The sequence below is a fragment of the Schistocerca gregaria genome, chromosome 5 (genome assembly GCF_023897955.1).
Source record: "Schistocerca gregaria isolate iqSchGreg1 chromosome 5, iqSchGreg1.2, whole genome shotgun sequence".
Lineage (NCBI taxonomy): Eukaryota > Metazoa > Arthropoda > Insecta > Orthoptera > Acrididae > Schistocerca > Schistocerca gregaria.
This window is the reverse complement of record NC_064924.1, coordinates 514,197,387-514,328,443: the sequence shown is the minus strand read 5'-3', so window position 1 is coordinate 514,328,443 and position 131,057 is coordinate 514,197,387. Positions and strand designations below refer to the sequence as shown.

Here is a 131,057-nt window from a genome sequence, read left to right as displayed (position 1 = left end):
TGTTGGAACAGCAAGTTCCCTTGCCGGTCTAAGAATGGTAGAACGATGGGTTCGATGACGGTTTGGATGTACCGTGCACTATTCAGTGTCCCCTCGACGATCACCAGAGGTGTATGGCCAGTGTAGGAGATCTCTCCCCACACCATGATGCCGGGTGTTGGCCCTGTGTGCCTCGGTCGTATGCAGTCCTGATTGTGGCGCTCACCTGCACGGCGCCAAACACGCATACGACCAACATTGGCACCAAGGCAGAAGCGACTCTCATCGCTGAAGACGACACGTCTCCATTCGTCCCTCCATTCACGGCTGTCGCGACACCACTAGAGGTGGGCTGCACGATGTTGGGGCGTGAGCGGAAGACGTCCTAACGGTGTGTGGGACCGTAGCCCAGCTTCATGGAGACGGTTGCGAATGGTCCTCGCCGATACCCCAGGAGCTACAGTGTCCCTAATTTGCTGGGAAGTGGCGGTGCGGTCCCCTACGGCACTGCGTAGGATCCTACGGTCTTGGCGTGCATCCGTGCGTCGCTGCGGTCCGGTCCCAGGTCGACGGGCCCGTGCACCTTCCGCCGACCACTGGCGACAACATCGATGTACTGTGGAGACCTAACGCTCCACGTGTTGAGCAATTCGGCGGTACGTCCACCCGGCCTCCCGCATGCCCTCTATACGCCCTCGCTCAAAGTCCGTCAACTGCACATATGGTTCACGTCCACGGTGTCGCGGCATGCTACCAGTGTTAAAGACTGCGATGGAGCTCCGTATGCCACGGCAAACTGGTTGACACTGACGGCGGCGGTGCACAAATGCTGCGCAGCTAGCGCCATTCGACGGCCCACACCGCGGTTCCTGGTGTGTCCGCTGTGCCGTGCGTGTGATCATTGCTTGTACAGCCCTCTCGCAGTGTCCGGAGCAAGTATGGTGGGTCTGACACACTGGTGTCAATGTGTTCTTTTTTCTATTTCCAGGAGTGTATTATAAATTTTCAGATCATAGTTACAAAACTGTTATATTAAGACCATCGCTTATCTATGTATTTACAGAGCACCTGACGATGGCTATTTGCCGAAATGGGCTCATTATGAATGAGATAAAATATAAACAACTTACATTGCAGAGTATTATTCATAAAGAATCATGTCATTAAAAGACATTTTGCACTGTGGACTCCAAAGAACAAAAGAACAGAAGGAAGCTAAATGTCGCAGAATTCGTAAGTACATTTTACAGTTTTCTCGTGCATTTTACAGTATTAAGTTAATTAAATAAATGATTAGTTACTTATTGAACAATGATATAAATGCAGGTGTTTGTTTCCGGGACTACCGGGAAAACCGAGAAAAACCTGGGAATTTTTTTAATCCAGGTGAAAACTGGGAAAAACCCTGGAATTTTTCGGAATTCCGGGAATTTTTCATAATTCTAGTTTTCAGTTAATTTTTTTTATAATTTTGACTGGTAAGAAATGATACTCTACCAAAGATTATCACTGTATTTCGCTACTGTAGAATAATACTACAGCAATAAAAGATAAGCGAAAGAAAAAATCCAAAATAAAACTTCAGTTTCCAAGGAAGTACGCCATTTACAGCAACAAAACGCCATTTGCCAACAGCAAAATGTGTCAAAGACCTTCGGACGAAATGTATGCAATACTTCGTAACCACGAACTGCTTCCTTTGAGCATGACATCACAACTGTTTACATTAGGTCATCATCATCATCATTTAAGACTGATTATGCCGTTCAGCGTTCAGTCTGGAGCATAGTCCCCCTTATAAAATTCCTCCATGATCCCCTATTCTGTGCTAACATTGGTGCCTCTTCTGATGTTAAGCCTATTACTTCAAAATCATTCTTAACCGAATCCAGGTACCTTCTCCTTGGTCTGCCCCGACTCCTCCTACCCTCTACTGCTGAACCCATGAGTCTCCTTGCTTCCCCCATGTGTGTAACATGACCCCACCATCTAAGCCTATTCGCCCTGACTGCTACATCTATAGAGTTCATTCCCAGTTTTTCTTTGATTTCCTCATTGTGGACACCCTCCTGCCATTGTTCCCATCTACTAGTACCTGCAATCATCCTAGCTACTTTCATATCCAAAACCTCAACCTTGTTGATAAGGTAACCTGAATCCACCCAGCTTTCGCTCCCATACAACAAAGTTAGTCGAAAGATTGAACGGTGCACAGATAACTTAGTCTTGGTACTGACTTCCTTCTTGCAGAAGAGAGTAGATCTTAGCTGAGCGCTCACTGCATTAGCTTTGCTACACCTCGCTTCCAGTTCTTTCACTATGTTGCCATCCTGTGAGAATATGCATCCTAAGTACTTGAAACTGTCCACCTGTTCTAACTTTGTTCCTCCTATTTGGCACTCAATCCGTTTATATCTCTTCCCCACTGACATTACTTTCGTTTTGGAGATGCTAATCTTCATACCATAGTCCTTACATTTCTGATCCAGCTCTGAAATATTACTTTGCAATCTTTCAATCGAATCTGCCATCACAACTAAGTCATCCGCATATGCAAGAGTGCTTATTTTGTGTTCACGTATCTTAACCTCACCCAGCCAGTCTATTGTTTTCAACATATGATCCATATGTAATATGAACAACAGTGGAGACAGGTTGCAGCCTTGTCTTACCCCTGAAACTACTCTGAACCGTGAACTCAATTTACCGTCAACCCTAACTGCTGCCTGACTATCCATGTAAAGACCTTTTATTGCTTGCAAAAGTTTGCCTCCTATTCCATAATCTCGTAGAACAGACAATAACTTTCTTCTAGGAACCCGGTCATATGCCTTTTCTAGATCTATAAAGCATAGATACAATTCCCTGTTCCATTCATAACACTTCTCCATTATTTGCCGTAAGCTGAAGATCTGGTTCTGACAACCTCTAAGAGGCCTAAACCCACACTGATTTTCGTCCAATTGGTCCTCAACTAATACTCGCACTTTCCTTTCAACAATACATGAGAAGATTTTACCCACAACGCTGATTACAGAGATACCTCTGTAGTTGTTACAATCTTTTCTGTTTCCATGTTTAAAGGTTGGCGTGATTACTGCTTTTGTCCAGTCTGATGGAACCTGTCCCAACTCCCAGGCCATTTCGATTATTCTGTGTAGCCATTTAAGACCTGACATTCCACTGTATTTGATGAGTTCCGACTTAATTTCATCCACCCCAGCTGCATTATTGCACTACAATCTATTGGCCATTTTCACCACTTCCTCAAATGTGATCCTATTTCCATCCTCATTCCTATCCCATTGTACATCGAAATCTGAAACATTACTGATCGTATTTTCACCTACATTGAGCAACTCTTCAAAATATTCCCTCCATCTGCCCAAGGAATCCACAGGATTCACAAGCAGTTTTCCTGACCTGTCAAAAATACTTGGCATTTTCTTCTTACCTCCCTATCGAAGACTGTTAATTACACTCCAAAATAGTTTTCCAGCAGCTTTTACATTAGGTTCGTTTGAGTATTTGCCAGTGAGCTCGTGCACAAGTGCAGTTCAGTTGCGTATGAGCAGTACCTTTTCTCGCTTCTGAGTATAGTGCGCGCAAAATGCTCTAGCCGCTAGATGCGCAGTCGGTTGGGGAACACGGGCAGAGCGGCAGTGGCGGGGGGTCGCTCAGGGGGCTGTAGGGGAAATGCCAAGTGCTGGAGGGGAAGTGCCATTTTTTCACTTGCATGGTGACCATTCAGAAAGAGCTACTGTCACCTCAACAGAAGGGTCGTGAATGGCGAATTTTGAATAAAACCTAGGCATTTCTATGGTTGTTTTGTCAAAATTTGATTCTTTTGCCAAAATGCTGTGGAGTCTACGCTTGGCTGACCTCACTAACATGATGAGCAGACACAATTTTGAGAGAATTCTGAAACAATGGTTTATTGAGTGTATAAAGTGAAGAACTAGGGAAAGGAAAGTCAGTAGCTTATGATAAAGCACATCCTCAATACAAAGAAAAGACGCGTCATGTTGTCACATATGTTGTTCCAAAACACATTTGCCAAAATCACTTGTCCATACCTGAAACCGTTTATGAAATAAGAGAAATGTTGTGAATATTTCACTCTGACTTTATTGCTGGCGTGGCGTAATCGCAAATAAGTGAGATATGTCAGATTAATTGTCTCGAGATTGTTGAAAGATAGATACCTCTACCCAAGTCTAAAGCCGGCGCGGTGACCGAGCGGTTCTAGGCTCTTCAGTCCGGAACCGCACGACTACCACGGTCGCATGTTCAAATCCTGCCTCGGGTATGGATGTGTGTGATGTCCTTAGGTTACTTAGGTTTATGTAGTAGTAAGTTCTAGGGGATCGATGACCTTAGATGTTAAGTCCCATAGTGCTCAAAGCCGTTTGAACAGAAGTCTAAAGAAAAATTTAATATGTGAGCGAAATTTCATAAGCAACAACGTATTATGTAATGTGCAATAAACTCAAAATCACACCTCTATTTTTCATTGCACACTTTTCCGATTTTCGCGCAGTGTCTTACTTTCACGTAACTATCACAATAACTGTGACCATTAACGAAATGATGTGCACATCGTCACGAACCTGACGTATTAAGCTATAAGCAAAGCGAAAACGAAGTTTTTAACCGAATAGTTTCTGTAAAATCGTTTGAGAAAGACTGCAGGGTGTGCGCCTCAATTCGGTCATCGCTAACTGGCCAAAAGGTGGAAAAACACTTATCGGCCTCCCCTTGTGAATAAACGAATGAACTCGCCCAGCGCATTGGACGATAACTGGTCACTGCGCGTTGGCCAACGAATCCTGTGCGAGCTATACGTGAAGCCAGATGCTAACCGGAAAAGTTTTTCTGGCGCGCCCAAGCTGCCACATTCGCACACGCGCAGAGCAGTCTGAGTTACAGGGAGGAGGGGCATGGTCTCCACGTGATCCGTGTTTATTCCACCCGTCTTTATTCCGAAAAAGGAGTAATAACTGAGATGAAAATTAGTTCAGCAGGTGTTTTGTACTGCACCGCTACCCCCACCGCAATGGGAGCCTACAGTGGGTGCACACCTTAGATGTTATGAAAAGATTACACAAAGAAAACATAAACTGAAATGCAAAGACATAGAAATGGAGCAGAGACAGTGTTGCTGCTGTAATAGAGTCCCCAGGAGTCAAGGAGGAAAGACGAGCACTCTATTCAACGCCGTCCATGGGCCCCGCATCTTGAAGCCATGCTTCAAGAGGTCACTCGCGGACTGTTGGGACCATGTCCCCCTCCAATTCACCGTGACATGTGAAGGAGACATACGAGACGCTGGATGGACGGCGTGTTATACTGGGTGTTTAAAAATGAATACCTGGGCTATAAAACTTTATAATATTTATTACATTAAATTTACAGTTATACATGACATGTCAAATCAAAGATCAACTCAAACAGTTTTAGCAAGGTCTTCAGTGATTGTGCCAATAGCTTCAATCTAGTTTATTATATTAATTCAGGGAGGTCTACTAATAGTGGGGGCTTGTACACACGTTCTTTGATGAAGCCCCAAAGGAAAAAATCGCATAGCGTTAGGTCGGGTGAACTTGGAGGCCATGCAGAGCAAGAGCCCTGTCATTGCGTCCTTTGAGGCCTATCCAGTGCTCGGCTATAGACTTGGTGTGTGCCGTGTGACAAATGGTGCTCACATTGAACATTTATAAGATTCTTTGTAAAACTGTTTGAGTTGCTCTTTCATTTGACATATCATTTATAACTGTAAGTTTAATATAACAAATACTACAGAGTGGTCCATTGATCGTGACCGGGCCAAATATCTCACGAAACAAGCATCAAACGAAAACACTACAAAGAGTGAAACTCGTCTAGCTTGAAGGGGGAAACCAGATGGCGCTATGGTTGGCCCACTAGATGGCGCTGCCGTACGTCAAACGGATATCAACTGCGTTTTTTTTTTTTGTTTTTTGTTTTTTTTTTAACATGTTCAAAATGGCTCTGAGCACTATGGGACTCAACATCTGAGGGCATCAGTCCCCTAGAACTTAGAACTACTTAAACCTAACTAACCTAAGGACATCACGCACATCCATGCCCGAAGCACGATTCGAACCTGTGAGATCACTGTACGTTCAAGATGTTATTCCGAGCTGCTGGTGGAGAAAAATTCTGTAGCTGACGTCTCCTTGTGTGTAGTCAACAACGATATGTGTGGGGCTCTATTCCCAGTCAGCACTGAACTCTTCGTCATATTATTTCTAGTTCAAACATGCACACATGTCGCTGCTGGTGTAACAAACCCATATTTAACGTTCGTTTTCTCTAGAATGTAACAGCGATAGATGCCAGGTTGTAGTACTGGGAAGAAGCAATATTTAACATTTCTCGTAGTTCGTTAAGAAGGAAAATAGATGCTGGGTAGGAATTCGCGTCCTTTAAAAATGTTTACGTTATATAATTTAAAGTTTATATTTCTTTACTGATACTGTCTAAAATCAAGGTATATTAGTCTCTGTATGCCTAATCAGGGACGACTGTTAACTTCCGTCAGTCACGAAGTCTTTGCTTAGTCTGCATGACCTGGGTTTGAATCCATATGCAGAACGACACGCTTCGTCGTGTCATTTGAAGTTCATACATATTCTCAACTAGCTGCTCGTGAATAACTTAAATTTTTCATGTCATTTTGTGTTATATAATAAGCACAGTATACGACGAACTTACTACGTGAATTACATGTCTGACGTAATAATGAGAGTGGTAACATTTCAGGTACGTCATTTATTGTAATAAATGTGAGCTTACAAGCCTTAAGGACAGCCTCATCTGTGATAAGGTGTCTCCTGATATTTGTAGTACCTTGGTATTACTTTACATCTTGAGTTATTGCGATACAGAGCAGTGTTTTCTAGTGGTGCCTTGGAACCATTTTCAACAGTCAAACGACTGTACCGAGCAGCGATTAGAGGACCTTCTAGACAGCTGCGTTATGTGAGTTGCATTCGAATCAGGCGAAATGCAATTCAGATCGTTCGGATACTTTTGAGCATGACTGTACCTTTGTGAACTTATGATTTCTGAGAACGCATGCTGTCACAGCGTGATTACCTGCAAATGCCACATTAATGCAATAAATGTTCAAAATGATGCCCGTCAACCTCAATGCATTTGGCAATATGTGTAACGACATTCCTCTCAACAGCGAGTAGTCCGCTTTCCGTAATGTTCGCACATGCATTGACAATGCGCTGACGCATATTGTCAGGCGTTGTCGGTGAATCACGACACAGAGAGAAATCCGGGGACGTCAGATCCGGTGAACGTGCGGGTCATGGTATGGTGCTTCGACGACCAATCCACCTGTCATGAAATATGTTATTCAATACCGTTTCAACCGTACGCGAGCTATGTGCCGGACATCCATCATTTTGGAAGTACATCGACATTCTGTCATGCTGTGAAACATCTTGTAGTACCATCGATAGACATTACGTAGGAAATCAGCATACATTGCACCATTTAGATTGCCATCGATAAAATGGGGGCCAATTATCCTTCCCCCCATAATGCCGCACCATATATTAACCCGCCAAGGACGCTGATGTTTCACTTGTCGCAACCATCGTGGATTTTCCGTTGCCCAATAGTGTGTATTATGCCGGTTTACGTTACCGCTGTTGGTGATTGACGCTTCGTCGCTAAATAGAACGCATGCAAAAAATCTGTCATCGTCCTGTAATTTCTCTTGTGCACAGTGGCAGAACTGTACACGACGTTCAAAGTCGTCGCCAAGCAATTCCTGGTCAATAGGAATATGGTATGGGTGCAATCGATGTTGATGTAGCATTCTCAATACCGACGTTTTTTAGATTCCGGATTCTCGCGCATTGTCTGCTGCTGATACGCAGATTAGGCGCGACAACAGCTAAAACACCTACTTGGACATCAGCATTTGTTGCAGGTCGTTGTTGATTTTTCGCGTGTGGCTGAACACTTCCTGTTCTGGAAATTTGGATGATGTCCAGGATACGGAGCAGCATACATAGCACACGTCCGTTGGGCATTTTGATCACAATAGCCATACACCCACACGATATCGACCTGTTCCGCAATTGGTGAACGGTCAATTTTAACACCGATAATGTATCACGAAGTAAATACCATCCGCACTGGCGAAATGTTACGTGATACCACGTACTTATACGTTGGTGACTATTACAGCGCCAGCTATCAGAAAGCGAAAAACTTGGTCTAACTAAAACACCCATATTCCTTTACGTACTACACGAATATGTAATAAAAAATGGGTGTTCCTATTTTAAAAACGCAGTTGATATCCGTTTGACCTATGGTAGCGCCATCTAGCGGGCCAACCGTAGATCCATCTGGTTTCATCCTTCAAGCTAGACGAGTTTCGTTCTTTGTAGTTTTTTCGTTTGATGCTTATTTCGTGAGATATTTGGCCCGGTCACTATCAATGAACCAAAGCGTTAAAACCCCGATATTCATTCATAAACACCCTGTATTTCGCCGCCTTCTACTTGTGCACCAGTCCACCTCAAGGTGATGGCGACTATCTGGCCGTCGACTGTGCGGTCTTTGACGTCTCTGACCGCGATGATGTCAGACTTGCGGAGTCATGGTATACGAAGATGGGGCTCCACAGACAGTCTCCATGTGACCCACATTTACGTTTAGTGATTTTACTGTTTCCTCTTAGTTTGCAGTTCCCATGTCAAACGAAACTGCAATTCCCATGTCAAACGACCCCCCCCCCCCCTAAAAACCATGGACCTTGCCGTTGGTGGGGAGGCTTGCGTGCCTCAGCGATACAGATGGCCGTACCGTAGGTGCAACCACAACGGAGGGGTATCTGTTGAGAGGCCAGACAAACGTGTGGTTCCTGAAGAGGGGCAGCAGCCTTTTCAGTAGTTGCAGGGGCAACAGTCTGGATGATTGACTGATCTGGCCTTGCAACATTAACCAAAACGGCGTTGCTGTGCTGGTACTGCGAACGGCTGAAAGCAAGGGGAAACTACAGCCGTAATTTTTCCCGAGGACATGCAGCTTTACTGTATGATTAAATGATGATGGCATCCTCTTGGGTAAAATATTCCGGAGGTAAAATAGTCCCCCATTCGGATCTCCGGGCGGGGACTACTCAGGAGGATGTCGTTATAAGGAGAAAGAAAACTGGCGTTCTACGGATCGGAGCGTGGAATGTCAGATCCCTTAATCGGGCAGGTAGGTTAGAAAATTTAAAAAGGGAAATGTATAGGTTAAAGTGAGATATAGTGGGAATTAGTGAAGTTCGGTGGCAGGAGGAACAAGACTTCTGGTCAGGTGATTACAGGGTTATAAACACAAAATCAAATAGGGGTAATGCAGGAGTAGGTTTAATAATGAATAGGAAAATAGGAATGCGGGTAAGCTACTACAAACAGCATAGTGAACGCATTATTGTGGCCAAGATAGATACGAAGCCCACACCTACTACAGTAGTACAAGTTTATATGCCAACTAGCTCTGCAGATGATGAAGAAATTGAAGAAATGTACGATGAAATAAAAGAAATTATTCAGATAGTGAAGGGAGACGAAAATTTAATAGTAATGGGTGACTGGAATTCGAGTGTAGGAAAAGGGAGAGAAGGAAACATAGTAGGTGAATATGGATTGGGGCTAAGAAATGAAAGAGGAAGCCGCCTAGTAGAATTTTGTACAGAGCACAACTTAGTCATAGGTAACACTTGGTTTAAGAATCATGAAAGAAGGTTGTATACGTGGAAGAACCCTGGAGATACTAAAAGGTATCAGATAGATTATATAATGGTAAGACAGAGATTTAGGAACCAGGTTTTAAGTTGTAAGACATTTCCAGGGGCAGATGTGGACTCTGACCACAATCTATTGGTTATGACCTGTAGATTAAAACTGAAGAAACTGCAAAAATGTGGGAAATTAAGGAGAAGGGACCTGGATAAACTGAAAGAACCAGAGGTTGTACAGAGTTTCAGGGAGAGCATAAGGGAACAATTGACAGGAATAGGGGAAAGAAATACAGTAGAAGAAGAATGGGTAGCTCTGAGGGATGAAGTAGTGAAGGCAGCAGAGGATAAAGTAGGTAAAAAGACGAGGGCTGCTAGAAATCCTTGGGTAACAGAAGAAATATTGAATTTAATTGATGAAAGGAGAAAATATAAAAATGCAGTAAATGAAGCAGGCAAAAAGGAATACAAACGTCTCAAAAATGAGATCGACAGGAAGTGCAAAATGGCTAAACAGGGATGGCTAGAGGACAAATGTAAGGCTGTAGAGGCTTATCTCACTAGGGGTAAGATAGATACTGCCTACAGGAAAATTAGAGAGACCTTTGGAGAGAAGAGAACCACGTGTATGAATATCAAGAGCTCAGATGGCAACCCAGTTCTAAGCAAAGAAGGGAGGGCAGAAAGGTGGAAGGAGTATATAGAAGGTTTATACAAGGGTGATGTACTTGAGGACAATATTATGGAAATGGAAGAGGATGTAGATGAAGACGAAATGGGTGATACGATACTGCGTGAAGAGTTTGACAGAGCACTGAAAGACCTGAGTCGAAACAAGGCCCCCGGAGTAGACAACATTCCATTAGAACTACTGACGGCCTTGGGAGAGCCAGTCATGACAAAACTCTACCAGCTGGTGAGCAAGATGTATGAGACAGGCGAAATACCCTCAGACTTCAAGAAGAATATAATAATTCCAATCCCAAAGAAAGCAGGTGCTGACAGATGTGAAAATTACCGAACTATCAGTTTAATAAGTCACAGCTGCAAAATACTAACGCGAATTCTTTACAGACGAATGGAAAAACTGGTAGATGCGGACCTCGGGGAGGATCAGTTTGGATTCCGTCGACATGTTGGAACACGTGAGGCAATACTGACCTTACGACTTATCTTAGAAGAAAGATTAAGAAAAGGCAAACCTACGTTTCTAGCGTTTGTAGACTTAGAGAAAGCTTTTGACAATGTTGACTGGAATACTCTTTTTCAAATTCTAAAGGTGGCAGGGGTAAAATACAGGGAGCGAAAGGCTATTTACAATTTGTACAGAAACCAGATGGCAGTCATAAGAGTCGAGGGGCATGAAAGGGAAGCAGTGGTTGGGAAAGGAGTGAGACAGGGTTGTAGCCTCTCCCCGATGTTATTCAATCTGTATATTGAGCAAGCAGTAAAGGAAACAAAAGAAAAATTTGGAGTAGGTATTAAAATTCATGGAGACGAAGTAAAAACTTTGAGGTTCGCCGATGACATTGTAATTCTGTCAGAGACGGCAAAGGACTTGGAAGAGCAGTTGAACGGAATGGACAGTGTCTTGAAAGGAGGATATAAGATGAACATCAACAAAAGCAAAACGAGGATAATGGAATGTAGTCCAATTAAATCGGGTGATGCTGAGGGAATTAGATTAGGAAATGAGACACTTAAAGTAGTAAAGGAGTTTTGCTATTTAGGAAGTAAAATAACTGATGATGGTCGAAGTAGAGAGGATATAAAATGTAGACTGGCAATGGCAAGGAAAGCGTTTTTGAAGAAGAGAAATTTGTTAACATCGAATATAGATTTAAGTGTCAGGAAGTCATTTCTGAAAATATTTGTTTGGAGTGTAGCCATGTATGGAAGTGAAACATGGACGATAACTAGTTTGGACAAGAAGAGAATAGAAGCTTTCGAAATGTGGTGCTACAGAAGAATACTGAAGATAAGGTGGATAGATCACGTAACTAATGAGGAGGTATTGAATAGGATTGGGGAGAAGAGAAGTTTGTGGCACAACTTGACTAGAAGAAGGGATCGGTTGGTAGGACATGTTTTGAGGCGTCAAGGGATCACAAATTTAGCATTGGAGGGCAGTGTGGAGGGTAAAAATCGTAGAGGGAGACCGAGAGATGAGTACACTAAGCAGATTCAGAAGGATGTAGGTTGCAGTAGGTACTGGGAGATGAAGAAGCTTGCACAGGATAGAGTAGCATGGAGAGCTGCATCAAACCAGTCTCAGGACTGAAGACCACAACAACAACAACATGTCAAACGAAAACAAAACGGCTTTCTGTGGCCGGGAGCTATCAAGTGAATTGAAATACCTTCACATAATAATGGAAGGCTGATATATATTACTAGTTTCAGTTTTCTGATTTTATTTATTTCCACTTTTTTGGGAGTCAAGCATTAATCGCCTTGTAGAACAACAGAACAATGAAGTTATTATTGTCGGTTTGCTAAAGAAATTTGGCTTTTATTAATCGTTTCCGATGAGACAGTCAATTTATTTGAAACGAAGCTTTTCGTTCCACAGTATTGGCTAGTTCCAACTGTTCGCTGAATTTCAAGTGCACGTTTTTATCCTCTGGCACGTATGGTATTATGCCATAATAAAAACCAAACAGGAGATAATGTAATACTGGTACTCCAAACAAATTTACAGCCTGAAAGCCACACTGAAAAGCTTAATATCTTGTTGGAGTTTACTTCAGTGTGAGTTTGGCTGTACGAATGTGCACTACAAGCCGAATTATGCATTTTAGTATGAGTCACGAAATTCCATGTTCTTGTAGTATCCTCTGATGTCCGATTTCTTTTATGGAGTAATGTAAGATCCCTTAATGCCTTATACGTACGAACATACGGGCTTCCTGCGCAATTGTAGCTGGGAACACGCTATAACGCCTATTTTCTGGCGCTCTCTGGCAACTGCTAAAACGAACCTGTTTCTAACAGGTCTCGGGAAAATATTGCTAATGGTGGCTTGAAAAGCGTTATTTTCAACGTAAGTTGCCTCTTACGCAAGGTAAATTATGTTAGTTGTGGGAATGTGCGATGAATTTCTTACAGCACAGAGCGTTTTACTCTCGTTTCAAAAATAAATACTCTGAGGACTAGCCACTTAGAAGAATTACGAGTCCAGAAGGCAGTTGTGGCTTTATTTTAAACTTAATTGGCGCATTTGTGTGATGTATCTTAAAGTGTAACACACGCAAAAAAGACCAATATTACATCTACATCTACATTTATACTCCGCAAGCCACCCAACGGTGTGTGGCGGAGGGCATTTTACGTGCCACTGTCATTACCTCCCTTTCCTGTTCCAGTCGCGTATAATTCGCGGGAAGAACGACTGTCTGAAGGCCTCCGTGCGCGCTCTAATCTCTCTGATTTTGCATTCGTGATCTCCTCGGGAGGTATAAGTAGGGGGAAGCAACATATTCAATACCTCGTCCAGAAACGCACCCTCTCGAATCCTGGCGAGCAAGCTACACCGCGATACAGAACACCTCTTTTGCAGAGTCTGCCACTTGAGTTTGCTAAACATCTCCGTAACGCTATCATGGTTACCAAACAACCCTGTGACGAAATGCGCCGCTCTGCTTTGGATCTTCTCTATCTCCTCCGTCAACCCGATCTGGTACGGATCCCACACTGATTGAGCAATACTCAAGTATAGGTCGAACGAGTTACAGAAGTAACTGCTATCAGTGTTTGTTCCGCTATCATATAATCAAACAATAAAGGATCCTTCTTTCTATGTATTCGCAATACATTACATTTATCTATGTTAAGGGTCAGTTGCGACTCCCTACACCAAGTGCCTATCCGCTGCATATCTTCCTGCATTTCGCTACAATTTTCTAATGCTGCAACTTCTCTGCATACTACAGCACCATCCACAAAAAGCCGCATGGAACTTCCGACACTATCTACTAGGTCATTTACAGGGTGTTTCAAAAATGACCGGTATATTTGAAACGGCAATAAAAACTAAACGAGCAGCGATAGAAATACACCGTTTGTTGCAATATACTTGGGACAACAGTACATTTTCAGGCGGACAAACTTTCGAAATTACAGTAGTTACAATTTTCAACAACAGATGGCGCTGCAAGTGATGTGAAAGATCTAGAAGACAACGCAGTCTGTGGGTGCGCCATTCTGTACGTCATCTTTCTGCTGTAAGCGTGTGCTGTTCACAACGTGCAAGTGTGCTGTGGACAACATGGTTTATTCCTTAGAACAGAGGATTTTTCTGGTGCTGGAATTCCACCGCCTAGAACACAGTGTTGTTGCAACAAGACGAAGTTTTCAACAGAGGTTTAATGTAACCAAAGGACCGAAAAGCGATACAATAAAGGATCTGTTTGAAACATTTCAACGGACTGGGAACGTGACAGATGAACGTGCTGGAAAGGTAGGGCGACCGCGTACGGCAACCACCGAGAGCAACGCGCAGCTAGTGCAGCAGGTGATCCAACAGCGGCCTCGAGTTTTCGTTCGCCGTGTTGTAGCTGCGGTCCAAATGACGCCAACGTCCACGTATCGTCTCATGCGCCAGAGTTTACACCTCTATCCATACAAAATTCAAACGCGGCAACCCCTCAGCGCCGCTACCATTGCTGCACGAGAGACATTCACTAACGATATAGTGCACAGGATTGATGACGGCGATATGCATGTGGGCAGCATTTGGTTTACTGACGAAGCTTATTTTTACCTGGACGGCTTCGTCAATAAACAGAACTGGCGCATATGGGGAACCGAAAAGCCCCATGTTGCAGTCCCATCGTCCCTGCATCTTCAAAAAGTACTGGTCAGGGCCGCCATTTCTTCCAAAGGAATCATTGGCCTATTTTTCAGATCCGAAACGATTACTGCATCACGCTATCTGGACATTCTTTGTGAATTTGTGGCGGTACAAACTGCCTTAGACGACACTGCGAACACCTCGTGGTTTATGCAAGATGGTGCCCAGTCACATCGCACGGCCGACGTCTTTAATTTCCTGAATGAATATTTCGATGATCGTGTGATTGCTTTGGGCTATCCGAAACATACAGGAGGCGGAGTGGATTGGCCTCCCTATTCGCCAGACATGAACCCCTGCGACTTCTTTCTGTGGGGACACTTGAAAGACCAGGTGTACCGTCAGAATTCAGAAACAATTGAACAGCTGAAGCAGTACATCTCATCTGCATGTGAAGCCATTCCGCCAGACACGTTGTCAAAGGTTTCGGGTAGTTTCATTCAGAGACTACACCATATTATTGCTACGCATGGTGGATATGTGGAAAATATCGTACTCTAGAGTTTCCCAGACCGCAGCGCCATCTGTTGTTGAAAATTGTAACTACTGTAATTTCTAAAGTTTGTCCGCCTGAAAATGTACTGTTGTACCAAGCATATTGCAACAAACGGTGTATTTCTATCGCTGCTCGTTTAGTTTTTATTGCCGCTTCAAATATACCGGTCTTTTTGAAACACCCTGTATATATATTGTGAAAAGCAATGGTCCCATAACACTCCCCTGTGGCACGCCAGAGATTACTTTAACGTCTGTAGACGTCTCTACATTGATAACAACATGATGTGTTCTGTTTGCTAAAAACTCTTCAATCCAGCCAAACAGCTGGTCTGATATTCCGTAGGCTCTTAATTTGTTTATCAGGCGACAGTGCGGAACTGTATCGAACGCCTTCCGGAAGTCAAGGAAAATAGCATCTACCTGGGAGCCTGTATCTAATATTTTCTGGATCTCATGAACAAATAAAGCAAGTTGGGTCTCACACGATCGCTGTTTCCGGAATCCATGTTGATTCCTACAGAGTAGATTCTGGGTTTCCAAAAACGACATGATACTCGAGCAAAAAACATGTTCTAAAATTCTACAACAGATCGACGTCAGAGATATAGGTCTATAGTTTAGCGCATCTGCTCGACGACCCTTCTTGAAGACTGGGACCACCTGTGCTCTTTTCCAATCATTTGGAACCTTCCGTTCCTCTAGAGACTTGCGGTACACGGCTGTTAGAAGGGGGGCAAGTTCTTTCGCGTACTCTGTGTAGAATCGAATTGATATCCCGTCAGGTCCAATGGATTTTCCTCTGTTGAGTGATTCCAGTTGCTTTTCTATTCCTTGGACACTTATTTCGTTATCAGCCATTTTTTCGTTTGTGCGAGGATTTAGAGAAGGATCTGCAGTGCAGTCTTCCTCTGTGAAACAGCTTTGGAAAAAGGTGTTTAGTATTTCAGCTTTACGCGTGTCATCCTCCGTTTCAATGCCATCATCATCCCAGAGTGTCTGGATATGCTGTTTCGAGCCACTTACTGATTTAACGTAAGACCAGAACTTCCTAGGATTTTCTGTCAAGTCGGTACATAGAATTTTACTATTACATGTGAAAGCTTAGCTTCTGTTGTATATTATTAATCTTCGAGAGCTACATTATATGTGAAAGTTCAACTTCCCTTCAGCTACACTGTGTGTATTAATTTAAACCATTAACTTTTCCTGTTTGTGTGTTCGCGCTATTTAACAGTGATGTTGTTATTGGATGACTACGTCACGTGCTTATGCTCTGAATATCTGCTGTCATTGGCTGGCAAGGACATGTGACACGATCTATGATTGGCTTAAAAAAGGGTATTGCAATCATGATTTCAATGCTTCGGAAACTAGTGTGCTGTGTTTGGTTGAATTCGAATTTATACTTTCACAATAGGAAAATATGCAGCGTATCGTAATATGGAAAAATGCAGCGTAGCGGTACATGTTGCTGTACATTAAAGATCTGTCCAAAACTCTGATTTTTGCTGGGTTTCGTTTTATAAAGTGCCAGAAAGTTCTACACTGGTGTAAAAAATGTTAACCATTCAAAGGATTGATAAGTTTTATAGTTCTGTGGGAAAGTGTAGTAAGCAGAATCGGTTCTTGGTAGAACAACATTATAATAAATGAAAAGCTTCAGTTTCCTTTCTACAATATTACTTTTATTGCGTTTACCAGCTTTCGGCTTACACGGCCATCTTCAGACATTTACTGAAAAGTGAGTATTATCACCAAAGAAGTTACAATGTTTGCAAATAGCATTGGAAGAAAAGTAACACGTCTAGACTGAAGCAGAAAGGTACAGTAAGTAACATTTTCCTACTATGTTAAGAACAATACAGCCCAGTGTATTTTTAATAGCAAAGTTACTAGCAATTACTAGCCAACAGTGGGGTATACAAAATCACCTGTTCGGATTGTGACAAATTTCACGTCGATCAGTCAGGCAGAGACATAGCAACTAGGCTGGCTGAGCATGAACGCAGATGGAGGTTGCAGAAGGCTGACATTGCATTTGCTGAGCATTTACTGAGTGAATGTCACAACTACCAGTCAGTGTCGCATGTACTTCACTTAGCAAACAAAGACCATAAACTCAACCTCCTAGAAGCCCTAACAAACATCTTGCTCACAGTCCAGATCTAATCCTAAATGACCAGACGCAGCTCAACACTCCACCTCTCCATATTCCCATTCTCCTGTATTCATTAAGTTCTTTTGTTTTATTGAAGTTGTCTATGTATTCCATATAGACTGTAGGTTCAATTGTTAAGGCTTTCTTTTAACTGTACTTGTATTACTGCCCATATTTAACACCTATTGTATTTGTTTCATCAAATATTGTTTATATTTTACTTGGTTTATTTATTTAATGCAAAGTGTTACATAGCCATAATTTTGAGTATATTGCTAATGTTAAAATGCAGTGCCACCACGCCCTCAATGATTGCATTTACTGTATGTTCCCTCAAACGCCTCCATTTTCCAGCATTTATTTATTTCTGTTTATCTATTGATATTGCTTAAGTTCCTTATGTATTCTATAGTTACAATGATAATTGTTTCTTCTTTTAATTGGTTTGTGTATCACTCTCTATGTTTTATACCACCTGATGTAGCCTTGTCAAGTACTAACTTCATTTTATTTTATTAGTTTTGTTTATTAATAGAAACTGTTATGTAGGCATGCTGCTCCTATTTTGTGTAAAAGTTTTTCCTGTCTACTCCACTTTTATTTATTTAACGTTCAATTTTTTTTACTTTTTCATTGAATTACCACCACACTGTAAAAGATGTTACTTACTGTATGTTTCTGCTTCAGTATAGACGTGTTACTTCTCTTCCAATATTGTTTGTAAACATTGTAACTTCTTTGGTGACAATACTCAGTAAATGTCTGGTGATGGCCTTGCAAGCCGGAAACCGGTTAACACAATAAAAATAATATTGTAGAACAAAAGGAAAGTATAGTGTCGCTTAACATGGAAAAAGTGAATTTTCACTCGAGGAAAAGTGTATTTTTTAACCGGGAACTCCGGAAAAAATCCGGGAATTTTTTTCCTTATCCACGTACATAACCTTAAATGTTTTTGAATTAGTACATACCTTCTGGAACACCTTTCATATTGAAAATATTTGCTTCACTTACACAGAATAAAATTTTTTATCTTTAACGACAAGACTACTTTGTGGCCTGGTCAGCAGCACGCACAGCTAACTATGAATTACCGCGTTTGACCTTAAATCTAACGGATGAAATGAACAGCTGATCGTCCACATAACCGGCATTCAGTAGTTCCAGCATTACTGTAGCCAAACAGGTAGTTCAAAATTCCCATCTAGAAACCTTTATTTTTTTCCTTTCGGGCCACGTTTTCAAGATTCTGGCACGTCGTCCAGTGTGGTAACTACGGCATTACTTGGCTCGGTTTCACGTTATGATGAAAATGCGCCCTGTCACTGGGCCACTGGACTCGCATTCGGGAGGACGACGGTCAATCCCGCTTCCGGCCATCCTGATTTAGGTTTTCCGTGATTTCCCTAAATCGCTCCAGGCAAATGCTGGGATGGTTTCTTTGAAAGGGCACGACCGACTTCTTTCCCCCCCCCCCCCCCCCCCCACACACACACACACACTATATCGTACGTGGTACGTAGCCTACGTGACGCTTCAGAGCGTGCGTGGAGCTGTGGTACGGAAGACGTAACATTGGAAAGTGCGACGTTCTCCTGCCGCTCCCCACCTGAGCCACTGGAACAGGCCAGGGACTGCGGGATGCTTTTCGCGGATGATGCTGTAGTACACAGAGAAGTTGCAGCATTAGAAAATTGCAGCGAAATGCAGAAAGATCTGCAGCGGATAACTTGGAGTGGCAACTGACCCTTAACATAGACAAATGTAATGTATTGCGAATACATAGAAAGAAGGATCCTTTATTGTTTGATTATATGATAGCGGAACAAACACTAGTAGCAGTTACTTCTGTAAAATATCTGGCGTATGCGTACGGAACGATTTGAAGTGGAATGACCATATAAAATTAGTTGTTGGTAAGGCGGGTGCCAGGTTGAGATTCATTGGGTTAGTCCTTAGAAAATGTAATCCATCAGCAAAGGAGGTGGCTTACAAGACACTCTTTCGACCTATGCTTGAGTATTGCTCATCAGTGTGGGATCCGTACCAGGTCGGGTTGACAGAGGAGATCCAAAGAAGAGCGGCGCGTTTCGTCACAGAGTTATTTGGCAAGCATGATAGAGTTACGGAGATGTTTAGCAAACTCAAGTGGCAGAGGCGCTCTGCATCGCGGTGTAGCTTGCTGTCCAGGTTTCGAGAGGGTGCGTTTCTGGATGAGGTATCGAATATATTGCTTCCCCCTAATTATACCTCCCGAGGAGACCACGAATGTAAAATTAGAGAGATTCAAGAGAGCACGGAGGCTTTCCGGCAGTCGTTCTTCCCACGAACCATACGCGACTGGAACAGGAAAGGGAGGTAATGACAGTGGCACGTAAAATGCCCTCCGCCACACACCGTTGGGTGTCTTGCGGAGTATGAATGTAGGTGTAGATGTACGTGTAGCTGTGCTCGTACACGTCGGGGAGCATATGATTATTTGAGCTGGCCGGTACAATTAATACGCACTAGGCGTGAATATAGTGCAGCAGGACAGACTTCTTTTGTAACGTTCCTCAGCAGTCAATATGCAGACATTCTACCACTAGCTGGTCGGAGCACGAACTTCAACGAACATTTTCAATAGAAGGAGCGGTTACAGCTGGAGAATGATACCTGTCATCATGCGTAGTGATCGAGCGAGGTGGCGGAATCGTTAGCACACTGGACACGCATTCGGGAGGACGACGATTCAAATCCGCCTCCGGCCATCCTGATTTACCGTGCTTTCCCTAAATCGCTTCAGGCAAATACCGGGATGGTTTCCTTGAAAAGACACGGCCGACTTTCTTCCCCAATCTTCCGTAATCCGATGGAACAGATGACCTCTCTGTTTGGTCCCTTCCCACACATCAACCAACAAACCATGTGTAGTATGAAAAGTGAAGTACAGAAGAGGTGATGTGGTACGGAGCCGTCTCTTGTGGTCCCCTTACGGCGCTTAAGAAAACGTTAAATGTGATCGCATTTCACAGTATTGTGTACTGTGTACCGTAGAGGAACAGATGGGAGACGATTGTTATGTCAGCGTGACAATACGCCCTGTCATAAAGCAGCATCTGTGGCGCAATGCTATGTGGACGGTAACAGTTCTAAAATGAACTGTTCTGGCTAGAGTCCCGGCGTGAACTCAGTGGAGCATTATTGAGCCGAGTTAGAACGCCGACTTCGCTTCATATACCAGCGTCCAACATCAACACCTTCCCATGTCTCGGCTCTTGAGGAAGAGTGGGCTGCCATTCCTTCATAGACATTCATACATCTCGTTGAATGTGTCCCAAGCAGAGTTCGTCATATAGGCATAGGGTGGAGTCATCCATTATTAATGTCTTCGAATAAGTGCCCGGATAATTTGACTCAGATAATGTATCTTATTTATTCGTACGCTCTCTCCTCTTTTTTTGGTAACTTATTACTTCTTTCATTCTTCTGTTCATAAAACTTCTCATCAGTATCCTGTAAGCTAAACGCTAGCTCGTTCCATAACCAGATAGCTCCGACTCCCATAGTCTAATGGGATCTGATAAATAAGCAAATAAGATAAATTAGTACGTCGACACCTGATTTTTGTGTCTGTGGAGCCGGCCGGAGTGGCCGTGCGGTTCTAGGCGCTACAGTCTGGAGCCGAGCGACCGCTACGGTCGCAGGTTCGAATCCTGCCTCGGGCATGGATGTGTGTGATGTCCTTAGGTTAGTTAGGTTTAATTAGTTCTAAGATCCAGGCGACTGATGACCTCAGAAGCTAAGTCGCATAGTGCTCAGAGCCATTTGAACCATTTGTCTGTATTGGCAGGGCTTCTGTCTCTCCTGATTTCGAGAGACACGGCCGTCCAATGATCCTTCCACGCCGTCTCTGCTCTGACGGATACCACTGTGACGAGCGTACGTGGTAGGCTGCCTACGTGACGCTTGAGAGCGTGCGTGGAGATGTGGTAAGGAAGACGTAACATTGGAAAGTGCGACGTTCTCCTGCCGCTCCCCCCTCGGGCCACTGCAACAGGCCGGGGAGCGCGGGTTGCGCAACGTCGGTGCCCGGCCACGGAGTGGGGCTTTCTCCAGTCTCCTTGCGGCCGGCGTCTGTTGTGTCGGAGCTGACGGCTGCGCCATGAGCTGGGCGGCCGCCTTTCTGCTTTGCCTCGTCACTGGCCAGGTAAGCCGACCACATTCCAGATATTTTCCAGTTAATAGTTCTGCAGCTGCTCAACCCTTGTGAGGCAAACTGAGGAGCTACTTGATTGAGAAGAAGCGGCTCCGGTCTCGTAACTGACACACGGCCGGGAGAGCGGTGTGCTGACCACTTATCCCTCCGAACCCGCAGCCTGTGGGCAAAGGATGACACGGCGGCCGGTCGGTACCGTTGGTCCTTCATGGCCTGTTCGGGCGGAGTTCACATTTTTAGCTCCGTAGCTAAGTGACAATGTGACGTAACGTAGCCATTGTCACAGCGACTGTCAGCAACAGTGGAGTAACCATGAAGCTGCTACCAGGCGTGCCGAGAACCCAATAGTATTACATATTTTCTTCGGCGGGTTTTTGGACGGCGCTGTTAGAAAGGCCTCATTTCTTTCTCTCTCATTTTTTCGTTAACGCAGCCGCAAGACTGGCCATTCTGGTATGGCATTAAAACTCCTGTGTAGTGCTCGGTAGCCAAGTGCCACGCAACATGAATAACAACATTTCTAAATGCCAAGTAATTTTCAAAAAAAAAAAAAAAGGATCAAATGGCTCTGAGCAATATGGGACTTAACTTCTGAGGTCATCAGTCTCCCATAACTTAGAACTACTTAAACCTAACTAGCCTAAGGACATCACACACATCCACGCCCGAGGCAGGATTCGAACCTGCGACCGTAGCGGTCGCGCGGTTCCAGACTGTAGCGCCTAGAACCGCTCGGCCACACCGGCCGGCACGTAACTTTGCACCATGCGCACTTTACAACAGTGTGATTCCCTTTACAGTAACATCATGTATAGACAATGTAGAAAAAAAAACAGCTTTCGATAGCGAAATTCGTTCAAAAAAATGGCTCTGAGCACTATGGGACTTAAGTGCTGAGGTCATCAGTCCCCTTGAACTTACAACTACTTAAACTTAACTAACCTAAGGACATCGCACACGTCCATGCGGCAGGATACGAACGTGCGACCGTATCAGTCACGCGGTTGCAAACTGAAGCGCCTAGAACCGCTCGGTCATACGGCCGGCGCTAAATCCGTCGTTTTATTACATTATATCTAGATTTCAACTATTACATCGTCATCTTCATTGTATATAGCAATGGCTGACATTAGTTCAAAGTGTAGAGTTCATGTTAGACTCCCCTGCAGCACCAATGTTGTTTACTACGTGGCATTTTTGACTAGTATTACCTGTTATATGCACTGAAGACTGCTATGTAGAAGTTGAAATCTATATCTGCTGCAGTAAAACGACGGATTTCGCGGTCGATTGCTGTTCTTCTCTCGAGTGTCTATATTCAACCATCCCTGCCCATAACGGGATCACATCGATTCCAGTCTGATTATATCTATTATAGTTTACACAACATCTACATTCATGAGCTGGTCGTATAGTGCAGTGCATAGAGCGCTAACTTGTGAAACAGAGAGGTGACCAATAACGAGTCAAAGTGAACCAAATTAGCTACTGTTGGTCTGGCACACCGGCCAGCATGTATGCAGCTTTTACTTTTCCCACAATGCTGTGCGAGTACCACACAAATCCCCCCTCCCCCTTCAAGGCGCGGTTCCTGTTTCAGTTCTGGAAGCAAGAGGGGTAGGATCTAAGTCCCTCCCCCTTACCCCCACTACCACCAAATTTAACTTGCCGTCACCCCCTACTTTAATGTACCACAGATATCTACGATAATATTAATAATAACAGTAATAATTTGCTTACATCAATAGTTAGTGCAGCACTTTAACCTAACACCCAAGAAATTGTAGTTTAGTGAAGTATAAACACTTGAAAAGCATTAGTCCGAAAATTGTAATGTATATGTTGATTTAAGAGCTATAATAGTAATACAGTCTTACAGATTCGACAACATCAAAATTTACACAATATATAATCGAAATTTTCTTTCACCAGTATCAGTATTTTACTTGGCGCTACGATTGTGAACACAAATTTGCAGATTGAGTTAGTTGGTTAGTTAGATGCTTTTTCCATATATCAAAGTCATTACAAGCATTATAATTTGTAATGTGGAAACAAAACAAGATTAAATCCTTATATACAACTAAATAAAAATAATATTTATATGATGACTGCATTCTGGTCATTTGTTCCTCTGTAGTACAGAAAGAGTTGTTAAAGAGAAAGCTCTTTAATCTATGTTTGAAAACATTTTCGTTATGTGTTAGATTTTTTGTTTCCTTGGGTAGATTGTCAAAGAATTTTATAGCTGCATATTTCACCCTTTTGTGTAAGAAAGTTAGACTCATCAAAGGAAATGCAGATCGGTTTTCCTTCTGGTGTTGTGCTTGTGAATATTTCTGTTATTGTCATACTTACAATTGATCGATCGTTGACAGCTAATTTCAAAAGTGCATAAATGTACTGTGAGCATGTGGTTAATATCTATTTATTTTATTTATTTATTGCTTATTTAGTCTGACCAGATTAGAACCTTAAAGCCCTCTCTTACGTCTGATCAGGAACAACACAAACAAAAATTATTACATAACAATCACAATAATAATAAAAATACACATTGATAATAATAACAATAGTGATGCTAATAATGATGATAAAATAATGAAAGAATTAAGAATGGTATTAATTAGTTATTACATAACGAACTCAATAATAATAATTTCCACTATTAACAAAACGTGACATTTTATAATAATAATAATAGTAGTAGCACTAATAATAATAAGAAGAAAATAACGGAAGCATTAATAATTATATTGATTAGTTTAGCACTTGTAACCGTGTTTAATTAGAAGAACTGGAAGGAATAAAGAAAGATGAGAGGACTGAAATTGAAAGTGACAGTGACAGCTAAGAAAGAAGAGAATTTCAATAGAGAACTCTGTAGACAAGGGGAGGGAAAGTGGTGCGGGATAAATAGCTGACGAGAGTGAGCTGCAAGAAGAGATAGCTATTGTGATAGCAGGTGGGCGATTAGCTGTCTTTCCAAGTTTGAAAGGATTTTAATTTCTCTAATATTTTTAGGAAGATTGAGCCAAAATCGGATCCCGGCTGCTAAAAGATTTACTTGCAAGATGTGCGTGTGAACGCCACTCCCGATTCTAACTACTTTCTTTTATGCAATGAATAATTTTTTGACTAAGCAAGTAGTTACCCTAGAATATTATAGCATAAGACAACAATGAATGAAAATAGGAAAAATATCGTAATTTACTGAGTCCTGTATGCCCAAAGTTGCGAGTTATTCTTACGGCAAAAGTAAGCGAACCTAAACGTTTTACAAAGGTCTGCTACATGGTCTTTCCATTTCAATTTTACATCATTACGCTCACTTAAGAAATTCTGAGGGAAATACTGTCTTTTTCAGTCAGTTTGATCAACATTCGGGAGCAAGGTCTTGCCCTTACGTCTTACCTTACACCGTCTCCTGTTTGCCTTTTCTACTGGTGGCCTCTTGAAAAGTGTCTGATTTCTTGTCGGCATTTGGTACATTCACCTCGTGTGTGGGCGCCTGAACCTGGTTAAAATGTTCTCCACAGGCAGTGAGGACGGAAGCTCTCCAAGCAATAAACTGGGAAGTACCCTGCGTTGAACGTCGTCTGCAAATTTCTGGAATTCCTTGATTTTTTAGGCTCTCGCATTACTATATTGCCGCAAGTTGGTTGGAAATCTGAAAACTAATGTATTCTTGGCTACCATGACGCTCCTTAGATCCGCGATTCTCTCCACATGAGAACCATGGCACACGAAAAATGTAAAACGAAAGAACTACCAATATCGTTTTCATGATTTTCAAACAGAGGAATCTTCTTGCCTTTACATTAAAGTGATGTAATATGCAGCATGGCGCACGAAATGTGTCACCACATTATTTTTGAATAAACACTTTATTGTCAAGAGAAACTCAAAGGAAGATACTACCATGGAAAACACTTCGTGGAGAATTGGTCTAACTCAGGAGAGGTTCAGTATGTCCACCATTTTGACTCTTAACTTCCTTCACACGAGCGCTGATATAAGGATAACACTAAGGCACATGTCTTCCGCGATTTCATTGCAAGCTTGAAGAATAAGGCATCTGAGCTCCATTAAATCATGTGAACGTATAGGGAAAATTATTTCCTTTAGGTATCCCCAACGAATCAAGTCACATGCATTGAGATGTGGACTATTGGGGGTTGGGGGGAGCAAAACTGTCTGTCGTTAAAACGATCTGGCGACAATTCCTTCAAAGAAAAAAGGCCCAATAAGTCCATGATTGAAAACAGTGATCCACACTGTAATCCTCGGAGCGTACTGTCGTCGTTCGTGAAGCACTTGCGGATTTTTGGTAGCTCACTTTCTGCAGGACCTGACCAGCACTGCCGGCCGAAGTGGCCATGCGGTTCTAGGCGCTGCAGTCTGGAACCGCGAGACCTCTACGGTCGCAGGTTCGAATCCTGCCTCGGGCATGGATGTGTGTGATGTCCTTACGGTTAGTTAGGTTTCACTAGTTCTAAATTCTAGGGAACTAATTACCTCAGAAGTTGAGTCCCACAGTGCTCAGAACCATTTGACCATCACTTTGCAGGACAATGCTCAAGCACGTACAGTGCAAGCTGTTACTGATTTGTTTGACTGATCGGGCTGCTAAGTGCTATACCACGTCCTGCAGTCCCCTGACTTAAGCCCTCGCGAGTTGAACTCGACTTCTAAAAAATGGTTCATATGGCTCTAAGCGACCGTAGCAACAGCACGGTTCCCGATTGAAGCGCCGAGAACCGCTCGGCTAAAGCGGCCGGCTCGATTTCTAAACTGAAGGTAACACTTCACGGCATTCGCTTCAGAACTGCTACAAATTCGTCGTGAAATAGACCGCTGGCAAGGTCAGTAAAACTTTGAAACACGTATCTATTTTGTATAGGCTGTAAATAAATAGTTGCCACGATTAAATTCCAACCCTCGTACTTAACATTAGCAATAACCGCTGAAAAGTAATAAAAAAAGAAAAAAAGAATGGACGGGGCTATAGTTGACATGGTGTGGCATGAGTTTTAAATAGAAGATATTCAGTTTATCATAACTTCCTGAAAACGGAATTTTATGGATTTTTTTACCGATCGTGTGATAATTGCTCACTTCTTGGGTCGCACTCATACTTGGTTTGGGCTGCATGCTGCCCGCGGGCCGCGCGTTGGACTTCGCTGATCTAGTCTCCTGTGTTGTACATCTACATATACATGACTACTCTGCAATTCACATTTAAGTGCTTGGCAGAGGGTTCATCGAACCACAATCACACTATCTCTCTACTATTCCACTCCCGAACAGCGAGCGGGAAAAACGAACACCTAAACCTTTCTGTTCGAGCTCTGATTTCTCTTATTTTATTTTGATGATCATTCCTACCTGTGTAGGTTGGGCTCAACAAAATATTTTCGCATTCGGAAGAGAAAGTTGGTGACTGAAATTTCGTAAAAAGGTCTCGCCGCGACGAAAAACGTCTATGCTGTAATGACTTCCATCCCAACTCGTGTATCATATCTGCCACACTCTCTCCCCTATAACGTGATAATACAAAACGAGCTGCCCTTTTTTGCACCCTTTCGATGTCCTCCGTCAGTCCCACCTGGTAAGGATCCCACACCGCGCAGCAATATTCTAACAGAGGACGAACGAGTGTAGTGTAAGCTGTCTCTTTGTAGCAGCAAATGTCGTTTCTGGTTTCTACTCAACTGTATTGCAATGTTTTCTGTTGCATGGAAGCTGCAAGGTGGGGAGGCTGGGACTACACAAATGTGAACAGCTCGAGTTCTGTGCCAGAAGGATAATTAACCGCAGCGAAAGTTGTCACACGGCTGATGTCAAGCGGAACAATTATGAAATGCCTTGGATCGTGACTACAGCGGGAAACGAGACCTTGACGCAATGGTTAGTTGCCTTAGTTAGTCTCAGCCTGTGCAGTATCTAATTTCGGAAATAGCAGTGTTTAATTATGATACAGCTGATGAGTCACAACACTGTAATCAACGTCTGCAAAAGTTTTGCTTCAACCCTTTTCGTCACCGTTCTTCTAAAGGAATATTCCTCAATACGTGATATCTGAGTCACACATTCACTGCACTTGAGTAAATATGGCTTATATTAGCATACATATTTGTGATTTAATTTCTTTACTACCTTCAATATTATTACTAGTCTTCGTTTTACACCGATGAATGCAGCATAAAGTTTGGAAGGTAGGAGACGGATACTGGCAGAAGTAAAGCTGTGACTACCGGACGTGTGTCGTGCTTCGGTAGCTCAGTTGGTAGAGCACTTGCCCGCGAAAGGCAAAGGTCCCGAGTTCGAGTCTCGGCCGGGCACACAGTTTTAATCTGCCAGGAAGTTTTTTAAACTGCAGGTGTTAGCATTTGCAATAACTTGTCTAAAAAAATTCAGCCATAGCAAGTTCAGGGAGGAATGCACCTCGGTAGTGAAATACTGTGTCCGCGGAACGATCTAGCAACAAATTGTTTTGTTATTTTCATAATGATCGGAAGATGTGTGGGAGAAACAGTATACATATACGTTCAAAAGTTTACCTGAATAAATGTGAAAGATGACAAAGTATAATGGATGCGAGTGAATAGACCAGATACAGTCTGGCACACTAAGTATCTTGCTGTCTTGGTTGTGCCTAATTCGTAGTAATATTGTTTACAAGCACCGTTCGAATGTACCATAAAGTGCAAACAAAGCATTTCACATTTGTTGTAGTTTTTTTCTTAATTTCGTAGTGCTGCCTCTCTTTTCTTAGTTCGATGAGACTGTTGTAGGACAGGGAGTTCAGGAAATTAAGCCGATATTTTTAATATGTTTGTTCTCCAACCCAGAGAGTGAAGCGGCTTGTCCGGTATCCGACTCGTCTTAAAAACATGCCTGAAACTGGGGAATTGGCGCTATTTTTAGTTTACGGTTTACACTGCCAGACAATAAAAGTGGACAACCCAGAAAACATGTTCGGGTCTCAACGTGACCTTATGCAAGTATACACTATCGGCGGTTATTTAAATAATTAGATACACAATTCCCTCTGACAGGTAGGATCCCGTCCAGGATGCATTAGGTTGTTCGCGTATAGTGTTGTTACGAGACCGGGTAGTGTTTATACGGGCTGTGAACAGCGTCAGATGTCGAGTGGTCGCTGTGAGGAGCACGGAGATGTCGCGTAGTCATTTGAGACAGCGTTATCAGCACCTGGCATCGATGAATACTAAAAATTTGAAAGGGGCCTCATTATGGGTCTCCACTTGGCCGCTTAACCGAATCCCGAATATGCAGATATGTGGGGCAATTGTATGTGAGAGTGGCCCGATGGTAGGCAGCATGGGAACGTGAGGGCAAGAATGATGCTCGCCAAGGTATCGATCGACAACGTCTGATCACCAAATGAGGATCACCGTGTTGTGAACCAAGCGCATTTTAACTCCTTCACATTTGCGCCAGCCGTCCGAGAAAAAGTAATGGACTTCCTGCAACACTGTCTGTCATCCCAGACCATTGGTCAGAGATTAGCAGACTAGCAGAAATCGGACTAGGGAATTATTTCCCCCGGGATAGGCTGTCATTAACAGCACGACTCTAACGGCCGTGGTTGGAGTGATTCCGTAACCGAGAAGCGCAGAATTCTGATGAAAGACATTGTAGTATTCATCGATGAATCGTGGTTCTAGATTATCCCAGATTACTGTCGTCTGCGAATATGGTGGCGACCTGGGGAGAGGTCCCATTCTTGCAATGTTTTGTAGGGGCACAGCGGTGGTGCTACTAGTGCTGTAGTTTGGGGAGCTGCGAGGATGGCGTCAGGTTACAATTAGTAGTGAATGAGGGACCTCTGTCGGCACAACGGCTCGCCAGGGACATCCAGCGTGCTTGTGTGTTAAGGGTAAAAGAGGTGCGATGTCACGCTGATAAGTAGGCTCATAACTCCCAAATTCATTGTAAATTTCACACGATTTTGTAACCTTTGAAATAATATCCCGTAACCTCTGTAATCTTACCCTCCTACACATCACCATTAAATTTCTCTTAGTCTCTTCATCATTTTCAAAAGCTTCGAGAGGCGTTGGTTTGATGCAGCTATCCATGCTACTCTATCCTGCGCAAGCTTTTTAATCTCCCCGTACCTACTGCAACCTACATCCTCCTGAATCTGTTTAGTGTTTTATTCATCTCTTGGTCTCCCTCTACGATTTTTACCCTCCGCGTTGCCCTCCAATACTAAATATACTAAATTGGTGATTCCTTGATGCCTCAGAATATGTCCTACCAACCGATACCTTCTTCTAGTCAATTTGCGCCACAAATTTCTCTTCTCCCCAATTCTATTCAATGCCTCCTCATTAGTTATGTGATCTTCTAACATTCTGCGTGGTTTCTGTTCACGCCCTGAGCGTGTTTTTTAGGGAATTGACTAGTTTGAACCTGGGATCTGTTGCTGGTAAGGAGACACCAGACCACACATGACATGTAGTGTTCAGAAGAGTTGAGTGAGACTGGCGATGATATAACCAAATACTTAATGATTTCAGCGTCAGCTCCACTGCACTCCCTGTAAAAGAATCTTAATACTAACTAATTTTAGTGGAAGGGGTTCAAGGCTTTCCTATTTTTAGTTAGCTGGTAAAATAATGTCGAAAAAGCAGTTAAGTTTACCATTGGAAATATTATTCTACTCACAAAACATTGTTTATAAATTGCACTATTAATAAAAGGAAATGTTTTAATACAGGATAGTAAAAACCAACTGCGTTCAACAAAAATGTGAACGAATATTCCTTGAGTGGGTTTTCAAGTTCTACAATGGATCGAAGGATGACCTATGCCATATCACATCTATAATCTAGGTTTAAATTAAGTTTCACAAGAGAGAAAACAATCAAAATTGTCTACAGTGACCCTCAATTATCTTTAATTACTTATTTAACTTGTCGTAAATTACAGTGGCTGATGTGGCTTCTCAAAAACTATATAACAGAAAAATCACCGCGTTTCAGATTTTTGCCGGCCGCGGTGGTCTCGCGGTTCTAGGCGCGCAGTCCGGAGCCGTGCGACTGCTACGGTCGCAGGTTCGAATCCTGCCTCGGGCATGGATGTGTGTGATGTCCTTAGGTTAGTTAGGTTTAAGTAGTTCTAAGTTCTAGGGGACTAATGACCACAGCAGTTGAGTCCCATAGTGCTCAGAGCCATTTGAACCATTTTTTCAGATTTTTACTTCAAGTGGCAAATGTGAACACCATGAGCTTTAATTGACGATCGGCACTAGTATTACGCAAAAATGGGGTGTAACAGATGAGACTTTTGCAGTTCTGAGTGAAGCTTTATGCCCTGTTATGCGGCATCGCGTGCGTTCATTACCTTGTCGGTGTTCGTCAGGGGGCGGCGGGCAGCACAGCTGCGCTCACCTCGCCATCTCAAAGCAACTCTCTCCTAACTTCTCCTTAGTACAATTTACCGACGTTGGTTTAAAAAAGCTATCTGGCTGTGTTTTCATCTGACCAACAGGGTCTCAATGTTAACCTTAAGCTCCGCCTACAAAAATTCTGCCTATCCAATGAGAAACGTTATACTTTTCGTGGTGGGGCAATGTTTTTAAAGTTTGCAACGTAATAGAGACGCAAAAAAGTCTCACGCTAAAACTTGGAGCTGGTGTGGTCTTTTTAGTGTTATCGTAAGATCTATACTGTTCTTCTGGAGGGCTCTAGCTTTTAACATGGGCTGGGGGGTGGTCCTGAGGTAACAGAGACGCGAAAAAGTCTCGCGCTAAAACATGCAGCTGGGGTGGCCCTTTTTGTGTTATCGTAAGACCTATACTGTTTTTCTGGAGGGCTCTAGCTTTTAACATGGGCTGGGGGTTGGTCCTAGCGGTTAGCTGGCAATGTGGGTGTCCATCCCTTATCGTAGGGCCTTCCAGCTTAACACGGTTCTGCTCTTGGCTTCTGTTCTCGTTTCTCCCCTCGGAACTGCGTCTGTCTCATGGTGGGAAAGTATGACATGCATTTAGGCATTCTTGTGTTAGTCTGTGCTATTCCATTTGCTCACTCGTTACTCGTATTACTTTGATTAATTTAATGTCACGATTTATTCAGAGCTATGTGGACGATCAAGAACGAAGTGCTCGTATTAAGAAGGGTGTAAGACAAGGCTGCAGCCTTTCGCCTCTACTCTTCAATCTGTACATCGAGGAAGCAATGTTGGAAATAAAGAAATGTTCAGGAGTGGAATTAAAATACAAGGTGAAAAGATATCAATGATACGATTCGCTGATGACATTGCTATCCTGAGTGAAAGTGAAGAAGAATTAAATGATCTGCTGAACGGAATGAACAGTCTAATGAGTACACAGTATGGTTTGAGAGTAAATCGGAGAAAGACGAAAGCAATGAGAAGTAGTAGAAATGAGAACAGCGAGAAACTTAACATCAGGATTGATGGTCACGAAGTCAATGAAGTTAAGGAATTCTGCTACCTAGGCAGTAAAATAACCAATGACGGACGGAGCAAGAAGGACATCAAAAGCAGATTCGCTATGGCAAAAAAGGCATTTCAGGCCAAGAGAAGTCTACTAATATCAAATAACGGCCTTAATTTGAGGAAGAAATTTCTGAAGATGTACGTCTGGAGTACAGCATTGTATGGTAGTGAAACATGGACTGTGGGAAAACCGGAACAGAAGAGAATCGAAGCATTTGAGATGTGGTGCTAAAGACGAATGTTGAAAATTAGGTGGACTGATAAGTTAAGGAATGAGGAGGTTCTACGCAGAATCGGAGAGGAAAGGAATATGTGGAAAACACTGATGAGGAGAAGGGACAGGATGATAGGACATCTGCTAAGACATGAGGGAATGACTTCCATGGTACTAGAGGGAGCTGTAGAGGGCAAAAACTGTAGAGGAAGACAGAGATTGGAATACGTCAAGCAAATAATTGAAGACGTAGGTTGCAAGTGCTACTCTGAGATGAAGAGGTTAGCACAGGAAAGGAATTCGTGGTGGGCCGCATCAAACCAGTCAGTATACTGATGACCAAAAAAAATGTGACATACTACTGGATTTGCTTATCATGTCAGGGTATTCATGGAAGGTGTTGGATTTGCCTGACACCTTACAATCCACCCATCTAATCTTCAGCATTCTTCTGTAGCACCACATTTCGAGAGCTTCTATTCTCCTTCTGTCTAAACTATTTATCGTCCAAGTTTCACTTCTATACATGGCTACACTCCATACAAATAATTTCAGAAAAGACCTCCTGACACTTAAATCTATACTCGATGTTAACAAATTTCTCTTCTTCAGAAACGCTTTCCTTGCCATTGCCAGTCTTCATTTTATATCCTCTCTACTTCGACCATCACCAGTTATTTTACTCCCAAAATAGCAAAACTCATTTATTACTTCAAGCGTCTCATTTCCTAATCTAATACCCTCAGCATCACCCGATTTAATTCGACTACATTCCATTATGCCCGTTTTGCTTTTGTTGATGTTCGTCTTATATCCTCCTTTCAAGACACTGTCCATTCCGTTCAGCTGCTCTTCCATGTCCTTTGCTGTCTCTGACAGATTTACAATGTCATGGGCGAATCTCAAAGTTTTTATTTCTTCTCCATGGATTTTAATTCCTACTCAGAATTTTTCTTTTGTTTCCTTTACTGCTTGCTCAATATACAGATTGAATAACATCGGGAATAGGGTACAATCCTGTCTCACTCCCTTAACAACCACTGCTTCCCTTCGCGCCCTTCGACTCTTATAACTGCCATCTGGTTTCTGTAAAATTGTATATAGCCTTTCGCTCCCTGTATTTTACCCCTGCCACCTTCAGAATTTGAAAGAGATTATTCCAGTCAACATTGTCAAAAGCTTTCTCTAGGTCTACAAATGCTAGAAACGTAGGTTTGCTTTTCCTTAATCTTTCTTCTAAGATAAGTCGTAGGATCAGTATTGTCTCACGTGTTCCAATATTTCTACGGAATCCAAGTTCGGCTTCTACCAGTTTTTCCATTCGTCTGTGAAGAATTCGTGTCAGTATTTTGCAGCTGTGGCTTTTTAACCTGATTGTTAGGTAATTTTCACATCTGTCAACGCCTGCTTTCTTTGGGATTGGGATTACTATGTTCTTCTTGAAGTCGGTGGGTATTTTGCCTGTCTCATACATCTTGCTCACCAGATGGTAAAGTTTTGTCAGGGCTGGCTCTCCCAAGGCTATTAGTAGTTCTAATGGAATGTTGTCTACTCCCGGAGCATTGTTTCGACTTAGGTCTTTCAGTGCTCTGTCAAACTCTTCACGCAATATCATATCTCCCATTTTATCTTCATCTACATCCTCTTCCGTTTCCATAATATTGTCCTCAAGAACATCGCCCTTGTATAGACGCTCTCTATACACCTTCCACCTTTCTGCTGTCCCTTCTTTGCTTAGAACTGGGTTTCCATTTGAGCTCTTGATATTCATGGAGGTAGTTCTCTTTCCTCCATACAAAAGAGAAACTTTTTACTTATCTTAATTTTCTCCTTTTGTTGGCTCCAGTTCTTGCGTCTAGGGATCCGTTCTTGCGGCTGAAATTTTGATTTAATGTTGTGTATTTCTGATGAAGAACTATCTGTTGCTATGATTTTCTTTTCTTTTATCCCATTCTTCTATACCACACTGATTTTCTATACCACACTGGCTTCACAATCTCCATTTTCATAAAACCATCAATTACATTCTTGTAGACAATTTTTTTAAAAAAGTGCGATTCTGTCATAGGCAATGCCCACTACTCCTTAAATTCTGCCGTACTCACAATATCCCAAAGAGTTTACAAAGCAAAAGAGTTTACAAACTTTCTTGACAGGAGAAGAATCCTCGTCAAAATACATCACTACTTTGTAAATGAGTCCAGAAATTAATTTTATAATTACCGTCAGATTGTGCAATTAATAATATGAATTTTAAGTGAGCCAGAATTTATAATTTCAAATATTTCTAAAACAATGATAATTTTAACGCTATACGTATCGATTGCAACAAATTATTTTCTTTTTATAGATTTTAGCCTGGAATATAATAAATCGTATACTAAATCAGATGAAATTCTTTCAGTGAAACAGCCGAGAATGTTCACCTATACAAGACTCTACAGTATACGTAGTATCGGTTATTTCTATGAAAACAGGAAGTGTTGTAGGAGTGTGTCCCATTACACCACTCAACCCCTGAAGCTACATTTCGTTCCCTTCACCACTTCTGAATGCTTCACGTTTTTGCCAGGCATTGTATATCTTAGACCGTACGTCGTTCGGTATCTATTTATGTGTATAAAAAACCGATGACTTACGCGACATGTGCTGTGTAATTGAACGCCCGACTAATGCAGGCACTGATGCGTGACAATAGAAGGGTGAAATGAGTCCCCACTCCACAATTCAGTGACGGAGAAGAAACGATACCTTCTTTTTTTTTTAAAAAAAAATCACTTTCGAAATCTCCATTATTCCGTCGTACACCTTAGTTACTATACCGCGAATTTAAAAAAAAAATCTACGTCTCTGTTTAGAGCGTTACACAGCGTCAAAACATCATTATAAGGAATTGAGAAAGATAGGGGACGGTGTTGCACATTGTAGGCAGTGTAACTAGGAATACATAATGTTTCAATTTAATGACAGATTTTAGGATCATATGAACGAATACACATTAGAGACTGATGTAAGAAATTTCCAGCATTTACTACATTTTTTATGAGACACGATGTTGTGTTTTGTACAGCATTTTTAAATGTTTTGCGCTCAACACATTTAAGTGCTCCTTAATATGTTAGAATTATTTGGAAGCTGTTAATAATTCTTCAGTTACAGAATTTTATGGTGAATAAAATTCTGTACGTTTTTAAAACTAGTTATATAACGTGTGAACGATTAAGCCTTACTTGATCAGTAGTGCACCATCTTGTACCTTGAAACGGAAGAAGGTCCTCTATTATGGAACACGTTATATTTGCAAATGAACTGAGTTTCTTTAACGTCTTAACAATTTTACTTGACTTCAAAATGTAAATTAATTTTAGTTTCCAGTAATTTATATTCCAAAATGTTTTAACTTGTAAGTGGGTTTTCATAACACTTCTAATTTATTTGATTTCACTCACTGATAACTGGTATATAGCAGAGTAATAATGTAACAGATAGACCATTAAGTATAGTATTGACAAGATTTTGCCGACTGCAACACTTTTAATTTTCTGTAGAATTTTTGTTCCTAGGTATATGACCATGTTGTACAGTGGAGTATTTTATCACATTTCCTAAAACCTTACTTTTCTGGAGTAATTTTGTAATTTCAGAAAAAAGCCTGCAGCACACACAAAAATTAATGCTTTCATTTATAACCGGAATAAGAAAATATATTTAACTTCTGTTACAATGCTGGCTACAGGCGAAAGTGTGAAAAGTGTTCCAAGATACAATACTCTTTCCTCGCAGTGAAAGTTTTCCACTGTATGAGTCAACGTTTTGCAGGATAATTAAGATACGAGATGCAAGATATCCAACGACAACAATGTACAGATGCGCACCCCTAGAGTCAGTACAGTGAAATCACACACGCTTTCTAATTTAGCAGTTCCGATCTCAACACCAGAATTTGGCAGACAGCAGCAGAAATGGTGGCCGCGTGTTCTGTGTTAAATTCGAAACTTTTCGGCAGAGAATTACGGATATAAATAACAACACACCGCTACGTTAAACTAGATTAACTTACTTTTCTGCACTGATAGGCTCTTTTCTCGTATCCTCCTTGCCCCTGCACCATAACATTAAAAATACAACGCAACATTTAATTTTAGCTATCTTGGACATTTATACATTACCTTATTAGAGATGTCGTCGGAAAAGGTAGCTTTGCAACAGCAAATAGGTCAGTATTCAGGGTGACGCTGCTATCATACCGGTACTCATTTTCCAAAACAGAACACGTGAGGAAATGAGAGCAACGGCCCTTCTCAACAATGACTTGACTTACTGGCCCGTAATTACACTGACGGAAAAAAAATCGCAACACCGAGAAGAAGTTGTGCAACATAAACTAAACTTGGTAAACGTGTTTCTACAGCCGAAAGATTATATGTATTCAAATTTTGCGCCACTCAGATAAGAATGGCACTAGTGGACGGAGGGCCGCTTGGCCAAGCGGTTCTAGGCGCTTCAGTCTGGAACCGCGCATCCGCTACGGTCGCAGGTTCGAATCCTGCCTCGGGCGTGGATGTGTGTGATGTCCTTAGGTTAGTTAGGTTTAAGTAGTTCTAAGTTATAGGGGACTGGTTACCTCAGATGTTAAGTCCCATAGTGCTCAGAGCCATTTGAACCAACTAGTGGATGAAAATCAATTTTGTTTAAATACACGCTGTAACGGTCGTGAGCGTTGGTTACCTTTTAGAATGGACGTGGTGAGTTGAAGTTAGTCAAGAATGCATTTAAGGCTAGCACTCAACATTCTGGGAGTTTTACCGGTTACTAACGTACCAGCGTTTCACATTTACATCGGCTTATCTCGCACTTAGAACAACCTGTGGTTTCGCAATGTTTATCACTTAAGTGTGTTACCTAGAAAAATGCATTCCCGAGAGTTCATTACTATATATGAACTATTTTTTTCCTTTTGTATATTCAGCTGAAAGGAAAGTACGCCCTTGTAGAATATCGCTCGTGTAATAGGGCTGCGAGAAGCTGGATGTTCCTTCTGCCATACTGCAGAAAGACATGAAAGGAATGTAACCACTGTACATGACTGCTGGAAGCGGTGGTCACGAGAATGGTACAGTTTCAAGAAGACCGCACTTCGGACGCCCAAGTGAAACTACGAGGAACGACCATCTTGTTCTGCGTATGGCTCTGGAGCATCGTATTGCATATGCAGCAGCAATCTGAGCAGCAGTTGACACCATCGTGACACAACGAACTGTTATAAATCCGTTAGTTCAAGAAAAGCTCCGACCCAGACGCCCTGTACCGTGCATTCCTCCAGCCCCAAACAACCGTCATTTGCGTCTTCGGCGGTGTCAACCAAGAGCTCATCGGGGGGCAGGATGGAGGTCTGTTGTGTTTTCTGGTGAAAGCAGGTTCTGACTCGGTGCCGCTGATGGCCGTCTGTTGGTTAAAGGAGGCCAGTTGAGGAACTACATCCAACCTTTCTGCGTGCTAGACGCACTGGACCTACACCTGGAGTTACAGTTTGGGGTGCGATTTCATATGACAGCAGGAGCACTCTCGTTACTATCTCACTGATCTTGACTGCAAAACTGTACGTAAATCCGATGCTTCGACATGTTGTGCTGCCATTTATGGAAAGCATACATGGTGATGGTTTCCAGCTGGATAACCCCAACATACCGCTGTTCTAACGCAAGAAGCTGTCCAGAATTCGAGATGTTGCCTTGGACTGCTCGATCAGCAGATCTGTCTGCAATCTACCACATATGGGACATAACCGAATGACGACTCTAGCGTCATCCACAAACATGATTAACCGTACCGGTATTGATCAACCAAATGCGACAGGCATGGAACTCTGTCCGACCAGCTGACGTTCGGCACCTATACAACACAATTCATGCACGTTTTCAAATATTCTTGGAGTTACACCTGTTAACAATGTACGAGCGTTTCATATTTACAACGGCATATCTCCCTCTTAGGTCTTGCAATATTAATCACTTAAGTGTGTTACCTAGAAAGATGCATTCCCGAAATTTCATTTCTCTACATGAATAATTTTTTTTGTTACGATTTTTTTCCGTCTGTATTTACCGCTGAAAGGAAAGTATTCCCTTGTAGAATGCCATGGCAACAAAGCTCAGGTTACTGAGCTTATATTGTCATCTGCAGGTGGCGCACACTGTCTGCTGTAAACACAATGCAACTATTGTCGTTCTGACAGCACTTGGTACGCTGTTACAAACATCAGAATACAGGCTGATAACGTGTCGTCTTTCCAGGCGAGTCCCGGTGGCCTAGTCATCCATTCCCGATAGTCACATTCAAGATCCTTATCTGTCCTCAAAGAGATAGCAGAAATATTCGTTTGATGTCACTGTTTCGGGCCAGTTCTCATTGTGGTGTTTGGCATCAATTTTTGTGCTCCGAATGTCGCTGCGCGGTTTGCGGACGATGCCTTGTAATATACCATTATTCATCATTTTTTCCGTTTTTTTCCCCCTATTCCGCACCTATCCCATTCCATGAGTGGTCGGTACCCAGGAAGATGTACTTCTTCTCACAGTGTTACAACCCGGAATTTCTATAAATCTACCAATATGTTAATCACGTATATGCAGACTATTTGATCAAAATTTTCCGGGCATCCCTGTGCAATGCGGAATTGACCACTAGATGTCAGGAGAGGCGGTCCCGCCACTATCAAAGGTGGCGAGGAGTATTGTGTTGTCAGCAGACAAACAGAAGCGACGGTCAGCGAGTTCAAGGACTTCGTTCGTGGGCTGGTCATTAGACGTCACCTGAGTAACAAATCCATCACCGACGTTTCAAGCCTTCTAAAGTAGCTCAAGTCGATTGTTAGTGGTGTGATCCTTAAGTGGAAACGTGAAGGAACATCCACGGCTTTACCGCGGCTAGGAAGACCTGGTGTACTGACAAACAGGGACCGTCGATCATTGTTAAAGGTGGATGTAAGAAATTGCATGAAATCAACGGAATGAATCACTTGTGAGTTCGAAAGTGGTACCAACAGTCTAACTAGGAAAGTAATAAGAACGGGCTATAGTGGTCGATCAGCTCCTAGCAAGCCACACATTAGTATAGTCAGGGCTGTGCGACGCTTGAGGTGATGCAAAGAGCGACATCAAACAGTAGACTATGTGGCAATCCGATAAGAGGGTCTGGGTTTGGTGAATACCAGGAGAACCTTACCTGCCATAAATTATAGTGGCAATAAAGAAGTGTGGAGGACGTGTTGTTACGATATGGAGCGTTTTTTGTCCTCAGGATGTGGTCCTCGTATTGCGCTCAAGAGAATGTTACATGTAGAAGGATATGAAGACATTTTACAACTTTGTGTCCTGTATACACTAGAGAAACTGTTCGGAAATTGTGATTCTTTATATCAGTATGACTCTGCACCGTGTCATAAAGCAACATCTGAGAATGATGGACTGGACTGAAGCCAATGGAGCAGCTTTGGCATGAATTAAAAATTCGCTCCAATCTGCAGCGTCCAAAACGTTTACCTTCACTGGTTTCGGCTCTTGAGAAAGAATGGGCTTCCATTCCTCTGCAGAGATTCAGTGTCCCCAACGTAGTTCAAAACGTCATGAGGGCGAAGGGTCGACACCCCCCTCGTTAATGTCCACTAATAGGTTTCCAGATACGATACGGTATCTACCTGCATCGAAGGCTTTTGTGTTTTATTTTTATTTCTATTCTTGCTTCTGTCAATTTGCTTGGGTTTATTGAAGCGCATTTCCAGGTGCAAACATTTAGGTACACATGTAAAAACATACACTGAAACGCCAAAGAAACTGGTATATGCACGTTTATTCACATACAGAGATATGTAAACAGGTAAAATACCTAGCTGCGGTCGGAAATTTCTACATAAGACAAGTGTCTGTCGCAGTAGTTACACTACTGGATATTAAAATTGCTACACCAAGAAGAAATGCAGATAATAAACGGGTGTTCATTGGACAAATATTTTATACTAGAACTGACATGTGATTATATTTTCACCCAATTTGGGTGCACAGATCCTGAGAAATCAGTAACCAGAACAACCACCTCTGGCCGTAATAACAGCCTAGATACGCCTGGGCATTGAGTCAAACAGAGCTTGGATGGCGTGTACAGGTACAGCTGCCCATGCAGCTTCAACACGATACCACATTTCATCAAGAGTAGTGACTGGCGTATTGTGACGAGACAGTTGCTAGTCCACCATTGACCAGACGTTTTCAGTTGCCGAGAGATCTGGAGAATGTGCTTGCCAGGGCAGCAGTCGAACATTTTCCGTATCCAGGAAGACCCGTACATGACCAGCAACATGCGGTCGTGCATTATTCTGCTGAAATGTAGGGTTTTGCAGGGATCGAATGAAGGGTAGAGCCACGGGTCGTAACACATCTAAAATGTAACGTCCGCTGTTCAAATTGCCGTCAATGCGAACAAGAGGTCACCGGAGTAGTGGGACAACCTTCATGTCAGGTCACGTTGCATTGTTGCCAAATTTATTCAAGATGGCGGCGATGAAGTTATCCAAGATGGCGGCATGTAGTCTTGGCAACATCGCATGACGTCATCCAAGATGGCTGCTTGCAGTGTGCTACAGTGTCATAGGAGGTAAAGACATGTGCTGCTATGATGTGTCTAGCGTATGGAGGCTGCACTTTGGAATTGTAATACGTTGCTATAAAGTTGACTTTCACCCGCGTTCGGTGGTCGCGGCTCAGGATCGCGGTCCTGGACGGACGTATGTGTGTGCTTTGAGCGCTGACAAGCGCGTTGACCGCGCCAACTCACGCTTGCGGGAGCCGAGCAGGGGCTGTGCAAGGTCTGAAATCAGACGGATGGGTGACTTCACGATCCAGTGGGCAGGGTGTAGAGTGGGGGTACCTGCGCACATCTGCTGAGTTATTTTGCGAGCGGATCTGCAGGCTCTGCTATGCGTTATTAGGATAGTTTACGAGTACTGAGCGTATCTACACATCTGTGTGATGTATTATTTAGTAGCAGTTTGCTATAGTGTGTACTGAAATTATGATTGGGTGCGTGTCTGTGGGCTGTGCAACATGGTCCAGGGCACATCTGAGATTGGTGTTTTGAGATAGCGTGATAGATACACTGTATGGCTAAGTAAGTTTTTCGAAAAAAATAAATAGTGTTCTCAATGATCACACGCGCCTGCAGCGCAGATCACAGTGATTTCGTTTTTCCGTCACCATCTCGGTTGCATGCGAGTAGTAAATGTTTTCCCAGCCTCGTTAATCGAGTGTGTCAACGAGCTATGAGCTATTCTGGGAATAGACATGAGACGCCGGCGGTATACATGAGAAGAACAATGCAGCCTTCACATGTGTCGGCTGTCACGAGCCCTCGGAAGCTGAACTTGGCTGCAGACACTGGAATCCCCTTCCCCGCCGACCGCACGCGCGCGCGTATCTAAAGCGCATAGGCGATATCAATTTCTCCGGTGATAGGTGCGAATGCGACTGTGTTGAGGTCATGTTTGGGGGAGGCCGAGCAGAGACTTTTGGTCGGTTTGGCAGCTGAGGGTGTTTGGGCGCGCCCGTTGCACTATTTTGCGAGCATGTCTGTGCACTGTGCGGTGCTTTATTTGGATAGTTTAAGAGTACAGAGCTCGTCTGCTGATATTGTGTACTGCATTATTTAAGAGCTGTTTCCTATTGTGTGGTGAAATTAGTAGTTGTTTTCGTGTTTGTGGCCTTTGTCAGATGACCACAGTCGGATCAGTGCGAGTGTTTTGTGACAAATATACTCCACGACTAAATAAAAGGGGCTCCAAATGAATAGAGTGCAGCACTTCCTTACTTCTCCGAGCAGCACAGCGCAGTCTGAGCTGTTTATGCACAATAATGGCAATCTGGTCAGAATGTGAATGAGTAGACAAATAACTGGACAAATTTATCTGTAGAGGAGTTACTGGTATGGAATGGAATGAATATCTTGATGGGTGTGGTTGTGTTGCCAAATGTAGAGCACTACTGGAGTTCAGAAACTGCCTTATGTTAGCCTTACATATCGAAACCTATGACAAGTAAAAGTTTGAAAAAGATATGCAGCAAATAAATAAAGTACACTCTTTCTTCCTTCCATCGGCCTATGCACTGAAATTATTTGCGATAATTAGCAGTTGTTTGGCTGTTTGGAGGTAAATGTTTGGCATTATTTACGAGCGGTTCGCATGTCTGTAGGCTGTGCTATGAGTTATTTTTAACTGGTTACAATTAGGAAGCGTGTGTCTAGAACATTATAAATGAGTTATGTAGGAGTGTTTTGCATGTCTGTATGATGTGGGACATGTCTGTGTGATATATATACTCCATTCCTAAATAAAGTAAATTCGTTCGTCGGTCTGTGGACCTAGTGCACAGTGAGTCCGTTTACCAGAAACGTGTAGGAAGAGTTTGAGTGCTGGTAGCTTAGTTTGAAACAATTTTTTGAGGTTGGTGGCGGAAGCGCAAGTGAGCTTTGTTTACTGGCAGATTTCGAACTTGGCGCTGGTTCCTAGGAGGAGGAGGAGGTGGCGTTCTGGTCCTCAAAAAGTAGTTGATATTAGGGAGTTGAACACGTTTGCATACGTATATGAAATTGTAAATGGAATTATTTAATATAGCGGGGCAGTGAGAGTGAATTAGCGAGCGTTCTCGCGACGAGCAAACGCGCTGTTATATGGTCATGGTGGATTCCACTGTCGGTCAAACTCTGGCGCCAAACGTATTCTTTGTACGGCACGCGGTCAACAGGAAACATCGTATCCGGGCGCGGCCGACCGTTTGTGGAGGGACCCTCAGGCACCGCTCGCCGCAGCTTACTTGGCGCGCCGGCCGTGGGGGTGTGTTTGGCGTCAGCGGGCCAGGGACGGGGCTCAGCTGGCCGCTTGTACGTCAGCTGCGCTCTGGAGTTTCGCTGTGTGAGCATGGAGAAGTCAGTTGGGACACACCTGCATTACCGTAATGTCTGAAATAAAGAGTCATTTTCCAGGTATTTACAGAAGGCTATGTCCGTCGCGGATACGGAGGGTGTGTGACGTAAGCAGGGCGGCGGCGCAGCGATTGTACAGTTATTACGCGCTCGCTAGAGTGAGTCAATTAGCGGGCGTTCTAGTGCGGTCCAAACGTGCTGTTATATAGTCATGGCGGATTCCACTGTCGAGCAAACTTTGCCGCCAAAAGTGTGGCACTGCGTTCTCGCTCGCACAGGGACACGTGGCGGACGGCTGTGTGAGGTCGGCATCTGCGGTGCCGGAAGTGTTGCAGGGAAACGGCCGACCGTTGTGTGATTCAGCTCCGAGGGAGACAATTTTGGCGGGAAACGTGTGGAGGCGACGAATGCACGTGGTGAGCAGACAAGGGGCTGCTGTGACGTCAAACTTGACAAGTTCCAGCGTGTCCAGCGAAAACATGTTTACGACGTGGGAGCGATCGCTGGGCTCGCCCCCTGCGCATATGGCCGGACGCCTCACGTGACAGGCATAGGCAGTATCTCTGCGTGCTGCCCAGGGGGGTGGAGAGGATTTGAACTAATTCAGTTGGAGCGCGGACGTCGTGGTGACTGCACTGCGATATAAAAGATGTGTGTGCTGACTGTGTTGGAGAACAAGTGATGACCGTACTGCTTGAAATACAGTCTTCAGTCCCTTCCCCCCTGCAAAATCAAAGGAGGTGAATTACATTGCTATAAGAGTAGTTTATTATTTGGCGCGATTGTGATAGGCTACCAGTGAAAAAAAAAAAGATAAGTAACGGACAAAGCCCGTACATGTGATCCATTATGGTGCTGGGGATTTGAACTTGTGATAGATTTTTGTTATGGATGTAAGGAGAATGGCTTTCTCACCCATAAAATCGGACATCCTGAATAAATAATAAATGATAATAATACATAGAAGTACAGTTTTCGATAGAATATCATGTTGGCATTTCAATTTGGCGCAATTTCATAGTGGAGGTAGGTCTATAATAATAAATGATAGTGAATGATAATAAACGATAATAAATGGCAATGAATGATAATGATTGTTAATAAATGATAATGACTTATAAACAAAAGTTAGGTTTTGCAGCCATTATCGAGTTGGAATTTGAATTTGGAGGGAATTTCTTGTGGAGGCAGTTCAATAATAATAAATAATAGTAAATGATAATGAATGATAATAAATGACAATGAATGATATTGAATGTTAATAAATGATAATGAATATAATAAATGACAATGAATGATAATGAATGATAATGAATGATAATCAATAATAATAGTAATGGCAAGTATGGTCTGTGCATGCATTATCCTGTTGGAATTCAAACTTGCCGCCATTTTTTTTCTTCTGGACACTTAGGTTAGTGTACATACCACAATTGGGCTATTTTCCCGCCAAAATTCAAACTTCCAGCCATTTTTTCTTGAGGTTAGGTTAGTGGACATAGCACAATTGGACTATTCTCCCGCCAAAAGCCGCCATCTTGGATGACGTCATGTGGTGTTGCCAAGTCTACATGCCGCCATCTTGGATAACGTCATCGCCGCCATATTGAATAAATTTGGCAACAATGAACGTGGCCTGACGCGAAGGTTGTCCTCACTACTGACCGGGACGTGTAACCAATGGCACCACATACCATCACGCCGAGTGATACGCCAGTATGGCGATGACGAATACAAGCTTCCAATGTGCATTCACTGCGATGTCGCCAAACACAGGTGCGACCATCACGGTGCTCTAAACACAACCTGGATTCATCCGAAAAAATGACGTTTTGCCATTCGTGCACCCAGGTTCGTCGTTTAGTACACCACCGCAGGCGCTCCTGTCTGTGATGCAGCAGGAAGGGTAACCGCAGGTATGGTCTCCAAGCTGATAGTCCATGCTACTGCAAACGTCGTCGAACTGTTCGTGCAGATGGTTGTTGTCTTGCAAACGTCCCCATCTGTTGACTCAGGGATCGAGACGTGGCTGCACGATCCGTCACAGCCATGCGGATAAGATGCCTGTCATCTCGACTGCTAGTCATACGAGGCAGTTGAGATCCAGACGGGTTCTGTATTACCCTCCTGAACGCACCGATTCCAAATTCTGCTAGTCATTAGATTTCGACCAAAGCGAGCAGCAATGTCACAATACGACAAACCGCAATCGCGATAGGCCACAATGCGACCTTTACCACAGTCGGAAACGTGATGGTACGCATTTCTCCTCCTTACGCGAGGCCTCACAACAACGTTTCACCAGGCAACGCCGGTCAACAGCTGTTTGTGTATGAGAAATCGGTTGGAAACTTTCCTCATGTCAGCACGTTGTAGGTGTCGCCACCGGCGCCAAACTTGTGTGAATGCTCTGAAAAGCTAATTATTTGCATGTCCCAGCATCTTCTTCCTGTTGGTTAAATTTTTGCGTCTGTCGCACGTCATCTTCGAGGTGTAGCAATTTTAATGGCGAGTAGTGTATATCGGTTACTGCTGCTTCAATGGCAGGAGAAGATTTAAGTGAGCTTGAACGTGATGTTATAGTTGGCACCCGAGCGATGGGACACAGTATCTCCCCCATTTCACGAGTGTACCGTGTATATCAGGAATCTGATAAAACATCAAATCTTCGACATCGCTGCATTCGGAAAAAGATCCTGCAAGAACGGGACCAACGACGATTGAAGAGAATATTTCAACGTGGCAGAAGTGCAACCGTTCCGCAAATTGCTGCAGATTTCAATGTTAGGCCATCAACAAGAGTCAACATGGGAACATTTCAACGGAACATCGTCGATATGGGCTTTCGAAGACGAAGGTCTACTCGTGTACCCTTGATGACTGCACGACACAAAGCTTTACACCTCGGATGGGCCCATCAACACCGACGTTGGACTGTTGATGACAGGAAACAGGTTACCTGGTCGGTTTAATCTCGTTTCAAATTGTATCGAACGTTTGGACGTGTACGGGTATGGAGACAACCACATGAATCCATGGACCCTGGACGTCAGCAGAGGACTGTTCAAGCCGGTGGAGGCTCCGTAGTGTTTTGGGGCATGTGCAGTTGGAGTGATATGGAACCCCTGCTACATCTAGATACGACTCTGACAGGTGTCTGATCACATGCATCCATTCATGTCCATTGTGCACTCCGACGGACTTGGGCAATTCCAGCAGCACAGGGACACCCCACACGTCCAGAATTGCTACTGATTCCAGGAACACTCTTCTGAGTTTAAACACTTCCGCTGGCCACCAAACTCCCAGACACGAACATTATTGAACATATATGAGATGCCTTGCAACGTGCTGTGCTCCACCCTCTCGTACTCTTACGGATTTATGGACAGCCCTGCAGGATCCATGGTGTCTGTTCCCTCCAGCAGTACTTCAGACATGAGCCAAGTCCGTGCCACGTCGTGTTGCGGCAATTCTGCGTGCTGCTTGCGTGGTTTCTACACGACATTAGGCATGTGTACCAGTTTCTTTGGCTCTTCAGTGTATATACAGAGAAATCGGAATATAAGTAGAACAATGATTAAGATTATTTTGCCGTGTCCATAATAGGTTCAATACTTGTAGCTGGAGAAATGTGGAATGATACCAACTGCAGAAAAAATAGAAAATAAAAGGAACTCAGTAGAGAGTGAGGAACACAAACCTCTTGATTAGAGAGTTTATGAACTACAGATAGAACAGCAAATTTGATAAACACACTTCATTAAATCAAAAAGAGTTTTGTATTTTTAAATGTCTTCGTGACACAATAAAACAATCGTTGCAAGGGGTCCGTTTTATTTCACAAGATTTTGCATTAACTGATTTTACTGTGCTTCGAAGAAGCTGTAGGAAAAGGCAAGTGGTTTATGTCTCCTTCTTCTTTCTTCTGACTGTCACAAAAAGGATTAATATTGATACTTACCCGATTTAAGTGGGAAGGAGTTGAATCGTGATTGGTACGCATTCGTACTAAGCGGTTATAGCTTCCAGCTTGCCTTCGGATTTAAAAACAACAAGCGTGCGGGAAGGGGTGGGCGGGGCGGCCTTCTAAATTCAGGCTGGATCCCGACGCGTTATTGACAATAATGGCAGGCCGAAAGGTGCAAATCATTTGATCATTGTTCCTCACCCATTTTCTGCAACCATAGCTTAAAATCTGAGGATGGTAGACTGACGTTCATTGCGGAGCCAGAAACATCGACCACCCGGAGCCAGAAACATCGACCACCGTTCCCAACTGGTCGACTTTGTCACTGTAAACCAATCCTACATGAACTGGTGCCCTTAGGAAAGAGGTTCTCGCATCACTTCGTTTATTTTGAAATGGTTTACGAACCCAGTATTCGGATGATTATTTGGCTGCCACACTTTCTGTTTCCAGGAGATTGCAACACGCTTTATGAGTCTGATACTATAAGCTAGTTCTGGAACCCTGGGAGACGACCAAATTAGAGAGCCACTCGAATGCTGTCGCTTCCTCGTTAAAAATGAGCTATAAAAGGCCATGCGAAAGTGATTGGTATATTTCTTCTTGGGAACAAGAAGTGTCCATCCTACTGGTTAAGTCTCCTGATACTGAGAACCATAGGTATATATATGAACGAAGTGCGGCTGACCAAGATTAATGTAAGCGCTGAAATTTGAACTGATTGTGCCCAATTCACTTTTCATGAAACTTTAAATAGTGAATACGGAGGTTTTCCAATTGATATCTGAAATTCCAAATGGGAAAATGTAGCTATCCAACTGAATCTAGCAGTCGATGGTACGCATTGAACCTAATGTTGCCACTAATAGGGGCAAAGACTCCGCATATCCGATGTGGACCTTTTGAGAGAAAGATTGTCTCGCATGTCTCGTAGGAGACATTTATTAAATTAATATTTGAGTGCTAACTCTTGTGGAACATAAATGTTCTTGCCAAGTTCTAATGTCGGAGACACAGCGGAGGTTCAGCGGCTTCTACTAAAAAGGCGTTTATCGGCGTCTATCGCATTATTCCAAGACATATCCGCAGGCATCTGAACTACACAGCACGTCTGGTATGCGTTGAGGGTTCGACTCTGTCTACTGTGTAATTGACTGGTGACAGTCATGCAATTGCGTCAGCTCGCGTTGTCCAGAAACAGCAAACACCGAAGACTGTAAAGGCGAGTGAACGCTTTCGCTGTCGTGCTGGGTGAAAAATGTTTTCGGAGACATCCCACTCCACCTAGTCCAGCTTTTGGAAGAATACGAGTGTTGGACGCTGCTGTAGTGTGGTGGTTTGTAACTACATTGTATATCACACGCAAGCTCGACTCCTATATGTGTAAGCCATTCTACACAGCATCCTGCTACATCACAACAATTTTAGATCCATGGCCATTGACCATCCTTCAGGTAATTCCACATGATGTTTGTTAGCGGGATAATACACTGCCACATGTATTTGAAATCTGCAGACATTCTTCAAAGAACGGTGGATATTAGTTTGTAGCGACCTCGATAGAGACTGAGTCGACACAAGTTCGAGTGGAAGCATTCCAGCAATGAGTTATCTTTGATATCAAAATTATATAAAATCTTACGCTCTTTATTTTCGGCAATAGTGTATATTACTACTGTGCGATTCCAGTTATTTCATGTATTGAGTGCAATTAAAACAAATAATGTGTTTTAATTAATTATCGCCTCGTCATGTAGTTGAATTTCTGCTGATATTTCCCCATAACTTCTTCCCTAAGCTAGCGGTTCTTCTGGCTTGTCCCCTATCGAACATTTTGGTACTATCATGAGCCTAGTCTGAGGCAAAATATTGATGTGTTCCCTTCTTAGCTTTACAATTTTTATAAACATTAATATATTTGTTATTAGCCTCTGGAAGGACATTATTCATACGTAACTTATAGTTCAGATACAAAATCATTTGACTGAAGAGACTTCCTTGATTCACTTGCAGCCGGCCATAATGACGGAGCGGTTCTAGGCGCTACAGTCTGGAACCGTGCGACTGCTACGGTCGCAGGTTCGAATCCTGCCTCGGGCATGGATGTGTGTGATGTCGTTAGGTTAGTTAGGTTTAAGTAGTTCTAAGTTCTAGAGGACTGATGACCTCGGATGTTAAGCCCCATAGTGCCCAGAGCCATTTGAAACATTTTGACCCTTTACTTGCAACTAAGAGTCAGTAGACATGTTCCAAGTTCATCAAAGTTACCCAAAGCAGCCTGCTGATTATTGAGTACAGATCACCTTCATATAATCATTTGCTGAGCTAATACTGAATTCCAAAATGTGATTGGTAACAACGTGCACTAGTGGACCATAGACGCTAGGAGTGCTGTGTTGAAGTTTCTCTGGTAACACCGAGGACGTATCTAACTCTCCCTTCTTGCGTAGCACAAGTGCAAAGTTCTGTTCATCCGATTTGTTTCAAGGAGACACACTCATCTACCTGTCTTTCACTATCTTCGCCGGTCGTTGCATCAGCTGACACGAGGAACGGAATTCGCATTTGCATGCGTTCGCTTTCTACGCGTCCCAGCTCGTCACATCCGGAGAAAGTTTCTACTGTTCACTCGCCAGCCTGTGGTATGTTAGTGAGTGATCCTGTTACCAATGTCGCTATAAGCACTTGCGTAAGTTATCTACGCTTCGGTGGGCAATGATATGAGATGCTGAGAGTTTTTGGTACTGTTTGAACACTTCATTGTCAAAGATTACTGTTTCATATTGCGGTGGACGAAAAAAATTTCTGTGCTGCAGAGTTGTATTGTTGCACAGATAAAACTCTCTGTTTCTTTCTTCAGCCAACTGAAGTACTTTAATATGTTGTCCAATACATTTTTGAGGAGTGGTGTTATTGATTCATGCTATAATTTGCGCAGAATACGATTCATTACCAGAACCGGAAGATTATCGATCAGGGACCAGCTCGTGACGAATGTATTGCTCTTTACCGTTAATCACCAACGATAAGTGTCTTGGCGATAAGACGGATAATATCAAACGTACTGATTATCGTCTATATCTGGTACTAATTTCGCACATGTTGTTCGTTAATAATGTACACTTTTCCGGAATCATTAAATGACCATCGATATGAATTTAACATCCGCTTTAGATTTTTCGGTAATGTTTATTGACAATGAGCTGTATCTTCGAAACAGAAGCGAGACCGTTTTGTTTCTGCATCATGTGATGTTCTGAGCGCCGTAGAAAGCTGCGGAAGTCAACCATGTACTTTCAGAAACACAGCGCTCTCTGTGGTTGAGGGGCAGCCATGTGTGGTCAGCCATGACGCATTATGACGTTATATACAAGAACACGCTGTTTTCGCAATACAATTAGTTATTTTTATAATCTTTATGTAACTACTACACCATTCTATCACCGGTGGTAACCTTTAGAACGGTTGATAACAGCTGGATAACTTCAGCGTTAAACAACGGTAGGTTACTGGAAAGAATCATGAATCGTTAATAGAAAATGGCTCTTTAAAACTGTTGTGTTGTGGGTGTTTGCTTCCGTGACGAAATTTGTTGTTTTGAGCTGTCTGAAAAACTACAATCACACATGAGAACATAGATGAATTGCAAAATACGGTATTCGACAATCGGCGATTACAGGTATAGGTAAAACCTGACACTCTAGTCTTATCATGGGAAAGTGTGTGGTATATTGTACACGAAGAATTACTTGTGAGAGAGCTTTGTGCAAGATGTGTGAATGCTGCTCAAACAAGTACGAAAATAAATTTGTCGGCAATGTGTGGAAAGTTTCAAAAAGAATACGAGATTTTGTGCGCCGATTTCATGCTGTGAATGAAGTGTGGGTCACAGTTTCATCTCAGAAACGAACGAGCTGGTAGCTCCGAATCAAAAGACGCGAAATCGATTTATCTTATGGAAATATTATGACCAGTGTTTTCTAAAATGGAAAAGGGTTCTTCTTGTTGGTAACATTCTAAATGGTAAAAGAATAAACGTCGGATAGATGGTAAGTCTCTAAATGCAACGAAAACGATCTTCGTTAAGAAACTAACAAATCACCATCGGGACAGAGCACCAGCCCAAAGAGGTTGCTATACACTATGTGATCAAAAGTATCTGGACACTTGGCTGAAAATGACTTACAAGTTCGTGGCGCCCTCCATCGGTAATACTGGAATTCAATATGGTGTTGGCCCATCCTTAGCCTTGAATTTTATTGTTGGCAGATAACGTTCACCGGGCATTCACCATACCCACACCCTGACATCGAATCGTCACACTGTGTACCGTGATGCGTCACTCCACACAACATTTTTCCACTATTCAATCGTCCAATGTTTACGCTCCTTACACTAAGCGAGGCGTCGTTTGGCATCTACCGGTGCGATGTGTGACTTGTGAGCAGCCGCTCGACATGAAATCCAAGTTTTGTCACCTCCCGCCTAACTGTCATAGTACTTGCAGCGGGTCCTGATGCAGTTTGGAATTCCTGTGTGATAGTCTGGATAGCTGGCTGCCTATGACACATTACAGTTAACAGACGAGGCCGGCCTGTACGTTTTTGTGCTTTACGTTTCCCTTCACGTTTCCACTTCACTATCACATCGGAAACCGTGGACCTAGCGATGTTTAGGAGTGTGGAAACCTCGCCTACAGACGTATGACACAAATGACACCCAATCATCTGATCACGTTCGCAGTCCGTGAGTTTCTCGGAGCGCCCCATTCTGCTCTCTCACGATGTCTAATGACAACTGAGGTCGCTGATATAGAGTACCTGGCAGTAGGTGGCAACACAGTACACCTAATATGAAAAACGTATGTTTTTGGGGGTGTCCGCATACTTTTGATAACATAGTGTATTTGCACCCGGGGACATTGTCTTGTTTCCGCGCTGTAAAGAGACGGCTGCAACGTTTCGGATCATTAACCTCTTGAATCACTCATGTGCCTCGTTCGAACCAAATAGTTTGTTAACGGATTTGAAGCACAGAGTTACACCGTCTCTGTTCACTAGATTGTATTCCCGCCCCAACCACCCCTGAATACATTCTGTTCTCACATCTTAAAAAGAGTTCTTGACAGGAAAATTTTCTGGGTCCTCCGAAAAAGTTCCGGTAGCTTTAAGTGTTTGCTCTATAGACCTTCCAGAATCATACGTCTGAAACTGAAATTATTGAGTGGATAATCTTTGGACTAAATGAACTTATCTTGAAGGTATTTATGTCAGAAAATAACTGCATTTTACCTAAAGATACTCTTTACCTGTCAGGCCGAGAAACATTTTCCCTTGACCCCGTAAATTGTTACCATCACGAAAAGACTCAAAATCATTACTTATCCAACAAGCTACAGAAATATCGACGAGTGTATTTAGATTGACTAATGGTTCTCGATTCTATGAGTCTGACTTTACAGACTGTTTAGCGACGTCTGCATACTCTGAATGAAATGCCGATGCCAATAAAGGTGTGTCGTTGCACTGACTTCCAGATTTTGTGCTGCATACTGAAACAGACCCTGACAGGGGTATTACGTATTAACAAGGGCCCTCCGCCATCCATAGTACAGTTGTAATTTTGAGCACGCGCGCGCGCGTGTGTGTGTGTGTGTTTTTATCAAATCGCCGCCATTATTGATTATAGCTTGCCACCTTTTTGGCGTGCTTTTCACGAGATTTTCTTCACATTATCTCGGTAAATACGAATAGTTTTAGTGAGTGAGATAAGAATTATAATCTCATGTATATAGTTTTGTAAAATTTTATCGTGTGATAACATCAGACGATTATTCAACGTCTGATGTTGTCGAAAAAATAGATCATCTACAAATTAAAATGTGGCCATTTTCGTGGTCAGTTGTCGCTTACTAACGGTTTTCCAGCATTGTGGAACACGAGGCTAGCTCGTTATTCCTTTTCGACGCACAAGACACACATCTTGCCTCTTTTCTCTTCAGCAGCATTGCGGGAGATTTCAGGCGTTCAGAGAAAGCGTCACGCGCACATAACCATAAAAAGTTTCTCCTCTGTATCTTGTTTCTAACGCACCAAATAGCTCTTACCATATGTATGGCAGCTACATTTTTCACCTAATTCACTGTAATTATTTTAACTATACAACATGACTGAACAATTAGAGATCTAGTATCTTCGCAGAATTTCACTCCCTGGTGTTTTTATCTTTGTATTTCATATTGATGACGGTTTTGTTTGAACTGGAATTTGTGACACAAATAATAATATCAGCTACGTATAAAATAACGAGTTGTTGTTGTGGTTAGTCTCACTGCTTGGTAACGGTCTGTCCCAGTTTCTCGCACCGACATCTCTGTCGTGATCATGTTTCAAAAAGAAGATAGCAAAGATTGTAATTCAAAAAACTGTCAAACAAAACTACTTTGTACTTTTGCAACGATGTTTTATAAGATCTTACACGACAAAGTTGACACAGTGTGTTGTGCCGTTCCAACAACTTTTTTAAATTATTTGTCTAACTTTATTTATAATTTCAGTCTTCCACAGTCAAAAAAATCCAATTGTGCTAATGAATAGAATGAGGAACATGCCAATACGAAGAATAGGGAAGCTGCTTCACAATGCTTAAATACTAAAAATTATTGTGACACTTCCAGCCAATTGTCAGACATAGTGCCACCTTACTCGGGTAGATAAAAATCTGAGCATTTACTAATGTACGGTTTCTAGAGCAAAAATGTGGCAGTTTACAAGCTACTTGGTTAACTTTGTTACAGGACCTGTTATAGATATAGCAAAAGCCAGAGAAAAAAGGACAAGGAAAATACTAGTGAAATAATCCACCTTAGTGGTGAAAGAAAAACAATACAAAGACGTAAGTTCTGCGAAAGCATATCATCATTGTAAACTGATTAGCAACTGGAACTCATAGAAGAGAAAGGTGAGTGGACAATAGGGAAATGAGAAGGCGTCATAAAATGACTGAATTCTGGATGCAGAAGATTACCGATCGAATGGAGTCGGTGGCTGAGATACTGCATTCTCCAACCTGACAGGTTTTTCATACTTTCCTGAACCGATCAAAAAAAAATGGCGCAGTGGTACTTTTGAAAAGGATGCGGCAAATATCATTCCTAAGTACATGTCCTATCCGAGCTTGTGCTCCGATTGTTAACAGCTGTTGCTCCAAAACAAAAGATCGGAGAGGTGTAAATATTGCATTTAATAACATTATGGGGTGGTCCAGCAGTGTATCAGAAAACACGAATGAGACTGGCGAGAAAGAAACAAATCGCCTAAGGATGCGATCTGGGTTTCTGTTGCCATAATGTGCACTTGTCACGCGCTGAAATGAAATTTCACAATGTCTCTCGGACAGAGGAATGGGACATGTCATGCCGTTGACGGTGACCTGTCTGTAAGATGGGGATAGGTTCCTTGTCCCCATGGCGTTTTTTTAAGTGTCTCGCGCTTTTTAGTAGGGTGTGTGATCATCACGGACGGCCACTCACGCTCTGTAACGCTGTAACGTACCCCTACTCCCCCCCTCCCCCCACCATGCTGACCACCCCTCCCCCCACCATGCTGAGCACAAGGTTGACAAGAAGTTATTGTGGTAGGGCGTTGCATTCCTCCACTAGTGCGGTTAACAGCTGCTGGATGTTCGCTGGTGCATGTGGAGCTGTTGCAATACGCCTCCCGAACGCCTCCCACACATACTCCATGTGATGTAAGTCAGGTGGAACGGGCAGGCCAGTCAAACCTTAACGTTCAGCAAGCCGAACTAGTACTTCTTCAGACGACACGAGTCTTCTAATAAATCCCATTCCAGAAAAAGCACCTGAAGATATTGTTAATGATGTCTTTCAGAGAATTATTAAGTGGTTCTCAGAAAATAGAATCTCCCTTAATTTTGAAAAAAACTCACTATATCCAGTTCTGCACACCGAGTACAGTCATACGGACAATTGATGTACCATTTGAACAGGGCTCAGTTAACAGGGTAGATTTCTCCCAATTTTTGGCTGTTCACATTGATGACAACTTGAACTGGAAGAAGCATGTTACTGAGCATCTCAAACAACTAAGTTCAGCTCCTTTCGCTCTTCGTATAATCGCTAGTCTTGGTAATAAACAGATCAGCCTCCTAACGTACTTTGCATATTTCCGCTCGATAATGTCTTATGGAATAGTTTTCTGGGGTAACTCACCACTTAGACATAAAGTATTCATTCCACAAAAGAGAGCAGTGAGAATAATTAGTGGTGTTCACCCAAGGACGTCGTGTAGGCACCTTTTCAAGGAGTTAGGTATTTTAAGTGCACCATCAGAGTACTGTACATATACTCGCTAATGAAATTCGTCTAAATAATCCATTTTAATTCTCGAAGAACAGTGATGTTCATATGTACAAACTAGAGGGAAAAATGACCTTTCCTATCCTTTATTGAAGCTGTCAGTTGCTCACAAAGGAGTACATTATTCAGCAACAAAAATCTTTGATCATTTGCCCAACAACATAAAGTGTCTGGCAGGTAGCAGATCAAGTTTTAAATCTAGCTTAAACTCATTTTTTTTGGACAACTCCTCTTACTCCATGGACGAGTTTCTGTTTCAGAAATAGTAAAAAAAAGTACCTCTCAATGTAATTGCATGAGCAGAACTAGAAATTTCAGTAGTATTAATATTAGCACTATTCATGTGTTATATATATCTTGTAATCTGACTTGGTCCACATCATATCGATGAAATAATCGGGAAAATGATCTACGGAACATGACATAACTAAAACTAAACTAAAACTAGAGCTCCTTCACCTTTTCTGTTAGATGTGGTCGTGCAATGTCATCCATAAAACGAAGTCAGCGCCGAATGCATCCCTGAAAAGACTCACATGGGGAAGAAGCTACGATGCTACTGTTCGGTTTGTATTATTAGTGTTTTGCTAATTAGGAATGACCTGCATTTGACCTCGCAGCATTGCACTTTGGAACGGTAACCAACGCGATCAGTAGTTGCTCAGCAAAACTTTTTACTACAGCGCTTACCGTTACATGACTGTGTGCACGAACTGCACATTAATAAAAACTCTTAATTGGAATTTGTGGTTGCATAGAGGAAGAAATACACTCTGAGCTATTAACTGTTTCATCAATTTGTGTTCACTGTTGGAGGGACCATAGCATAACCTACAGGGTGTTTCAGAAAGCAGTTTACAATTTTGAAAATTCATATAAATTAATTCATAGTACCTACAGAGCTGATTGTAGTGTCAATTTGTAGGGAAACATATCAAGTTTTGTCTCGCATAGTTCTCTAGTGCCGAATCCCACCATTAGGAGCGCTAGCGGCTGTTGCGTTAAAGATTGATGCCTTTGCTGGATCCGAGCATGCTAGCTGTGTATTTTGGTTTGAAGAATCGAAGTCGGCCACAACAGTTCAGTGTTATTTCCGTACCAAGCACACTAAAGATCCTCCTATTAGGCCTACAATTTATGCGTAGCATAAATGTTTTGTAGAAACAGGGTGCTCAGTAAGATGTGAGAAATCATCAGGTTGTCCAAGCACATCTGACGACGTCTTCAGCGAGTGAGACAACCTTTCGTTCAGCGAGTGAGACAACCTTTTCTCAACAGCCCTACGACATCGACCTGGCATGCATCGAGCGAACTGCAAATCCCACATACAACTGTTTGGTGTGTGTTGAGAAACCGTTTCCATTTGAATCCGCACAGACTGACCATCATACAAGCGAGAAAAGACCCGATAAAATTACTCGCAAGAAATTCTGTGTGGATATATTAAATCGATTACCCTGAGGATGAACATTTCTTGAACAAAATCATCTTTTCTGATGAGTCGACTTTTCACTTACGTGGTAAGGTTAACACACATAACTGTAGGATTTGGGGTAGTGAAAATCGACATCAAACTTGGCAACATGTTCGTGAGAGCCCTAAACTGAACGTTTTTTGTGCATTGAGTAAGAACAAACTGTACGGCTCCTTTTCTTCCGTGAGAGAGCTATCAACAGTATAGTGTACCTGGATATGTTACAACAATTTTTGATAGCACAAATCGATGAGCATAACCAAGAACGAAATGTTTACTCAATGCAAGATGGTGCACCACGCCAATACCTGGCTGACGTCTGGGATTTTCTCAGTCACCGCTTTCCAGGTCACTGGAATGGCCAATTGTATGGCCCCCACGTTCCCCAGACCTGGCACCACTCGATTTTTTTTATGGGGATGTAATCAAGGATTTCATTTTTGTACCTCCTGAGCCGGCTTCTCTACCTGTAATTTACGCCGCCACTGAGCAAGTTACACTTGCAATGCTACATCTAGTTTGGAAAGAAATTGACTTCTGATGGGATGTGTGCAGGATAACCAACGGAAGCCACATACAGCTTCTTCAGTTTAAGGTAAAAATACTTGATTTGTTTCCATAGAAAATAACACTAGACCCAGCTCTATATCTTCTTTCATTAAATTTGTATGAATTTTTATAAAGTTGTAAAGTTCTTTTTGAAACACCCTGAATTTAATAATTGAAACACATTCTACTTGAATGTGGCTGCATTTAAGTACATAAACCATGATAACATGAAAAACACTTCAACAGACACTGGCTTCAGTGGCACCAATGATACTGTACACCTATTGCCAGTCTAGTAATGTATGTCTGTGGTATGATCTTAATGTTATCTATATCTCTTATTTATCGTGTTGTGTTCATCCATTTTCTTTTTCTATTATGTTTTTAAATTTTTCCAGATAATTTTTATGTCTGAGGCCCATTTTTATCGTTTAGGATGTCATTCGGATACCTATTTGTATGCGTATAAATTTCTAATTCTTCCACAATGGTCATAGTTTGACCTCTTGGTAGCCTACGTAGATTTTCAAAGCCTTTCCGATTGTGTTCACTCTACGGTTTTTAATACTCAAGTGTAGTGAAAAACTTGATTGCTTGCTTTCGGTATCTCTCGTGTATTACTTAAAACCTTCTTGTCCAATGAAAAAAAACTATTGCAATCGTCACAGGAATTTTCGGATACATCTGGATTAGAAATATGGGTGGGGGACGTCTGTTTTTCCAGATCTCAGCTTTGTTTGCAAGTTTAGATAGTTCGAAATGCTAGTTGTATTTCTATAACAATTTGTTTATTTCGTGTGATATGTTGTCTATATATATATATATATATATATATATATATATATATATATATTGTTGGTATTTATTCGGTTTGGCTTTGGTATTGTCATATCTTTTCAGCGTTATGTCTCTATGTATGTTGCCTGCTTTATATTTAGTATGATCTTGATAGATTTTGAGTATTATATCTGTGTCGAAATTATTTTTGGTGCTACGTACTGTAGTGTTGTAATTCCATTTTGTAAATGTACAGAGAAGATGTCATTATGAACTTATGTAAGCCGCGGGCCCAGCAGAGTCCTCGAGTGTAGGTTAACATATTTCGTTATTTCCCTTTTGCCAGTCAACTCCTTGAACCTTCAAAAAAAAAAAAAAAAAAAAAATGACTCTGAGCGCTATGGGACTTAACTTCTGAGGTAATCAGTGCCCTAGAACTTAGAACTACTTAAACCTAACTAACCTAAGGACATCACACACACCCATGCCCAAGGCAGGATTCGAACCTGCGACCGTAGCGGTCGCGCAGTTCCAGACTGTAGCGACTAGAACCGCTCGGCCACACAGGCCGGCTTTAACCTTCCTTGCTTCGTCAGTCTTATGCAGTTTTGCTCTGTAGCTAGTATTTTGGTCAACTTCTGTACTGTATTCATTAGGTCCTTGAAGTGCAGTAGGCTGTCATTTTCTTTTATTGATTATTTTTCATATTTTCGTAGTTTTCGTTCTCTTTAAAAATATTCCTATGCTAAGAGTATGTTCTTTTTTTATTGAAAGTTTACCCTAAATTATCCTTCCCTTCAGCTATAGGAACAACGTCATTTGGAAACCTTAATTTCGGTAACTATGTTCTGTCGACTTTTGTTCCACAGAAGTTATCTTCTCTGAATCTCAAGTAATCAAATTTCAGAACGTATTGCAAATATTATGTATATTATTCTAGCCGGCTTTTTACGACCATGAAATGTACACTCCTGATCATTAAAATTGCAGTCAATACCAAAACGGATAGCAAGTAACGTGGGCGTATTTTCGTGCATATGCAGTACAGTAGGAAAAATACATCATTATATATGGGTATTTTTTGGGGGGGATATACATGGTACCAAATTTAGTAGACAGAGCTGCCACCCCTGGCAGCAACAATGGCGCTAATCCAGACAGCTGAGTTTGGACAATAGGTAGGCGTTCGTCATTTCAAGCTGCTTCAAGCCTTTGTCAAGAGTTTATAATTTTAGTGGTTGCCGAGTGGTGGTGTGACAGTCTTTCGGAAACCAATGACCAGATCTCTAGAAAACAAGCTGGTCAGGACTACAGTCCAACACAACAGGACAACAAGGGCACTATGTGGTCTAGAGTTAACTTGTTGAATGACACCATCATGGAAACTTCGAAGATAGAGCACACCTGCGTGCCTTAACATTTCATAAAAGTAATGGTTGGTGCCAAAAGTACTGGCTATACGAAGCAGAGGTGACTGTGTTCTGTTCCCAATAGCACCCCATACCGTCACCCCCCCCCCCCCCCAATGAACCATGGACCTTGCCGTTGGTGGGGAGGCTTGTGTGCCTCAGCGATACAGATAACCGTACCGTAGGTGCAACCACAACGGAGGGGTATCTGTTGAGAGGCCAGACAAACGTGTGGTTCCTGAAGAGGGGCAGCAGCCTTTTCAGTAGTTGCAGGGGCAACAGTCTGGATGATTGACTGATCTGGCCTTGCAACATTAACCAAAACGGCCTTGCTGTGCTGGTACTGCGAACGGCTGAAAGCAAGGGGAAACTACAGCCGTAATTTTCCCGAGGACATGCAGCTTTACTGTATGATTAAATGATGGTGGCATCCTCTTGGGTAAAATATTCCGGAGGTAAAATAGTCCCCCATTCGGATCTCCGGGCGGGGACTACTCAGGAGGATGTCGTTATCAGGAGAAAGAAAATTGGCGTTCTACGGATCGGAGCGTGGAATGTCAGATCCCTTAATCGGGCAGGTAGGTTAGAAAATTTAAAAAGGGAAATGGATAGGTTAAAGTTAGATATAGTGGGAATTAGTGAAGTTCGGTGGCAGGAGGAACAAGACTTCTGGTCAGGTGACTACAGGGTTATAAACACAAAATCAAATAGGGGTAATGCAGGAGTATGTTTAATAATGAATAGGAAAATAGGAATGCGGGTAAGCTACTACAAACAGCAAAGTGAACGCATTATTGTGGCCAAGATAGATACGAAGCCCACACCTACTACAGTACTACAAGTTTATATGCCAACTAGCTCTGCAGATGACGAAGAAATTGAAGAAATGTACGATGAAATAAAAGAAATTATTCAGATAGTGAAGGGAGACGAAAATTTAATAGTAATGGGTGACTGGAATTCGAGTGTAGGAAAAGGGAGAGAAGGAAACATAGTAGAGGAATATGGATTGGGGCTAAGAAATGAAAGAGGAAGCCGCCTAGTAGAATTTTGTACAGAGCACAACTTAATCATAGCTAACACTTGGTTTAAGAATCATGAAAGAAGGTTGTATACGTGGAAGAACCCTGGAGATACTAAAAGGTATCAGATAGATTATATAATGGTAAGACAGAGATTTAGGAACCAGGTTTTAAATTGTAAGACATTTCCAGGGGCAGATGTGGACTCTGACCACAATCTATTGGTTATGACCTTTAGATTAAAACTGAAGAAACTGCAAAAATGTGGGAAATTAAGGAGATGGGACCTGGATAAACTGAAAGAACCAGAGGTTGTACAGAGTTTCAGGGAGAGCATAAGGGGACAATTGACAGGAATAGGGGAAAGAAATACAGTAGAAGAAGAATGGGTAGCTCTGAGGGATGAAGTAGTGAGGGCAGCAGAGGATAAAGTAGGTAAAAAGACGAGGGCTAGTAGATATCCTAGGGTAACAGAAGAAATATTGAATTTAATTGATGAAAGGAGAATATATAAAAATGCAGTAAATGAAGCAGGCAAAAAGGAATACAAACGTCTCAAAAATGAGATCGACAGGACGTGCAAAATGGCTAAACAGGGATGGCTAGAGGACAAATGTAAGGATGTAGAAGCTTATCTCACTAGGGGTAAGATAGATACTGCCTACAGGAAAATTAAAGAGACCTTTGGAGAGAAGAGAACCACGTGTATGAATATCAAGAGCTCAGATGGCAACCCAGTTCTAAGCAAAGAAGGGAAGGCAGAAAGGTGGAAGGAGTATATAGAAGGTTTATACAAGGGCGATGTACTTCAAGACAATATTATGGAAATGGAAGAGGATGTAGATGAAGACGAAATGGGAGATACGATACTGCGTGAAGAGTTTGACAGAGCACTGAAAGACCTGAGTCGAAACAAGGCCCCCGGAGTAGACAACATTCCATTAGAACTACTGACGGCCTTGGGAGAGCCAGTCATGACAAAACTCTACCATCTGGTGAGCAAGATGTATGAGACAGGCGAAATACCCTCAGACTTCAAGAATAATATAATAATTCCAATCCCAAAGAAAGCAGGTGCTGACAGATGTGAAAATTACCGAACTATCAGTTTAATAAGTCACAGCTGCAAAATACTAACGCGAATTCTTTACAGACGAATGTAAAAACTGGTAGATGCGGACCTCGGGGAGGATCAGTTTGGATTCCGTCGAAATGTTGGAACACGTGAGGCAATGCTGACCATACGACTTATCTTAGAAGAAAGATTAAGGAAAGGCAAACCTACGTTTCTAGCATTTGTAGACTTAGAGAAAGCTTTTGACAATGTTGATTGGAATACTCTTTTTCAAATTCTAAAGGTGGCAGGGGTAAAATACAGGGAGCGAAAGGCTATTTACAATTTGTACAGAAACCAGATGGCAGTCATAAGAGTCGAGGGGCATGAAAGGGAAGCAGTGGTTGGGAAAGGAGTGAGACAGGGTTGTAGCCTCTCCCCGATGTTATTCAATCTGTATATTGAGCAAGCAGTAAAGGAAACAAAAGAAAAATTCGGAGTAGGTATTAAAATTCATGGAGACGAAGTAAAAACTTTGAGGTTCGCCGATGACATTGTAATTCTGTCAGAGACGGCAAAGGACTTGGAAGAGTAGTTGAACGGAATGGACAGTGTCTTGAAAGGAGGATATAAGATGAACATCAACAAAAGCAAAACGATGATAATGGAATGTAGTCAAATTAAATCGGGTGATGCTGAGGGAATTAGATTAGGAAATGAGACACTTAAAGTAGTAAAGGAGTTTTGCTATTTAGGAAGTAAAATAACTGATGATGGTCGAAGTAGAGAGGATATAAAATGTAGACTGACAATGGCAAGGAAAGCGTTTCTGAAGAAGAGAAATTTGTTAACATCGAATATAGATTTAAGTGTCAGGAAGTCATTTCTGAAAATATTTGTTTGGACTGTAGCCATGTATGGAAGTGAAACATGGACGATAACTAGTTTGGACAAGAAGAGAATAGAAGCTTTCGAAATGTGGTGCTACAGAAGAATACTGAAGATAAGGTGAATAGATCACGTAACTAATGAGGAGGTATTGAATAGGATTGGGGAGAAGAGAAGTTTGTGGCACAACTTGACTAGAAGAAGGGATCGGTTGGTAGGACATGTTTTGAGGCATCAAGGGATCACAAATTTAGCATTGGAGGGCAGTGTGGAGGGTAAAAATCGTAGAGGGAGACCAAGAGATGAGTACACTAAGCAGATTCAGAAGGATGTAGGTTGTAGTAGGTACTGGGAGATGAAGCAGCTTGCACAGGATAGAGTAGCATGGAGAGCTGCATCAAACCAGTCTCAGGACTGAAGACAACAACAACAACAACCGTCACACCAAGCGCTGGGCCCGCGTGACTGGAATGTAGTCTGGCAATGTTCTCGCTACTCAGAGCCTCCAATAGCAGTTAAGCGTAGTTTACACGACGACACTAGGTTGCAGGCAACTGCGCTACCGGCCACTGCGCATGCGCCCGCGTGTTTGCGCAACTCGTCGATGAAACTAAACACTTTCGGCGTGTTCCAATTTTGGCGACTCTAGTTGCATGAGTTTTGAGGTTATGTGTGTTCTTAGAGTGTAGACAAACTGAAATATGGCGTGGGGAACGGAGAATAATGTTCGCTTTTCGGATATCTATGCTTTGCAAAGGTGTTTGTGGGATTTCAGTGATGCTGATTACAAATATAAGCAACATATTGCTGCCGCTGAGACTGTCATGTGCGATCATAATATGGATGGTTTGAAAATATCTGAGCTGCAGGGCAAAATTTATTGAGTTAGGAGCATATATACAACTGAATTACGAAAAATACAAGCAAATGTAATTCTAGCTGTGGAAATGCTCTCATCTACAAGACTAAAATCCCATCGATCGACTTGGCTGACTTTTCTTTTTTAAGGAATATTGTCGACAGGAGGGAAGGCTACACCAACCAAGAAGCTGCATTCTTTATTCAATACTCGTCTATTTAAAACGTCGCAGCAATGCTCTCCATTCACATATGTTTGAATTGTGAAACATTGCCACTGTACAGATCTATCTTCAAAAGAGTAGTTTGCAAACGATTCTCTTCTTAATGCGGCCTACTTCGAATAATTACTGCTGCTTATGTTAATAATTACTACTGTTAATGTTAATAATTATTGGTATTAATGCAAAGGCATCACCACCTCAAAACGCATCTTATAGCAGGCCGAGTTTTCTCGATTGTGTCCGCGTCTCGTGGTCGTGTGGTAGCGTTCTCGCTTCCCACGCCCGCCTTCCCGGGTTCGATTCCCAGCGGGGTCAGGGATTTTCTCTGCCTCGTGATGACTGGGTGTTGTGTGGTGTCGTTAGGTTTCAGTAGTTCTAAGTTCAAGGGGACTGATGACCATGGATGTTAAGTCCCATAGTGCTCAGAGCCATTTTAACCATTTTTCTCGATTGTAATGCACGCAATGTGATATGTATTTTCAGTTCTGGCGACAGTGCTTCATGCGTAATGTATCTTTATTCGTTATCGCATAATTAACTCTATTTAGGAGAAACGTGAACAGTTCTGGTGACATTCTAAGATAATTAAAAGAATATCTTGGGTCTCCTAATAGAAATTATTTCAGCAAGGATGCTGAGCAACCGGGCTGTCTTATTTTCTTCATCCAGTCACGAATCTAAACACGTTTCTTAATTTTTTCTTATGCAGCATTCCACGCAACAAGCTTTAACTCCACCACAACTCGTGCGACGTGCAGCTGCCAAAACTTTCATTTCAAACACGACTCAGGAACCCACAAAACGACGAAACTGAAGTGTATACTGATTTCGCCGTGTCTTCAGTCAAATATTAAACCATTTGCGTGCAACTCATTCTACGCAACGAGTGGCGAAAAATGTCGTGTAAACTAGGCTTTACGTTCGACATGAGGCCGTATGCAGAACAGGGAATCGTCTGAAAAGGCTACGTGGGCGGCATTTCTGAGTCCAGTGTGTCGTTGGGTGCATCAAGTCGTCATGATAAGCAATTCCATGTCGAAGCACGTAGTACACTTCGTGTCAGTTCGACGTTGATAACACGCCCCTTCAAAGTGTGGCCGTTTTTAATAGCCAACAGTGTACTTCCGGCTGTACAATAGTTCCCATATTTGCAAGTTCGTGGTCCCTTCTGCAAAATGAAAAAAAATCGCTTACTTGTTAATTGGATGGTGTATCTATTCACGGATTATTTATCATAATACATTGCTCTGCAATATTTAACCTTTCTAGTCCCAATGGGGTCAATATGACTCCACAAACACTTTGGAAATATAATCTTCCTCGTTTTCAAAACTATTATTTGCAAAACATATGTCTTTCTCCCTGTGAGTCAACTGTATCCAATGACGTTTTGTTCAGTTTATGTTTACAACACATTCAAATTTATTCATGGTTGTTTTGCACTGATTGACCTCAATCTAAATTTCTTTTGTTTCTTGAATGCAATATTTATGAAAATAGAATCGCTGCTGTTACTTTGGACAAATTTAATGTATTTTATGCCAGTTTATTAAAACAGTGCGAATATATTCGGTGTAAATTAATTGGGGTCTATATGACCCCAGTAGTAATCAGTGAGACAAAAAAATGCTATCCTGGCAGAGGGATGGTTATGGATGAGGTAGATAAAGTAACATAACTTTTTAACTAATCGGTAGAAATAAATGCAACTGGAAGGTCTGCCAGTCGCGCACAGAAAGCTGGACGTCACATGCTGGAGGTCAGCATGAGTATAGCGCCAAATGGGACTGACCCCGAGACACCAGGCAGTTGAAAGAGCGGGAAAACACAGTGTGTGTGTGTGTGTGTGTGTGTGTGTGTGTGAATTAGCGATCAGATGCGGAACACTATGATGGTATTCTTCAGTACAGAATCGCTCACAGATAACATTTGGATGACTCACTTGGGGAAGAACCATCCGAAAACTGGAAGACGACGAAGTGCGATCACCATAGCCTAGGAGCTCGGTGTTGCTCACAGCATGGCTTCACATGCACGGGGAGCGTTTCGAACCGCGGCTACTGCTGTCTGAAGATGCGCAAGTGCTTGACTACAGGCAACTACAGCAACAGATGACCGACACATTGTGCAGGAGGCAAGAAGGGACCCAGCTCAAACAGCGGGTGTATTTTCAACCATATTTAACAGGACTGGAAGGCACGCAATCTAACGCTCCACAGCAGCACGGCAACTGCAAGAGAGTGGTATTTTTGTCCAACCATGAGAACGTTGCGTTCCATTGACAGTTGCACATCGGCGGACCCTTTTGCGAAGATGCCAATAGCGTAGGGACTGCACCAATGAGGAACGGGATCGTGTTCTCTTTTCGGATTACAGCGATTCAGTCTGAGTAGTGTTTCTAGAGTACCCACATAAAGCGGGAGGTGGGAGCACACAATGCTCGCAAGATCGTTTTGGTGGTACAGGTGTTATGGTGTGAGGCATAATGTTGCATGCATGTGTAGTGACCACCAATTCTCTCAATACAGAACACTCACTAGTCCACGTTATTGCGGCACTGGACTCTGTAATGATACATGTATGCATATCGATCATCGTTACCTCAAAAACAATGTTTGTTTCGCGAGTTGGCAAAGCGTATTTAGTGCGGACGATCTGTCCAAAGTTGAGTCCCAAAATTATACGTAAGCATATGCTATAGTATGAATGAAAACAGTGTGACATCCCATGCTAAGAAAGGTGCTGTCACCTAGCGACAAAAATATGAAGTAGTATCAGGCACTCTTTTCTGTGTAATATACAGTGCATCTCAAATCTAACTGAAATAGGTGACAGTGAGCCCACAAATGATTATGTTGAAATAGGGAACCAATGGTAGGATGTGCATATTTATTGTGTTATGGATATACACAGCATACATCTCATAACAGCAATGTAGCTCAGAGCAATTGTTCAGAGACATCAATGCCAGTGGCGCCTGCAGTTCTGCCATATCCTATCATATATCCTCAGTGTCTGTTGTACTCTGGAACAGGTATCAGGTGATAATAAACAGTGTACACCCCTGACCACCAAACGGATGTACTGTACACAGCTTAGCTCTTAGCTTATGTGTCATGTGACAACTGTATTCGTTGCACCAGCATATTAACCTATCCCACATGCACACCACTACTCCTAGTGTCAGTTGTCCATTGTATGAGATAGCTTGTAATGTGTCCAAGTTGAGGTGTGTTACTGTGTACAGTGAATGGTGTATACTCAATGATAGAATGTTAGTTGTCAAGAGAGTTGGCAGACACGTATTTAACCTACTGCATGAAAGGCTGAAGTGCCCATACAGCAACACAAATGTACAGATAACGCAATTCCCAACAGCCATCATGCTAATTCGAAGAAGTTTATATCCATGAATACCAGCTTATGAGAGATAGGGTTCTTCACACCACAGAGAGCCGGCCAAGGTTCCTGTCGAAGACATACCCGAACATTGGACTTTGAGGAGATGGTGTTGTATTGTGTGGCTGACCAACCAGCAACTTCAGTTTACCTGTCAAATGCACACTTCAAAGACTACCGTGTGCACAACACCGGTAGAACTTATGTTACACGCTAATCATGAAGATTGTGGCCGCACTTTCGCTTTTTTCAATGGATTATCCATCACAATGCTTTAGTGACGAACTTCATACAGTTTGTATTGTTCACAGATGAGACCTCATTCACTTGTGATGATGTTTTGAACAGCCATAACTACCATGTCTGTAGTGAGGGCAGTCACCACACCATCCACATCAGTGACTTGTAGCCCGATTCTCTGTCAATGTATGGGCAGGCATTGTCCAAGATCACCTAACGGGATATGATTTGCTATCTCCCTGTTTGACTGGTCCATGTCCCTGGTGTTCCTGAGAGATGTGGTGGCACTGTTGTTGAAGACTGTACCTCTTGTTGTCCACAAACGAATGTGGTTTCAATATGATGGTGCACCAGCCCACTTCGGTGTTAATGTCTGTGAGCAGTGGAACAACACATACCCTTATCACTGGATTGGAAGGGGGTCTCCTGTCTCATGACCTGTGCGATCGCCAGATCTTACACCTCTGCATATTTTACTCTGACCTTAAGCCAAGACTGGCAATGGCCTTGCCGCAGTGGATACACCAGTTCCCGTGAGATCACCGAAGTTAAGCGGAGTCGAGTGTGGCTGGTACGTGGATGGGTGACCATCCGGGCCGCCATGTGCCGTTGCCAGTTTTCGGGGTGCACCCAGCCTCGTGATGCCAATTGAAGAGCTACTCGATCGAATAGTAGCGGCTCCGGTCAAAGAAACCCAACATAGCGACCAGGAGAGCGGTGTGCTGTCCACACACCCCTTTTATCCACATCCTCAGCTGAGGATGCACGGCGGTCGGATGGTCTCAGTGGGCCTCTTGTGGCCTGAAGATGGAGTGCTTAAGTCAAGACTCTATGTGCTAGGGTCCAAGCTGCCTGTCTCCTGATACAACAGACATCACTGACGTTTGGGAGAGTACAGCAGAACTTCATATGTCATTACCATGCGTGGATTAATACTGGTGGACGTCGCTTTGACCGATTGCTATGAGGTATGTTGTTGTTATGCGGTCTACACTGTGTATGTCCATATCACAATAAATATGCATTTCCGACCATTGATTCCGCACCTCAGTATCGTCAGTTGTGAACCTACTGACACCTGTTTCAGTTTGGCCCAAAAGGTTTGAGATACACTGTATAACATGTATTAATATTGAGATTTTATTATGTGTAAAACAAAGAAGTAAATAATACTGTAAAAGGCATTATGTATTTAAAGAGAGGGAAATGGCTAGGATTTATTGGATGTGACGTAAGTAAGGTAAAGCACTGCGGGACAAAGGACGCTATGAGAGCCAGCCTTTTTCATTAGTCTTCGTGAGTCTTGCGTATGAAGTCGTTCTTTACAAGTGATAAAAACATGTCTGTTTTGAAGATTCACAGTGGAAAGTCACTCATGTAAAAGTGGTGGGAAGATTGTATAGCGCCTCGAAAAACTGTTTTAAAAATGCTACTTGTGAAAAAGAAGTATGTTTAATAGCTGCACAACAAAGTGGATTAATTGCGGCTCTGTACTTGCATATAATGAGAAGCCAGTACTACAACAATGACATGGACATCGAAAGGATTCTAATGGATGCTGGCTGATATTTCGTGTTAACTGTTCAGCAGTTTGTATGTGGTGCAATCTACCTTCAAGAGCCATAAGTGTGACTGCTACATCTGTTTGGAACTTTGCGTAGCATTTTCGAAGGAGGCAAACTTAAAGCTCATTACAGCAACTGAACGTCTAAGCATTTTTATTATGAGAGTTATTAAAAATTGTGAGTAAGCTGGGCAGCAGCCGTTTCTGAACATTAAGTTGTGAGCCAAAAATTCCAGTGCGATACATGAATTTTACTGCATTATTAACAGTATAGCCTGTTATGTGTTTTTATTCACAAAGTGTGAGTGATTTCAAACTTGTGTTCCCCATTAGCTAACATCATTTCCCATATTCAACAGTTACTAGAGCAATAGGAAAGCAATTTCTAACGTCATAAGATTATCAGGAAACATAATTCTAAAGATCTAGCTTCCTTCAAATAAAACATCTGGGTGTGAACTGCGCTAAGAAGGTGACACAAAAAAATATAGTGCAAATTCTATATTAAAAAGCATAGGCATTGTTTTGGTTACAATCAGTGAAAAAGTACATCTTTTTGTATGTGACACAATTCAAGTACCAAAGAAAATTATAAAAATCACATTCACTATTTTCATTATTATCATTTTAGCAATATGGCTGCGAGCGCAAAGGATTTGTAAAAAGCTGTTTATTTAATGATGAATCACTCGTAAAAAATGGGAATAAACTGAAACAATTACGTCGCCTTTCGAGTTTTTACGTAATTGTCAACACATGCGTCGTGTTTGGCTGTAATTTTTTGTACAGCAGACAGAAGATAGCAAGTATAGAAACATATATCAATGCAAGCATAACAACATACATCTTACGTATTTTTGCTTTTGCACTGTATGTATGCCTACATAATTACATAACATTTTGTCTTATCCGGAATACCGTCAGTATTTAAATAGTTTATGTCTGTTTTAGGGGGTTTAATAATCTAATATTGGTGCAGCTTAATTATGTGCTTTTAAACCGTTTTTATTAACTTTGGGTTTTCTTACAACAGTATGCTCGTTATGAAAGTGCTCCTATAAGTAAATGGTGCTATTCGTCGTTGATAAAAAGTGTCTATTCATTTGAGTGTACTTATGAAAACTACAATCTGCATATGTTTTAATTGATGGTCTTCTCGTACACGACTCTACATTGTATGTGTTAAACTCAACTAGTATGCAAAATTCTTTAAGCCACCTCGTAAAGCTTACAACACCATTTCGTTTTAGAAAATCGTGTGAGTACCACACACAAACTCTCTGACACCGCCATCTTACCTTGACGAAAGTCAGTTGCGTCAGGCTTCAGCAACAGCTACGTCTTTGCCAGTCTAGTAATGCATGTCTGTGGATCACACGTACACATAATGCAGACTATCTCCTGCAAGAAATATCTCTCACCACGTAAGGTATAATTTACTTGTAAACATAATGCATCAGTGGAACGAAATGTCATTTGACATCTATAAAAAAGAAACACGAAATTTCTATAGAAGGAAAATCCATGACCTATATTAACAACGCAGTAAATAAAAGAAATTACGTTCCAAGATGAAACTTCCTGGCAGATTAAAACTGTGAGCCCGACCGAGACTCGAACTCGGGACCTTTACCTTTCGCGGGCAAGTGCTCTACCATCTGAGCTACCGAAGCACGACTCACGCCCGGTACTCACAGCTTTACTTCTGCCAGTATCTCGTCTCCTACCTTCCAAACTTTACAGAAGCTCTCCTGCGAACCTTGCAGAACTAGCACTCCTGAAAGAAAGGATATAGTGGAGACATGGTTTAGCCACAGCCTGGGGGACGTTTGCAGAATGAGATTTTCACTCTGCAGCGGAGAGTGCGCTGATATGAAACTTCCTGGCAGATTAAAACTGTGTGCCCGACCGAGACTCGAACTCGGGACCTTTGCCTCTCGCGGGCAAGTGCTCTACCATCTGAGCTACCGAAGCACGACTCACGCCCGGTACTCACAGCTGTACTTCTGCCAGTATCTCGTCTCCTACCTTCCAAACTTTACAGAAGCTCTCCTACGAACCTTGCAGAACTAGTTCTGCAAGGTAAGTGTAATGTAATATAGAAATTTCGTAGTACTGTTACACATACGTAGAATAAAACGGTTTACAATTGCAATATTAACAGGAACACTTGAAAATGGCACAAATACCGAAAGAAGCTTGTCCTGAATCCATGTTAAACAACAAGAAATAAATTATTTTCAACTAATTTTGTTAAATTATGAAGAAGATATATTTGATGAATAAGTCGTTGCTAGCAGACTATATCAGTAGAATAAGAACAGCGAAGAATTTGGAAACGAGTAAGGATGTACTGTAATAGAAGGATGCTACAACGATAAAGCCAAAAATGTACATCTCTTGTAGGATAGGACAGGCGGCCATTGAAATCTATGTAAAAATGTTGCCAGAAGTAGGAACGTCAGCGATATATTTTGCAAAGCATGTTGTCGGTAGTAATTTTGTATTGACGGGTACGATAAATGGAAGGATTTCACTTCCCGTGGAAGTAGAGATCATCAGAAAAAGAGTACTAGTTCATGTGAAGAACAGAAAGGAAATCGACCATACTGTCATTAACCTCATTTTCTTACCTGAATTTAACTTCCTCTCTTGCACAGTATGATGGTGATGTATCTTTCACCATCAATAGGTGCTGCTTATCCTATAGAAAACTTATGGATTTACAACATAAAGAGGATCTGAAAATCATTGATAACCTAAATGACACTGATCTTCGTTCTGCTATTGTACTTGTACTATTTGTAAATCATTTAGTGGCCTGTGGTCTCCCTAGTAGTCGGGAGACTTGGTGTCGCTTTTTTATGTCCAACCATACCTACCGTAACGATATACAATATCAATATTGCGCTCTCCATTGTAGTAGCCATCATGGAAGTGAATGCGGTGTTGTACCATCAACTAGTTTGTTTATGTGTGAGGAAACTTGTCCTAATGTTCAGCCTGGATACCTTCAACCGTATGTAGTGAAGCACAAAGCGAAAACACTGCATGCAGCTAACGAAAACGAATTACTGCACGGTACTGCTCTTTATGAATCGGCTGCAACACTTGTGTCGACTCTTCTATTTCCGTGCCGCAGTACTGTGGCTTGGGAATTCCAGTGTATATCAGTTCTGCAGACAAATGAAAAATTAATAACGAAACTTTACTTTTTCGAGGCTGTGGTGAAAACTTTATAACTACTTCCCGTATAACTTCTAAATGCCCTTGTGTTGTTATTATATTCAGAGTATATATAGGAATGCCTACACAAAATTGACCTGATTAAGATGTCATCGTATACACTGAGGTGAGGTGACGGAAGTCGTGAAATAGCGATATGCACATATGCAGATGGCGGTAGTGTCGGATACGCAAGGTATAAAAGGGAAATGCATATGCGCAGTTATCATATGTACTCAGGTGATTAATGTGAAGAGGTTTCCGAAGTAATTATAGCCGCATGACGGGAATTAACAGACTTTGAACACGGAATCGTAGCTGGAGCTACACGCATGGGACATTCAATCTCGGAGATCGTTAGGAAATTCAGTATTCCGAGATCCACAGTATCAACAATGTGCCGAGAATAGCAATTTTCAGGCATTAACTCTCACAACTGGCAACGCAGTCGCCGACGGCCTTCACTAACTACCGAGAGCAGCGGCATTCGCGTAGCGTTGTCACTGCTAACAGACAACCAACACAGCGCGAAATAATTGCAGAAATCAGTGTGGGACGTACGATGAACGTATCTATTAGGGCAGTGCGGCGAAATTTGGCGTCAATGGGCTGCGGCAGAAGACGACCGATGAGAGTGCGTGCCTTTGCTATCAGCACGACGTCACCTGCACCCACTCTCCTCGGCTCTTGACCGTAACGGTTGGACCATACACGACAGGAAAGCCGTGGCCTGGTCAGATGAATCTAAGAAATGATGGTAGGGTTCGAGTGTGGCGCAGACCCCATGAGGCCATGGATCCAAGTTGTCAACAAGGCACCGTGCAAACTCGCTGCGATTCGATAGTGGTGTGAGCTATGTTTACATGGAATGGACTGGGTCCTCTGGTCCAGCTGAACCGATCATTGAATGGAAATGGCTACGTTCAGATACTTGGAGACCATTCGCATTTATTCATGGACTTTATGTTCCCAAACGACGATGTCATGTCACCGGGCCACAATTTTTCGCGAATGGTTTGACATTCTGGACAATAAGAGCGACAGTCTTGGCCCCGCTATATCGCCCGACGTGAACCCCATAAAACCTTTATGAGACATAATCGAGAGGTCAGTTCGTGACAACATCCTGCACAGGCGACACTTTCGCAACTAAGGGAGGTTACTGAGGGAGCATGGCTCATAATTTCTGCAGGGGACTTCCAACGACTTGTTGAGTATATGCCACGTCAAGTTGGAAGAGGAGGTCCAACACGATTTTAGGAGGTATCCTATGACTTTCATCACCTCAGTGTAATCTGCAAATACAATACCGACCTAATAACACTCTGCTGACTTTACTTTAAGAAGAAGTTAACACAGGAATTACTTACTTTGCACAACCTGTTATTATATGGACTTAAATAAACACTTAAATATCTCTCAATGGTCCAGTTTGCTACCAATGAGTTCAAAATTTGACTTCGAAATGTACAAATGTCCCATCTTAGAGGAAAGCATGCACAGCGACCATACCTGCTCGCGGCTCTGGCCTAAATACTTTTATGCACAAAACCTGAAATTATTGAATAACAGAATATTCACCATATGCATCGCGAGATATCGCTAACTGTCTCGAAGGTCGCGACGCAAACTTGCCTTCAAAGATATGAAAGATTCGTACAAAGACGCTAATAAGAGGGGCACTCCAAAAGAAATGCACACTATTTTTTTTAAATCCATCTTTTATTCTACATGTTTGAAGGTTTTACAGTGTGTAGATATTTCCTTTAGGAACAATATTTTCATTTCTCCACATACTGTAATTTCCATCCCTCTCAGCTGCCTTACGCCATCTTGGAACCAGTGCCTGCATACCCGCACGGTAAAATTCTGGACCTACCTGTTGGAGCCACTGTTTGGCAGCGTGCACAAGGGAGTCATCATCTTCAAACTTTGTTCCACGAAGAGAGTCTTTCAGTTTCCCAAAGAGATGATAGTCACATGGAGCCATGTCAACACTGTAAGGCGGATGTTTCAGTGTTGTCCATCCGACTTTTGTGATCACTTCCATGGTTTTTTGACTGACATATGGCCGTGCATTGCACCAGCAAAACATCCTGCTTTTGCCAATGTGGTAGAACACGACTCAGTCTAGCTTGAAGTTTCTTCAGTGTCGTCACATAGGCATCAGAATTTATGGTGGTTCCCCTTGGCATGACGTCCAAAAGCAAGAGTTCTTCAGAATCGAAAAACACCATAGCCATACCTTTTCCAGCAGAAGGTGTGGTTTTGAATTTTTTTTCTTAGGTGAATCTGCATGATGCCACTCCATTGATTGCCTATTCATCTCTGGTGAAAAATGATGGAGCCATGTTTCATCACCTGCCACAATTCTTCCATGAAATTCATCTCTACCATTCTCGTACTGTGCCAAAAGTTCACTGCATACCGTTTTTCTTGTTTCTTTGTGAGCCACTGTCAACATCCTGGGAACCCACCTGGCACAAACCTTTTTTAACGTTGACACCTTCAGTATTCTGCAAACACTTCCTTCCTCTGTCCCAACGTAGCGTGATAATACGTTCACTGTGATGCGTCTGTCAGCAGTCACCAATTTGTTAACTCTCTGCACATTGTGTGGTGTGTGTGCAGTATGACGCCTGCCGCTGCAGGGACAATCCTCAATATTGCCGTGCCCGCTTTCATCATGTAACCTGCTTGCCCACCGACTAACTGTACTGCGATCGACAGCAGCATCTCCATACACCTTTTTCGACCTCTTGTGGATGTTTCCACTGTCTGATTTTCACAGCACAGGAATTTTATGACAGCACGTTGTTTCTGACAACCGTCAAGGGTATCAGCCATCTTAAAGACATGCTGTGACGGCGCCACTCACGGGAACCGGTTGAACTAAGTTTAAAAACAAGCGGGAAAGATGTATCTACACACTGTAAAACTTTCACACATGCAGAATGAAAACTGTATTTTTACATAAATAGTGTGCATTTCTTTTGGAGTAACCCTCGTAGTAATTTTGTTGCTAAGTAAAGGATTTCCGGATGTGGAGGCGTAAGTAAATCCAGAGAGATTGATTTCAAGTTACTGATTATTTAAACTCAAAACACATTTCATGACGTATGGAAGGACATGGTTATTTCTGCATGAACCTCGTGGAATTCTATGCCGCTGCAAGGTAAAGAATTTACTCAAAAAGTATTTAAGAGACCAATGCAAATATCGAGAATCGTTAAATGAATGAGGAAGTGCTCTATATAGTTACCTATGATTCGGATATGCTGTATAATAAACCGAATTCCGGCCCACGTGAAAAACACAGAGCATGTCGCATCAAATCACTCATAAAGCCTCACTTCAGACCTGAATTCTTTGCACTGAAATAATACGATAAGCTGCCCTGTGCAGAGCATTACCTCATCGGAGCTCGTAAGAAGAGAATCTAGGAAACAAAAATGTAAGAAACTCATTGCACGCCACTCTTCTCCTTAAGGAACGTGACAGCACAAAGCAGCAATTTGCTACTGCCAGTCACAGCAACGACGCGTTTCGGGAAGTGATTCCCATTGCGAAGTGCTTTTGTCGTGTACTATGCAGGGGCGCCGACTTAAAAAAAAAAAATGTTAGTTTGAGGGCCATACTGGGGGTATTGCCCCGGGAAATGTTCTAAATTTTTGATGAAAAATAGTGAGTTTTTAAGTTTTTTAGTCAGTATAGAGTCACATGATCAACATTAGAACCCTGAAAACTCGACTCTCGATAACTCGACACTCCGGGAAACTAGACAAGCCTGACACATTTTTTGGCTTAGAAAAAAGAAACAAAACATAAACACGGATGATATTTTCGTAAAAAGCTAATTTAATTTACAGTATTAAGTATGCTTGTAGACTACTACAGAGCAGTGAATAGATAGCTCTGAAAAAAATGAAATTATATTTAAATAAATGCTAAACTAGCATTAAAAGAATAAAATATAAAATATTTCTGTCGCCCAGTAATAGCACTTTAATTAATGAGTGAAATAGCTAATTTAAGCTTACTTTGAAGAAGGATCAGCGTTCATTAAATGAAAACAGCATCTCATAGATAATGCTTCAATAGAGTTAATAAAGTTAATACAGGATGCCTAATACTTACAGCCAAAAAGTATGTAAATTGCGGGTTTTAGTTGGGTCTTACACCCTAAAAATATTTAAGTATTTGAAAATAACTAATACAGTACTATAGTAATATAGCAATACAGTACAAAACTAATATTAATATTTCGAAACTGAAAATTTAACATAGGCTAATGTATGTATTCAATTCTCTATTTTATAAAGACTTTTAATATTGCTCTAAATGTCATTATTAGGGCTAGAGTGTCTTTAGAAAGGTGCAAATGTACACCGTCTGACTGGATTACTGAATATGAAGTCGTTGATGACTGGTCGGGTATCCAATTTATCCAAAACATCTCGGTGGGCATGAGGAACAGCCAAGTTATTCAGTTGATTTTGTCCCATTGTTGATCGGAGATACGACTTCTGACGGCTAAGGGTGCTAAATGACTGTTCTGCTGTTGCTGTCGTGCCGGGCGAAGTGGCCGTTGAGGTTCTAGGCGCTGCAGTCTGGAACAGCGAGACCGCTACGGTCGCAGGTTCGAATCCTGCCTCGGGCATGGATGTATGTGATGTCCTTAGGTTAGTTACATTTAACTAGTTCTAAGTTCTAGTGGACTAATGACCTCAGAAGTTGAGTCCAATAGTGCTCAGAGCCACTTGAACCATTTTTTTTTTGTTGCTGTCGTGATTGCAACTACTTGGAGAAGCTTAATGCACTTCATAACACATAACATTTCTCCAAATGCAGGCTCTTGTGTAATGTACTTTCTTACATCACTCATGTGTTTTATGACCAGTTGTTTTTTGTTAGCGATATCGGCTAACATATCCAAGTGTAAGCGCGGACTTTCAGTGTCTAGGTCATTTTTGAAAAACTCCGTTGGTTTTTCCAAATTTGTTACACCTCTGTTTACTAAAAGCAAGTACTCTGCAATGACCTTTGTGAGTCCAGTTGAAGCAAACCGCTCACTAATTCCTTTGGGGTTTTGGAAGTGTGCGGTGAGCTGGCTTCGTTGTTTTCATACTTCTTTGGTATACTTCGATTCTGAGGAAACGAAGGATCACCAACTTGTTAAGGTTTTTCTTTTTAACGCAGTTCCCCAAAGTGTTCAAAACTATCACGCCTTCCATTCAATATACAAATCAAGCCCTTATATAATTTTTCTAGATCAGCAACACTTAAATGAGAGCATTGAATTTTTTCATTAACAACCTCTACTACGTTCATTTTACGGCAAAAAGGCACGATTACTCACCCAAAATATGAAGAGCGTTCAATAAGTAATGCAACACTTTTTTGGGCCAATTTTGGCTGAAAAAATGGAACATCGTGGAATATTCCCGCTTCATCCTCTGTAGAGTTGTGAAGTTCCTAGCAGCGCTATACGTAGGCTTCAAAATGGCGTCTGTAGCGGAAGTGCGTTCCAAGAAGAGATCTGTCATTTTCTTTTGGCGGAATACCATAGCTTCGCAGATAGTAACAGGCGTTTGCAGAATGTGTACGGCAACCTGGCAGCGAACAAAGTCGTCGGGCGAGGCGTCTGTCATCATCGCACACAGGCGCGCAAGTCTGTTCGATCGCCCGCGTGCCGGCCAGTCGTACGGAGTTGTGACGCCTGCAGTGTTAGAACGTGCGGACAGTCTCATTCGATATGATCCACTTCTCACAATCAAATAGCTCGCTGCTCAAGTAGTCGTCTCTGTTGTAGTGCTGACACAGCGTGCTCCAGTCGGGGTAATCAAAGGTGTGCGCTGCTGAGTTCCTCGCCACCTATCAGCAGTTCATAAAGAGCAACGAAGAACCACATGCGCGGAACTGCTTGCGCTTTGCGAGGCTGACCGGACTACTTTTTTGTCGAACTTTGTCACAATATGAAACATAGATTCATCACTTCGAACCGGATACAAAACAGCAGTCCACGGAATGGCGCCACACCACCTCTTCTCTGAAGGAAAACTTCAAAGCCGCACCCTCTGCTGGTAAAGTCATGCCGGCGGTTTTCTGGGACTCTGAAGGGGTTATTTGATGTCCTCTCTCTCGACACAACGATCAGCTCTGAAGTGCGTTGGGCTGCCCTCAGGAAATTAAAAAAAAACGACTTCAGAGTGCTCGTCGCCATAAAAATGCAAACAAACTTGTCCTTCTCTGTGACAACGCAAGGCCTCACACAAGTATGTACACCAGAGAGGAGCTCACAAAACTTCATTGGAAAGCTCTTCCTCATCCACCCTACAGCCTGCATCTCGCACCTTCCGGCTCCCATCTGTTTGGCCCAATGAGGATGCATTCTGTGGGCAACAGTAGTTGGATGATGTGGAGGTTATTGAAGCAGGAAGACGTCGGATCCGTCGTCGATCATTAGAGTGGTACCATGCAGGCATACAGGCCATCCTAGTAAGGTGGCATAAGACCTTCACATTGAAGGAGATTTTGTTGGAAAAATATGGTTTTGTAGGCAAACGAGTGAGGAATAATATTGTGTACTAGAATCCTGAATAAAACCAACCTGCTTTCAGAAAAGAAGTGTTGCGTTATCTATTGAACGCCCCTCACATTTTTCTCCAATGGGAATAAAGATGATTATAAAACAGTTCTGAATTTGGCAGTCGTCTCAAAGAACCTGGATATCCCTCTAGGAAAACAAGACCAACCGCTCCACTACCATACTTTGTTCAAGGCCACATAGACTATGTGATCAAAAGTATCCGGACATTCCCAAAAACATACTTTTTCATGTTAGGTTCATTGTGCTGCTACCTACTAGCAGGTACTCCATATCAGCGTCCTCAGTAGTAATTAGCCGTCGTGTAAGAGCAGAATAGGGTGCTCGTCCGAACTCACGGACTTCGGACGTGGTCAGGTGATTGGGTGTCACTTCTGTCATACGTCTGCACACGAGATTTCTACACTCTTAAACATCCCTAGGTTCACTGTTTCCGATGTGATAATGAAGTGGAAACGTGAAGGGACACGTACAGCACAAAAGTGTACAGGCCGACATCGTCTGTTGACTGACAGAGACCGCCGACCATTGAAGAGGGTCGTAATGTGTAAAGGGCAGACATATATCCGAACTGCATCAGGATCCACTACAAGTACTATGACAGTTAGGCAGGAGGTGATAAAACTTGGATTTCACGGTCGAGCGGCTGCTCGGATTAGGGAGGGATGGGAAAGGAAGTCGGCCGTACCCATTCAAAGGAACCATCCCGGCATTTGCCTGGAGTGATTTAGGGAAATCATGGAAAACCTAAATCAGGATGGCCGGACGCGGGACTGAACCGTCGTCCTCCCGAATGCGAGTCCAGTGTGCTAACCACTGCGCCACCTCGCTCGGTCGTGGCACTATCACAGCACAGGCCTACATTGATGTTTTGAGCACCTACTTGTTCCCACTGTTGAAGAGCAATTTGGGGATGGCGACTACCATATCTTCCAAATCCATCAGAAACAAACGCAAAATAATTTTATTTAAAAAAGCGGATAAAGTACCACTAGAAGCCTTCCTAAAAGACAATTTCCATTCCTTCCGAACTGACTATGCGAATGTAGACGAGATGTGGCTCAAATTCAAAGATATAGTAGCAACAGCAATTGAGAGATTCATACCTCATAAATTGGTAAGAGATGGAACGGATCCCCCGTGGTACACAAAAAAGGTCCGAACGCTGTTGCAGAGGCAACGGAAAAAGCATGCGAAGTTCAGAAGAACGCGAAATCCTGAAGATGGGCTAAAATTTACAGACGCGCGAAATTTGGCACGTACTTCGATGCGAGATGCCTTTAATAGGTTCCACAACGAAACATTGTCTCGAAATTTGGTAGAAAATCCGAAGAAATTCTGGTCGTATGTAAAGTACACAAGCGGCAAGACGCAGTCAATACCTTCGCTGCGCAGTGCCGATGGTACTGTTATCGACGACTGCGCCACTAAAGCGGAGTTATTGAACGCAGTTTTCCGAAATTCCTTCACCAGGGAAGACGAATGGAATATTCCAGAATTTGAAACACGAACATCTGCTAGCATGAGTTTCTTAGAAGTAGATACCTTAGGGGTTGCGAAGCAACTCAAATCGCTTGATACGGGCAAGTCTTCAGGTCCAGATTGTATACCGATTAGGTTCCTTTCAGATTGCGCTGATACTATAGCTCCCTACTTAGCACTCATATACAACCGCTCGCTCACCGATAGATCTGTACCTACAGATTGGAAAATTGCGCAGGTCGCACCAGTGTTCAAGAAGGGTAGTAGGAGTAATCCATTTAACTACAGACCTATATCATTGACGTCGGTTTGCAGTAGGGTTTTGGAGCATATACTGTATTCAAACATTATGAATCACCTCGAAGGGAACGATCTATTGACACGTAATCAGCATGGCTTCAGAAAACATCGCTCTTGTGCAACGCAGCTAGCTCTTTATTCGCACGAAGTAATGGCCGCTATCGACAGGGGATCTCAAGTTGATTCCGTATTTCTAGATTTCCGGAAAGCTTTTGACACCGTTCCTCACAAGCGACTTCTAATCAAGCTGCGGAGCTATGGGGTATCGTCTCAGTTGTGCGACTGGATTCGTGATTTCCTGTCAGGAAGGTCGCAGTTCGTAGTAATAGACGGCAAATCATCGAGTAAAACTGAAGTGTTATCAGGTGTTCCCCAGGGAAGCGTCCTGGGACCTCTACTGTTCCTGATCTATATAAATGACCTGGGTGACAATCTGAGCAGTTCTCTTAGGTTGTTCGCAGATGATGCTGTAATTTACCGTCTAGTAAGGTCATCCGAAGACCAGTATCAGCTGCAAAGCGATTTAGAAAAGATTGCTGTATGGTGTGTCAGGTGGCAGTTGACGCTAAATAACGAAAAGTGTGAGATGATCCACATGAGTTCCAAAAGAAATCCGTTGGAATTCGATTACTCGATAAATAGTACAATTCTCAAGGCTGTCAATTCAACTAAGTACCTGGGTGTTAAAATTACAAACAACTTCAGTTGGAAGGACCACATAGATAATATTGTCGGGAAGGCGAGCCAAAGGTTGCGTTTCATTGGCAGGACACTTAGAAGATGCAACAAGTCCACTAAAGAGACAGCTTACACTACACTCGTTCGTCCTCTGTTAGAATATTGCTGCGCGGTGTGGGATCCTTACCAGGTGGGATTGACGGAGGACATCGAGAGGGTGCAAAGAAGGGCAGCTCGTTTTGTATTATCGCGTTATAGGGGAGAGAGTGTGGCAGATATGATACACGAGTTGGGATGGAAGTCATTACAGCATAGACGTTTTTCGTCGCGGCGAGACCTTTTTACGAAATTTCAGTCACCAACTTTCTCTTCCGAATGCGAAAATATTTTGTTGAGCCCAACCTACATAGGTAGGAATGATCATCAAAATAAAATAAGAGAAATCAGAGCTCGAACAGAAAGGTTTAGGTGTTCGTTTTTCCCGCTCGCTGTTCGGGAGTGGAATAGTAGAGAGATAGTATGATTGTGGTTCGATGAACCCTCTGCCAAGCACTTAAATGTGAATTGCAGAGTAGTCATGTAGATGTAGAAGACTGCATTTTCTAACACGATCGAACACCTGTTCATAATGCACGGCCTGTGGTGGAGTGGTTACACGACAATAACATCCCTGTAATGGACTGGCGTGCACAGAGTCCTGACCTGAATCCTAAGGAACACCTTTAGGATGTTTTGGAACACCGACCTACATCGATACCTCTCCTCAGTGCAGCACTCCTTGAAGAATGGACTGCCATTCCCCAAGAAACCTTCCAGCACCCGATTGAACGTATGCCTGCGAGAGTGTAAACTGTAATCGAGGCTAATGGTGGGCAAACACCTTACTGAATTCCAAAATTACCGATGGAGGCCCCACTAACTTGTAAGTCATTTTCAGCCAGGTGCCCAGATACTTTTGATCTCACAGTGTACCTGTCCGGGGGCAGCAAGGTGGCACGGGCACAGGGTGATCACCAAACACCTCAGCTCGGTTTCGCGCGTTCCTCTGTCGGCAGGCGCTGTCGGCGCCGGCGGGTCCGCTGTACGGCCTGATACAGCGGCTGGTCCGCAACAACCTGGCAGGGGCGCCCGAGAACTTCCGCACGCAGCAGTGGGACTTCGACCCCGAGGTCTCCGACCGACGCAGGACGGAGTTCGAGGCCCGCCACGGCAGGATGGGCGAGCGGCTCGTGCAGCGGTTTGGCCTCGGCGAAGACGGCTTTCCAGAGGTGCGTACCGGCCTCTGCAAACGGGGCTCATTCGTCATAATGGAGGACTCGACAACTCTTCTTACACATCGAAGGGGATCTTCCCCCGTGCCTTCATTCTCGAACGATTCTCAGGCATCTGATACATCAGACTTACACGTCAGATTCCTCCATTCTTCTCGACGATACGTGTCACTCACCTACGATATTTCGCAAATGAGGGGATTTTTTAAAAAATCTTTTCATTCCCTTCCTCTGAAAGGGAGAGAGCGGGCTACTTATTCAAACTTAAACTAACTTACGCTAAGGGCAACACACACACACCCATGTCCGAGGTAGGACTCGAACCTGCGACTCCGGGAGCCGCCCTAACCATGGCAAGACGCCGGAGACCGCACGGCTACCCTACACGGCAGAAACGACAGTAAGGAATATATATATATATATATTGAAAGGCCAATGTCAAAATACCCAGATTCGTGAACATGGGTCGACAAGAGGTTCGTGAACTTACATCACTTATTGCCCGAACCGCCCATTTCCGAGCCAAAAATATCCTTTTAGAATGGGAAGAGTTACCCCAAAATATAATACCATACGACATAAGCGAATGAAAATAAGCAGAGTAGACTAATTTTCTTGTCGAACGATCGCTTACTTCAGATACCATTCGAATAGTAAAAATGGCAGCATTAAGTTTTTGAACAATATCCTGAACGTGGGCTTTCCACGGCCGTTTACTATCTGTTTGAACACCCAGAAATTTGAACTGTTTTGTTTCACCTATCATATGCCCATTCTGTGAAATTAAAACGTCAGGTTTTGTTGAATCGTGTGTTAGAAACTGCAAAAACTGAGTCTTACTGTGATTTAGCGTTAGTTTATTTTCTACAAGCCGTGAACTTATGTCATGAACTGCACGATTTGAAACCGAGCCAGTGTTGCACACAACATCCTCTAGTACCAAGTGTCATCAACAAACAGAAATATTTTAGAGTTACCCGTAATACTAGAGGGCATATCATTTATATAAACAAGTAACAGGCCCTGAGGCACCCTCCATTTGACTGTACCCAGCTCAGACCCCACATCATAGCCATTCTCAACAGTGTGAATAATGACCTTTTGCTGTCTGTTGCTAAAGTAAGAGGTGAACCAATTGTGCGATACTCCTAGTATTCCGTAAAGGCCTAACCTATGGTGTAATATTTTGTGATCAACACAATCAGACGCCTTAGTTAAATCAAAAATCTTTCGTTCGAAACCTTTCGTTTAACCCAACCAGTATCCCATATAGAAAAGAGAATATAGCATTTTCAGTTGTTAAACAACTTCTAAAGCCGAACTGTACATTTGATAGCAAATCGTATGATATAAAATGAGCAATTGTCCTTACGTACACAGCCTTTTCAATAACTTTAGCGAACGCTAATGGCATAGAAATAGGTCTAAAATTGTCTACATTATCCCTTTCTCCCTTTCCATAAAGCGGCTTTACTACTGAGTATTTTAATCGTTCAGGAAACTGACCGTTCCTAAAGGAAAAATTACATATGTGGCTAAAAACGGAGCCATCATGTGCAGCACAGTACTTTAATATCCTGCTAGGCATTCCATCATATCCACGAGAGTCCTTATTCTTCAATGATGTAATTATTGACTCAATCTCCCCCTTGTCTGTATCACAGAGGAGTATTTCTGACATCAATCTCGAACAGACAATTGCCAAGAGAGTTATATGAGTCCCCGTAGAAACTAAATTTTTATTTAATTCACCAGCAGTGCTCAGAAAATGATTGTTAAATATTATACATACATATGATTTATCAGTAACATAAATATCTTTACTACGAACTGACTTTATATCGTCGACCTTGTGCTGCTGATCAGACAATTTCCTCGCAACAGATCATATAGTTTTAATTTTATCCTGTGAATGAGCTGTTCTATTTGAGTACCACATACTCTTTGCCTTCCTAACAACATGTTTAAGCATCTTACAGTACTGTTTGTAATGGGCTACTGTAACTTGATTGTGACTACTTCTAACATTTTGATATAATTCCCGCTTTCTTCTACATGATATCCTTATCCCCTATCATTTTACTGCTAGTAACCCGTTTAGAACGTTCTAATGGAAAGCAACTCTCAAAGAGAATGAGAGATTTGATAAGGGAGGCATTATATTTGTCCTCTATGTTATCAGCACGATAAACATTCTGCCACTCTTGTTCCTTGACGAGGTTTAAAAAAACTCTCTATTGCTCATTATACTACAGAACCCACGATGAATAAGTTTAGACCTTTATTCTCAGCCATCTGGCGGCTCGTTCTTCTGTAGATACGACGTATTTCTTCCTTTGTGATGTTTCAAATGTCAGTTGTGTGTATTTGTTCTTCAGATACAGCTTCGCGTTTCTATGTCCAATTTGATGCTGGGCATTGTTCAAATCATTCAGTTCCATTTGTACTTCCTTAAACCAGCTGTTTTTGTCTTACTGTCCCAAAAATAGTCAAAAAGTTGTTTCAGGAGTCTAGTATTCGGTGAGGTGCGAAATGTGGTCAAAAATTGAAACGTTTCTTTTTCGCATCGTATCAATAATGGATTCACTTTCTTGGTAAACTACCGAGTTGGGCAAGAGTCTCCACTGACCAGGAACTTAATATTTTTATTGGTAATCATTCGAAAGATTCATCTATCAACTTTCTGGAGTTTAGTGTTTAGTTTCACTTGCATATGTTGTCTCCGGTTCAATTACGTAGGGATAACGCCTCAGTTTAGCATTTATTGAAAGAGCTAGGTTTTTATAAATTGGACATGTAGTTCTTTGTGCTCGTTGTAGTTTTAACGTTCCACCATCTCTTGATGCTCTTTCATTGGCATTCAAGTAACAATATAACCGTGATATATGAAAACTTTGACCACCTTAATTTTTTTGAGCGTTATTGGAGTGTAATATGGTTGTGTCAGCTGAGCAGGTGAACATCATTTCAGTTTTCTCAAAAAAAAATTTCGACCCAACTATTGCTGCCAATCGTTCAGGTTCTTCTATCTGAAACTTTTGCCTTATCGATACTGCTTACTAACAACCCCAAATCATCTGGAAGAGAGTTAAGTCAAATCTTTCTTCTGATCTTAACAGTAGTTAACTGTAGTTGGACACATCTTCCATTCGCGCATGATTTTCTCCAGCACACAATTTAATAGTAATGGAGACAATCCATCACCTTGTCGGAGGCCAGTTCGAATCCCAAATCGTTCAGAGAATTCATTTCTGAACATTTTTCTAGACTTAGTATGTCGAAGAGTGATCGCAGTGAGAGTGACAAGTTTCTGGTGTAAACCAAATCCCGTAAGGACAGACAGATATTCTTGATGGATATTATCATAGGCTATTTTAAAATCGACGAAGTTGGTTACTACCTTGTTGTTCCTGACTTCGGCGTTTCATTATCCATTTAAGAGTAATAATTTGACAAGGATAGTTTCGTCCTGGGCGGAAACCTCCTTGATATTCACCTAATTCAGCGTGAAGCTGTAAATGAATTCTGAAATACTGAACCTCAGAGAAAACTGTGAAGTAGTATCCAGAGCGGATGTATTTGGATCCGATCTATCTCTTTCGTTGTGTAGTGGATTGTTTATTGCAACATTCCATTCCTCTGGCAATTTCTCAGTATTCCAGATATCAATGAGGTGTGTATGTAAATTCAGAACAGTTAGTACATTTGCGTATTTCCAGAGTTCTGCCACTAGTTGATTCGCTACCAGCGTCTTATAATTCCGGAGTTAATCACTACTTGTACTTCGTCTTGATGTGCTGGGATAACGTCTTCTAGATGCGCTTCATTTCTTGTATAAGGGTCAGAGTCCAAATAATGTTGTGGTCCCCCACTGTTTAGTAACTGTTTGAAGTATTCAGCGAAAAACACTGAATTTTCATAATTGTTATGCCCTATTGTTATGTCTTTCCGTTCATATCCATCATCATAAGAGTAGGTGGAGTATACAGGGTGTTTATAAATGAATATCGGGGTTTTAACGCTTTACAATATTTATTGTATTAAACTTACAGTTATAAATGATATGTCAAATTAAAGAGCAACTGGAACACTTTTACCGAGGACCTTATAAATGTTCAATGTGAGTACCATTAGTCTCAAGGCACATATGAAGTCTATAGCCGAATTCTTCCCCAACGTTGATAAGTGTGTCTTCAGTGATTGTAGCAACAGCTGCTTCAATCCGGTTTCTTAATTCAGACAGGTCTGCTGGTAGCGGAGGCACGTACACACGATCCCTGATGAAGCCCCAAAGGAAAAACTCACATGGCGTTAGGTTGGGTGAACGTGGAGGCCATGCAAAGCAAGCTCTGTCATTGGGCCCCTTGCGTCCTATCCAGCGCTTGGGTACAGTGAAGTTCAACCAATCACGTACTTCGCTATGGCAGTGAACATTTATAAGGTTCTTGGTAAAACTGTCTGAGTTGCTTTTTCATTTGACATATCATTTATAACTGTAATTTTAATGTAATAAATATTATGCAGCGTTAAAACCCCGATATTCGTTTATGTTGTTGTTGTTGTGGTCTTCAGTCCTGAGACTCGTTTGATGCAGCTCTCCTGTGCAAGCTTCTTCATCTCCCAGTACCTACTGCAACCTACATCCTTCTGAATCTGCTTAGTGTATTCATCTCTTGGTCTCCCTCTAAGATTTTTACCCTCCACGCTGCCCTCCAATACTAAATTGGTGATTCCTTGATGCCTCAGAACTTGTCCTACCAACCGATCCCTTCTTCTAGTCAAGTTGTGCCACAAACTCCTCTTCTTCCCAATCCTATTCAATACTTCCTCGTTAGTAATGTGATCTACCCATCTAATCTTCAGCATTCTTCTGTAGCACCACATTTCAAAAGCTTCTATTCTCTTCTTGTCCAAACTATTTATCGGCCATGTTACACTTCCATACATGGCTACACTCCATACAAATACTTTCAGAAATGACTTCCTGACACTTAAATCTAATCCCTCAGCATCACCCGACTTCATTCGACTACATTCCATTATCCTCGTTTTGCTTCTGTTGATGTTCGTCTTATATCCTCCTTTCAAGACACTGTCCATTCCGTTCAACTGCTCTTCCAAGTCCTTTGCTGTCTCTGACAGAATTACGATGTCATCGGCGAACCTCGAAGTTTTTATTTCTTCTCCATGGATTTTAATACCTACTCCGAATTTTTCTTTTGTTTCCTTCACTGCTTGCTCAATATAGAGATTGAATAACATCGGGGAGAGGCTACAACCCTGTCTCACTCCCTTCCCAACCACTGCTTCCCTTTCATGTCTTTCGACACTTATAACTGCCATCTCGTTTTTGTACAAATTGTAAATAGCCTTACGCTCCCTGTATTTTACCCCTGCCACCTTCAGAACTTGAAAGAGAGTATTCCAGTCAACGTTGTCAAAAGCTTTCTCTAAGTCTACAAATGGTAGAAACGTAGGTTTGCCCTCCCTTAATCTAGCTTCTAAGATAAGTCGTAGGGTCAGTATTGCCTCACGTGTTCCAACATTTCTACGGAATCCAAACTGATCTTCCCTGAGGTCGGCTTCTATCAGTTTTCCATTCGTCTGTACAGAATTTGCGTTAGTATTTTGCAGCTGTGACTTATTAAACTGATAGTTCGGTAATTTTCACATTTTTTAACACCTGCTTTCTTTGGGATTGGAATTATATTCTTCTTGAAGTCTGAGGTTATTTCGCCTGTCTCATACATCTTGCTCACCAGATGGTAGAGTTTTGTCAGGACTGACTCTCCCAAGACCATCAGTAGTTCCAATGGAATGTTGTCTACTCCGGGGGCCTTGTTTCGACTCAGGTCTTTCAGTGCTCTGTCAAACTCTTCACGCAGTATCGCATCTCCCATTTCATCTTCATCTACATCCTCTTCCATTTCCATAATATTGTCCTCAAGTACATCGCCCTTGTATAGACCCTCTATATACTCCTTCCACCTTTCTGCTTTCCCTTCTTTGCTTAGAACTGGCTTTCCATCTGAGCCCTTGATGTTCATACAAGTGGTTCTCCTATCTCCAAAGGTCTCTTTAATTTTCCTGTAGGCAGTATCTATCTTACCCCTAGTGAGATAAGCCTCTACATCCTTACATTTGTCCTCTAGCCATCTCCGCTTGTCCATTTTCCACTTCCTGTCGATCTTATTTTTGAGACGTCTATATTGCTTTTTGTCTGCTTCATTTGCTGCATTTTTATATTTTCCCCTTTCATCAATTAAATTCAATATTACTTCTGTTACCCAAGTATTTCTACTAGCCCTCGTCTTTTTACCTACTTGATCCTCTGCTGCCTTCACTACTTCATCCCTCAAAGCTACCCATTATTCTTCTACTGTATTTCTTTCCCCCATTCCTGTCAATTGCTCCCTTATGCTCTCCCTGAAACTATGTACAACCTCTGTTTCTTTTAGTTTATCCAGGTCCCATCTCCTTAAATTCCCACCTTTTTGCAGTTTCTTCAGTTTTAATCTACAGTTCATAACGAATAGATTGTGGTCAGAGTCCACATCTGCCCCTGGAAATGTCTTGCAATTTAAAACCTGGTTCCTAAATCTCTGTCTTACCATTTCTCCCTTTTCCTACTACCGAATTCCAGTCACCCATGACTATTAAATTTTCGTCACAGTTCACTATCTGAATAATTTCTTTTATTTGATCATACATTTCTTCAATTTCTTCGTCATCTGCAGAGCTAGTTGGCATATAAACTTGTATTACTGTAATAGGTGTGGGATTCGTATCTATCTTGGCCACAATAATGCGTTCACTATGCTGTTTGTAATAGCTTACCCACATTCCTATTTTCCTATTCATTATTAAACCTACTCCTGCATTACCCCTGTTTGATTTTGTGTTTATAATCCTGTAGTCACCTGACCAGAAGTCTTGTTCCTCCTGCCACCAAAGTTCACTAATTCCCACTATATCTAACTTTAACCTATTCATTTCCCTTTTTAAATTTTCTAACCTACCTGCCCGATTAAGGGATCTGACATTCCACGCTCCAATCCGTAGAACGCCAGTTTTCTTTCTCCTGATAACGACATCCTCTTCAGTAGTCCCCACCCAGTGATCCGAATGGGAGACTATTTTACCTCCGGAATATTTTACCGAAGAGGACGCCATCATCAGTTAATCATACAGTAAAGCTGCATGCCCTCGGGAAAACTTACGACCGTAGTTTCCCCTTGCTTTCAGCTGTTCGCAGTACCAGCACAGCAAGGCCGTTTTGGTTATTGTTACAAGGCCAGATCAATCAATCACCCAGACTGTTGCCCCTGCAACTACTGAAAAGGCTGCTGCCCCTCTTCAGGAGCCACACGTTTGTCTGGCCTCTCAACAGATACCCCTCTGTTGTGGTTGCACCTACGGTACGGCTATCTGTATCGCTGAGGCACACAAGCCTCCCAACCAACGGCAAGGTCCATGGTTCATGGGGGCAGGATTCGCTTATAAACACCCTGTATTTCTATTGTTACTGTTTAAATGTGTAATAGTACTCTCTCGTTTTATGGCGACTGAAAGCCTCCGCGATAGATTTGAGTGAGTCCTAATTAAATTTCCATTTGACGCCTCTAATTTCTTTAGCCGTTGATCGTCTAGCACTGTGTAATTCATCCCTGGAACTTTCAGTTTCCTTTGTTAGTCACTTAACCAAGTTTTATGCCTGCGTAAAACTGCCGTATCGCATTCATCATCGCACCAAGCATGTTTCTTCCGTTTCTGTAAGGGAGCAACTTCTTCAGTGAAAGCTTTAATCCATTGACAATTGCTCCTAGACTGTCACCTAAGGATATTCAAGATCTCCGGTAATATACCGGATTATTTTTAATCGATTGACGTTTTAGACATCTAGGAATATATCGGACTATGAATAATGTAGCTACGCTCATAAGTTCTCTATCAAACTTTTGAGGTTTGTTTTTCCTTTTATATGTCAGTTTGATGTTTGACATGTAGTGGCCTGAATCAGTATCGATGCCACAGATACTCCGCACGGTCTCAGTGGACTCCAAACTACACTCCTGGAAATGGAAAAAAGAACACATTGACACCGGTGTGTCAGATCCACCATACTTGCTCCGGACACTGCGAGAGGGCTGTACAAGCAACGATCACACGCACGGCACAGCAGACACACCAGGAACCGCGGTGTTGGCCGTCGAATGGCGCTAGCTGCGCAGCATTTGTGCACCGCCGCCGTAAGTGTCAGCCAGTTTGCCGTGGCATACGGAGCTCCATCGCAGTCTTTAACACTGGTAGCATGCCGCGACAGCGTGGACGTGAACCGTATGTGCAGTTGACGGACTTTGGGCGAGGGCGTATAGTGGGCATGCGGGAGGACGGGTGGACGTACCGCCGAATTGCTCAACACGTGGGGCGTGAGGTCTCCACAGTACATCGATGTTGTCTCCAGTGGTCGGCGGAAGATGCACGTGCCCGTCGACCTGGGACCGGACCGCAGCGACGCACGGATGCACGCCAAGACCGTAGGATCCTACGCAGTGCCGTAGGGGACCGCACCGCCACTTCCCAGCAAATTAGGGACACTGTTGCTCCTGGGGTATCGGCGAGGACCATTCGCAACCGTCTCCATGAAGCTGGGCTACGGTCCCGCACACCGTTAGGCCGTCTTCCGCTCACGCCCCAACATCGTGCAGCCCGCCTCCAGTGGTGTCGCGACAGGCGTGAATGGAGGGACGAATGGAGACGTGTCGTCTTCAGCGATGAAAGTCGCTTCTGCCTTGGTGCCAATGATGGTCGTATGCGTGTTTGGCGCCATGCAGGTGAGCGCCACAATCAGGACTGCATACGACCGAGGCACACAGGGCCATCACCCGGCATCATGGTGTGGGGAGCGATCTCCTACACTGGCCGTACACCTCTGGTGATCGTCGAGGGGACACTGAATAGTGCACGGTACATCCAAACCGTCATTGAACCCATCGTTCTACCATTCCTAGACCGGCAAGAGAAATTGCTGTTCCAACAGGACAATGCACGTCCGCATGTATCCCGTGCCACCCAACGTGCTCTAGAAGGTGTAAGTCAACTACCCTGGCCAGCAAGATCTCCGGATCTGTCCCCCATTGAGCATGTTTGGGACTGGATGAAGCGTCGTCTCACGCGGTCTGCACGTCCAGCACGAACGCTGGTCCAACTGAGGCGCCAGGTGGAAATGGCATGGCAAGCCGTTCCACAGGACTACATCCAGCATCTCTACGATCGTCTCCATGGGAGAATAGCAGCCTGCATTGCTGCGAAAGGTGGATATACACTGTACTAGTGCCGACATTGTGCATGCTCTGTTGCCTGTGTCTATGTGCCTGTAGTTCTGTCAGTGTGATCATGTGATGCATCTGACCCCAGGAATGTGTCAATAAAGTTTCCCCTTCCTGGGACAATGAATTCACGGTGTTCTTATTTATATTTCCAGGAGTGTAGAACTGACTGACTGCCTGACCCCTACTCTCTCACCGTTAGCGGCGCTAGACAACAGATTTTGCCTGTCATCGATTTGTGCGAGGCAAAAATGTGTATATCGTTGCGTGAGGTATAACCCTACCACCACTATTGTAATTTAGTATGCTTTTACCTAAATAACACAAAACCCTGTCTTCTATCTTGCCACGTATACTATACCCCAACAGAAGAAATGGTCCTGTCACATGAAAAGCCATATATAACCCTCTTACTAAAATTTAGTTTAGTTTCCAAATTAAGTACACTATGGGAGGGTAGCTCCGTTAATAGGAAAAGCCATCCAATAGAGCTACCCTTTTTTCAGAATTTGACCGTGTGTTGTGTCTAATGAATAAGTAAATCAGCCTACTCACTTCTTTTCGTAAGATCTTACCCAGCTGTTAGATAGAAACGCAGTATGAATAATATTATACTGCAGCTAGGACAACTCAGTTACAAGTTAATATAGTAGTTTAAAACATGATCAAATGGCCGTCAGCCTAGTCAGACAATGAAACAGTGAAGTATTGGAAAAGCAGAAGTATGACTTCCTTGCTACTGTTTAATTTGGTTCTCCAAATAAATATCACTCCACTGAAACAATGTTGGACTACACCCTTATACATTACATTTTAAAAGAGAAAAGGCCCAGTAGATAACTTCAAGGAAGCTACAAAAATTTGGTCAGTGGGGATCTTTAGAAACCCATAACCAACAAACTTAAACACTACAGTACTTAGATACTAAAGCACACACTTTTTATACAGAACATGCCACTTCAAGAAAAACTCTTTCTTACTTTCAAAAACTATTACTCTCTGCACTAATTATATATAGTCATTTAACAGATTCTAGCAACTTGACTTCACTCTGTTTGAATTTTACGTAAGCAAATTTTTACCATAGTACTTTGCATAGTTAAGAAAACTTTTTTCTTTTTTTTTTTTTATTACTTACAGCCGGCCGGGGTAGCCGTGTGGTTCTAGGCGCTACAGTCTGGAACCGCGGGACCGCTAGGGTCGCAGATTCGAATCTTGCCTCGGGCATGGATGTGTGTGTTGTGCTTAGGTTAGTTAGGTTTAAGTAGTTCTAAGTCCTAGGGGACTGATGACCTTAGAAGTTAAGTCCCATAGTGCTCAGAGCCATTTTATTATGCACACAAAAACAGTTTAAACGGTGCCTCTTTATATTAACTTGGCACTTCATATGTCTGTAAAACAGGATACTGGGATTAATCAAACTCCAGGAAGGAACCCTATACAGTTGTATGATTAGGATGAAATAACAGGATGAAGTTCAAGAATGATTATTAAAACACAGTTTAAATTAGTGGTTCACGCTGTACAAAAGTAAAAAGTACAAAAAAATTTTATCTTGTGGCTGAAGGCTTGAGAGTGGTGAACAATTATAACGGCTACAGTCCCACAATACAGCGTGCAAGTATCTTGCGTATGGGCTAAATTTATTTCCTTGAATCGTTCGATTTTACATACAGTAGCCGAACAACTCGCAGCTGTTCCGTAAGCTGTTTGCAGTCTTCGTCCGAGGTATTTTTGTGCAAATTTGCAGGCAAAGCTTCTCCTGCTCCACAAAGGTGTTGCCTCCATCACTGCCGCTCACAGACTGTGTGACTTACTGCCCGCGCTTGCTCTAGCTAGCGCGCCAATTCGCCCTTGCCACCTCTTCCACTCCTCAGAGCCACTTTCGTTTCACACAAAAGCACACTGGCTTGTACATAACATCTATTTCTTACATAGTTCCTAAGCGTGACCATATCTTAAACTGTCAAATTTACATCAACATGAACAATGTTTACACACAAATATTTTAAATACAAAATGTCATTAGAAAATTATTTAACGCAATAAACAATTTACATAGTATTTTTCATACATTATTCACATACAAAGCAAAGGATTTCAGACTCCAGTACAGCACACTTTACTTTACATCTACGAAACTATAGTACCAACATGCGAATATTTAAAAAAAAAATTATAAAAATTTAAATGAAACATAAACAAATAATGTTATAAAGGGAATGCTGACTCTTTGCAACTCTCAAATAAAAGTCAATTTTCTCGACAAAAAGTCTATGAAAACTTGCACCAAAAATCGAAATTAAAATATATCGCAAAAATCTTACGTACTACAGGAAAAAACGAAGATTCAGAAGTAAAAAAAAAAAGGTATAATGCAAGTGTATGGCATCACCGTAGAGTGGGCCTTTTTTTCACCGATGTCGAAATACTCTCATTTTGACGAAATTATATCGATTAACAGGCTTCTGCTAAGCAGTCGAAGCATTTTTTGCACGTTTGGATTTATTTTTTGAATCCTTTCTATCCGTATAAATACGTTGATTTGTCATTTTCAAGCCTCACATTTTACTTCATATAAAAAACAAACGAAATGAGAAGTTAAAAGCAGACGCGAGGTAAGCATGTGGTTTCAGACTGTTCACCATAAAGGAGTCATCGAATTATGTTGCGAATACAAATCTTGTTGAGAAATGTATTTTAGTTGTTCTTGAGTTTCTCCCGGCGTATTTGATAATCAAAATATCCACGGGTGTACTGCCGGTCTATAGTGTCCAACGGGCACAATATTTCGGCGATCAAACATGTCGCTATCATCAGGTGAACTGACGGACTGAGCTCCTGTGAACGTGCCGGCACGGAGATCCGTACGCTATGGCTGCTCAGTTCCCCCTGAGCAGCCATAGCGTACGGATCTCCGTGCCGGCACGTTCACAGGAGCTCAGTCCGTCAGTTCACCTGACGATGGCGACATGTTTGATCGCCGAAATATTGTGCCCGTTGGACACTATAGACCGGCAGTACACCCGTGGATATTTTGATTAGTATTTTGGTTGCTACTAATGTTCCCAGTAATACTATCCGAAACTAACAGGACTTCTGTTCCGTCTGTAACTATTGTAATATTACACAGATTGCATTCTAGCACTTGGATGCGCCAGACCCCAATGCGGTAAGTCACGGTTTTTACATATTTTAACATTTATGGCAGACTTCATATGAATGAATCTTAAAAGTAGACTCTCTAAACAACATTATAACCAAATTTAAAATTAGGGTAAAAAAATTCTGTACTGGTCAATCCCTTCAACCCTTCTTGACCTGAATTTTTTTCTGCAGGAAATATAATTTTTCTTTATGCGGTGATGCTCTTAGCTGGCTTTTAATGATTTTAGATACAAGATTTATACAAAAATATGTACTCATTTTCCTAACATACTTTGTACACTTGGCTTCATTTTATGGACTAAAATAACGAATTACGAAATATTCTTTACTGTAACGAAAAGTAAAGTGATCTTTCAATAATTTCCATGCAAAATAACAACAGCGATATTCAGTTATGCAGTGGAATATGTGAGCTAACATCCCAAAGATATTCGGGCTCACATTCCCCTTCATCGAAATGTCTTGGCTCAAACTCGTCTAGGTGCTGAACAACTCGTGTCGCATTAGACTCCCTAAATTAGACGCCTGTGATCCTTTGGTTAAATTGTCTGGCTGATGGCAAGTTTGCGAAATACAAAGTTAATATAACGTATAACAACAGTAATTATAATATCGGGAGCTAAATTAACGACCCATAAATGATGTAGGGCACTCAGTTGTTATTTGGTTAGGATAATGTTTATTCAGAGAGCAAACTAATAGCGAAAGTGGTCGTATTTAGAGTTTGTTACACTCAAGCGCATATTCATTTGACACAGTTCGATCATTCACAAAGCCATCGTGAATTGCAAGTTCGATATTCCACCTCATTAACTATGCGAAAAGTTGGAGTTCACAGCAGGCGCGCGTCTGCTCACCGCCCAGTCCAGCGATACCACACAACGCGAAATTTTCCAAGTCGTTCCACTTCCTAGCTGCCTAAAGACCGACCGTTCGCTTTCGCGTCTCCGCCAGCACTGTATCCTTGGTGTCTCCAGCCGAACTGTCCTCTTCCGCGTCTGCATCCGAACTGAACCCTTTGGTGTCTCTAGCCGAACTGTCCTCTTTGGTGTCTAGACCAGAACTGCCCTCTGTCCATCTCCGACCGCGTTTCCCTCGCGCCGAACATTTTCGCTCAATTGACTAGTGCAGTTCCCTTTCCAGAAGCCGCCCATCTGCTTGGCTACAGCTTATTCTACATTACTTTACATTTTAACATATTTAAATAATCAAAGCTTGACCACTTTCACGTTCTAAATAAAGTAACAATAATATCCATTACATAATAAACGTTAAATTATTTTACATAAAATCAATACAATACAATTTGCTTCTTAACTTTGAATGTCACGGCCAGTACCTTTGCATCAATGTGCTTTCTGTTAAATAAATAAGGAACAAAGGTAAATATTATGAACTAAACTTTACAACAAATATTTTATTACCTAAATGATTCAATAAGATTCTCTATTCGTCCAGCGTGTTTTGTGTGGAGGAAATGATGATCTGATGCTTAACTGAAAATACTAATAATTTTAATTTAATATATCTTTTAACCAAATGAAGTAACAGAATTGATATTTACAACATTTGTCATTTTAATGATGCGTTTTTATATGAAATGTCGATCGTTGAGATCGACTAAAGTGTTCAGATTTTAGCATTCACGTCTTTGTTACAAAACTTGAATTTCACTTTAAACTAAATCCTAAACTATTATAGATATGATCAATATTCAAGTTTTATTGGGATCACCATGAAAATTTATGAAGGATAGTAGATTAAAATTACTGTGTCTTGATTCCCTGCACTACTACAGAATTAATAAATGTTTCTCTTTACGGCCAATCTTAGGTCCACCATATGTAGCATGCAACGTCTCCTTGGCCATGAAAGCCTTTGCTGGGTTTCCCTATGACGTAGGTTCTCGTCTGTCTCACGCGCACACTACAGAGCTTCGCCCTCAATAAACAATAGGCGCCTGTGAGTTTCCCCATCTCGTGGTGAATCTGCGCCGTTTGTGGCATCCGGTCCTGAACGGCAGGGTTCGTTTCAAAATTCCTGAAGGCTGACTCTTTCGGCCATATACTTAAATGAGAGCGAAATGCTCGTTAACTCACAAATATAGCGAACCAACCACATCCGTGAATTCTGGTGGTCGCGATTTGCTGCGCACTGCTACATTGATTTACTGATGTTTTCATCGCAATCAGTTGGGGACGTGTGCATGATGAAAAGGTTGAAAATTCACACATGTGTATCTCAGGTTTCCACTGGGGAAAAATACTTTTGTTGCTGCTAAGACACTGTAAAAGTAAATGTAAACAATTGTAGCCAGAGGGGCTGACAGGGTTAAGAGATACAGAAGTAACTCTTGAGTGTACGTAAGATAAGCGAGACAGGACCACTAATGTTTGGGTCCCATATCAATGACTTGTTTATTGTCCACAGCTCCGCCTGCAGCAGCAGCTGGCGAGGGACGCAGCGCTGGTCGCCCCCTCCACCCCCGCCGCCTCCGCCGCCCACGCGGCACCACTTCATGACAACTCGGTGTACGGCTGACGTCAGAGGGCCGTGCAGCAGCCATCCCCGGTGCCACTGCCTCGATATACTCCATTGTCAGCAGCTTCCACCTCTCCAGGCGGTCGTGGCGCTGTGTAAAGCAGTGGTGCAAGTGAAACTATGACGTTCCGTAACTCCTCATCTTCTGCACGGGCTAATTTTACAAAGGAAACCAGATTTCCAGCCATATGGCCATGACGTGCATTCCGCTATTAAAAAAGTGTTATAAAATTCCACATTTCCCGCTTCATGCCACAGCATCGATCCTCGCCGTCGCATTGTCTTACAACATTTTATATCCTAGAACCTCGACCACACAGTCCGCTGTCCCACCTCTTAAACACGAACATTGCATCCATACCTTAAAATCTTAACACTCTCATTCCTTGCACATCCTTTTCTATAGCATCTTCACCGCCCTCCCACCTACCAACAGTATCACCAGCCGAAAATGAATCTTTCATAAAATTTCTCCCACTCCATTACGCCGTCTGGTACAGCAGCCGTTTGTAGAATATTTGAATAAAATCAGTGCCGCATGCAACTTAATATTTTATTAACAACGTGTGTCGCCTTCGTGGAACACCTTCAGATTATCAGTAAAAATAGCAAAATAAGAAAAAAAATTAGAGTACTGCCCTAGCTTGCACGGTTTTATATGTGAATAATAAGTTGTCACTGACCTTAAAATTTTCCTTTTGCGACATTTTAACCTGTACGAGACTGCAGAACGTGTGGAACAAGACGAACCCGCAGAGACCCAGTCGAAAACAACTAAAATAATATAGTGTATCTGCGGGATAGAATGCTAAATAAGTAATCACATTGACCGAAACAACATATGTTAGTAAAGTCGTACAAGCAGGCCAGAATGGTACAGGGGTAGGATCACACTCACAAAGAATATTACGCATTTAAACATGATGCAGAGTGCTGCCACCAGCATCTCGTGGTCGTCCGGTAGCGTTCTCGCTTCCCACGCCCGGGTTCCCGGGTTCGATTCCCGGCGGGGTCAGGGATTTTCTCTGCCTCGTGATGGCTGGGTGTTGTGTGCTGTCCTTAGGTTAGCTAGGTTTAAGTAGTTCTAAGTTCTAGGAGACTGATGACCGTAGATGTTAAGTCCCATAGTGCTCAGAGCCATTTGAACCATTTTTTTAGAGTGCTGCTGCCGTACTTCACGGCAGGAGCGTCAAGCGCATACAAAGGCGAGCAATGAAATGAGGGTTGCGTAGAATGTCTACGGAGGAGGTGGCGCTCAAATTACTTATGTGGCAGATGGGATATTTAATGCTTACAAAAAAGATCTGAAAATGGTTGATTCACTATAATGAAATTAAGCGGTTACAATTACTCAGAACACAGTCGCCCATTAAAAAAAAAATTTAACCACTCCAAGTAGATGAAATAGCATCAGTCGTAACTAAATAAAACCGTAAGATAACCACCACGAATGTACGCCCTGACAAATGGGGATAAAAAAATGCATAAAACAGCAGTCCCGATCCGACTTTAAAAGTATAATGTCTAGGAATGAATCATTTGGGGGGGGGGGGGAGGAGGGTGGTTGTGTGTGGGGGGGGGGGAGGGGGAGGAACTAAGTGGAACCGAAATGGAACCTAATAGACAAGCGTATTCCAATTTAATAAAAAATTTAAAAACTGACATCACTGAATCGTAATAGCTTTGGTTGCTACTAGTGGGCTGATTGTTCAGCAATTGTTCGTCGTCCGCACACGTGTGTTTAAGGATTTCCAACTCTTCCAACAAGTCAAGCGTTTTGCCTTTCCGAGCACGATATAACATGCAGAGATCATCAGGCGTCGGTGGTTGCTGCCCTGCTGCCCCATTCTAAACTTTCTTCCAGTTTGACCAATATAGAATATACGGCAGACATTGCATTCCGTATGAGTTCTGAACTTTATTATGCGGTGGAAAACCTACACCGATGTCAGTATTTTTGAATAACTTAGCTAACTAATACTATAGTTTCCGCATAAACGGAAAGTTTACGTATCTCTGTGGTGGCGACAAAAGATTAGATTGCGTGTTGTTCCTGTTACCCGATAATTTTCGTTTATGTAGTCTATCTATTATAACCATTAGTAGCTCCAGTCAAATTTAAGTTTTCAGGCCTTTTTATTTACAGATTAGGTGCTGAGGGAAACTTTTGTGATATACCTGAACCAGGAGTAGGAAATTCCTATATAAAGTCGTGTGCATAAATTATGTGTTTGACATCACTTACCGCCGCCCTACCTGCTTGACCAAAGTCCTCTAAACCCTTCCCGCTTTATAGAAGGTCATACAATATTTCAGAACAAGTTGTAACGTTTCTTCATCATCATTATCGCCACATACCTCATCGAGTACCACCAACAACACTCAGTGAGAAGCATCAGTGTCACCAGAAGCAGTAAAATATCCAGCATCATCCTCCTTTTATCAATATTTCACCAAAAAATCATTCATATGTATATTGTTAATCACTATAATAAGCTTCATAAGTTTTTAACAGTAAAATTGCTGACAGAACACTTGTCTGTAAATTGAAACACAAATAAAAAGATTAAAAATAAGTCATATTATCACTGTCATTTAATCGAGTCCTTCATGATTCACGTAGTTTTACCAATAGGTTAAGTCGGTACAATTTTTCTAGCCTTGAGTGCGTAATTTTCACGGAGCGTAAATAGCAGCGCCCTACCTTGCGTGACATGGTGTTATTCCAGATCCGTGTGGAATCCACGCGGCGGGCTGTACATTTTAGGCGGTTTCCCACACTTGTATAGGCTAAAGGTGTCTGGCCTCTAAATTCCGCCTCAGAGAATACGGTACGCAAACAGTTAAAATACAGTAACTCACTGACAGACGACCCAGGCAACTTCCCTCCCTTCAGTTGCCATAATGACTGTGGCATAAAGGCAGGCATTCGTCCACAGAAATTGAATAATAAACTAAAATCTACCAAATACTGTACTGAAAAAACGGACTCCGCTCTAGACGGGATAAACGCTAGGTAAAAGATGGACATTCGTCACGCTATGTTCCGGACAAATTTTACGCCTGAATCGAGACTGGAAATTACCACATAAAGTCGTGTGCGTAAATTATGTGTCTGGCAGCATAAAAGAAACGGAGACGATTGAGAAATGTTTAGTTTTTTCATAATAACCGAAAGCTAGAAAGAAGTGGCGCAGTATTAGAAACATGTATAATTAAAAGCATATACCAAATGAACTCAAAATATGGGTATTTTGCAATGCACTGTATACAACTGCAGAACAGTTAACAGTTTCTGTTTTCATTTACACTTGTGGATTTGTTCCACCAAGCAACAACGGAAGCCACTACTAAAAATACAAAAGCCTGTGAAAACGCAGACGTTCAAAAATGGTTCAAATGGCTCTGAGCACTATGAGACTTAACACCTACGGTCATCAGTCCCCTAGAACTTAGAACTACTTAAACCTAACTAACCTAAGGACATCACACAACACCCAGTCATCACGAGGCAGAGAGAATCCCTGACCCTGCCGGGAATCGAACCCGGGCGCGGGAAGCGAGAACGCTACAGCACGACCACGAGCTGCGGACACGCAGACGTAATCATCGAAAAGTCTTGATTGCAATTTGCCTTGAATGGTACACTTTCACTGGATTTCTGTAATTTGTAATTGTGTTAAATACTTGTAGTGCAAAGAACAAACCTTACACTCAGATTAACGCATTATCGTGTACAACGCGCTTCAGAGCTAGATTCTTTATCACCAGTTGCGTAGAGGCTAATTCTTCTGGTTAACTCCCAAGTGATAATCTCCAGATGTTTACCAAGATCTCCGTAGCCGAGGTCGCAAACACACGGTTCTGCAGGTGAGTTCAGCTCGGAGGTAACCGGTCCGGATATTGCTGATGGCAAAATTTTCACTTGGCAGCGCATGTGAATCAATTTGAGATAAGGAATCTTGGTCAACAAAACGGCTGAGTGGGAAGGTACGAAGTCAGACGTGTTGTGGGACATGTTTGTAGTGAAGTACGAAAACCAAAGAACCGTCTGTGCATAGTTGCCACATTGCAAGATAACGTGTGTTAATGGATCCATTGTCGCTGACAGCTGATTTTTCTTAATGGAGTGTTTTCAGCAATAGTGCAGAGTTGTAGATACTGTTTTATGCATAAAAAATGGAATCTACAACTCGATTGTTTACCTGAAAACACATCATTAATCAATGATGTGGAGAAAACTTCAGAGATCACAAATGACTCTGATGTTTTTCTTTTCTGTTGACGAAATTATTAAACTCACTTAAGACATTTGCAGGTTATAGAATAATTTCAAACGGAGATGACAGAAATAATAATAATTACTCATCCTTTAATCATTTTTCTACAATAACATAACAAGTCAGTTTTTCAAAGCGGCATGCAGTCTGGCACACAAAATTCAGATAACAGCATAGGGAACCAAATTGTGCCTTTTCATTACATGTAAATTCAATGAGAATCTTCCACACTAATCTTTACTCTAATCTCATTTCAACACAGCAAACACATTCTTTAACAAAGCGGCAGACCAGTGTCTTCCAGTGTGTTCAGGCTGCTGAAACTTGTAGCATGTGACTTTTACAAGTTGATTTATTTTCCTACCTCCTAATACGTTTGGTTTTTTTAAGCTCTTGAGAGCATAAACTGACTGAACTGTAATAGACTTTCTTTTTCCTATCGAGTTAAAACTTTCTTCAGGGTTCTACATTTCATGGAGTAGGGCTGTCGTAAAGCCTTAATAGCCCAAAATGAGACTTTCATGTGCGGTGAGACCGAGGCATGTATTAATAACACATCAATAAAGGACATCATGGGTTCCGTTTGTAGCAAAGTGAAAAGGTGTGACATGGATCTATCTTGATATCACACAACGTATAATTCTGAACATTTGTTATATCTGTTCATTTATTTAGGAAAAAGAGGTCGCATTCTGACCTCATTAATCTAATTAGCACACATGCTAAGAAATCTTTGGAATTGTATAAGTTATATGCATTTGGTTGTATTCTTGTTTTCCAGTAGTCACAATCGAAACTGTGGCATTACTACATATGCCATTGAGAAAGAGGATGTACTTAGTTCCTGAGAAATGAACGAAGGTATACTGCCAGGAAGTAAAACAGAAAGACATTGTTCCTGAAAATATTTCAGTGTGTAATAAACCACTTATTTGCTGATTGTGAAACCGGTGCATATGCCATAGGGCACGGCAATCTATGGCGTGAGCGTAGTGTACTGTACATGAGATAACATCAAATTGATATTACTCTGTGGCTTATGTATAATGCTGTTTGTTTACATCTTGAGCTAAGACCGAAACTTTAATATATTTGTTGTGAATGTAATAACTCAATGTTAATTCAGCCTAAGCATCCACAGTAGCAGAAAACTGTTTTCCTGCTATGCTTCCTTACAGGTAGCCATTGCACATTACGAATATTAAACTCTTGTCTGTTAAGGCGACAATGTAACACAAATGTGGCAACACAATGAAGAATAACAAATAATATGTTTTAAGAGTTGGTTAGAAACGACACTTTGGTACAGTTTGACGCATGGCACTTGATGTCCTACGTCTAAAACCATGATATCTGAAATAACTATCCTGTCTATTGGCAGTCTACAGGTTGATTTTTTTCCAGCGTATACAAACTCTTATCCAGAAATACATGGTTTCCATGCTAGAGATCATGTATTCAGTCATATGTTGTTACAGGAACTGTGGTCTAATATGCGCTGTACCACGCAGCCACAGTTACTTTATGTGTCAAAAATGGTTTTCATGTGCCTCAACGCGCCGTAGCATGTTCTGTCTCACACATTCACATTGGCCAGGCTGCATCCAAATAGTGTCAAAGGCAGCATAATATGCTGCTCCAGTGTCTCCACATTTGGAATGGGCTCTGCATACACGACACTTTTGAGATTGTCCCATAACTCTAATTCACACGTGTTGAGATCTCGTGAATTAGCAGGTGGTGCAACTGGATCCCCTCGTCGGATCCATCGACCAGGGAAGTCATGATTGAGATGCTTCCGGGAGTTAACGGCAAAGTGGGCTGGAGCACCATTATGTAGCAGCCAAATAACCCTTCGAATCATCAACGCACTTCTTCTAGCAGGGGAGACAAAGTCACCCACAACAAACGCCGACAGTTCCGGGCTGTTAGGGGACGTGGAAGGAAGACTGGTCCCAGAATAGGTCGACAAGAATTCCGGCCCACACATTCTGGCTGCACTGATGCTGAAGATTCACTGTCACCATACCATGGGGGTTCTGCATACTATCAGGCAGATGACTGTTATGAAAGTTGAAGATACCACTCTGCGCAGAGGTGGCCACATCTGCGAATAGGATGGATGATACAAATCCCGGAATCGTGGTTGCCTGGTGAAATAAACCGGTGACAAAACTGCTCCCAGTGTGGAAAATCTGTTGTTGGTAAGCCATGCGCACGCTATAAGTGATAAGGGCAGTAACAATTGTCATGGAGAATGTTCCACTCGATCGTTTAGCTTACCCTGCACTGGCGAGCCAATTCCCTGGTACTGACACGGTGGTCGCCTTCCACATTGTTAATCACATTTTCCTTTAAGTATGGTGTCCAAACGTTTCGGGTATGTCCTTCGTGATTTCCTGGTTCCCGAAACGGCCCTGAGAGGAACGGCGAGACACTGTTGCAGACAATGAATACTGTCGTTGTTGTCAGCGGGGATAGCTGTCCTGATAGAACCTTGCTGCCCGCCATCCATTGTCATTTGCCTTTCCAGAAATAAACACCATGTCAGCAAACTCTCGATTCGAATACGGAACCATTGTGTACAACGCTGTATCACATCCACTACAAGGTGAGTCAGGAAGAGAAGTGAATCGGACACAACATTGCTAATTACTAATGGAGGAGAGGGCGCCAGGGCATAACGTATGAGAAACAGTACCACCCTCTAGGATGAAACCATGCATTCTGGAACTGTGGCTGCATGGTACAGCGCATGTTAGATCGCAGTCTCTGCAACGAAGTATGATTGAATAGATGGTCCGTAGCGTGCAAACCATGCATTTCCGGACATAAATCATTACACCTTCTTTGTTCCATATCCTGTCATCGATCAATCCATAGAGTTTGCACACGATGGGAAAAAATCATCCTGTATATGTTGTCCCTGTAAATGATTATAAATGAATAGACACTCTGTTAATGGTCCTAGTTTCTCTGTAAGTAGTGACTGCCAATTTGGAAGGTAGTCTCCAGAGTAGTGTACTGAGGTGACTGCACACGCTGAACTGAACTATGTAACTGCTGGCACAGAACTGTCAGAGTGTCCTTGGCACGTCGTGTTTTCGTGGCTGTCAGCAAAATGATTTCCAGTTCCGCCAGCACAACTCAGAAACAGTAGGCCGCAGTTGACAGCGCTGACGATGGCAGCTGTTCACACTGTCAGTGGACGCATACGACGTGCTGAAGGAAGTGGCGCAGAAGCAGGAACAGGTCGTCCGAGTTCGTGAGCGTAAACGTTACTTTTCACAGGTAAGCACCACAAATGTCTTAGTTCAAATGGTTCAAATGGCTCTAAGCACTATGGGACTTAAAATCTGAGGTACCTTGAGGGTCCTGCAGGGCCTGAGGGGAGCCACACAAGTCGCAGTGGCCGTGTGGTGGCGGCCACTCGGGTTATTTGTTGTGTACTTATTTCTTGGTGCACATCAACATTTGCAATCATGTGTCCTGTTTCTGCGCATTTCTTTATCGCTAACAGCATTGTGATAAGTTGTTTCTGCTACGAATGCAAATATAAATACTTCGAAGGCGTAAAATTTACTTTTCAAAGGTAAGTACCACAAATGTCTTAGTCCAGTGACCATACCAGAACGAGGTACTTTATACCATGATTAGTACAGAAACACAGTGTAACAGCCGGCCGTTGTGGCAGAGCGGTTCTAGGCGCTTCAGTCTGGAACTGTGCGACCGCTACGGAGGCAGGTTCGAATCCAGCGTCGGGTATGGATGTGTGTGATGTCCTTAGGTTAGTTAAGTTTAAGTAGTTCTAAGTTCTAGGGGACTGATGACCTCAGAAGTTAAGTCCCATAGTGCTCAGAGCCGTTTGAACCATTTTTGAACAGTGTAATAAAGAGCTGATTTTGTAGGAATAATTTATGTGACAGTATAGTCATATACTTATGAGACAAGTTCTAGAGAAATTCGATTGAGCGGTAATGTGTTGCCAGTCAACTTGCCCCATCTGTACGCACTCCAAGAGTTGTACCTGCAGTTAAGTTGTATGCATAGTGCGAGCAAAATGCCGTGGCTAGATGCGCAGTCGACTGTGGAAGCATGGGGCGGTGGTGGGGGGTAACTCAGAGCGCCTTAGGGGAAGCGCCGTTCTAAACTGAAATCTACTCTCTAGTGAGGCCCTTCCACGTCCACACTTGCATGGTGACCATTCCAAAAGGTCTATTGCCACCTCTGCTTTCGTTAGTATCTAAAAGGAATTCATCTGAAAATGCTCCGCCTGCCTTCTTAATCAGCTGTAACTTTCAGAGAAGCGTCATGAGTGGCGAATTTTGAGTAAAACCTACACATTTCCGTGGCTACTATGTTAAGATTTGCTACTTTTGCCAAAACTCAGCGGAGTTTGCACTGTCTCACCTCACTAATATGCAGTGTAGACACAAGTGCGAGAGAATTCTGAAACAGTGGTTTATTAAGTTTATTACTTGAGGAACAGAGGAAAAGTAACGTCAGTAGCTTATGAAAAAGCAAAAATGTGTAATGCCTTCATATATGTTGTTCCAAAAACCATAGCACTTCTCGTTTCACCAGCTATCGATCGCCTTTAATAATTACATTCCTCAACCGAAAAAGTCTGTAGTTATTGGAATAACACAGTAGATAATGATGTTATACATAATAACGATATGGTAAAATTCTCTCCTTTTTACATGCTATCGTTTTCCAAAATCTCATTTCGATACCTGAAACTGTTTATGAAAATGGGGAATGTTGTGGGTATTTCACTCTGTTTTTATCGCTGGTGCGGTGCGACCGCAAATTAGTGTGCTACAAGAGATCAATTTTCTCAAGATTGGTGACAGATAGAAATCTCTAATCCAAGTCTAAACAAAAATTCAATATGTTAACTAAATTTCATACGCAACAACATATTATGTAGTATGCACCAAACGCAAAGCCATAGCGACCTCTATTTTTCATTGCACACTTCCGAATTTCGCATAGTGTCTTACTTTTCGCGTAAAAATCACAGTAACTATGACCATGAAGGGCACGTCATCATGAACCTAACGTATAAAGCTATAAGTAACCCAAAAATGAATTTTTTTACCGAATGCTTTCTGTAAAATCGCTTGAGAAAGATTGCAGGGTGCGTGCCTCGATTCTGTCATCGCTGACCGGCCGAAAGGTGGAAAAACAAATATCGGCCTCCCCTCCCGAACAAACGAATGAACTCGCCCAGCGCTTTGGACGAAAACTGGTCACTGCGCATCGGCCACCGTATCTTGCGCGAACTGTACGACAATCTCTTATGTGAATTATACAGTTATTTCAAACCATTTTGCTTGTTTGAAAGTAGTCACAATGTGAAGCTGCCTGTGCGTGTCGAGGAGAATGAACATGCACAGTTAATGATTTAGTTACTGAAATTAAACGAATATTAAACATGTGGCAACAGAAAAAACATAAAAATGTTGTGGCTAAAAATATCTCAGTGTGTGATGAGTCTTTGATTTGTTGCATGTCCTAGTTCCTAATTCTATGTTGTCTCAGGTCACTTTGACTTTGGCACAGTACGAAGCGATTTCACAATGCCGCCACAACAAATTTAGAACAGAGACTCGGCAATACGACCAGGTGCAGTACAAAACCTAAAACAAAAATGCATGTGCTGTCCCTTCTTTTCCGGTTGCAAAACTGGGTTGTGACACTTCTCGCAAACAAGCGAAATGCCTTTGAATTTATTTCTTAAAAGCTTTGCATACTGCCTGACAAAAAAATGTAGTATCAAGAAGACAAGAACAGACAGTGTAACTTCCTACACGTCCATACATTTGGCGAATATGTAAACGATTATTTTTGAAATTCTCTGTGACAGGATGACCAGTAGAGTATTGTCAGTATTTAATGCTCTTAACAGGTCTAGTAAGTATGCTGGGGGCATGAACAGCGTCAAATGTTGAGTGATGACTGTGAGGGCACGGAGATCTGCGTACTCGTGTGAAACATCGTTATTAGCACCTAACAGAGTTTGATAGGCACCTCGCTGTGGGTCTCCATTTGGCCGCCCTGTCGACTCGCGGAATGTCGGACGTTTGTGAGGCATTCGGATGTGACAGTGGCCCTATGTTGGATTTTCATGGAAATGTGGGGGCAGACATATTCGTCTTAAGGGTTCCAGTCGACCACGCCTGACCACCACAAAGGGGGATCGCCATATCTTGTAGCAAGCATATTCTACATCTGCATGGACACTCTGCAAATCATATTCAGGTGCCTGGCAGAGAGTTCGTCGAACCACCTTCACAATTCTCTATTATTCCAATCTCGTATAGCGCGTGAAAAGAATGAACACCTATATCTTTCCGTACGAGCTCTGATTTCCCATATTTTATCGTGGTGATCGTTCCTCCCTATGTAAATCGATGCCAACAAAATATTTTCACATTCGGAGGAGAAAGTTGGTGATTGGAATTTCGTGAGAAGATTCCGTCGCAACGAAAAACGCCTTTCTTTTAATGATTTCCAGCTCAAATCCTGTATCATTTCTGTGACACTCTCTACGATATTTCGCGATAACACAAAACGTTCTGCCTTTCTTTGTACTTTTTCGATGTACTCCGTCAGTCCCATCTGGTAAGGATCCCACACCGCGCAGCAGTATTCTAAAACAGGACGGACAAGCGTAGTATAGTGTCTCCTTAGTAGGTCTGTTACATTATCTAAGTGTCCTGCCAATAAAACGCAGTCCTTGGTTAACCTTCCCCACGACATTTTCTGTGTGTTCCTTCCAATTTAAGTTGTTGGTAATAGTAATGCCTAGGTATTTAGTTGAATTTACGGCTTTTAGGTTAGACTGATTTATCGTGCAACCGAAATTTAACGAGTTCCTTTTAGCACTCATGTAGATGACCTCACACTTTTTGTTATTTAGGGTCAACTGCCACTTTCTGCACCATTCAGATATCTTTTCTAAATCGTTTTGCAGTTTGTTTTGATCTTCTGATGATTTTATTAGTCGATAAACGACAGCGTTATCTGCAAACAACCGAAGACGGCTGCTCAGATTGTCTCCAAAATCGTTTATATACATAAGGAATAGCAAAGGGCCTATAACACTACCTTGGGGAACGCCTGAAATCACTTCTGTTTGACTCGATGACTTTCCGTCAATTACTACGAACTGTGACCTCTCTGACAGGAAATCACAAATCCATTCACATAACTGAGACGATATTCCATAAGCACGCAATTTCACTACGAGCCGCCTGTGTGGTACAGTGTCAAAAGCCTTCCGGAAATCCAGAAATACGGAATCGGTCTGAAATCCCTTGCCAATAGCACTCAACACTTCATGTGAATAAAAAACTACTTGTGTTTCACAGGAACGATGTTTTCTAAACCCATGTTGACAGTGTGTCAACACACCATTTTTTTCGAGGTAATTCATAAAGTTCGAACACAATATATGTTCCAAAATCCTGCTGCGTATCGACGTTAACGACATGAGCCTGTAATTTAGTGAATTACTCCTACTACCTTTCTTGAATATTGCTGTGACCTGTGCAACTTTCCAGTCTTTGGGTACGGATCTTACGACGAACTGACGGTTGTATATGGTTGTTAATTATGGAGCTAATGCATCAGCATACTCTGAAAGGAACCTAATTGGTACACAGTCTGGACCAGAAGATTTGCTTTTATTAAGTGATTTAAGTTGCTTCACTACTCCGAGGATATTTACTTCTACGTTACTCATGTTGGCAGCTGTTCTCGATTCGAATTCTGGAATATGTACTTCGTCTTCTTTTGTGAAGGCATTTCGGAAGGCTCTGTTACTAACTCTGGTTTCGCAGCACTGTCTTCGATAGTATATCCATTGCTATCGCGCAGAGAAGGCATTAATTGTTTCTTGCCGCTAACATACTTCACATACGACCAAAATCTCTTTGGATTTTCTGCCAGGTTTCGAGACAAAATTTCGTTGTGGAAACTGTTACAGGCATCTCGCATTAAAGTCCGCTGTAAATTTCGAGCTTCTGTAAAAGATCGCCACATTGTAACCCCTTCACATATGCGCCTGCCGTCCGACAAGTAATGCTCTCGCTGCAACACTCCGTGTCATGCTGCAGGGCGACTAGGGCATTACCGTTCCATGCATTGCCATTAACATCACAACGCACACGGTTGCGTTCGGAGTTGTTCCGTTACTGGGAAGTATGGAGTGGTGACGAATGGTGTCACATTGTGATAGGGATGAAACGTAGTTAGTCACTATCGCGGATGACCATCGTGGAAAGTATGATGGCGTTCTGGGGAGAGGTCCCATTCTTCCAATGTTTAGGAGAGGCGCAGCGGTGGAACTGTTGGCGCCATGGAGGGGGAGGCAGTGGTGTGACTTGAAGTCACAGCTGAACGCAGCATGTCATTCTCAGTGGAGAGAAGTCTTCCGAAGTAAGAGTGATTTCAGGTGTGCCGCAGGGTAGTGTCGTAGGACCGTTGCTTTTCACAATATACACAAATGACCTTGTGGATGACATCGGAAGTTCACTGAGGCTTTTTGCGGATGATGCTGTGGTATATCGAGAGGCTGTAACAATGGGAAATTGTACTGAAATGCAGGAGGGTCTGCAGCGAATTGACGCATGGTGCACGGAATGGCAATTGAATCTCAATGTAGACATATGTAATGTGGTGCGAATACATAGAAAGAAAGATCCCTTATCATTTAGCTACAGTATACCAGGTCAGCAACTGGAAGCAGTTAATTCCATAAATTATCTGGGAGTACGCATTAGGAGTGATTTAAAATGGAATGATCATATAAAGTTGATCGACGGTAAAGCAGATACCAGACTGAGATTCATTGGAAGAATCCTAAGGAAATGCAATCCGAAAACAAAGGAAGTAGGTTACAGTATGTTTGTCCACCCACTGCCTGAATACTGCTCATCAGTGTGGGATCCGTACCAGATAGGGTTGATAGAAGAGCTAGAGAAGATCCAATGGAGAGCAGCGCGCTTCGTTACAGGATCATTTAGTAATCGCGGAAGTGTTATGGAGATTATAGATAAACTCCAGTGGAAGACTCTGCAGGAGAGACGCTCAGTAGCTCGGTACGGGCTTTTGTTGAAGTTTCGAGAACATACATTCACCGAAGAGTCAACCTGTATATTGCTCCCTCCTACGTATATTACGCGAAGAGACCAAGAGGATAAAATCAGAGAGATCAGAGCCCACACAGAAGCATACCGACAATCCTTCTTTCCACGAACAATACGAGACTGGAATAGAGGGGAGAACCGATAGAGGTACTCAAGGTACCCTCCGCAACACACCGTCAGGTGGCTTGCGGAGTATGGATGTACGAGGGTCGGTCAAAAAGTAATGCCTCCCATTTTTTTCTACTTAAAAAAATTAAGTTAAGTGAAAAATTTGAATTTGGCGCCATTCCTCAAACCTTCTTCTGCAATCCACTGCAGTAGTAACTTTCTGTGTCAACAGGTGGCAGCACAGCAGAAGTTTGTAAGATGGCCGACATCGATGTTCGTTTGAGACAGCGTTGTGTGATTGAATTCTTGAATGCAGAAGGTGAAACGCCCATACGCATTCATGAAAGACTGAAGAAGGTGTATGGTGTTGTGACAGTGGATGTCAGCACTGTTAGACGATGGGTTTGTCGTTGTAAGGAAGCTGAAGGGCAAACACCGTTGACTGACGAAAAGCGGAGCGGCAGGCCGGTGAGTGCAGTGACTCCACACAACATTCAGCAAGTTGATGACATCATTCGTGGTGACCGTCGGGTGACTGCAGATGAAGTGTGTCGCATTATTTCTCTTAGTAAAGGCAGTGTGATCACGATTATTAAACATTTGGGGTACTCAAAAGTTTGTGCACGGTGGGTTCCAAGAATGTTAACCGATCAGAATAAAGAGGCAAGGAAAACAATAGCCTCCCAACACTTGCAGCGCTTCCGTTTGGAGGGAGATGAGTTTCTGAAAAAAATTGTGACCGGGGACGAAACATGGGTGCATTTTTTTGAACCTGAATCAAAGAGGCAGTCAATGAAGTGGCGTCACACAAGCTCGCCGAGGAAGAAAAAATTCAAAACTGTGCGATCGGCAGGGAAAGTTATGGCAACAGTTTTCTGGGATACAGAGGGTGTGATTCTGGTTGATTTTTTGGAGCAGGGATGCACAATAAATTCTGTTCAATACGTCACAACACTCAAAAAACTTAAAGCACGTCTTCAGCGAGTTCGCCCAACAAAATCACTGGCAGATGTTCTTCTTTTGCATGACAATGCAAGACCACACACCAGTCGTCACACCTCTGACGAGATTGTCAAAATTGGATGGGAAGTTCTGCCTCATCCCCCATACAGCCCTGACCTGGCACCATCAGACTTCCATCTGTTCGGGCCCCTAAAAGAAGCTCATCGTGGGATTCATTTTGAAGATGAGGAGGCCGTCAAAACATCCGTGCGTCAATGGCTTAGGAAGCAGAGCTGTGATTTTTACCGTGCTGGGATACATGCCCTTGTTCAAAGATGGACCAAAACTGTAGAGATGGGCGGAGATTACATTGAAAAATGACAAAATGATCCTCAATGTTGTGGTTTTCAACCTATGTAATTGCATTTAAATTTCCTGACAATTAAATGTAGAAAAAAAAATAGGAGGCATTACTTTTTGACTGACCCTCGTAGATGTAGATGTAGTGGTTAAAGGACCTTTGACGACACAGTGTACACCACGGGTATCTTGCGTCCACTCGTGTTACCTCTCACGTGACAGTATCGCGATGCCGTTTTTCAACAGGGCCATGCTCATTCACACATGACATGTCAGCAGTTTGGTCCCATAGGAACTTATCACCTACCTCCACCACATGACATGTGCCTCTGTGAACTGTCTGCGTGATGTAGAAGTACTCTAACGACTAGAAAGATACCCAGATCTGTCCCTGATAGAACGAGTGGAACCAGCTAGAAGGCAAACTGCATCCCAGAGCCAGTATCCAGAACACCAAAGGCCACTTATAACAATCGTGCGCCAATTAGTTAGTTAGTTAGTTACGTGTTCCATTGATCAATAGCACGAAAACCGTTATGATGTGGAACGTGTCAAATGCACAAGAAATGCGCACAGGAAACAAGTTTTTTCGTATTATTATTTTTTGTTTTCATTATAGTGTTATACCTAAATATTTCTATTATCTATCCCATTCCCTTAAATGGCACAAAATGCATATATTATGCCTCCAGATTTATTTACTCATATTCAAGAATTCATCTATGGTATAGAAGGAGTTGTCAAGGAGGTATGATTTCAATTTGTTTTCGAAACTATTACTGCTGTCTGTCAGACATTTTATTTCATATGGTAATTTATCAAAAAGTATTATAGCAGCATATTTTACTACTTTCTGTGCCAAAGATATGTTAAGTAAAGGGTAGTGTAGGTCTTTCTTTTTTCTGGCATTGTAATCATGAATGTCACTGTTGATTTTAAAGTGGTCCATGTTGTTGAGAAAAAATTTCATTACTGAGTAAATGTACTGTGAAGCAGTTGTAAGAATTCCTAACCTTTTTAACAGATGCCTACAAGATGTGCGACTATGAATCCCACACATAATTCTAACTACTTTCTTTTGAGCATTGAATACCTTGTGCCTAAGTGTTGAGTTGCCCCAGAATATTATTCCATATGACATCAGAGAGTTGAAGTATGCAAAGAATGTTAGCTTACTAATTTCTACATCCTCAAAATTGGCACTTATTCTGATTGCAAAAGTTTCTGAACCTAGTCGCTTTAGTAGATCCGAAATATGAATTTTCCAATTAAGATTCTCATCTATATGTACGCCCAAAAACTTAGTATGCTCTACCCTGGGTACTGACTTCTTTTGATGTGTTATGTTTATTGAAGGAATTATACTTTTTGCAGCAGAAAATTGGATGTACTGTGTTTTTTCAAAGTTCAAAGCAAGCCGATTCGCAGAAAACCAATTAATAACTTTTCCAAAGACCTTATTTGTATCATTTTCTATCGGACTTTCTTTTACTGGATTAATAATTATGCTTGTATTATCAGTTCAGCACCTTCTTTCACATAAGAAGGGAGGTCATTCACGTATATCAAGAACAGGAGGGGACCCATGATCGAACCTTGTGGAACACCTAATTTAAATTCACCCAGTTAGATGAAGTGGCAAACTCCTTTGAATCACTTGAGGCATATAAAGAGACTTTTTGCTCCCTGTTCTGTAGATACGACTTAAACCATTCGTACGCTTTCACAATAAAATGTTTTGGACAAGTCACAGAAAATTCCTTTGGTGACATATTACTATTTAAAGACTCTATTATGTGTACAGTGAAATTGTATATTGCTGTCTCACTGGGACAGCATTTCTGAATTCCGAACTGTGATTTACTAAGTACCCCATTACTGTTGATATGGCTATCCAGTCTTGAGTACATTACTTTCTCAAAAATTTTTGAAAATACTGTAAGCAATGATGCTGGCCGGTAATTATTGAGATCTGTAGTTTCCCCCTTTTTGTAGAGAGGTCTGACAATGGCATATTTTCCCCCTTTTTGTAGACAGGTCTCACAATGGCATATTTTAACAGCTTGCCTCAGGAGATGATACAATGGCTTAACGACACCCCTCAGCAGAAAGAACCCACCTAGCCTTTGAACATGGACGTCGCCTCCACAAACCATAGGTTAAAAAGCGAGCGTTTATTTGGGGAGAAAGTTGCTGAGCAAGGTAAGTGGCAGCGAAAGCAAACCAACTGTGATGAAACCAACAAACTGACAACAGGCATTGTATTACGATAGCACTGAACACTCTGTGGAACCAGATTCAGTTTATATTGGTTTGCATCAAAAATGAGATCGATTGGAAGTGCAAAATGGCTAAGCAGGGATGGCTAGAGGACAAATGTAAGGATGTAGAGGCTTATCTCACTAGGGGTAAGGTAGATACTGCCTACAGGAAAATTAAAGAGACCTTTGGAGATAAGAGAACCACTTGTATGAACATCAAGAGCTCAGATGAAAACCCAGTTCTAAGCAAAGAAGGAAAAGCAGAAAGGTGGAAGGAGTATATAGTGGATCTATACAAGGGCGATGTACGTGAGGACAATATTATGGAAATGGAATAGAATGCAGATGAAGATGAAATGGGAGATATGATACTGCGTGAAGAGTTTGACAGAGCACTGAAAGACCTGAGTCAAAACTAGGCCCCCGGAGTAGACAACATTCCATTGGAACTACTGACAGCCTTGGGAGAGCCAGTCCTGACAAAACTCTATCATCTGGTGAGCAAGATGTACGAGACAGGCGAAATACCCTCAGACTTCAAGAAGAATATAATAATTCCAATCCCAAAGAAAGCACGTGTTGACAGATGTGAAAATTACCGAACTATCAGTTTAATAAGTCACAGCTGCAAAATACTAATGCGAATTCCTTACTGACGAATGGAAAAACTAGTAGAAGCCGACCTCGGGGAAGATCAGTTTGGATTCCGTAGAAATGTTGGAACACATGAGGCAATACTGACCCTACGACTTATCTTAGAAGCTAGATTAAGGAAGGGCAAACCTACGTTTCTAGCATTTGTAGACTTAGAGAAAGCTTTTGACAATGTTGACTGGAATACTCTCTTTCAAATTCTTAAGGTGGCAGGGGTAAAATACAGGGAGCCAAAGGCTATTTACAATTTGTACAGAAACCAGATGGCAGTTATAAGAGTCGAGGGACATGAAAGGGAAGCAGTGGTTGGGAAGGGAGTGAGACAGGGTTGTAGCCTCTCCCCGATGTTATTCAATCTGTATATTGAGCAAACAGTAAAGGAAACAAAAGAAAAATTCGGAGTAGGTATTAAAATTCATGGAGAAGAAATAAAAACTTTGCGGTTCCCCGATGACATTGAAATTCTGTCAGAGACAGCAAAGGACTTGGAAGAGCAGTTGAAAGGAATGGACAGTGTATTGAGAGGAGTATATAAGATGAACATCAACAAAAGCAAAACGAGGATAATGGAATGTAGTCGAATTAAGTCGGGTGATGCTGAGGGAATTAGATTAGGAAATGAGACACTTAAAGTAGTAAAGGAGTTTTGCTATTTGGTGAGCAAAATAACTGATGATGGTCGAAGTAGAGAGGATATAAAATGTACACTGGCAATGGCAAGGGAAGCGTTTCTGAAGAAGAGAAATTTGTTAACATCGAGTATAGATTTAAGTGTCAGGCAGTCGTTTCTGAAAGTATTTGTATGGAGTGTAGCCATGTATGGAAGTGAAACGTGGACGATAAATAGTTTGGACAAGAAGAGAATAGAAGATTTCGAAATGTGGTGCTACAGAAGAATGCTGAAGATTAGATGGGTAGATCGCATAACTAATGAGGAAGTATTGAATAGGATTGGGGAGAAGAGAAGTTTGTGGCACAACTTGACCAGAAGAAGGGACCGGTTGGTAGGACATGTTCTGAGGTATCAAGGGATCACCAATTTAGTATTGGAGGGCAGCGTGGAGGGTAAAAATCGTAGAGGGAGACCAAGAGATGAGTACACCATGCAGATTCAGAAGGTAAGTTGCAGTAGGTACCGGGAGATGAAGAAGCTTGCACAGGATAGAGTAGCATGGAGAGCTGCATCAAACCAGTCTCAGGACTGAAGACCACAACAACAACAAATGAAACGTCCTCCACAAGAGATAAAAAACGATCATCACAAGTTCTGTGGCCAGCAATCCCATTTCAGCCAGAGTAGGAGACACAGAAGTAGTGAATACGAAATCTAAAGTAAATCTATACCAAGTCGATTCGTGAGTTCCTCTTTCAAACATGTAGAGGGAACGGCCCAGAAATTTTGACAAATTATATGCGATAGCAATGGGAAAAGTTATTTTTCACGCAAAATCAACTTACCGGAGGAATATATCAGAATCCGACCTGCAGGAAGGAGATTTGCAATAACGTCAATATTGTGGAAGCTACAAATAGCTTTGAAGAATCGCTACTGTTTCATTGTAAACAGTGATTAGTATGCATTCCTGCTCCCAAATTAACCAGACTCGGAGTAATTCATAACGTTCATGTTGTAAGACGTCGTGGTCTCCTGACCTTCATTGCTTACATATTTCACCCTCACAATCATATTCCGCACATCAAGACGCTCCATTCGAACCCGAACTCGATAAGATAAAGTCAATGTTATACGAATTCATGTAAACGATATGCAAATAACAAGTGTGCACCGGGGTTGGAATGCTCGAGGCTGGCGTACACACATACATTCCAGACACGACAGTGACCGGAGCTTTTAGTTTGAGAGAGGCAGACCACACACTGGGAGGCCGGTCCCTTCAGAGGACGAGGCAACCTATGCCGCCTGTGGCGCAGACAGCATGTGCCCAAGTGAAAGGGGGAACGACCCCTGGTTCAGCTTAAAAGCAAATTCCGCTACACTGTGTGGGAGCATCCAACCTACGCATTCTTTACATATAGCACACAGTTTGAGAGATTTTCACAGGGAGACAGCAAACGCCAAACGCTGATACTACAGATTTCTGGAATGGTCACCTTAAACTAAACGTCATTCTCCTGTTTTAGAAGAGCAATTCTTATTGGCAGACGATATTTCTGATGCCTTGGGCTGAAGGAGTAATGGAAGAGGCCGAAAGATATACCCCTTCAAGTCTGGCGTGGAGAGGCGCCATTCCGTTGTCGCTCTTGGAGCGAGGAACAAGTGTCTCCTCAGTACTTTACTGGGAGAGCACCTCTGTCGAGAGTGAATAGAGTCCTTGCGATTAAGCGTTGTTCACTGTGTTGGCCGACACACTTATTGTGCAGTCTGAATGGACAGAGTTTTAGTTAAACGTCTGCGAGCGAATTTTTGAGTGGCATCGCAGTGGACTTTTTATCTGACCGGTGTACCACGCCATTAGTTAGACTAGGGCCGAATAGGAATCCTTGACTTCGTCAAGGCGTAGGGAGAGTTTGATTGGCGAAGCTCAATCCAGATAGAACGAGAGTTATCTTATTTGTCAGCAGCGAGCAGCCCAGACAGCAGTCATCGCAGCTTATGGTATTGCGCGCTACAGCTATTGTGAGCCCCATGTTTCCTCCACAACAGTACACTTCACTGCATTTCACACGCAACAGCCTCGACCGTACCTAGCAACATTCTAAAGGATAATTATTCAAGCTGAGTAGGCGCGCCTCTCAGCCATTCTGCCAAGTCAATAACAATCTTAAACTTTGTATAGAAATTTCATTAGGGAATCCTATCCTTGAGAGGTAACTTCACATTCCGAAAAGAACCAGGACATAACTTGTTCAATTCATAACTAAAGGTGCCATAGTGATTTCTCAGAATTTTTTCAAAACAAATAATAATTTTCGTTAGTTTCATGTTTTTCTTACACTAACTAGCACTACTCCAGTACCCAAGTATCCCACTAGTTATGTAAGAAATTTTGTGAATTTTTGTGTCATCTCCTTACAGCAGACGACTCCAGAAGATATTTATTGATAAAAGTTTTTCAGGCATTTCTCTTTAGAACGTTAAGAGCGTCTGTCTGAATTCTGTAGTAGTGTGGGGGAGGAAATTGCATCTTGCAGGAGCCACAGGGTAAAGGGTACATCTCAGATTAATCCTTTGAGCAGAATAACAGAATAGCAGATCAACCCCACGCTCACAATGTAAACATCACTGATGAAGAAATAATTCATGCCATGAATCAAACATAAAATTTCTCAGTATGGGAAGCATGACTGAGCGTTCCGTTACATTTCGGGAGAACTACCGCATGTCTGCAACTTCCTGCCACGATATTTCGGTGCACAGTCTTCTGGCCATCTTCAGGTGAGTACTGACGAAAATGCTCTGAGCTCAAGCATTTAAAAAGCCGCCGGCATATGCATGGTATATTCAGTTGGTGTTGCGCATGTGCTACTTGGGCGCATGCGCTTTTACAGCAAATTCGTGGTGGGAGCTCGCCTCATCGATATCAGTTCGATTGTCTCCGTACGATAAAATCGCAGAGCAGGGAGTTTCTCTATGACAGGATTCCATGCAGAGTTTAACTGGAGGCACCGTCTCGATAAATAAGGGAATCAGAAGGTCGTCTTTCCACTGATTCATTGATGATGGAGCTCAAAAAGTTTGACATATGGATCATAGTTTTTGTTCATTGTACTTCATCGAATGGCCAGGGGAAATACAATGTTCGACGATAGCGAACTTATTGGCTTGAAGGAGGCGAGTAGGCCCTTAATGTCCTACAATGCGGCGCTGCACTGTGTGAGTCATTCGCCTTATGTAAGATCTGCCGCATTCGCAAGGTATCCTGTAAACACTTGGCTTACGCAATTCTAAGTCATCTTTGACAGAGACCACAAGCGCCGAGATTTTGAGAAGAGGACGCAAGATTAGTTTAACTTCATATCTTTTTACTATTCTGCCTATTTTGCTGAAACATTCTCAGTCGTTTTGAAGATCTCATCCTGTTCTTTATGCTGTCGATGCTACGTCTGTAGTGCTCTTTGTACTTGCTAAGACGAATTATCCATTGACCAGGAACACAGTTTGTAGGCGTTCCAGTTCTGTTGGCAGACTGTCGGCATCTGACGTGGTATGGGCTCGTTGGGTTAAGCGCCCAATGTTAGTATCTGATGGTAGCAGCTAGAAGATTGTGAATACGGATCTGTATGAGTGGGCTTTCGAAAAACCGAATGGTCAAGTGCCATCGCTTTTATGTCGCACCAAGACGTCTAAAAACGGCAAGTTGCCACCTTGCTCCAATACCATAGTGAATTTTATATTTTCATATATGGAGTTCAGATGTTGAAGGATCTCCCTGTCCAAACGGTGAGACCGAACTATAACAGTGTAATCAAAGTATCGCTAAAGCACTATTGGTTTTAAAATAGTCGAGCTTCTCAAAATCTTCCATAAAGAGAATGGCCAACAGAGCAGACAACGGACTCCCCATGGCGACACCGTCAGGTTGTTCAAAAAACTCGTTAAATAAAAAGTACGTCGAGGAGAGAGTGTACTCAAACAACGCTGTAATATGGGCCCCAAACCTATTGCCAGTGAGATACAAGAGACCAACAGAGGCGCATTTGTAAAAAGTGGAACTACATCAGAACTGATCAACAAGTAGTTGCTTCCCAGCCTTAGTGGCTGAAGTCTGCTGATAAAATCGCTGGAATTTCTTATATGATTTGGACACTGGCTACAGTGGGTTTAGTTAAGACGCCAAATGCTTTGCCAAATCATAGATCGGTGCTTCGGTATTACTTAAAATCAGACCGACGGTGAGCAGTACTGGGGCAGCTACCGGATCCTATTGATATACAGGTAAGATGGTACTAACGCTCCAACATGCTACAAGATGGACAGGCCAAGCATGGCTTATACCTTGGCCTTCAACGCCACCTTCTGACACTACAACTCAGTGCGTCACGTATTTTTCAGCTACTTGATTTCTCGAGTTTACAAACTTTTTTTTTGTAATTACATGTATTAATGATTTTTGACAGCTGTTAGTGTTTGTGAAAATGTGAAGAATGTTGGTAGGATAGGTGAGAATTATTTATGCCAAATCATTTTAGTGAACACGGTGGCCATGTCAGGGAATCTTTTATTGTATAAAGCACAGAGAATCTCTTTCGTGTAACTGTAACATCGTTGGCGCGAGTGCGTGCAGTGATGGCAGAGAAAGAGTTGCAAAGTGGGGTGGAATAGACGTGTGTTGGCACGCAAATGAGGGAATGTTGTCGGTAATGTTGTAATATGTGACCAGGCAAATTATAAATGGGCGAGCTAGTATGTGGACAGAGTATATGGTCGCAAGAAGATTTTGGAAGTAATGAAGAATATGTGTGGCCTAAATTTATTCATGCTGCTCGCTAATCAAGAAGAGCCTGTTGCCAATAATGGATCTCTCATAATAAGCACTACTCTGCACCATAAGCAACGCATCGTAAAGTAAGGTCCAGCCAATATTTTTGTAACTGTGTAATAGGCATCTAAACGTTTTGGAACATATAGTTAGTTCAGTCAAAGAACGAACTTCTCGAGAGAAACTTCATTGACCCGAGTCGTTAACCACCAGTAGGGTTTCACTATTTGTGGTGCTTGCCTTTCAATAGGTGGTACACTGTCATCCTCATCTCCAGTCAAACTAATGTCAGAAACGTCACCATTTTCAATTATGTCCATAATCAAGTCCTAATCTTTCTCCACAGAAAGATATTCCTTATCCATATTTGTAAATCAAAAGCCAGAAATATAAAATAAAGTCATGTGTACTGGTCAGTTATTCTCCTCCTTGCTGCTGGTACTGAAATTACTGAAAAAAATACCACACATAACTACCATAGCCATGCAAATACAGCTGAGACAAATTTTAGGTTATGTTACCTATTTTACACCATCAGTTAGATTACATCATAGTCAGACAGAGATTCCGAAATCAGATACTGGATTGTAAGGCGTACCCAGGAGCAAATATAGATCACAATATAGTAGCGATGAAGAGTAGGCTGAAGTTTAAGACAACAGTCAGGAAGAATCAATATGCAAAGAGGTGTGATACAGAGGTACTCAGAAATGACAAGATACATTTGAACTTCTCTAAGGCTGTAGACACAGCAATAAGGAGTAGCTCAGTGGGCAGTGCAGCTGAAGAGAAATGGACATCTCTAAAAAGGGTCATCACAGAAGTTGGAAAGAAAAACATAGGTACTAAGAAGGTAACTGCAAAGAAACCATGGGTAACGGAAGAAATACTTCATTTGATCGATGAAAGGAGAAAGTACAAAAATGTTTCAGGAAACTCAGGAATACAGAAATACAAGTCGCTGAGGAATAAAATAAATAGGAAGTGCAGTGAAGCTAAGGCGAAATGGCTGCATGAAAAATGTGAAGAAATAGAAAAAGAAATGATTGTCGAAAGGACAGACTCATCGTATAGGAAAGTCAAAACAACCTACAGTGATATTAAAAGCAAGGGTGGCAACATTAAGAGTGCACCAGAGGAGAGAGCGGATAGGTGCGAAGCATACAATAAAACCCTCTACGAGGGGGAAGATTTGTATGATGTGATAGAAGAAGAAACAGGAGTCGATTTAGAAGAGACAGGAGATCCAGTATTAGAATCAGAATTTAAAAGAGCTTTGGAGGACTTAAGATGAAATAAGGCAGAAGGGATAGTTAAGATTCCATCAGAATTTCTAAAGTCATTGGGGGAAGTGGCAACAAAAGGACTGTTCACGTTGGTGTGTAGAATATATGAGTCTGGCGACATACCATCTGACTTCAGAAAAATATCATCCACACAATTCCGAAGACGGTAAGAGCTAACAAATGCGAAGAATTATCGCACAATCAGCTTAACAGCTCATACATTCAAGTTTCTGACAAGAATAATATACAGAACAATGGAAAAGAAAATTGACTATGTGCTAGATGACGATCAGTTTGGTTTTAGAAAAGGTAAAGGCATGAGAGGGGCAATTCTGACGTTGTGGTTGATAATGGAAGCAAGACTAAAGAAAAATCAGGACACGTTGATAGAATATGTCTTCCTGGTAAAGCGTTCTACAATGTAAAGTCGTGCAAATTGTTCGAAATTCTGAGAAAGAAAGGGCTAAGCTGTAGGGAGAGACGCGTAATACACAATATGTGCAAGAGCCAAGAGGGAATAATAAGAGTGGACGACCAAGAAGGAAGTGCTCGGATTAAAAAGCGTGTAAGACAGGGCTGTAGTCTTTCCCCCCCTACTGTTCAATCTGTACATTGAAGAAGCAATGATGGAAATAAAAGAAACGTTCAGGAGTGGAATTAAAATTCAAGGAGAAAGGATATCACTGATAAGATTCTCTGATTACATTGCTTTCCTGAGTGAAAGTGAAGAAGAATTAGATGGTCTGCTGAACAGAATGAACAGTCTAATGAATACAGAATATGGATTGAGAGTAAAGTAATGAGAAGTAGCAAATGAGAACAGCAAAGTAGATGAAGTTGAGGAATTCAGCTACCTAGGCAGCAAAATAACCAATGACGGACGGAGCAAGGAGGACATCAAAAGCTGGCTAGCAATAGCAAAGAGGGCATTCCTGGTTAAGAGAAGTCTACTAGTATCAAACATAGGACTCAATTTGAGAAAGAAATGTCTGAGAACGTACGTTTGGAGTACAGTATTGTACGGTAGTGAAACATGGACCGTGATAAAAGCGGAACAGAAGAGAATCAAAGCATCTGGAATGTGGTGCTATAGACGTGGACTGGTGAGGTAAATCAAAAGAGGAGGTTCTGCGCAGTATCGGAGAGGAAAGGAATATGTGGAAAACGCAGATAACGAGAAGGGACAAGATGCTAGGACATCTGTTAAGATATGAGGGAATGACTTCCATGGTATTAGAGGGAACTGTAGTGGGCTAACAATGCAGGGGAAGATAGAGATTGGAATACATCTAGTAAATAATTGAGAACGTAGGTTGCAGATGCTACTCTGAGATGGAGAGCTTTCCTGGGGGAACCCCTCAAACCAGTCAGATGACTGATGACCCAAAAACAAAGGAAGCACGTTAACTGCTAGAAACGGATATAGATCTCTGATGCATCGAATAATTACATTTGCAGATTTACATACGAGGGTACTTCAAAAAGTAAGTTACACATATCGTCCGACTATAAGACCTTTGCGCAACAAGAGTAGCGCATTGTCAGCAGAGTTCTGGGTTTCGTGTGGACACAGCTCGGCTGCTGTGAAGCTCCTACACGTTCAACTGCACCAATCGTGTATTTCATTAGTGGAGTGGAATAGGCGCTGTGACAGCTCTCACGAGACGATGCCGACAGGGTAAGACTTACCACCAGTCGCATTTTAGCCTCAGTTAAACGTCCCAAATCTAATGGCAGACCAGAGAGAGAGAAGCTCCGTGCTTTGCGGGAAGGTGAAGATCTTGTGCTAATTCCGGCTGACAAGGGAAACGTCACGGTTGTTCTTAATCCCACCGAATATCACAGCAAAGCGGCATTGTTGTTGGAAGATATCAGATACAAATGCCTAAAACTGGACCCAGCTCTGTCATTCAGCAGAAGAAAGGTGGAACTCCTGGGGAATTCTGATCTACCAGAGGACATCATCAAAAACCTTAGAACAAGAGCTCCTAGATATGCCAGGCTGTGTGTATTGCAAATAATACACAAGGAAAGTAGTTAACTGAGGCGAACTGTTAGCGATATTGGTTCGCCCACATACAAGCTGATCAAATATTTGCCCAAGTTGACGACTCCGATAGTTGGCCTCTGTGAACACCACATCAAAAACTCTCAGATGATCATGGAGAAAATTAAGCAGATTAGAGTTGACCCAAATGACATTTTAGTCAGCTTGGATGTTGTCTCACTATTTATAAAAGTTCAAAATGGTTCAAATGGCTCTGAGCACTATGGGACTTAACATCTGAGGTCATCAGACATCTAGAACTACTTAAATCTAACTAACCTAAGGACATCACACACATCCATGCCCGAGGCAGGATTCGAACCTGCGACCGTAGCGGTCGCGCGGTTCCAGACTGTAGCTCCTAGAACCGCTCTGCCACTCTGGCCGGCAGAAAATTGGTGGTCACTACACACGCATGCAACATTATGCCTCCCCACACCATAACACCAGTACCGGCAAAACGATCATCTTATACAGTGTTCTTGTGCGCATTATGTGCTCGTACCTCTCGCAATATGTGGGTACTCTAGAGCCACTACCCAGTCTGAATCGCTGTAACCCGAAAAGAGCACACGATTCCGTTCCTCACTGATGCAGTCCCTGTGCTATGTAAAGCACTGAGCGTAAGCAAAACACGCAATAGCGAGTAAATATATCATTAGAAAACAGAATGTCAACAAGTGGATGCAGCATAATCCCTACAACGAGGCTCTGCCAAGCGAACAATCTATAAAAAACCATAAGGTAACCTAATGTTCGTACACAGTATATAAGTATTTCTGTATACTAAATTAAAGAGTAGTTATGACAACAAAACAGAAATGTGTAAATATGCAATCCATACGCAAAGCAGCAAGTATATATCTTACATAATAAATAGGTCATTAGCATCATATCAGTATAAGCAAATAAATGTTCATATGTAATCTCAATAAGTAAACATAAAGGTGCAAGCAAATAAATCACAAAGTATAACTTACATACGTAGCCATATCAGCACAACTAATCAGGTGACAAATATAATTTAAATAAATAGGCACAGCAGGCACATAACAAAAATATGACATCAGTGAAAAAGCATACCAGTCAAGTGATGCATAACATACACAGGCAACAACCCTGTTCAATAATAAAACTTTGTCAAAATCAGCAAATGTACGCAAGCATGTCGCTTCACAAGTAAATTCATAGAGCATAAAATTTAACACAAAGTATAAATCACGTAATCGCGAGCAGCAAATTACGTATAAAGTACATACCTAAGTAGAGATATGTTGCCTGAAAAACAACGCAATTAATAGTTACCTTTTTAGTTTATTACTTTCTTCCTCGAAATGACATTCTTCCTGAAATTTTCTCAATGGCAAGTCTTCTTAATGTCGGACACGCAGAGAATTTACCTGAAGTTCTTAAATATTTTATACAACTGTATCCTGGAAAAACTGAACGTTAAAATATAAGTTTTCAAGTCACTATAGCTTTATTCTGAATTTAAACGGAGAAATTCGACTGTGTATTTGTCTACGGCTGTCAGTGCATTCGCACTGAGCGGTCGATCAGCTAGCTGTAGGCAAGCGTGACGTAGGAAGTAATTGCAGTCAACGGCTACCTTGTGCGGCGCGCGAACTGACTGTCGCTTTGTGTATGTGCTGCCGCTAGAACACGGCGCGGTATCCCTGTATTCTCTGCGTCTTTAGGTGTATCTGTTAATTTGTCAAAAGTATGTCATTCCACAAAAATTTTAACGTTCGATATACGATATATTCCCTTATAGAGCCGTAATTTAAGAGTTTCTACTTCAAAACAGTGTTATCATGAATAATTTTGCGAACTCTATATGGACCGTTATAAAGCAGAAAAAATTTGCGACACAAGCCTTTACCTTTGTGAGGCAAACGATGAGACTTAATTAACACCTTTTGACCAACTGACAAAGTTTTTAAACGACCAGGACGTTTAGCTGATTTCTCTCTTCTAGTAGTCGCAGATGCAATATTCTGTAGAGCCAGGTTGACAACTTCAGAATGCCGCAGTTTCCGTGTAGGCGGAAAAGGAACGATTTCAGAAATACGATTTGTCGGTGCTTTATTTTTTAATATCAATATAGGCGGTAAAGAAGTTGAATCATTAGGGAGTTCATTCAGAACGTTTTGAAAAATAAGAAGATACTGATCCCACGTTCTGTGATTATGATGACAATAAAGACGAAACAATTTATTGATTTCCTTCATCCATCTCTCTGACGCGTTAGATTGAGGGTGAAAAAGTGAAATGAAAATGGGTTTAATCTTACGACGCCGTAGAGTACGAAGCCAAATTTTAGAGCGAAACTGTGACCCATTGTCTGATATAACTTTATCAACATGACCCACTTCTTTAAGAAAATGTTTGATGAAAGCATTAGATACTGAAAGAGCTGTTGTTTTGCGTAAAGGTGTAAAACACACATATTTTGATGTCAATTCCACTACTACCAAAATGTACGCAAAACCATTAGTAGAACGAACCACTGGACCGAACAAATCGACTGCAGCCATCTCCTTTAATCTCTCTGGAATGATAGGAAACAACGGTGCCCTGTGAGAAATAGTTGGCGGCTTAGCCTTTTGACATAATTTGCATTTAGCAAGAACAAATCGAATACGTTTTTCTATATTACTGAAGTAGCAATTTTCTCGTAATTTATGAAAGCATATCCTGGGACCAAAGTGTGCATAACTGAAATGTGTATACCAAATCAATTTATTAACCCACTCATCAGGAATGCAAACTAACCAAACAGAGTTGTCAACCGATTTTCGTTTAAAAAGAATATCATTGCGCACTAAATAATAATGTCTAATAGCTACGCTTTCCTTTGTCATAAGGCTGGTATCTATTGTCCTGTCTGTTTCGTCTGTCATTTCCAAAATTACCCCTATAACGTCCGTTCCGATCATTATCCCTTTTCTCTGAAAATCTATTGTGATAACCGTTTCTGAATAAAATTACAAGAAGTTCCTTCGTCGTTGTCATACTCAAGTTCTTGTAGCAAAGTCTTAAAAGTTTCAATTTCGTCTTTACATCTTCCGGCTAACGCAGTGTGTCTTATCGATTGTGGCAGCTTAGTTAAACAAATACGAATTAATTTAGTAGGGCTATAAGGGTTGGAAAGGAATTGATTCTTTCGAATCATGTCTTCAAAGTATTCTGCCGGCGTACGGAACTCAGACTGTTTAAAATTACGATGCATATTGACTATGTTTGACTCTGTCTTTCGTGTTTTCGGACTAATATGCCGATAGAAATGCAAAATAAAAATCATTTAAATTATTACAATCTCTAATAAGTGCGCGCATGCGCTTCGCCGGTTCGTTTTCTAAATATCCACACATAAATTCCAGTTTGTGACTTAGTGGCCAATTTGGCGGAAGTGCGTACATAAATTGATCTAACCATGAACATGGACGTATGTCATTATTAGAATTGCGAAAGATCTTAAATTTCCGAACAGTTAGTAAGTGTTTATAGGAAGTTTTCGCCTCATGGCGACAAAGACCTACCGCGTCTGTTCCAGTCCGAGTGTCGATTATTGTCAAGTTCGCGCGCCTGGCGCTCTCTTGTTGCATCTCGTAAATGAAATAAATTATTTTCTTCAAAACCCGTTGCTATCGGTGACTCCAAATTTCTTCTACTGTCTTTTCCTACTATTTCGCTTTCAATTTGTTTAACTTGGTTTCGTAAAGCCTCAAATTCCCTTTTAACGCGTTCATTAAATTTTCCCTGATTTTCAACGTGTTTATTTATATTCTGGTTCTCTAATGTTTTTGCAAATGGCAATGGAGCTGTATCATCTGAATTTCTGTCCCTATTTAAACTAAGACTTGTCAATTTATCTGCAATCTTCTCAACTCTTTCCGATAAGTCACCTATTTGTTCTTTCTGTTTATTTACGTCTTCCGTAATTGTCGCGACTCGGGTTTCAGTATTGACACATTTAGTAGTTAACTGTTCATATTGTTGTGTTAGGTTATTTATTCTTTCATTTGGTACGGGTTCCGCGATTCTTTCTAATATTTCTTCCTTATCGTGTGCACGTTGTAAATTTAACTCTGAAAATGTTTGTACTATCAGGCGATTTCTTTCTTCCTGTTCCTTTTGTCTAATTTCTACTGAAGTTAATCTATTATTGTTAGAATTCAAAATCGGTTGTACTACTTCTCTAATTTCTTTCTTTGATTCATCTTTCATGTTTTCAAAACATGTCCCTATTCGTGAGTCTAACCATGTTGCCATTGTTCCCATCTCTGTTTTTAATTCAGATCCTAACTGTGTTTCCATTGTTCCCATATCAGTTTTAATTGTTCCTATTTGTGGTCTCAAATTTAATATTGTACTCATCAACTGCTCCATATTAACTGGTTCGAAATTCTTTTCGCTCCTAACATTTCCCATAAAACTAACTTCCTTCGTCATAGCTGTAAAGCTATCTGTGTTCGATACTCTTCCAGAACCTTCTATCGTTAATCTCGTATTCTGAAAATTTTCCGATTGTGAAAAAATTAGAACTGGTTCCGGACTATTTTCCCGGCTTATTAAATTGTTTTATACGCCATTATTCATCATACTGTTCTCCTGTGTTGGCGAGTTTGCAATGTTAACAATTTCGTTATGACTATTTGTCATTCTTGCCTTTTTCATCGATCCCGTAATCATTAACAAAACATACAAAAAACTCGTCACTGTACTAATATTACACACAATATAACACATTATCAACAACAATACCATTCACACGAAATGCTGCCCGACAAACACGATTAATGAACAATTAAAACCTTCACAATTGTCAAACCCGTATACGTCACATCAAAAATTAAATTCTGCAGAAATATCATTAGAAGAATGACAAGACAACTACAAATGTTCAATTACAAAATCTACACATGGAATATAGACTACAATTACTAAACTACAAATTACTACAACAATACTACTGTGTACTATTTATACTATCAAAAGAATTCCAAGGGACGATCCGAAGCAGCGGTCGCCACGTGCATGGGGTCTTAATTAACACAATTGATTAATTAAGTCCCCTGCAACTATAAAAGCTACGAAACAACAAAGCACAAGTGTAACTGTTCTGTGTGTGGTAGTGTGACGCAATGTACAAGTATCTGGCTCGGTTCTTTCTCAATACGAAAAAATATTTTAAAACCATTTACAATGAACTAATTGAAAAACCAGAAATACTATAATTGCACATAGAAACCAGAATTACAAGTCTAATAAATGAACACGAGCCAGATGCCTTGTTTACTGTACCTGTGAGCAAGAGGCATTGTCATTAAAGAAAACGGTAATACCTTTTTACCTCATTATATAGTGACGAAAATTTTCCATTACACCAGCATCATAGATCAAAAGCCCATCTCTTTTCTCAAATACACTCTGACAATTGTAACTTCTTCCATCTCTACGTAACACCAACCGAACAGCATCTACTCTATCGCCCAACAGAACAAAAACTGCCCTCGACTTCCTCTGAACTACTACTGCACCAATGTAGGCGGCGGAATAATAATTTTTGGCGCAATCTCTGGCGCTGTGACTCAGTGTAGCCACCTTTCAAATTCTAGATTTTTATGTAGAATATTTTGCACAGAAGCAACCAATTAACAAATATGCAAGGTTTTTTTGTTTGTAAAATGGCCATATCATAAGCAATCATCACAAATACGATTGAAAAAAAAAAGAGTGAAACTGGCTGCCACACCCTGGGCACTCAAGGGTCATTCATCACACCTTTGACCGGATTTGGGCACATGCATGTGGATCTTGTGGGCTCCTTCCTTGGACCACTTTTCCCGACTGCCAGAGCCCATCCTGTTTGCACATATGACAGCTACGGTGGCGAAAACTATTCTAGGTGGTTGGATCACAAGGTTTGGTGCACCGCATACCATCACGACCGACAAGTGCAGACAATTTACGGAATCCTTTTTCTAAGAAACCTTACGCCTATGAGGGTGTTCCCACATACTCGCCACCATCTATTATCCAGCCAGCAATGACATGGGGAAGAGGTTCCACCGTATCCTGAAGGCAGCACTGATATTTGCTGGCACTACATGGTCAGATGTGCAGATCCTCTTAGGCCTGCAATCGGCAGTTAAAGCAGACCTGCAGCATTATTCAGTTCAGCTTGTGTACGGCGAAAAGCTATGCCTACAAGCGGAACTAATTACTGACAAGCCCTTCGATTTTCTTCCCATGGCGTTCATCATAGAGTTTGGCCGCCACTTGCAGGACACGATGGCTCAAATCCACCCCACTGCACTGCAGCCTCATGGACAGCTTGAGTCTTCGTACACAAGGACCCATACAACATGGCCTTCGTCTGGCTGAGAATGACTCAGTCAAACCATCCCTCATACCACCACACAGTGGTCCATACAAGATCTTACAGCGAGGACCACATACATTTAAACTTCAACATAATGAGAGATACAGAATGGTCTCTGTGGAAATTACTGAAGCCGGTACGCTTGTATCTGGAAGTGACAAAGGACACCAAGCCTGGAACTCCCACTGTAAAACTGATTGCCCCAGGACAATGACCACACCAGCGGCTGATGTAGCAGCACATATCGATAGACAAGCAACAGCCCGAAGACAAATGTAATGACTTTGATAGAAGGACTTTGGTTTTACTCTCTTGGCGTGATTCTGCATGCTTGTAATCTCATACTTTGTAGCGTGGTATTGCGTGATGTAAAAGTATAGAAAGATCAACCAGAGTATATTATTGCATCTACCATATTTCAGCAGACATCCATACAGAGTCACTAATGACAAAACTATTCTTCTTAAAACGAGAAAACCATTTTCTTGCCGTTATCTGTCCAATAGCACTATCCCTATCCATGGCGAAAATGTTTATGGGTGCCTCCGCTGCTGTGACCCCTCTAGTGAACACAAAACGGA

The 131,057-nt window shown here is 42.1% G+C and overlaps 1 protein-coding gene and 1 non-coding gene across 2 annotated transcripts; both read left to right on the top strand.

The window, feature by feature from the left end:
• The first annotated feature begins 21,379 nt into the window (after nucleotides 1-21,379).
• Nucleotides 21,380-98,095, top strand: LOC126272047 (uncharacterized). Its single transcript, XM_049974562.1, has 3 exons — nucleotides 21,380-21,457; nucleotides 82,298-82,510; nucleotides 97,441-98,095. The coding sequence occupies exons 1-3, from the start codon at nucleotides 21,413-21,415 to the stop codon at nucleotides 97,549-97,551; spliced, it is 369 nt and encodes a 122-aa protein (XP_049830519.1). The 5' UTR covers nucleotides 21,380-21,412; the 3' UTR covers nucleotides 97,552-98,095.
• Trnas-cga (transfer RNA serine (anticodon CGA)) lies at nucleotides 27,737-27,811 on the top strand. The gene has a single exon. It is a non-coding gene; the product is annotated as a tRNA-Ser (tRNA).
• Nucleotides 98,096-131,057: the final 32,962 nt, after the last annotated feature.

What these genes read in the sequence shown, in the direction of transcription:
- LOC126272047 (XM_049974562.1), top strand. Translation starts at nt 21,413, where the DNA reads ATGAGCTGGGCGGCCGCCTTTCTGCTTTGCCTCGTCACTGGCCAG. An exon ending in TTTGCCTCGTCACTGGCCAG is followed by an intron (nt 21,458 to 82,297) that starts GTAAGCCGACCA and finishes CTCTGTCGGCAG; the next exon opens with GCGCTGTCGGCGCCGGCGGG. An exon ending in GCGAAGACGGCTTTCCAGAG is followed by an intron (nt 82,511 to 97,440) that starts GTGCGTACCGGC and finishes TATTGTCCACAG; the next exon opens with CTCCGCCTGCAGCAGCAGCT.